Source organism: Budorcas taxicolor, chromosome 20 (genome assembly GCF_023091745.1).
Source record: "Budorcas taxicolor isolate Tak-1 chromosome 20, Takin1.1, whole genome shotgun sequence".
NCBI lineage: Eukaryota > Metazoa > Chordata > Mammalia > Artiodactyla > Bovidae > Budorcas > Budorcas taxicolor.
Genome location: NC_068929.1, coordinates 13,755,899 through 13,892,225, shown reverse-complemented (window position 1 = coordinate 13,892,225; position 136,327 = coordinate 13,755,899). Strand labels below are relative to the sequence as shown.

Genomic DNA, 136,327 nt, shown 5'->3' with positions numbered 1-136,327 from the left:
TCCGAGATCAGCATTTTCAAGCCTTATGACTGTGGGCAAGTTGCTTAACCTGCCTGTGTCCATTTCCTCGTCTGTACAATGGGGCAAATTATAGTACCTACCTCACAGGGTTGTTATGAGGATTAAATGGGTTACTGTTTGTGAGCACCTAGAGCACACTGTAAGCACTGCACCAGTATTTGTGAAATACAGACGTTTTTGTGAAGTGAATAATCTACCCAGGATAAGTCTCAAAGAAAGGACCTTAATGAACAAGTCCAGCCAGCTAACCCAAGGCCATGGCCTGTAAATAACTCTTACACACGTTGCCTTAAATAGATGCTTCCCTGTGGCCCTGTGCCCACTGGGGTCCAAAGCAACCTTCTTACCTTTCTTTAATCAACATCACTGTGTACACACCTTCATGTTCCCACAGCCCAGCCATTCCTCTAAACCTCAAATAGAAAGACTGAGCATATACTGTTTCTTTTTCTGTCCTGTTTAGACATCCATCCTAAGGCCCCGTGATGCTACATCTTACTTACAATCTCCCTTCGCTTTATTGGAAAGCTTCATCATCCCAAGAATTAGCTTGACTTTAAGGCTTTATTCATGAGAAATGTTTAATTTTTGTTAATGTGAACAAGAGACTGCCTTAAAAATGTTTTTTTTTTTTAAATCATTGTTTTTGGATCCTATTCAGCAGCATCTATCTTATAATTTCCCAGATGTAGAAGTACAAGTCACTAAGTCATGCCTGACTCTTTTGACCCCGTGGACTGTAGCCCACCAGGCTGTTCTGTCCATGGAATTCTCCAGGCAAGAATACTGGAATGGGTTGCCATTTTCTTCTCCTGGTGAGAAAGAAGTAAGGAAGTAATAGGAAGTAAGAAGTAGTAAGACGTAAAACCAATGCTTTGGAAAGGTAAAATTAAGGAGCAGCAAAAATGTTTAGAAAAAAGGAGACCAGGTGGGAGAATGCAGCAAGTCAGAAATACAATGTTTGCTTCATATAGCTGCCATTCAAATAATTAATACTTGAGGGATTTTCTAAGGGGATAAAACCAAAGAAAAGCATGTGAAAAAACAAGTTGGTTACCGAATAAGCTTTCTAGTTCTTCTTTGTCGGTGGCATCTCATTTAGTGTATATTATTAATATTTTCAGTCCTCAGTTCTCAGACAATGCTTAGGGTGCTACGAGTCTTAAGAGGTAATACTGAGGGAAGTGTGAGGCCCCCTCTGCAACCCTCCTCATGAACTAGAACAGCTTCACTTTCTGTGTTATGTACTGGGGTCCCATGTTAACATTTCACATAAGAAAAACACCTATGCTTAAAAAAAAAAAGATGAAATGATACCACTTTGATAAACTATAGAGTTAGATTAATACTGAAATGAAGTGTCAAGGAAGTTTAGCTTTGTGAAACTATATTTTACTATAATTATAAATGTTAATCTTTGAAAACCCACGTTGTAATGTTGATTTTTGCAGTTTTTATGTAAATACGTAGGTTTATTAAAATTTCAGTTACCTGTTGTTTTGTGTGTGCCCTTTATTGTTTACTTTGCTAGCATTCCTGAGTTGACTGGGCATGTTCTTGAAAATATTTTCCATTATCAGAAAATAAACTGGAAAGTCATTGAAAGCTTGTAGGTCGTAATGCTCAGGTGACCATTTACTCCTCCCCCACTACTTGCAGGAATTCAAAGCCAAGGCTGCTGTTGGTTTCTTTAGGCTGCCTGCCTTAACCAAGTACCACAAGCTTAAAACCACAGAAGTGTGTTGTCTCACAGTTCTGCAGGCTAGAAGTTGCAATCAGGGTGTCAGCATGACCAAGCTCCCTTGAAGCGCGTAGGGGAATCCTTCCAGCTTCGGATGCTTTTGGCTGGCTGTCTTTGACCCTCCTTGACTTGTGTACATATCCCCTCAATCCTGTCTTCACGTGTCCTTCTCCCTGTGCCTGTCTTCACACGGCCGTCATATTGGATCAGGGACCCACACTCTCTAGTCGCCTCATCTTAACTAATTATACCTGCAAAGACCCTGTGTCCAAATACTGTCACATTCTGAGGTCCCAGAGATTAGGACATCAACCTATCCTTTTTGGAGGGGACACAGTTCAACACATAACAGCCACCTTGAGCAAGCTGTGAGATTCAGAAAAAGAGTTCCCTATATATTTCTTACTTTAGCTGACTTTTGACATGTATTCTATTTTGAAACAGTATGAGAGCGTATCAGTACATCTAAAATTTGGAAGGAGAAAAGTATATATCCTTCACTCATTCTTTTGCCAGTTATATGCCAAGTGCCTTCACTGGCCAGATATTCTAGTACTGAAGATTTGGTAGTCAGTAAAACAGGAGGACCCTGTCTTAACAGGAGATACGAATGAGAAGACAAAGGGATGGTGATGAAGTATGCATTTTTCTTATGTGCGTTTCTCGAAATGGTGTGCATAGCCTGATACTGTGATGCCCCACTGTTTAAAAGATAGATAATATAGGGAAAAAATATAGTTTTTTCTGACTCATATTTTTTTAAATTAAAAAATTTTAAAGGAAAAAAAAACTAATAGATACAAAAGCTTAGAAAATGGAAGTCCTACCACAGTGTTTGGAATATATTCTTCTAGTCTTTTGATAATACATATAATCATTTTAAGTGGTCTCCTTTAATACCATAACTCTGTGTTTAAAGAAGTGAATCTGGGAGGCTGCACCAGCGTGTGGTAAAGCAGCTCTCCTAGCTAGAGAAGATATGCTGAGGCAGAAGGAAGGCAAGAAGAGCCCAGCAGAAGGGGAAGGTGCGCTTCGAGCTGGCAGCAACCAAGTCTCCGTTATTTCCTGTGTGATCACGATGAAGGAACCTGAACATGAGCCTCCTTACCTGTGATGGGATAGTATTACTACCTGATGATACTGCTATCAGAATTAATGAAATACTGTTTGTAAAATTTCAAGAAGATGCTTCTTCAATTAGTGATGACTAGATACTCAAACTATACTTTCCATGGAGTTAGATAATGAGCTGTCTGTTTTAAAGATAGAATATCAAAAATGACTATCTAATAATAGTGATAAAAGGTTTTTTCAGGAAGTCTAGGTAATGTGTTAACGGTAGAAAATTTAGAAAATGATAATAAGCTTATGCACTTCCTCCCAAGCTCACACAAATAAAACTGCCCATAACGTTGACCCCTAAAGATAGTCACTGTTTACATTTGAGGTCATATCCTTCCATTCTCATCTTACACAAGCGTATGTATAAGCATGTAAAGAAAGAAGTGTGGTATTTACAAAACAAGTTTATTATAAATAGTGTGCTGTGTTTTGCATTTTACTTAATAAAACGTAATTTTTCTGAATTTAGAGTTTTATGTTTTCTGTTTCATTTTAATGCAATGCAGTTATCATTGTTTCAAAGTGATTAATATTCGTATTGTGGGAAAATAAAGAATGGGAGTTAGTTCTAGATTCAAGCTGCGTGGCCTCAGGCAAGTCACTAAACTCTGAGCAATGGCATTAGATGAGACAAAAGTACCTGAAATAGTTTTGTAAACCATAGATCTCTGTGAAAATCCTTATTTTTCTATATTTTTGTTCTGATAATGTTATCAATAAGAACTTTGCATTAGTAGTCTGCAGTGCATGCGTGCTCAGTCGTGTCAGACTCCACAATCTCATGGACTGTATAGCCCACTAGATTCCTCTGTCCATGGTATTCTCCAGGCAAGAATACTGGAGTGGGTTGCCATTTCCTTCTTCAGGGGATCTTCCCAGCCGAGGAATCAAACCCACGTCTCCTGCACTTCCTGCATTGGCAGGAGCCACCTTGGGAAGCCCGATAAACATATTTATTATATAATCAGGACTTCTTTGGAGGTCTATATATTCTGGTACAGCCAGAATGTCCTTCACATATACAAAGAACATTTCCATTTCAACTGTTTGAAGCCACAGTGCATGCTGAGTAGGCAAAAAGCAGGGAATTGAGGAGGCATTTTCCAATTAAAAAGTGAGGAGGAACTAAAAAGCCTTTTGATGAAAGTGAAAAGGTTGGCTTAAAGCTCAACGTTCAGAAAACAGAGCATGGCATCTGGTCCCATCACTTCATGGGAAATAGGTGGGGAAACAGTGTCAGACTTTATTTTGGGGGCTCCAAAATCACTGCAGATGGTGACTGCAGCCATGAAATTAAAAGACTCTTACTCCTTGGAAGGAAAGTTATGTCCAACCTAGATAGCATATTAAAAAGCAGAGACATTACTTTGCCAACAAAGGTCCGTCTAGTCAAGGCTATGGTTTTTCCAGTGATCATGTATGGTTGTGAGAGTTGGACTGTGAAGAAAGCTGAGCACCGAAGAATTGATGGTTTTGAACTGTGGTGTTGGAGAAGACTCTTGAGAGTCCCTTGGACTGCAAGGAGATCCAACCAGTCCATTCTGAAGGAGATCAGTCCTGGGTGTTCATTGGAAGGACTGATGCTAAAGCTGAAACTCCAGTACTTTGGCCACCTCCTGCGAAGAGTTGACACATTGGAAAAGACCCTGATGCTGGGAGGGATTGGGGGCAGGAGGAGAAGGGCACGACAGGATTCGCCAACTCGATGGACATGAGTTTGGGTAAACTCCGGGAGTTGGTGATGGACAGGGAGGCCCGGCGTGCTGCAATTCACAGGGTCGCAAAGAGTCGGACATGAGCGACTGAACTGAGCTGACTTTCCAATTAATAGAGTACAGATTTGGCACCTTCCTTTTTTATTTATAAAGAGGGAAGAGGGGCCCTCAGACCTAAGAGGCTCATCACCCTACCTCTGGATATGTATTTAAAGACAATTCTGTTTGCCTTGTGGTTTGTTTAACGGGTAGCTCTACCATTTAATTGCTTTGGAGAAACTAAAGTTATTATAAGATGTTAGACCCATAAAAGGCATTTATCAAGACAGTTTGAATTGTAAGTAGTGTACAAGGTTTCACTTTTTACATAAAGCAGCACTTTGTTCTACTAGTTCAAACAGTGACTAGTCATACTCATTATTTATGGGGCAGTTTTGGGAGGAGGATTTAACTATCAATGTTCTTAGTTATAAGCAACAGAAAACAAAGTTGGCTGGTTGAAGTAGAAGAGGGATTTATTACCATCTACTGTCTAGCTTGGGCTTCCCAGGTGGCACTAGTGGTAAAGAACCCGCCTGCCAATGCAGGAGACATGAGACGCAGGTTCGATCCCTGGGTTAAGAAGATCCCCTGGAGGAGGGCATGGCAGCCCACTCCAGTATTCTTGCCTGGAGAATCCTACGGACGGAGGAGCCTGGCGGGCTGTGGGCCATGGGGTCGCTAAGAGTCTGACACAACTTAAGCAACTTGGCACGCATGCATGCACGGTCTAGCTTACAGAGCTGTTGGGAGACATGGAGAACTGAGTTGGAGGCTATACAGCAGGAAGAAATCACACCTAAAATTCAATCTCTTGCAAACAGCTCTCCTGCTCCTGCTGCCCTCTGTGTGGCAAATGCGCCGCCAACCCTGCCATCCTTGGATACATGACTCAGATTCAGATGACTCAGAGTGAGAAATGAACTGGTGGGAGCTAGGTCCTTTGCCATGCTCTAATTGCAAAGAAGACTGGGGTGGGAAGGGCCTTTTGAGCTTCAGCAGGAAGATCCGGCCTCCTCCTGAGATTTATCACTTAGAGGATTCCCCAAAGTACGAAGGGATTTGGATGTTGACAGCCAAAAAACAAAACAAATATTACCTACAGATTAATTGTTGTCCTCATTGTGAGTATAGTCAGGGATTTATCTTTCTCATATATGAACAGGCCAGATACACACACTACAGCCAATGCCAGAATACCCTTAATCTTAATGCTTCCAGAGCTGAGGGAAAAGACAGTAAGTGTCCCCACTATGGACACACAGGAGATGAATCCCTGGCCTCCAGGTTTTGTGCATTATTGGTAGAGCCATGAAATTTATTTTATTTGGCTGTGCCGAGTCTTAGTGTGGTACACAGGATCTTTAGTTGCAGTCTGTGAACACTTGGGCTTCCCTGGTGGCTCAGCTGGTCAAGAATCTGCCTGCAATGCAGGAGACCTGGGTTCAATTCCTGGGTTGGGAAGATCTCCCGGAGAAGGGAGCAGCTACCCACTCCAGTATTCTGGCCTGGAGAATCCCAGGGACTACACAGTCCACGGGGTTGCAAGAGTTGGACATGGAAAGAGTGAACTCTTGACTGCGGCGTGCCGGATCTAGTTCTCTAACCGGGGGTCGAATCTGGGCCCTCTGCTTTGGGGACTTTGAGTCTTCGCCGCAGGACCACCAGGGAAGTCCCTGGCCTCCAGGTTTGAGATTCAGAAAAACATTATCGCCCAGAGAGTACTGTAGTGAAGTTATTTCCTGGCCTTTCCAGAGTAAGTCAAATCCTCCTACTGAATACTATATTACGCCTGTACCTCTTGTTGAAATGAGCACAAGTGTTTACCAAACAAGCATGTTATAGCAACGTTGCTCACAGAAGCCCTGAACTGGCAACAACTCAAATGTCCATCAACAGGAGAGTAGTAGAAATGAGAAATGATGGTGTGGTCATAGAATTAGTTGTTGTTTAGTTGCTAAGTCATGTCCAACTCTTTGCAGCCAGGGACTGTAGCCCGCCAGACTCCCCTGTCCACAGGATTTCCCAGGCAAGGATACTGGAGTGGGTCGTCAGTTCCTCCTTCAGGGGATCTTCCCAACCCAGGGATCGAACCCAGGTCTTCTGCACTGCAGGCAGATTCTCTACCAGTTGAGTCACCAGGGAAACCCCTACAAGGCTATATACATATTTAAATATTTATTTCCCTTTGCCCTTGAGTTTATTCTATACATTTAACATATGTCTGTTCTATATCAATAAAAAAGCTACTGTGTTATAAAAATCTAATCTCTGGTGGTAGAAGTCAGAATAGAGGATACCTCTGAAAGATGGTTATTAGCTGGGAATGGTGGCATGAGGGAGCCTTCCAGGTGCTATTGCTTGATCTGGTTGGTTACTGAGGTATGTTGTTGTTGTTCAGGTGCTAAGTCATGTCCGATTCTTGGTGACCCCATGGACTGCAGCATGCCAGGCCTCCCTGTCGCTCACTATATCCTGAAGTTTGCCCAAGTTCATGTCCATTGAGTTGGTGATGCCGTCCAACCATCTCATTCTCTGCTGCCCTTTCTCCTTTTGCCTTCAGTCTCTCCCAGCATCAGGATATATACCTGGGTATATAAATTACATAAAAATTAATCAAGCTGAAGACTTCAAATTAGTGCCTTTTACTGCACATATGTAATACCTCAATTTTTAACAATAATATACATTTGAAGAAAAGCATATTCCCAGTTTAAAACAATCTAGATAAATTTGGGAACACAATCCATTCATAAATTGTGAACTGCCTCGTGTCCTAGTGGTCTTTGGAGAACTCTACAGAGTTATAGCTAAGGCAACACAACAGTCTTACAACTGTTGATATAATGAGTTATATTTGAAACCCAGGGTTGTGTGTGTTTGAGACTCTGAACCAAGTTCCTATCAGAGGTGGCAGACTATAACCATTTTCTTCCTTTTTTTCTCTATGAGCTGTCCAAAAACAGTCTACACATGAATGAACCTGAAGATTATTTATATCTGTTTTCAATGCTTTCATTCTAACGCTGAATTCATGATTGTTAATTCTCTTGTGCATAGGGCAGGAGGCTGATGGTTATATGACAGGTGAGGAAAATACTGCTTGTTAGTAATGTGTGAAAAAATGCAGCCTTTCCCTATTTAAATCTTGTTTGTGATCAGGAAACCTGCCAATGTTGTTAATATTCAAGGGTACTCTGGGGACTGTTTTTGCCAAAGGGCAAATGCAATTTAAACCGTGGGACAAAGTTATGCCCAACCACCATCTAAGTATTTGGAGGTGCCTGTCGTGTGATTCAGCCACCCAGATGCAACAGGGTGGTGGAAACAGGCTGCTGCTCTTCATATAATTAGTGGTAATATCCAGGATTTTCTTACAACCCCTTGAGATTAAGCGTTTGAAATCAGAGACTATAGAGAGATTACCTACTGCAAGAATGTTGTGGTAGGTGTCTGATGTCAGCATGCCGCGTGTCAGTGAGTAACTCTTCATCAGTCACTTTCATAGTTTCGCTGGTTCCCCACAGGCTGCTCCTTGGTTTTCTCCTATTCCCTTGATGAGAAATTGGTGCTGAAATTGGTGCCTCTAGGCTGGAAGAGCCACCTACATGGTCTTCCCATCTCTATATTGTGGTGTTAGTTGAACAGGAATGGAGCTTCTCCTGGTACAAAGCAGATGCTTTGCTTACAGTGCTCCTCATGAGACTTAACCATGGGCTTTCCTTTCAGAGCAGTCATTGCATATACCGTAGGCCCATGAACTATGTTAGAAGCTGTAGAGTGGTTAAGAGTACTGGCTCTGGGGGACTTCCCTGGTGAAGAATCTGCCTTCCCATGCAGGGCACAAGGGTTTACTCTCTGGTTGGAGAACTAGAAACATGCCACAGAGCAGCTAAACCTGTGCATCACAACCAGAGTCCACGCACCACAGTGAAAGGTCCCTCACGATGCAGATCAGACTCAACCGAATAAATAAATGAACAAATGAGACTCGCTGACCTTCCAGGATTAAAAATCACAATAATATGTCTGTGTGTTTGTTTGTTTTAAGTGTGCTGACTCTGGAAACAGAAGGCTGGGCTCAAAACCTGATGGTATCCCTTACTAGCTGTGTAACCTGAGGCAAGTTACTTCACCTCCCAGAGACTGGGACCATGACTCCAGCATCTGAGGGCCTCTGCTTGAAGTGGTTGGTCTGATTATCCAAACCACCCAGCATGCTGTTACTAGTGTGCGTTCCTACTTCCCTCTCTAGCATTTTCTGACCGGTCCAGAGTTGGGTCCAGGATTTGTATGTTACGTATTTGTGCTTAGTATGTATTATGAGAGATGCCCAGGGCAGCGACCCAGGGAGCAAAAACTCCAGCCTGATGTTTCTCCTCCTCCCATGTCCTGCTGGTTCCTCCCACTCACCCAACCAGAAGGCAGAGGCAAGGAGTCTGATGATGTGGTCTGCCCGGGTCAGCCTCTGGGGTCAGAGTGGAGAAGGGTGGAGAGTGAGTTTGAAGGAAGACAAATAGCGTCTGTGTTAACTCACTGTATCTTCTGTAGAGAAATATCTATTCAAGTTCTTTGACCATTTTTTAATTGGGTGTTTTTTGTTGTTGTTGAATTGTAGATCTGTATATACCCTGGATTTGGTTTATTTTGAACTGGATTAAATTGTCTGTGCACCAGGAGACTTATAGACTCCAAAAAATATTCTTAACTAGATTATCTTTAGAAACAAAAATATAAAAAATAATATAATCTGGTGGGAACTTAATGGTGTTGGAGGGAACTTAACACAAAAATTGGTCAAACATTACTTCTGGACTGTTGGCTGGGCTGGCCAGTAATCTTAAAGACAACATTCAAAGTCGCTTCAGTCATGTCCAACTCCTTAGGTCACCAAAAAGTGAATGTCAAACAACAAAAGCCAAGATTCCTTTCCTTCCTATGTTTGCTGTGTCACCTGGTACCCAAGCCTGCTGTGGCCTTCTCCAGTCTGAGTGTCCATGAACTGGTGGGAAGTGGAGGGGACACATTTCTGAAGTGTGTTTTGCTTGTAGTGAGGGAAGGAATACTCGAGTGAATCATTCAGGATCTTTTAAGCCAAAAGATTCAGAAGAAAGTGGAATATATACTTGGTGAGACAGAGAAATGAAATTAAAAGTACATTATGGGGGAGCAGTTTCAGAGACATTGAGAGAATGGGCATTAAACATCAATAGTGAGTGAGAGAATATGAAAGCAGTTAATTCAGAAGTAAGCAATGGGGCCAGGATTTTAAAATTAAAACTAACCACCCAATCATGCTTTTCATCCCCAGTGTGGTTTCAGAAACATTATTTTATGGGAATAAAGTTACTTTAACAGGAGGCTGAACCTTCCCTGATAGCTCAGTAGGTAGAGAGTCCTCCTGCAATGCAAGAGACCCTGGTTCGATTCCTGGGTTGGGAAGATCTGCTGGAGAAGGGATAGGCTACCCAACTCAAGTATTCCTGGGCTTCCCTTGTGGCTCAGCTGGTAAAGAATCTGCCTGCAATGCAGGAGACCTGGGTTTGATGCCTGGGTTGGGATCCCCCAGACAAGGGAAGGCTACCCACTCCAGTATTCTGGCCTGGAGAATTCCATGGACTACATGGCGGCACAAAGAGGTGGACACAACCAAGCAAGTTTCACTTTCACAACAGGCAGCTGGCAAGACTTATATTAAAAGACAATGTAAATGTTTATTTTCATGCTATAACCTTTACCTTCTGAATGTTGAGCTTTAAGCCAACTTTTTCACTCTCCTCTTTCGCTTTCATCAAGAGGCTTTTTAGTTCCTCTTCACTTTCTGCCATAAGGGTGGTGTCATCTGCATATCTGAGGTTATTGATATTTCTCCCGGCAGTCTTGATTCCAGCTTGTGCTTCTTCCAGCCCAGCGTTTCTCAGGATGTACTCTGCAAAGAAGTTAAATAAGCAGGGTGACAATATACAGCCTTAACATACTCCTTTTCCTATTTGGAACCAGTCTGTTGTTCCATGTCCAGTTCTAACTGTTGGTTCCTGACCTGCATATAGGTTTCTCAAGAGGCAGGTCAGATGGTCTGGTATTCCCATCTCTTGAAGAATTTTCCACAGTTTGTTGTGATCCACACAGTCAAAGTCTTTGGCATAGTCAATAAAGCAGAAATAGATGTTTTTCTGGAATTCTCTTGCTTTTTCCATGATCCAGCGGATGTTGGCAATTTGATCTCTGGTTCCTCTGCCTTTTCTAAAACCAGCTTGAACATCTGGAAGTTCACAGTTCACATATTGCTGAAGCCTGGCTTGGAGAATTTTGAGCATTACTTCACTAGCATGTGAGATGAGTGCAATTGTGCGGTAGTTTGAGCATTCTTTGGCATTGCCTTTCTTTGGAATTGGAATGAAAACTGACCTTTTCCAGTCCTGTGACCACTGCTGAGTCTTCCCGATTTGCTGGCATATTGAGTGCAGCACTTTCACAGCATCATCTTTCAGGATTTGAAATAGCTCAACTGGAATTCCATTACCTCCTCTAGCTTTGTTCATAGTGATGCATTCTAAGGCACATTTAACTTCACATTCCAGGATGTCCGGCTCTAGGTGAGTGATCACACCATCGTGATTATCTTGGTCGTGAAGATCTTTTTTGTACAGTTCTTCCGTGTATTCTTGCCACCTCTTCTTAATATCTTCTGCTTCTGTTAGGTCCATACCATTTCTATCCTTTATCGAGCCCATCTTTGCATGAAATGTTCCCTTGGTATCTGTAATTTTCTTGAAGAGATCTCTAGTCTTTCTCATTCTGTTGTTTTCCTCGATTTCTTTGCATTGATCGCTGAAGAAGGCTTTCTTATCTCTTCTTGCTATTCATGGCCTCTGGTCCCATCACTTCCTGGGAAATAGATGGGAAAACAGTGGAAACAGTGTCAGACTTTATTTTTTGCAGCTCCAAAATTACTGCAGATGGTGATTGCAGCCATGAAAGAAAAAGACGCTTACTCCTTGGAAGGAAAGTTATGACCAACCTAGATAGCATATTCAAAAGCAGAGATATTACTTTGCCAACAAAGGTTGGTCTAGTCAAGGCTATGGTTTTTCCAGTGGTCATGTATGGATGTGAGAGTTGGACTGTGAAGAAGGCTGAGCACCAAAGAATTGATGGTTTTGAACTGCGGTGTTGGAGAAGACTCTTGAGAGTCCCTTGGACTGCAAGGAGATCCAACCAGTCCATTCTGAAGGAGATCAGCCCTGGGATTTCTTTGGAAGGAATGATGCTGAAGCTGAAACTCCAGTACTTTGGCCACCTCACGCAAAGAGCTGACACATTGGAAAAGACTCTGATGCTGGGAGGGATTGGGGGCAGGAGGAGAAGGGGACGACAGAGGATGAGATGGCTGGATGGCATCACCGACTCGATAGACGTGAGTCTGAGTGAACTCTGGGAGTTGGTGATGGACAGGGAGGCCTGGCGTGCTGCGATTCATGGGGTCACAAAGAGTCGGACACGACTGAGCGACTGAACTACTGAACTGAACCTTTACCTTGTTTGTAGTTTAGTTTAAGCCTTTTGACTGAAGACAAAAGGATAAAAGAATTTAAGTTTTGAGATAATTCAGGTCAGTTTGAGATAATTATATGAACATTATAAATAATTGAAGCCCCATACTAACAAAAAAATTGACCTTTTCAAATTAGCAACACAAAATTGGTTGTATCTAATTTAAACTATTTTTAATCTTCAGTTCAGTTCAGTTCAGTCGCGTAGTCATGTCCGACTCTTTGCAACCCCATGAATTGCAGCACGCCAGGCCTCCCTGTCCATCACCCACTCCCGGAGTTCACTCAAACTCATGTCCATCGAGTCGGTGATGCCATCCAGCCATCTCATCCTCTGTCGTCCCCTTCTCCTCCTGCCCCCAATCCCTCCCAGAATCAGAGTCTCTTCCAATGTGTCAACTCTGCGTGAGGTCGCCAAAGTACTGGAGTTTCAGCTTTAGCATCATTCCTTCCAAAGAACACCCAGGGCTGATCTCCTTCAGAATGGACTGGTTGGATCTCCTTGCAGTCCAAGGGACTCTCAAGAGTCTTCTCCAACACCACAGTTCAGAAGCATCAATTCTTTGGCGCTCAGCCTTCTTCACAGTCCAACTCTCACATCCATACATGACCACTGCAAAAACCATAGCCTTGACTAGACCAACCTTTGTTGGCAAAGTAATGTCTCTGCTTTTGAATATGCTATCTAGGTTGGTCATAACTTGTCTTCCGAAGAGTAAGCGTCTTTTAATTTCATGGCTGCAGTCACCATCTGCAGTGATTTTGGAGCCCCAGAAAACTTAGTTCATTATTATTATTTGGTATATATTCAAAACTATTTAAAAATTCTACCAAATTCTACCAAAACCAGTTTAAAAGTTTTTAAAATAATATGAATGAATAAATAACTTTTAAACTTTTTCTAGGTTTTATTAATCTATTTAAAGAAGGTTTAAAGAAGGACCTAAATCATATCATATATTTAAAATCATGTATGTGTGTAGATATAAAAATATACATTAAATTAGTTAATTTTAAGATTTATTTTGATCTGGACCATTTTTAAAGTCTTTATTGAGTTTGTTACAATATTGCTTCTGTTTTATGTCTTTTGATTTTTTGGCCCCGAGGAATGTGGGAATTTAGCTCTCCAACCAGGCATTGAACCAGCACCCCCTGAATTGGAAGGCAAAGTCTTAACCATTGGATAGCCAGGGCAGTCGTATAATTTAATTGAGAAAAGTAGTATAGAGTTTTTTCTTGTTGAAAAATGGGGAACTTCCCTGGTGGTCCAGTGGCTAAGCTTCCAATACAGCGGCCCCAAGTTTAATCCCTGCTCAGGGAACAAGATCTCATGTGCTGCAACGAAGACCCTGTGCAGTCAAATTGAGGAACCTAAGCTACTCCATTTTGTTAACAGAAAAACTCCATTTTGTAAGGTTCCGGGAAAAGAGTCTTTGAAAATCCCCTGACCTCACCCCACCACCCACGAGCCAATCGGACCCCAGACCAGAATCTCCTGACTTAACGTTCAGGAACTTGTGGTCTACCTAGGTAATAGGGACCAATCAGAAACCAACACACAACCCTTCGAAAGAAAGTGACCAATCAGACGTCCCCCTACCTAGAAATTCTTTTTTTTCATGAACACTCACTATATAAGCAATGTAATCCAAAACCCGAGGCTCCTCCCTATAGCCCCTGCATCGGTAACGGTGGGAGCCCCAGCTCAGCTTGGTAATAAAAACTCTCTTGCTTTTGCATCGGATATCGGCTCCCTGGTGGTCATTGGGAGATTTCTTGACTTCGGCATAATAAAATAAATATTTTTTTAAAAAAAAGAAAAATGGGAGAGGGCAAAGGGTAATTTTTTTTTAATTAAATTTTTGCCTAGAGGAGGCTGAGAAGTGGGAAAAGGGCTATAAATGTTTGTTTTTGTTTCCATTTTAAAAACCAAACTTGTTACTTTGCCAGCTTTGAACGTTTACTTTTTCTTTTCTAAGGGTCTGAGTGGGAGGGGGGGGGAAAAAGGAGGGGATGGCCCACCAGTTCAAAAGAACCGGAGGGGTGTTACTTCCTTTTCTTCACACATATAAAAGCTGTGGATGCCTGTGGCCAAGTCCCCAAGGGTGGGGAGAGGATGTGGCTCTTGGTGACGCTGGAGGCAGGACCACATCAGTGGAAGTCCTAGATTGAATGCATTGATATTTTAAATCTGAGAGTGGGGAAGGCAAAGAATCTGTGGCTTTGTGACTCTCAGTTTCAAAGAAAATTATTGACCAATGCTCTATCTTCCCTCATGTAATCTTTATTTATTTCTGGCTGGCTTACAGCCACTGACTTCACCTTTTCTCTTCCCTGTTCACTCTGGGATGTCCCTTCCCAAGAAATGACTCGGTCTTAATTCCAAAGAAATACTGAAAGAGGAGAGTGCATTGGAAAAGTCAATTACTCCTTTAAATTAAAAAAACTGGGGGTGGGTGGGGTGGGTGGGGAGGGGCTTCCCTGATGATCCAGCGGTTAGGACTCTGTGTTCCCCATGTAGGAGGCATGGGTTCAATCCCTGATTAGGGAACTAAGATCTTGCACGTGGCCCATCACAGCCAAATTAAAAATGAAAAATTGGGGTAGGGTCAGATCTATTACTCTTATTCTAAGGAGCCTGCCTCTAGACTTTAGAATTGCCCTCCCAGAGAAAAGTTTTAAAGTATGAAGGCCAGGTCAAAGGAGCCCCACCTATATGAACAAAACATCTGTTTTCATCTCAGATATTCTTCCTCTCCCCAATATCCAGTTTTGTTTTTTTTTTAACCAGGTTTTACCTGTGAAATCTCTCTCAAAACCCATGTTTTCCATTCATTTATTCAACAAATTTATTGATCATCTACTGTGTGTCAGGATCTGCTAGTGACTGAGGGTACAGCACTAAGAAGAGTCTAGTGGAGAACCAGGAGAGCTTCTAGTCTGGTTGATTCCTCCCCGACTAAACCAAAAAACTAGGCCACCTCCCCATAGCTGGCCTGGGCTCCCCTGGTAGCTCAGCTGGTAAAGAGTGTGCAAAATCCACCCACAATGCAGGAGACCCGGGTTCAATCCCTAGGTGGCGAGGATCCCCTAGAGGAGGGCATGACAACTCACTCCAGTATTCTTGCCTGAAGAATCCCCATGGACAGAGGAGCCTGGCAGGCTGCAGTCCACGGGGTGACAAAGAGTCGGACATGACTGAGCAACTAAGCACAGCACAGCCCCATAGCAGTGGTCACTTTTTCCTCCTAACTCTTGTCATATATACTTCTCCCCATTTTACAGATGAAAACACTGAGGGCTGGGACAGTTATATGACATGCCTTAGGACACAGCTGGTAATCAGCTAGAATTCTGTAAGGATCTTATTCAATCATAGTACAAAAAGCTTTGATCCTTCACGTGTCCAGTATGTCCTCAGGATATAGCCGTGAAGAAAAAAGAATGGGTTCCTGCTGTCATGCAGTTTATATTCTAGTGAAGGATACAAAGTAAATGAGAAAACAGGAATTATGTCAGAGAGCTAGATGGCTACTTAACTCTGAGTGGTCAGAGAAGACAACTTTTTAAATCTCTGGGCTACCTGGTGGCTCAGACAGTAAAGAATCTGCCTGCCATGCAGGAGACCTGGGTTCAATCTCTGGATCGAAAAGATGCCCTGGAGAACGGGATGGCCACCCACTCCAGTGTTCTTGCCTGGAGAATTCCATGGACAGAGGAGCCTGGCAGCAGGCTACAGGAGAGGCGGACATGAAAGAGCAATTAACAACAAAAACCTCTACAAATGTACCTTTGTTTTATACCTCTGTCCATTTTCCCAGAGTGGAAAAAAGGTAAAATCTTTAGGAGGGTCAGGCTAGTTTTTAGGAGAACAGGAAAAGAAGTCAACAGAAATTTTAAAAAACAAAAACGAAACAACAGCAGTGTATGCCTCACGGTTCTGGAGGCTACAAGTCTGAAATTGAGCTGTCAGCAGGGCCATGTTCACTCCGAAACCTCAGGGGAGGCTTCTTGCCTCTCTCCTAGCTTCTGGCGGCTTGTGGCAATCCTTGGTGGCCCTTAGCTCACAGCAGCAATCTCTACGTCCATTGTCACATGACATTTGCTCTGCAGCTCTGTCTCCGTGTTTCCTGCTGCTAAAAGGACATCAGTCACGTTGGATTGGGGCCCATTCTTCTTCAGTATAACCTCATTAAAAAAATGTTTTTAATTTTATTGAAGTGTAGTGGATTTACAATGTCTTGTTAATTTCGGCTGCACAACAAAGTAACTCACTTATATATATTACTTTTTGTATTCTTCTTCACTACGATTTATCGCAGGATATTGAATCTAGTTCCCCACGCTGTACAGCAGGATCTTGTGTATCCACCCTGTACATACTAGTTTGCATCTGCTAATCCCAAACGCCCAATCCTTCTCTCCCCCATGCCTCCTCCCCTGGCACAAGTCAGTTCTCTGTGTCTGTGGGTCTCTGAGTCATAGATATGTTCACTTGTCTCATGTTTTAGATTCCACATGTAAGTGACGAAAAAAGTGAAAGTGTTAGTCACTCAGTCATGTCCTTCTCTTCTCGAGGCCATGGACAGTAGTCCACAAAGTTCCTCTGTCCGTGGAATTCTTCCGGCAAGAATACTGGAGTGGGTTGCCATTCCCTTCCCCAGGGGATCTTCCTGACCTGGGAATTGAACCCCGGTCTCCTGCACTGCAGGCAGATTCTTTACTGTCTGAGCTTCAGAGACTATCTTACCAGTAGGTGTATAAAATGGTGCATCCTCTACAGTGAGCAATTTGGCAATACCTATGAAAATTTAAACTGAACACATCCTTTGGCATACGCTCACTTCTAGGAGAAAGCTGCCTTCCTGGTACCAGAAAGGAGAGGGCATTTTTATTATTGGAGATGGAGACTTTTTATTTTATAATTTATTTTTGGCTGTGCTGGGTCTTTGTTGCTGCTCACAGGCTTTCTTTAGTTGCAGCCAGCGGGGGCTGCTTTTCCTTCCGGTGCAAGGGCATCTCATTGCAAAGCATAGCCTCCAGGGTGCACAGGTTTCAGTAGTTGCAGCACATGAGTAGTTGCGGTTGCCGGGCTCTAGAGCACAGGCCCAGTAGTTGTGGCCCATGGGCTTAGTTGCTCTGCGTCATGTGGAGTCTTCCCGGACCAGGGATCGAACCTGTGTCCTCTACACTGGCAGGCGGATTCTTTTTTGTTTATTTGTTTGTTGTTTTGTTATCTGATTATTTTTTAATATAAATGTATTTATTTTAATTGGAGGCTAATTACTTTACAACATTGTATTGGTTTTGCCGTACATCAACATGAATCTGCCACGGGTGTACACGTGCCCCCATCCTGAACCCCCCTCCCTCCTCCCTCCCCATACCATCCCTCTGGGTCATCCCAGTGCACCAGCCCCAAGCATCCTGTATCCTGCATTGAACCTGGACTGGTGATTTGTTTCATATATAATATTGTGCATGTTTCAATGACATTCTCCCAAATCACCCCACCCTCTCCCTCTCCCACAAAGTCCAAAAGACTGTTCTATACATCTGTGTCTCTTTTGCTATCTCGCATACAGGGTTATCGTTACCGTCTTTCTAAATTCCATATACTGTATTCCATATACTGTATACTAATTTTAGTATACTGCATTAGTATACTGTATTGGTGTTTTTCTTTCTGGCTTACTTCACTCTGTATAATAGGCTCCAGTTTCATCCACCTCATTAGAACTGATTCAAATGTATTCTTTTTAATGGCTGCGTAATACTCCATTGTGTATATGTACCACAGCTTTCTTAACCATTCATCTGCTGTTGGACATCTAGGTTGCTTCCATGTCCTGGCTATTATTAACAGAGCTGTGATGAACATTGGGGTACACGTGTCGCTTTCAATTCTGGTTTCCTCGGTGTGTATGCCCAGCAGTGGGATTGCTGGGTCCTAAGGCAGTTCTATTTCAGGTTTTTTAAGGAATCTCCACACTGTTCTCCATAGTGGCTGTACTAGTTTGCATTCCCACTGACAGTGTAAGAGGGTTCCCTTTTCTCCACACCCTCTCCAGCATTTATTGCTTGTAGACTTTTGGATCGCAGCCATTCTGACTGGCGTGAAATGGTACCTCATTGTAGTTTTGATTTGCATTTCTCTGATAATGAGTGATGTTGAGCATCTTTTCATGTGTTTGTTAGCCATCTGTATGTCTTCTTTGGAGAAATGTCTATTTAGTTCTTTGGCCCATTTTTTAATTGAGTCATGAGCTGCAGGAGTTGCTTGTATATTTTTGAGATTAGTTGTTTGTCAGTTGCTTCATTTGCTATTACTTTCTCCCATTCCGAAGGCTGTCTTTTCACCCCCGTGCCACCAGGGAAGTCCCTAGAGAGGGGGAACTGACGCCAAGATAAGTCTGCACAAACCAACCTTACTAAAGTAATGCTTCTCTTCCATTACTTCCCCCCATATATTTCCTAGGGCTTTCTTTGTGGCTCAAACACTAAAGAATCTGCCTGCAATGCAGGAGACAAGGGTTTGATACCAGAGTCAGAAAGATCCACTGGAGAAGGAAATGGCTACCCACTCTGGTATTCTTGCCAGGAGAATTCCATGGATGGAAAAACCTGGTGGGCTACAGTCCATGGGGTTGCAAAGAGTTGGACATAACTGACCGACTAACACTAGTCACTTTCCCAAAATTTATTACCCCTAAAAGCCCAACCCCATTTTTCCTTTTTTTTAATAGTCACTTCTCCACATTTTTGGTCCTTTGTTAAAATTATAAGCCTCCAATAAGATATAAATATAAAATAGAAGCCCCAAAGTTTGATCACTTATTCGGGGTTGTCATTTCTTTTCCATGAAGTACCAAAGGCCACATAAAAATATTAACATTAAAAAAAATGTGTATGTTCTTCTGTTAATCTGTCTTTTGCCAGTGTAATTCAAGGCTCCATTAACAGAGCTCAGAGGGTAGAAAAAATTGTTTCTTCTTCTATGCTGGATCATATGGTAATTCTATGTTTTAGTTTTCTACGGTGGCTGCATCAGCTTACGTTCTCACCAACAGAATACAGTGGTTCAATTTCTCCATGTCTTTGTCAATATTTCTTTTCTTTTTTTTATTATTGCAGTCATTCTAAATGGATGTGAGGTGGTATCTCATAGTAGATTTAATTTGCATTTCCCTAGTGATTAGTAATATTGAGCATCTTTTTATTTGCTTATTGACCATTTATGTATCTTCATTGGGGAAACATCCACTCAAGTCCTTTGCTCATTTTTAATTGAGTTTTTTGGTATTTTTGTTGTTGAGTTCTAGGAATTCTTTATGTATTCTGGGTATCAATCACTTATCAGATATATGATTTCCAAATATTTTCTCCCATTTCTTGGGTTGTGCTTTCACTCTATTGATAGTGTCCTTTGATGCACACAAATTTTCAGATTTGATGAAGTCCAACTTACCAATTTTTTTCTCTTGTTACCTGTGTCTTTGGTGTCATTTCTAAGAAATCGTTATCAAATCTGATGTGGCAAAAACTCCTTTTCTCTATATTTCTTCTAAGTGTTTAACTGTTTTAATTCTTATTCTGGGTCTTTGATCTGTTTGAGTTGGTTTTATTATGTGGTGTAAGGTAAGGGTCCTCCTTTGTTTCCTTACGGATAGCCAGTTTCCTTATGGATAGCCAGTTTTCCCAGCACCACTTTTTGAAAAGACTATTCTTTCTTCATTGAATAGTCTCGGCTCTTTTTGTCTACAATAGCAATATACTTTAAACAAAACAACAAATGTATTGTCAATATCACATCACAAAATGATACCACAATGTAGACTAAGGATGTCCTTAATATGTTTTTCCTTATAAACAAAGTGAGATGGATATACAGCTGGATACATAATATAAAATCACTTTGTATTTATTTGATAACAGAAGAATATGAACTTGCCCACAGGATTTTGTATTATAAAACAATGCTTTATACTTTTAAAAATAACCCATTGTTTCATTACACTTAACCTAGATTCCATGTTATAAGTTATATCAATAGCACAAATTCCTGAAAAACACATAACCAATGAAGTGCCAGTGCAAGGGTATTTCTAGGGAATTATAAAAATACCTGATTTAGTAATGAGAGTATAAAAGTCTCCTATTAGACTATCAACCCATTCACATCTTAAAGTCTAGTTCCTTGAAAATTATGGTCCCAAAATCCTACTGATGTAAGCTAGAATCACAAAAAACATACAATGAGCAAAGTAAAACACTAAATTGACAATAATGAAGCTAAACTAACAATAATTGACATTTAAAGGAAACACTAAGCCAGCTTTATACCTAAGAACCAACCTGAGTCAACATTGACCGTATTCCCTTAACAAAGCCTTCTATCTGGAAAACCGAAGAATTCCAGCAATCTGAGTGACTGCATCGTGGGGTCTTTGCAAAGTTGTTGACAACTCAACTTCTCAGTACAATGCTGAATCAATTCCTGTGTAAACATGAGTTAAGAGTCAATACTCTGGTTTATAAATAGCAAAGATGAGTTACCTTAATAACTTCTGTAGGTCATTAATAATGCTTAGTGTCACATAAAACTTTACTGCTTAAAAAGCAAAGAAAGAACTCATGAATTGTTTGAACGTAGGAGCACAGGAAAGGACTTTGAAGTTTTGGGTTAGTAGATAGCCCCTTAGGAGGTGCCTTCAGAGAATAAATCTAATGCCAAGAAGGGTGTGTTAAATGAGGGGAGGGGAGGGAGTGGAGGGCTAGAGAACAAAGTTGACTCCAGAGACCCTTGGAGAAAGATAAAAGTGGCCAAGATTTTCTCAGTGAAAAAGCAGAACTCTCTTGAGCTAAGCTGGAAAGAATGTGAAGGCTAGGCGAGGCTGAGAATTATTAAGAGCACTGTGCTAATAAGTATTGTGCTCTTTAGAATTCAGAGAAGTTGGAAAAGCATTTTTGGTCCTTTAGGAATTTTCCCAGAGCTCACGGTGAAAGGATTGGTTTATGTTTAAAGGCAATTCGACTGATAGTATAGTTTTATTCCTTAACCTTTATTCTTTCTTAAGCCCCTTTACATAACTGATCTCAGGACTGACAGCCCCTGACAGTGTTAGGAATTTTGGAGAGAGGGAGTTCTGGAGAGACCACAGTAGGCTGGAGTGGCCAGAAAGTGTTTGGATGAAGAAGTAAGGTTGAAATTGAGCCCTGAGCTGGGTTTACAAAATAGGTAGGGTATGTTAAGAGGCTCTGAGATGTAAAGAAATTTTTCTCCAATTACAAAATTAAAAAAAAAAAAAAGAATCTCTGAGAGGGTGAAATTGACTGAATTGGAGGTGAGCCCCAAAGAAGGTACAGATGCAGGTAGAAGAAGGTGTGGCAAGTTCAACTTTAGGCTCTTTAGAACTCAGAATCCTTGAGAGTTTGGGAGGACAGGAAAGTGCCAGGTTTTGAAAAGACCACACATTAGCAATCATCAGTCTCAGCTTCAGTCTCCTCTTATTCATTCTTTCCATAGTTCCAAGCAATCTTGGTCCCAACACGATTTTATTTGCGTAACTTCCTTCAAAAGCTCCCTCTGCATGCCTACATCATGAAATTGAAAAATTCCAGCATACACATCACACCCCATGTTCTGCTTTGTGCCTCATCCCAGTGGTGTAAGAGTGGGTTGGCATGAGAGGCTGTCCACTGTAGGGAGGCAGGCATTTGTATATGTTCTCCCTTATTTCTACAATACCCCTTAATACCCTAGCTAGGGTTCTTTCAATATTCAAATATGTTTGCCTTTTAGGTGCCAGGCCTTCTGCTCAACCATGGAAATACAAGGACATATACCACGTCAAAATTATATGACTTAACGGCCAAATGGTCTTAAACATAAAGGTAATTAAACGTTTCTTAAGTGGACTCTATCACTTAATATATGAATCATCTTGAAATTTTTTTTCAGAAAATGAATGTAAAAAGATGGATTTTTTATGATTGAAATGAATATTCCAACCCATAAGTACGTTTGTACCTCCTATTGTTTATTTTATATATATAAATTAAATATTATATACACTGATGAAATGTGATGAACTCCCAAAAGAGATGTTCATATGAAAAGGAAGTTAATTGTTAAAAGATTCAAGAAAGATGTTGCTTGAAAACATTTGTTGTCAAGTTAGACATGGTAGAGACAAATGTAAAAGCTTAGAAGGAAAAAATACAAAAACCCAGAAGGCTTCTATTCTCAGATTGCTTCCCAATTACCTTTAATTTCTCACTCAATTTTAAGGAAACTAAAAGTAGAAATCATAGATAGTTTATGAAACAGTACAAGCGGCAATAGCAAGTTTGGGTATAACACAAAGTTTGCCATCACCAGTTCCACTGTTGGAAGGAATTAGGACAGTTCACTAGAAACTTGCCTTCCAGCTGTGAGATTCCAAGGTGCTGAGGACATTTCAAGGTACTTAAACTCAACAGGTATGTTACAAAATTAGCAGGAAATACAAGAGACATGGGTTTGATCCCTGGGTTGGAAAGATCCCCTAGAGTAGGAAATGATGATCCACTCCAGTGTTCTTGCTTGGAAATCCCACGGACAGAGGAGCCTGGTGGGCAAAGAGTTGGATGTGACTGAGTGACTAAACACACACACGTCTTTTATTAAGTAAGTAGTTATATGATTTATGAGTTATCTGAGGACCAAGACTATCAGTCAGAACACGCTTGATTGCAAGTGACAGAAACTGAACTCAAGCTAACTCACGTATAAAAGGGAATCGACTGACTCACAGAACCGAAAAGTCCAGAAGCTGACTAGGCCTCGGGGCTCCATCTTGGCCCAGCGCTCCTATCTGCTCTCCTTCTCACAGCATATTAGTCTCACGTTTTCGTTCTTACTCTCCCTCTGTGTAACTGAGGAAGAAGGCGCCGTTCCAGCCTGCAGCACGGTTATATCTAGGGGCACAAGAAGAGGGTGTCTACCAGCAATCTTCTATTGCATGTCTGGGAAGCCTCTGATAGGGTGTGATTTAGGTTATGTGTCCACTGCTGAGCCAATCACCACATCTAGCCAGCTAACCTGGACTTCATCCCCAGCGCTGTGGGGATGGGAGGGCCTTGTGTCTGAGAACCCCATCGGACCTCATGAAGTCGGGGAAAGGACAAGTCTTCAAGCTGTGTGCTCTTAATAGAAACTAGACATGCAAAAGCAACAGATGCCCACAGTATAGACCATGCTGTAATTATTCTTGTGTTTTCCCTAAGACCAAGCATATAGATGGACATGAGTTTGAGTGAGCTCTGGGAGTTGGTGAAGAACAGGGAAGCCTGGTGTGCTGCAGTCTGTGGGGTTACAAAGAGTTGGACACAAATGAGCTACTGAACTGAACTGAAGCACACAGAAGAGGCTTGGCTTTAAATATTGAGTGAATAACTACTGATGGCAAAGCATTTCCACAGACATTATTTTATTGTCAGTGGTAACAACAGATTAAATAACTTGCTTAAAGTTACACAACTGGTCTGATAGAGTGGAGTTTATAACTGCATCTCCCTGCTTTCAGTCCAGTTCCCTTAGGAGGTCTTCCCTTTTTCTTCTTTCTTGATGTGGTGTTGGAGAAATCTCTTGAGAGTCCCTTGGACTACAAAGAGATCCAACCAGTCCATCCTAAAGGAAGTCAGTCCTGGGTGTTCATTGAAAGGACTGATGTTGACGCTGAAACTCCAATACTTTGGCCGCCTGATGGGAAGAGCTGACTCATTCGAAAAGACCCTGATGCTGGGAAAGACTGAGGGCAGGAGGAGAAGGGGACGACAGAGGATGAGATGGTTGGATGGCATCACCAACTCAATAGACATGGGTTTGGGTAGATTCTGGCAGTTGGTGATGGACAGGGAGGGCTGGTGTGCTACGGTTCATGGGGCCACAAAGAGTCGGACACGACTGAGCAACTGAAATGAACTGAACTGAACTGAACTGATGCCAGAACTGATGTCAAAGTGGAAGGAAGGAGGGAGTTTCATGGCGGCCCAATGGTTAAGATGTGGGCTTTCACTGCCATGGACCTAGGTTCTATCTCTGGTCGGGGAATGATTTAGTAAGATCCCACAAGCTGCACAGTTCACCACTGCTCTCCGCCCACCCCCCCAAAAAAAAATCAGAAGGAAAGAAGAAAGAGACATTTTGGTTATGATTTTACTACTTCTCAGAAGATTTGAGAGAGTTCTGTCCCTAGAAGGCTATGATGGTGGTGGGTGACTAGTAGGTTGCCTCTGTCTTTCTGACACATTACAGGTATATGTAATGCATGGCTGCCATCACTGCTGCTGCTGCTGCTGCTAAGTTGCTTCAGTCATGTCTGACTCTGTGTGACCCCATAGATGGCAGCCCACCAGGCTCCCCCGTCCCTGGGATTCTCCAGGCAAGAACACTGGAGTGGGTTGCCCTTTCCTTCTCCAATGCATGAAAGTAAAAAGTGAAAGTGAAGTCGCTCAGTCATGTCCAACTCTTAGCGACCCCATGGACTACAGCCTACCAGGCTCCCCCATCCATGGGATTTTCCAGGCAAGAGTACTGGAGTGGGGTGCTGTTGCCTTCTCCATCTATCTGGACTTAATTCATGGAGTTGTGGAATCTACCAGGGAAACCTCACAGGTTTTTGTTTTTAAAGCTAATATTTGCCCATGTGTTTGACAATACTTTAATGTGCTAATACTCAGGAGATGAATATGTTTCTTAAAGGTAGTGTAGTATACTACAGGTCATGTAGGATGTACAGGCAAACTGTTTGAATCGCGGGTCTGTTACTTGTAACCCTGGGCAACCTGGATAACCTGCTTAGTCCCCTACAAAATAGGGTGATATTAACATATGTCTGCTATACCTGCTCCATGGGGTTTTAGTGAAGATTAAATCCAGTCATATTTGTAAAAGTACCTTTTGTGGGGCTCCAAAGTCACTGCAGATGGTGACTGCATCCATGAAATTAAAAGACGCCTACTCCTTGGAAGGAAAGTTATGACCAACCTAGATAGCATATTCAAAAGCAGAGACATTACTTTGCCAACAAAGGTCTGACTAGTCAAGGCTATGGTTTTCCCAGTGGTCATGTATGGATCTGAGAGTTGGACTGTGAAGAAAGCTGAGTGCTGAAGAATTGATGCTTTTGAACTGTGGTGTTGGAGAAGACTCTTGAGAGTCCCTTGGACTGCAAGGTGATCCAACCAGTCCATTCTAAAGGAGATCAGCCCTGGGTGTTCTTTGGAAAGAATGATGCTAAAGCTGAAACTCCAGTACTTTGGCCACCTCATGCAAAGAGTCGACTCATTGGAAAAGACTGATGCTGGGACAGATTGGGGGCAGGAGGAGAAGGGGACGACAGAGGATGAGATGGCTGGATGGCATCACTGACTCGATGGAAGTGAGTTTGAGTGAACTCCGGGAGTGGGTGATGGACAGGGAAGCCTGGCGTGCTGCAATTCATGCGGTCGCGAAGAGTCAGACATGACTGAGGGACTGAGCTGAACTGAGCTGAACTGAAAGTTTCTTTAAGGGTTCCATGAAATTTATAAGCTATCAATTTTACATTATTATGTCTTATTTTAAGAACAAACATTAATGCAGGCATTCTCTCCTACCTGTATAACCAGCTTGTGGTCACAGAAAAAATACACAGTCTTCTTCCCCTTCTAGGGACGTGGAAGACTGGCTGGGTGAAACTATATGTCTAGTTTTGGCAATATGTTCTTAATGGAAGTGACCTGCATCACTTGCCAGTCAGAACATGTAATTGCCAGTGTGAGACCCTCTGGAACTTTATTTTCCCTTACTGTGGTGATATGAGAAATGGTGGCTTCTCTGACTCCTGGTTCCTAGAGTAAGAAAATTGTGAAGCAAAGTCCCTACCTACCTCTCTTTAGACACGCAGCACGAGCAAAAACAAACCTTTGTTATTATAAATACACTACAATTTTTTGAGGGTTTTGTTACGTCAGCGTAATCTAGCCTATCTCAGCTAAATCTCCATGATTGGCCTGGCCATTTTGGACATGGATGTTTTCATTTATGTCACTGAAGCTTTCTGGCAATATCTCTTTAGTGAAAGAGGGAGAAGCAATGAATCTTGCCAAGTAATGGTTTTAAAACTTTCCATTGATTGAGTTCTTCCTTAATGAAAATGAGGACCTTCATCCTTTCATTGATATGGAAGGCAACAGAGCCATGGTGTCAAAAGATCCTAGTTTGGGAACTTCCCTGGTGGCCCAGTGGTTAGGAATCCTCCTGCCACTGCAGAGGACACAGGTTGGACCGCTTATCCAGGAAGATCCCACAGAGTGCAGAGCAACTAAGCCCTGTGCCACAACTACAGCAGCCCACGAGCCTAGAGCTGGTGCTCTGCAACAACAGAAGCTACTGGATTGAGAGGCCTCAGCACCGCAACTAGAGAGTGGCCTCCCACTCGCTGCAACTAGAGAAAGCTCACGTGGAGCAACAGAGATACAGCACAGCCCAAAAGAAAAAACGAGAGAAAGAAAGAAATATTCCTTAAAAAAAAAAAGATTCATCTTTGATTCCCATATTCAGTATTGACCAGATCTGTGACTTTAAACAAGTCACTCAACCAAATGAAGCTTAATTTTCTTATTTATAAAATGGGGGTGATTATTTTACCCATCTTGAAAGGGTTGTTTATAAAGTGACTAGCCTTTATCCCATCACTAAAGAAATTTTATTCAGTGGACAATACTAAATAATTATTATTACAATACTAAATGATTATAATTTCCATGTCAGGATGATTCTAGCTTAATATAGAAAAAAAAATGAGTTTAAAGTAGCGTATGTAATAAGGCAATGTATATCTCACATAAGTGGAAGTCCAGAGTGGGCTCCAGTCCCCGGCTTTCCTTCGTTCTCTTGGCTCTGCCTCCTCTGTGTGTAAACTTGACCTGTGGGCTGGATCCACCTGTGATTGTAAGGTGGCCACCACCAACAATGGGGCGATGTGTTCAGCTACGTAAGTGCTGATGAGGTTTAGGTATGAGTCCCAGGCCAAGCACCGGCAAGGGGACTAGAGGAATCTCTCTCTTTTTTTAAAATTATTTTCACTTTTTACATAATTTTTTTTACCAGTTTTTATTAGAAATAATTCACCTATTCCAGTCCATTTTAGTTCACTGATTCCTAAAATGTTGATGTTCACTCTTGCCATCTCTTGTTTGATCACTTCCAATTTGCCTTGATTCATGGACATCACATTCCAGGTTTCTGTGCAATATTGCTCTTTACAACATCGGATTTTACTTCCATCACCCATCACATCCACAACTGGGTGTGGTTTTTGCTTTGGCTCCAACCTTTCATTCTTTCTGGAATTATTTCTCCACTGATCTCCAGTAGCATATTGGCCAACTACCGACCTAGGGAGTCCATCTTTCAGTGTCCTATCTTTTTGCCTTTTCATACTGTTCATGAGGCTCTCAAGGCAAGGATACTGAAGTGGTTTGGTATTCCCTTCTCCAGTGGACCACGTTTTGTCAGAACTCTCTGCCAGGCCCTGTTCGTCTCGGGTGGCCCTACACCACATGGCTCATAGTTTCATTGACCTAGACAAGGCTGTGCTCCATGTGATCAGTTTGGTTAGTTTTCTATGATTGTGATTTTCATTCTGTCTGCCCTCTCTTGGATAAGGATAAGAGGCTTATGGAAGCTTCCTGACTGGAGAGACTGATTGAGGGGGAAACTGGGTCTTGTTCTGATGGGTGAGGCCATGTTTCAGTTCAGTTCAGTGGCTCAGTTGTGTCCAACTCTTTGCGACCCCATGAATCCCAGCATGCCAGGCCTCCCTGTCCATCTCTAACTCCTGGAGTTCACTCAGGCTCAGGTCCATCGAGTCAGTGATGCCATCCAGCCATCTCATCCTCTGTCATCCCCTTTTCCTCCTGCCCCCAATCCTTCCCAGCATCAGAGTCTTTTCCAATGAGTCAACTCTTCACATGAGGTGGCCAAAGTACTGGAGTTTCAGCTTTAGCATCATTCCTTCCAAAGAAATCCCAGGGCTGATCTCCTTTAGAATGGACTGGTTGGATCTCCTTGCAGTCCAAGGGACTCTCAAAAGTCTTCTCCAACACCACAGTTCAAAAGCATCAATTCTTCGGTGCTCAGCCTTCTTCACAGTCCAACTCTCACATCCATACACAACTACTGGAAAAACCATAGCCTTGACTAGACGGACCTTTGTTGGCAAAGTAATGTCTCTGCTTTCGAATATGCTGTCTAGGTTGGTCATAACTTTTCTTCCAAAGAGTAAGTGTCTTTTAATTTCATGGATGCAGTCACCATCTGCAGTGATTTTGGAGCCCCAAAAAATAAAGTCTGCCACTGTTTCCACTGTTTCCCCATCTATTTCCGATGAAGTGATGGGACCCAATGCCATGATCTTCGTTTTCTGAATGTTGAGCTTTAAGCCAACTTTTTCACTCTTCTCTTTCACTTTCATCAAGAGGCTTTTTAGTTCCTCTTCACTTTCTGCCATAAGGGTGGTGTCATCCGCCTATCTGAGGTTATTGATATTTCTCCCGGCAATCATGTTTAGTAAATCTTTAATCCAGTTTTCTATTGATGGGTGCGGCTGTGTTCCCTCCCTGAATCTGGAAAACTCAGCAGTGGCCACGGGACTGGGAAAGGTCAGTTTTCTTTCCAATCCCAAAGAAAGGCAATGCCAAAGAGTGTTCAAATTACCGCACAATTGCACTCACCTCACACGCTAGCAAAGTAATGTTCAAAATTCTCCAAGCCAGGTTTCAATAGTACATGAACTGTGAACTTCCAGATGTTCAAGCTGGATTTAGAAAAGACAGAGGAACCAGAGATCAAATTGCCAACATCTATTTGATCATAGAAAAAGCAAGAGAGTTCCAGAAAAACATCTACTTTTGTTTTATTGATTATGCCAAAGCCTTTGACTGTGTGGATCACAATAAACTGTGAAAAATTCTTCAAGAGATGGGAATACCAGACCACCTTACCTGCCTCCTGAGAAATCTGTATGCAGGTCAAGAAGCAACAGTTAGAACTGGACATGGAACAACAGACTGGTTCCAAATTGGGAAAGGAGTACATCAAGGCTGTATATTGTCACTTTGCTTATTTAACTTCTACGCAGAGTACATCATGAGAAACACTGAGCTGGAAGAAGCACAAGCTGGAATCAAGATTGCCAGGAGAAATATCAACAACCTCAGATATGCAGATGACACCACCCATATGGCAGAAAGTGAAGAACTAAAGAGCCTCTTAATAAAAGTGAAAGAGGAGAGTGAAAAAGTTGCCTTAAAACTCAACATTCAGAAAACTTAAGATCATGGCATCCTGTCCCCATCACTTGGCAAATAGATGGGGAAACAATGGAAACAGTGAGAGACTTTATTTTTGGGAGCTCCAAAATCACTGCAGATGGTGACTGCAGCCATGAAATTGAAAGATACTTTTCCTTGGAAGAAAAGCTATGACCAACCTAGACTGCATATTAAAAAGCAGAGACGTTACTTTACCAACAAAGGTCCGTCTAGTCAAAGGTATGGTTTTTCCAGTAGTCATGTATGGATATGAGAGTTGGACTATAAAGAAAGCTGAATGCAGAATAACTGATGCTTTTGAACTGTGGTGTTGGAGAAGACTCTTGAGAGTCCCTTGGACTGCAAGGAGACCCAACCAGTCCATTCTAAAGGAAATCAGTCCTGAATATTCATTGGAAGGACTGATGCTGAAGCTGAAACTCCAATACTTTGGCCACCTGATGCGAAGAACTGATTCATTTGAAAAGACCCCGAAAAAAAAAAAAAAAATGAAAAGACCCCGATGCTGGAAAAGATTGAAGGCATGAGGAGAAGGGGATGACAGAGGATGAGATGGTTGAATGGCATCACCAACATGATGGACATGAGTTTGATTAGGCTCCAGGAGTTGGTGACAGACAGGGAAGCCTGGCATGCTGCAGTCCATGGGGTTGCAAAGAGTTGAACATGACTGAATGACTGAACTTGGAACTTATTAGAAATAATTGACATATATCACTGTGCAAGTCTAAAGCACACAGCATAATGGTTAGATTTATGTGTATTGTTAAATGGTTACCTACCACAGTAGGTTCATTTAATATCCATCTTTTCATACAGAGAAAATAAAAAGAAAGAGGAAAGGAAAAAAATGTTCTTCTTGTGGTGAGAACCCAGAATTTACTCCCAACATTCCTATCTATCATAGAGCAGTGTTAGCGATAGTCATCATGCTATACATTTCATCCCTAGTACTTATTACCTTGTATCTGGGAGATTGTACCTTTTTTGTTTTCCTCCAATTCCCCCTCATCTTCCTCTCCACCTCTGGAAACCATAAATCTGATTTTTTTTCTGCAAGGTGTTTTTTTTTGTTGTTCTTTTTCCTTAGATTCAACAAATAAGTGAGATCATACAGTATTTGTCGTTTTCTATCTGACTTATTTCACTTAGCATAATGTCTTCAAGCCTCATCCCTATTGTTGGAAATGATAAGATTTTATGGCTGAATGATATTCCATTGTGTATATATACCACATTCTCTTTATCCATTCATCAGTTGATGGACACTTAGGTTTTTTCTATGTCTTTGGCCATTGTGAGGAATGCTACTATGAACTTGGAGGTACAGCTATCTATTTAAATTAGTGGTTTTGTTTCTTTTGAATATATTCCCAGAAGTGGAATTGCTAGATCATATGGTAGTTCTTGGGGCTTCCTGGTGGCTCAGATGGTAAAGAATCTGCCAGCACAACTTAGCAACTAAACAACAACTGCTGTGTATTTGAAGCAAGGTTGTTGTTGTTGTTTTATCATCTATAAAACCCAGTTTCTCCTATAAAATGTACATACTCTTTAAAACATGTAATATTTTAGTGACAAAGAAGTTACTCAAAAAATATATGTTCTATTTCTTTTTTTTTTTTACAATGTACAAAGTGTACAAGAGCACAGAAAGGAAGCAAGTTATCTGCTTGCAGCATCAGACTAATTTCCTGAATTGCAAGTTTGATAACAAACACAGTTTTCGGATGATTATGGATATTTGGAATAAAATCTAATTATTTCTGTTAAGGGCTGTATTTTATTTACTTCCTTTAGATGAAAACAGCCAAATTGCTCTACTGGAAATTCTTAAAGCTCAAAGCAACTTTGATTCTTTCAAGAGCAACTACGATGACCTAATATCATGCATAAGTCCTCTTGTACAGAAAGGAACAAATATTTGATATTCATCTTCATTGTTTGCAGTGGGGTGATTTCCTGTTATTTTTTTCCCTCTGTCTAGAGGAAGGGAGTAAAGCAAACTTCCTTATTAACCCACTACTGTAAGGAACATGTTTGAAAAAATTAAGCACAGGCAGCAAGAGTAGTTTCTCATCAAGATTATGACCAGCATAATTCAATTCCAATATACTTAAGTATAGTTTATTGAGACATTGACTGTTGTTCATTTACTCAATTAAAAGTAACAGAAGTTCAAAGTACCAGCAGGAGGGGCTTCCAGGGAGCCCAGGCGAATCACAAGGAGAGCTCACCCTCAGAGAGCATTTAGTCTAGAAGGACCCACACACTTAAGTAACCCAAGTTAGACAATGATTTAACATTGGACAGTCAAAAGATTGAGGTAAACTGTTTTTGGAATATGTAAGGAGTTGGGAGAACTCACTTCTTAGAGAAGAAGTTAAAGAAGGTTCTAATAGAAGAGTTCACTCTTGAACTACTGGTAATATTTTAGTAATGAACCTGCAGACTCAAGGGTAGATGGGGAACATTCCAGGCATAGGAATTAGTGTGAGCAAAGGGCAAGCCACAGAGACAAGGGTGGGAGGGGCATATGGGCAGCTAGGTGAGCAGTTCTACCTGGCTGCCAAAGAAAGTATTCTTATCTCTACCACTTGTCCAGGACTTATCTATCCTCTTATTATTTTTTGTTTGCACAAGTATACACTTCATCTAGACTACGTGAGAGAAGACTGCCCTACAACAGTGGGCCTTGATTTCTTCCCACATCACCTACCTTCCTTAATAAAGAAACAAGCAATACTTACATTGTGCAGGTGAGGACATTGGTTGACTGTTTAAAGGCAAAACAGAAAGAAATCACACCACAAAATTCTTTTCTAATGTAAGGTCAATATTTTAATGAATTAGAATGTTTTCTACCTTCTTTTTGATCATACTTGAACATTCTTGGGTTTTTATTTTTTTTCTTCAGAGTACTAGATGTTGTTTGTGGGGTTTGATGTTGTTGTTACTTTGGCCACATTGCCTGCATGTGGGATCTGAATTCCGCAACCAGATTTCAAACCCATGCCCCATAGTAGAAGTGCAGAGCTCTAACCACTGGACCACCAGGAAATTCTCTAGATAGTACTGATACTAATATTTGATAGTAGAAAAAATATTACGCACCAACTGATGTACCTGAGTCAAGCAAGAATCAGCAATGGGCACTAAAAGCTTTCAGTAGATAAAAGGTTGTTGGAGAATAAGACAGGAAGAAACAAAGTATTCACCCCTCCCCCACATACCAAATACTTAGAAATTATCAAGGGAAAAGGGAGACATGGAAGGTACTACCTGATTTAAACTGAGCATCACTCATCTGGACATAATGTCAACCTCCGGACATAATGAACTATGGACTCCGCAACATTGCCGGCAGTGCTTCTTCCAAATCTAATAGTGATAGGGGTGGAGAGCCCACAAACCCAAACTGTAAGACATTCAACAGAACAGCTGGACCACATTTTTTTTAAAAAGACAAGGCCATGAAAGATAAACATGGCATTGGTACTGTTCAAGAATTTAGGAGACTAAAGAGACATGGCAGCGAAATGCAAGGAATGATCCTTGATGGGCTCCTGGATTAAAATAAAACAACAAACCATAAAAGACATTTTTGGTACAATTGGAGCAATATGAATATGTCCTGCACATTAGATAAGATTATGTATTAATGTTCATTTGTGGGTATATGTTAATTGTATGATAGTTGTTACGGAATGAATGTTTGTATCCCTCCCCCAAATTCATATGTTGAAATCTTAACCCCCAATGAGACAGTGTTAGGAGATGCAGCCTTTGGGGAGGTGATAAGGTCATGAAGGTGGAGCCCTCGTGAATGGGAAAAGCACTCTAACGAAAGAGAGTCCTCTTGCCCTCTCCTCCATATAAAAAAGGGGGTTCTCACCAGAACCTGCCCATGCTGGCTGGCATCCTGATCTCAGACTTCTAACCTCCAGAATTGTGAGAAATAAATTTCTGTTGTTTATAAACCACCTGGTTTATGGTACTCGGTTGAAGCAGCACAAACCAAGACAGCTGTTCAATCGCAAAATCGGTGCTGAAGTATGTAGGGGTGAAGTGTCGTTAAGTCTGCAAATCGGTTTATTTATTTATTCTGGGTTATGTTGGCTCTTCGTTGCTGAGCGAGTGCCTTTCTCTAGCTGTGGGGCTGCTGTTCACTGTGGTGCTCAGGTTTCTAGTGGTGGCTTCTCTTATTGCAGAGCCCAGGCTCTAGGCACATGGGCTTCAGCAGCTGCAGCTCGTGGGCTCCAGAGCACGGGCTCAGTAGTTGTGGCACACAGGTTTTAGTTGCTTCTCAGCACATGGAATTCCCCTGGACCAGGGATCAAACTTGTGTCCCTTGCATCGGCAGGTGGATTTTTACCCATTTCCCCCACCAGAGAAGTCCTGCAAATTAGCTTTAATTGGTCAAACCAAATATAAAAGTATAAATGTTGTATATGAATGGTTGAGCCAATATATATTATGTACTTATTTTGTGTCTGTGTTGTGTCTGTGGGGGAAGCAAGCAAACAAATATGAACAATATTAACAATCTGTGAATTTAAGGGAAGAACATAGTTCAGTGTGCCATTTTCTCAACTTTTCTACAGGTTGAAATTTTCCAACATACTAAGTTAGGGGAAAATGAAATATCTTTTCCCTAATTGTCAAAAATAATACAGGCTTTGTATAAACAAGATTCTACTGTATAGCACAGGGAACTATATTCAATACCCTGTGATAAATTATAATAGAAAAAATATGAAAAAGAATGTATGTATATATGTATAACTGGGGCTTCCCTGGTGGCTCAGACGGTAAAGCGTCTGCCTACAATGCTGAAGACCCGGGTTCGATTCCTGTGTCGGGAAGATCCCCTGGAGAAGGAAATGGCAATCCACTCCAGCACTCTTGCCTGGAAAATCCCAGGGACGGGGGAGCCTGATAGGCTACAGTCCATGGGTCGCAAAGAGTCGGACACGACTGAGCGACTTCACTCACCCTAAGTCACTTTGCTGTACAGCAGTAATTAACACAACATTGTAATTCAATTAGTGTTCTTGTTCAGTCACTAAATGGTGTCCAACACTTTGAGACCCCATGGACCGTAATCTGCCAGTCTCCTCCTCCTGTGGGATTTTCCAGGCAAGAATGTTCAAGTGGGTTACCATTTCTTTCTCCAGGGTCTCTTCTCAATCCAGAGATCGAACCTGAGTCTCCTACATTGGCAGGCAGATTCTTTACCGCTGAGTCACCAGGGAAGCCCAGTTCAACTATACATCAATAAAAAAGTAAAAAAAAATACAAGCTTGTGCATTAAGAAATTCTTTAAAAATAAATAGAAAAAGCAAGAAAAATAAGTAATTTCTCTAACCCTCTCCTTTTCAGTCCCTCTGCATCTGGAACTTCTTAGGTACAGAGGCCAACCTTTCTAATTAAGATTCATGTAGGAAGAGGAATAGGAGTGGTTTACTTTTCTCAAAGATCGTATCGTTTGAGTTTCAGATCACCCTGGCTCTCTCTCAGGTTTAATGCTTTCCACTTACAAACTACAAACTTGAAAGACAAACACTCGAGAGTTACCAAAAATTAATTAAAAAAACAGGAAAATGCTGAGCTTGACACAAAATCCTATGGAATTCAAAATATAAATTTGTCACCAGAGAATGCCTAAAACCCTCCATAGCCTTGTGGCTGCATTTAGAAGAAAATGAACACTTACGTGGCGCGGCATCCAGGATCTGACTTCTGTCTTCCTCAGGCTTCACCTCCCACTCTCTCCCCTTCTTCTGGCCTCTTGTGCTTTGAAACTCCAAAACAGCCCTAGATTTTGCCCGAGGATGTTCTTGGCCCAGATCTCCGCGTGGCTGGCTCCTTCTCATCATTCAAGTCTCAGCGCAAATGTCACTTCTTCAGAGCAGCGGCCCAGAACCACTCTGTCCTGGGCAGCCTCTCCCCGCTGCCTCTCCCAGCTCTCTCTATCTCCTTATCCTGTTTCATCTCCTCAAGCCACTCATCACCATCTGACCTTATCTTGCTCATTTCCAGTTTAGTCATCATCATTGCATGTCTTTTCCCAACTAGAGTATAAACCTCCACAAGGGACACTGTCTGTCCTGAGTCCACTGCATCTCCAAGGCTTAGAACAGGATCTGGTACATAGGAGATACTGAGTAAATATATTTAAATTTATTTATTTATTTATTTTTGGCGGCACTGGGTCTTCGTTGCTCCACGTGGGCATTATCTAGTTGTCCTGACTGGGGGTTGTTGTGATGCGTGGGCCCTAGAGTCCAGGCTCAGCTGTGGTGCACGGCTTAGTTGCCCCACGGCATGAGGAATCTTCCCTGGCCAACGTTCAAATGCGTGTCCCCAGCACTGGCAGGTGGATTCTTAACCACTGGGCCACCAGCAAAGTCCAAATAAATGTTTTTTGACTGAATAAATATTTCTTTAGGTATACAGTTGACAAATGTGCCCCATAGACCACACCCTATGTGTGTAGCATCAACATTTCAGGAGCTGTAGTGAGTCCCCTTTACAGGCTCCAGAAATTTCTCCTAAAGAAGTTTCAAATAAAGGGAGTTCCCTGGTGGTCCTGATGTTTAGGACTCAGTAAGTGCTGTGGCCTAGGTTCAGTCTCCAGCCCGGGAACTAATATCCTGCAAGCCCCTCGGTGAAGCCAAAAAAATAAAATAAATTCAAGAAAAATCAAGTAAGAAATTCCAAATAACATTAGAAAGGCTGTCATGTGGAAGACATGGTAGAGGATAAGAGAAGTGTGTCTTATAACCAACAGAATGTCATGGGAAGTTAGTTGTCCGCTTTGAGTATATCTGCTTCATACCGACCCAATTCAGGTGACTTTGCTAGGGTTAGAATTCCTTGTTGTAAATTACAAGCTCATTTCTAAAGTTTGGGAACACAAGAGGTAAAGAGCCCCAGGAAGTTAAAATTAGATGTGAGAACACAGCATTTGCACTATTTGGTTAATGTTTACTTTTCCCGCTTTCTTTTTTTGAGCTGAAAATATTCAGGAAGGCAAGTTCCTGAAAAAGCTTTGTGAGGCCAGTTTCCCACTGCAACGGATGATTGATGAAACCCTCCCCCAAATAAACAGCTCTCAAATCTTTTTCTCTGCATCATCCATAGAATTATGGAAACGTTGTTTCTGGATCAAGACCCTCTCTCTCCCTCTTTACAGGATAAGCTCTACTTACTCTGATCCCATAGAGTAATCTTCTATTAGTGTTTGAGGAATATTACACACAAAGCAAAAAGCCTAGAGATGGGTATCCAACCACCTTTTAAGAAAGTCCCTAAACTCTATTATACTTTAAAATAAAGTTTTTATTATAAAATAGAAAATTCCTACCAAAAAGTGTATAAACCATATGTGTACAGTTTAGTAACTTAATGACTTGTTGTAAGGCTCAGAGCCATGTAACCTGCAAACAGGTAAAGGAACAGACTATTGGCAGCTCACCCCAGGAGCATCTCCACTCCTGCTTTCCCATCCTTACCCGCCCTTTTCTCCCGCAGGTAACCACTCTCTTGGTTTTTACTGTAACAATTTATTTGTTTTCCTTTGTTGCTTTGCTACTTACCTTTGAATTCCCAAGTAATGCAGTTTAGTTTTGCCTGTTTTTGAACTTTATACACATGGAACCATACTGGGCGCGGGGTGGGTGGGTGGGGGTTTGTGCACTCTCAGTTGTGTCTGAGTCTTTTGTGACCTCACGGACTGTAGCCCACCAGGCTCCTCTGTCTATGGGATCTTCCAGGCAAGAATACTGGAGTGAGTTGCCATTTATTCCTCCAGAGGATCTTCCTAACCCAGAGAGTGAACCTCGTCTCCTGTGTCTCCTGCATTGCAGGCGGATTCTTTACCACTGAGCCACTTGGGAAGCCTGTATGGGAGGGATGGGGAAGTCTTTATTCAGGGATGTGTTCAGTTTTATCTTTGAAAGATTCACCCTGTTGTTGGGAGTAGCTCTAATTGGTTCCTTCACATCCATAACACTGAGTTGTACTCAATAATTTTTTATTTTAAAAATTTATTTATTCACCTGATTGCAGTGGTTTCCGTTATTGCGGAATATGGGCTCTGGAGCACAGGCTCAGTAGTTGAGGTGCACAGGCTTAGTTGCTCCGCAGCATGTGGGATCCTCCTGGACCAGGGATTGAACCCATGTCTGCTGCACTGGCAGGCAGAGTCCTATCCACAATGCCACCAGGGAAGTTCCTCAATTGTTTTATTATTATTATTATTTATTTATTTATTTTTATTCATTTTTGGCTGTGCTTGGTCTTCCCTGCTTCCCCGGGTTTTTTCTGTAGCTGCCATGAGGGAGGGGAGCTACTCTAGTTGCAGTGTTCAGGCTTCTCATTCCAGAGACTTTTCTTATTGCGGAGCACGGGCTTCAGGCTCACAGGCTTCGGGAGCTGGAGCACGGGGGTTCAGTGGTGCGACTCCCAGGCTCCAGAGCATAGGCTCGGTGGTTGTGGTGCACGAGCTTGGCTGCTCTGAGGCATGTGGAATCTTCCCAGACCAGGGATCAAACCCATGTCTGCTGCACTGGCAGGTGGGTTCTCATCCACTGTACCTGGAGGTCCTCGATCATTTTTTAGTTGTATTCAATTATTTTTTATATAGGTACACTGTGAACTATCTCTATGGGTAGTTTTTTTCAGTGTTTTTAAAGACAAAAAAAAAAAAAAAAAAAAGATGCTCAAGTATAGTAAAACTGTTAAGAACCTTAGTTCTGGAAGTAGATGACCTGTGTTTGAATCCTGACTATAATTTAGCAGAAATCTTGAGTAAATGATCAAAAGTTTCTGAGCTTTCAGAGTTTTGAAAGTGGAGGAAATAATAATACATAAAATTGTTATAAACAAAAAGCAGAGTCCGTAAAGCACGGAGCACAGTGCCTGGCATAGGGACGTCTTTTCTCCCCTAAGACTGCGTACTGGGAGGTTCCCTGGTGATCTAGTGGTTTCAGCGCTTTCACTGTCATGGCCTAGGTTCAGTCCCTTGTTGGGGAACTGAGATCCTACAGACTGAGTGGTGCAACTGTCACGCGAGTGTACGTCCCTCGATTCTTTGTCTCGTCACAACAAAGATTTCGAGTGACGGACATTAAAGGCCCCTCGGCGAGTCACAGCTCTCAGGTCTTGGATAGACCGTGTTATAGCTCTCAGGTCTCAAATGGACCGTGTTATAGCTCTTAGACAGATCAGTGTTGCAGCTCAGTGTTACAGCTCTATTTTATTTAGAAGATAGCAGGAAAATCCATCTTCAAGGCGTGAGGGCACGTTGATCCAAAGACACGAGGAGAAGAGCGCCCCAGCGTGGGGAGGGGGGCGGAGGGAGAGAGAGAGCGCGCGAGCTGGCTCTGGCTCCGCTATTTATATGTTTATCTCTCCCTGGGCCTGTCCTATGTAAATTAGGCCAGCCAGGAGTGTTGTTTGTTTTCCCTGAGGTCCTCACTCCGGTCCTCGGACCTTCTTTCGTTTCATTTTCGCGGGCTTTTCCCTTCCTTGTCTGTGGCCACCGCCATTTTGGACTCCTTTTCCCTGTTCTACCTACCTAACACAACCAAATCCAGAATAAATGATGGTGGTTATTATTTTTCCACTTGTTATTTAACTTTAGATTCTTCCAGCAGGATCTTGCTTAATACACAGGAACTGAGGACACAGAGCTTTATTCACCAAGTGTCATCATCCTCTCAGAAATGGCCTTCCCGGTGACTTCCCCGTAAATTCCTCCATAAATCCCTCAAGGAAAATGTAGTATGTGGAGCGGGAGCCTCCCACCTAGAGAATGGGTGGGGAATTTAGAGCCTTTGAACAAAGGTCAGTCATCGAATTCACCCGGGAAGCAGGTGAGGCAGAGTAGGAATATCCGAATCCCCCTTCCGTTCCCCTCTGACTGCGTGCTGGGGAGTTCCCTGGTGGTCTAGTGGTGACCATTCAGTGCTCTCACTGTCATGGCCTAGGTTCAATCCCTTGTCAGGAAACTGAGATCCTACAATCTGAGTGGTGCAACCAACCAACCAAACAAAAAGACCACAAGCTAGAGATGTTACCCTTGACATGCTATTAAGAATGTGCTGTTTTCAGTGGCAGCAGACTATCTGAGAGATACACGCTTCCACAGGCATGATGGATGTAGGAATCAGGGCTCAGTACATTCATTCATTCAACAAAGAGATATGGAATAGCTGTGTGACATGACAGGGACTATCTCGGGCAGATGGGATGCACCAATGACTGATTAAATGTATCAAGATATTTTCTTGCCCAGCGTATGATTCATCTTGGTGAATGGTCCACATGCCTGCCAACAATCTTATGATGAGTATTACTTATTGTCATCCCAAATTCACAGTGGAGAAAAATCAAAATTATACATTTAGATTCCCTTCCAGATAATAGGTGGCAACACTGAGATTTTTTTTTTTTTTGGTAAATTAATTGGAGGCTAATTACTTTACAATACTGTAGTGGTTTTTGACATGAATCAGCCATGGGTGTACATGTGTTCCCCATCCTGAACCCCCCTCCCACCTCCCTCCCCATCCCATCCCTCAGGTTCATCCCAGTGCATCAGCCCTGAGCACCCTGCCTCATGCACCGAACCTGGACTGGGGATCTGTTCACATATGATATTATACATGTTTCAATGCTATTCTCTGAAATCATCCCACTCTCGCCTTCTCCCACAGAGTCCAAAAGTCTGTTCTTTACATCTGTGTCTCTTTTGCTGTCTCGTTTATAGGGTCATCATTACCATCTTTCTAAATTCCATATATATGCATTAATATACTGTACTGGTGTTTTCCTTTCTGACTTACTTCACTCTGTGTAATAGGCTCCAGTTTCATCGACCTCATTAGAACTGCTTCAAATGCATTAATAGCTGAGCAATATTCCATTGTGTATATGTACCACAGCTTTCCTATCCATTCATCTGCTGATGGACATCTACGTTGCTTCCATGTCCTAGCCATTGTAATCAGTGCTGCAATGAACACTGGGGTACACGTGTCTCTTTCAGTTCTGGTTTCCTCGGTGTGTATGCCCAGCAGTGGGATTGCTGGATCATAAGGCAGTTCTATTTCCAGTTTTTTAAGGACTCTCCACACTGTTCTCCATAGTGGCTGTACTAGTCTGCATTCCCACTAACAGTAACACTGAGATTTGAACCTAAATTCTGACACCATAATCTGAGCTCTTAACTTCCTCTTTTACATATGAAAAGGAATATAAGGATTATTTTTTTAATCTTATTCATTTTACTGCAGGTAAAGTCAACAAATTTCTAATCATGGGTCCTTTAATAATAATATTTACTTTGTTTCTGAGTCATAAAGATTTTCATTAAATAATGCTCATTAGTGGATAATAGTGATTAATACTACAATGAGTTGCCAAGAAGGAATATTTGACTAATTAAAATTTTGTTATAATTTATGATTATGTAAAGTAATTACAGTCAGCATTACATCATTTACCATCTAACAAATTTAATTTGGCTACTGATGTGTTTAGGTTTTAAGGCTGTATTTTCTTTCTGAACATTTTCAACTACTACCTAAATAGGTACACTATTAGGTAACTGTTAAAAGAGCACAGTTTTTAGATTTTCTAATGTTATGAGCATTGTTTGGAAAATTTACCTAAATTGAACAAAAATTTTACACAATATTCCAATAGAAATTTAGTTTAGTATTAAGTTAAACCACCTTAAGTTGCTTTTATAGTTTAAAATGATCAACTATTACCAGTTTCATATAGCTGAAGTTAAAAAAAAATCGTGCTATTCCATACGCCTGAATGCAGAAGCAAGTAGAGTGTAATCTACCTGAAGACAGGGATCTGGGAGTTTTGTTTACTATTATTCACATGGAAGGCACTTAGAAAATGGCTATTGAATAAATTAATTAGGAAAACAAACAAAACATAGTAACTAATCTTCTATCCTAACGTCTTTGAGTTTAGGTTTAAAACGGGAATGAGAAAAATAAAGAAATAAAATGGGAGTAAGAAAAATAACACAGGTATTTTAAGTTAGTCTCTTGGAATGATAAAAAGTTTAAATAGTTAATTTACATGTGAAATGAAGACGTATTCACACAAAAACTTGAACATGAAGCTTTATAGCAGTATTATTTAAAATGACCAAAAAGTGGAAATAACTGAAATGTCTATCAACTGATGAAGGTTTAAATAAAATGTGGTACATCCATGCAATGGAGTATTTATTGAGTCATAAAAAGGAATGATGTGCCAGTAGGAACTACAACATGAATAAAACTTGAAAACATTATGCTGAGTGAAAGAATTCAGATAGAAAAGGTCACATATTATACTAACAGTTCATATAAAATGTCCAGAATGGGCAAATCAAAAGACAGAAAGTATCAATAGATCAGTGGATGCCAGGGTTTAGAGACAAGAGGAAATGAAGGGAGATAGATTCAGGTTTCTTTTTGGGTGATGAAAATGTTCTGGAACCAGTGGGGATAATTGTACAACATTACAAATATACTGAATCCACTGAATTGTACATATGCATTAAAATTAAGGGTGAATTTTACAGTATGTAAAATATATTTTAATTTTTTTTAAGTGGGGGAAAAAACTCTTAAGTTCTCTTTAGAACATGTCAAAAGTACACTATAAAATAATAGACATGTTTATAAATGTAAGAGTATTAGGAAATGTTCCCTTGTTTAATTATAAACCAAGTGGAATGTTTGGAGATTTCAGTAATCTGACAGGGAACCTTAAGAGGATTAACCTGACTTCCCCAGTGTTAACAATACTAATTTAAACTGCATCATTCAAAAACTACCTAGTCATACAGTAGTAATTGTAACAATGACTTCCACAAAAAACACCAATTAGATTAATTACTCATTAAGGCTGTCATTGTTTAATACCTTATATTTATATAACCCTTTTACTTCCTTAAGTGTTGAACTGTGCCTTAAGATTTAACTTATGGGAGAGTCACAGCTCTAACCATTTAATTAGAGGCAGGGAAGTGGGTGGAATTGGACTGAAATTTATTAGCAATGCTGACATTCCAGGTTAGAACACAAAGTGAAGCAGGATTTAAGAAACCTAAATTCTAGCCTTCTATATGAACTCAAAGGTTTTGGCATAGTCAGAAAAGCAGAAATAGATGGTTTTTTTTTTGGAACTCTCTTGCTTTTCTGATGATCCAGATGATGTTGGCAATTTGATCTCTGGTTCCTCTGCATTTTCTAAAACCAGCTTGAATATCTGAAAGTTCGCGGTTCATGTACTGCTGAAGCCTGGCTTGGAGAATTTTGAGCATTACTTTACTAGCATGTGAGATGAGTGCAATTGTGCGGTAGTTTGAGCATTCTTTGGCATTGCCTTTCTTTGGAATTGGAATGAAAACTGACCTTTTCCAGTCCTGTGACCACTGCTGAGTCTTCCCAATTTGCTGGCATATTGAGTGCAGCACTTTCATAGCATCATCTTTCAGGATTTGAAATAGCTCAACTGGAAATCCATCACCTCCACTAGCTTTGTTCATAGTGATGGTTCCTAAGGCCCACTTAACTTCGCATTCCAGGATGTCTGGCTCTAGGTGAGTGATCACACCATTGTGATTATCTTGGTCATGAAGATCTTTTTTGTACAGTTCTTCTGTGTATTCTTGCCACCTCTTCTTAATATCTTCTGCTTCTGTTAGGGCCATACCATTTCTGTCCTTTATTGAGCCCACCTTTGCATGAAATGTTCCCTTGGCATCTCTAATTTTCTTGAAGGGATCTCTAGTCTTCTTGAAGGGATCTCTAGTCTTTCCCATTCTGTTGTATTCCTCTATTTCTTTGCATTGATTGCTGAGGAAGGCTTTCTTATCTCTCCTCGCTATTCTTTGGAACCCTGCATTCAGATGCTTATATCTTTCCTTTCCTCCTTTGCTTTTCGCTTCTCTTCTTTTCACAGCTATTTGTAAGGCCTCCCCAGACAGCCATTATGCTTTTTTGCATTTCTTTTCCATGCGGATGGTCTTGATCCCTATCTCCTGTATAATGTCAGGAACTTCTGTCCATAGTTCATCAGGTACTCTGTCTATCAGATCTAGTCCCTTAAATCTGTTTCTCACTTCCACTGTATAATCATAAGGGATTTGATTTAGGTCATACCTGAATGGTCTATTTCTGCTTTATTGACTATGCCAAAGCCTTTGACTGTGTGGATCACAATAACCTGTGGAAAATTCTTCAAGAGATGGGAATACCAGACTACCTGACCTGCCTCTTGAGAAACCTATATGCAGGTCAGAAAGCAACAGTGAGAACTGGACATGGAACAACAGACTGGTTCCAAATAGGAAAAGGAGTACGTCAAGGCTGTATATTGTCACCCCGCTTATTTAACTTCTATGCAGAGTACATCATGAGAAACGCTGGGCTGGAAGAAGCACAAGCTGGAATCAAGATTGCCAGGAGAAATATCAATAATCTCAGATATGCAGATGACACCACCCTTATGGCAGAAAGTGAAGAGGAACTAAAAAGCCTAATAAAAGTGAAAGAGGAGAGTGAAAAGTTTGGCTTAAAGCTCAACATTCAGAAAATGAAGATCACGGCATCTGGTCTCATCACTTCATGGGAAATAGATGGGGAAACAGTGGAAACAGTGTCAGACTTTATTTTTTGGGGCTCCAAAATCACTGCAGACGGTGACTGCAGCCATGGAATTAAAAGACACTCCTTGGAAGGAAAGTTATGACCAGCCTAGATAGTATATTGAAAAGCAGAGATATTTGCCAACCTTTGCCAACAAAGGTCGGTCTAGTCAAGGCTATAGTTTTCCCAATAGTCACGTATGGATGTGAGAGTTGGACTGTGAAGAAGCTGAGCGCTGAAGAGTTGATGCTTTTGAACTGTGGTGTTGGAGAAGACTCTTAAGAGTCCCTTGGACTGCAAGGAGATCCAACCAGTCCATCCTAAAGGAGATCAGTCCTGGGTGTTCATTGGAAGGACTGATGCTGAAGTTGAAACTCCAATACTTTGGCCACCTCCTGCGAAGAGTTGACTCACTGGAAAAGACTCTGATGCTGGGAGGGATTGGGGGCAGGAGGAAAAGGGGACGACAGAGGATGAGATGGCTGGATGGCATCACCGACTCGATGGACATGAGTATGAGTGAACTCCGGGAGTTGGTGATGGACAGGGAGGCCTGGCGTGCTGTGATTCTTGGGGTCGAAGAGTCAGGACTGAGCCATTCAACTGAACTGAACTGATACGAACTCAGATAGCAAGAACTGAAACTGCCCTATTCAGCAGCACTTTAATGCAACGTATAGGTAAGTGAACACATCGTTAAGGGTAGACTCTGAGTTTTCCTAAACTTAACACTCCTTTGGGAACAGCCCCCAGAAGAAATGGAACAGAGACACAGAACTAGGGCTTTTTTTTTTTTAAACCCTTAAACCAAAGAAAATATTCAAATCGTTTAAAAGCCCTGAATAGCAGACTCTCGGTCCTGTCATAGTTAAACGTGGGGAGGAGGGGTAGAGGGCCCTGAAATGGTAATAATGTAAATCGTAGTATACCCTTAATTTTGATGGCAAACTTACCATCACCAGTATCTACAATACTTCCAACCTCACTGAACCACTCTTATGTGACAGTCTTTTTAGCGATCCAGAGATTTAGAAGCAGTTCCTAAATTTACGCATGACATGTGAAAATCTCCCACGTCTAGCTGCTTCTTTCCAACAAAAGTTTAATCAAATTTTCGAAGCAGGAAACTTTTGTGTCCGGTCGTGTCTTTCTTGCCGAAGTGCTGAGCACCCTAGAACACTTCAGGAGGAACAGTCTCTCCAGATTTCACTCGCCAAACATTCCGCAGTTGTGCCCGAAGAGCTCCGAGAGCTTTCTAGGGTGGTCCGGGACCACTCTCCCCCAGCCGGGAGCCCGAGCCCCTAGCCCACGCCACCCCTCTGCTCTCCTTCCCCGCCCACTCGGACCGAAACGCCGCGCTGTTCCTTTAAGGCCGGACGCCGCAGGGTGTGCGGAGAAGGGCCGGTTCTTCCCGCCTCCTTTTGCACCGCTCCCTTCCCCCTCCCATCGGAGTTTCAGGTGAATGGGTCACGGAGGGTGGAGGCCGCCATACCACTCCTCCTCCGTAGCGTCCACCTCCCCCTTTCTGCTTCTTCAGGCGGAGGCGGCGGGACTCCGGGGAGAGCTGGCCGGGACGCCGAGGAGCCCGCGCGGGGAGCCGCAGGTGGGGCTCGCGGGCGCCGGGCCGCGGACTTTCCGCCCCCGGGCCGGGGTTGGCGCGCATGCCCGGGGGCAGGCGGGCAGGGTGGGCGGGGGGAGGAGGGGAGAGAGGAGGCGGAGGGCTCAGTCCCCGGCGGAGTCCCGGCTGCGCGCAGCCTCTCTGCCAGGCGGCAGGTGCGCCCTCCAGGTGAGCGCACGCCCGGGCTCCCGCCGTGTTTGGTTCGCTGAGAGAAGGTGAGAGCTGGGCGCGGCGCCGGGGGCCCCAAGGCCTCTCCGTGCCCCGTCTAGAAGGGGAGGCGCGGGGAGAGGACGCCCCGCGGTGGTTTCGGTGGCGGTTTCGCTCCAGGCTTTGGACTCGCGGCAGCCGGAGAGGCGCGGGGCGGCGAAGAGAGCCGCGCCCGGCCAACTCGGAGCCTGCCTCCTGGGTCGAGGGGCTGCTTGGAGCCGCCCATCTGTTCCTTCCGCTGAAACTGTTCAAGCCACCACCAGTGTCTAGGCGGCGTGGGCAACTTTTCGCTTTCTTAGGGGCCGGCGGGAGATTGGTGACCAGCCAGAATCCTGCGACCGGCTCTCCAGGCTGCAGTTTTTCTTTTCTTTCTTTTTTTTTGGGGGGGGGGGGGGCGGTGTCCCTGAGGAGAGAGCCTGAGCTTGAGGGCTGAAACTAGGGGGGCCGCTTGCTGGCCCGGGCGGGGCGGCTCGGACTCTGGGAGGAATCCGTTGTTCTCTGCCCTCCTCTCACCCCTCTGGGTATTCCAGGTGGAGAAGGGGTGGCCGGGTTTAATCCGTGCAATATTCCTGGAGCCCTGGGGTGGGCCGAACGGCTTTCAACCCCCTTGGTGGGAGTTGTTATGAGCCCGCGTCGATTTAAGCTGCCGGGGCGGGGATTTAATTTCTAATGAAGCTGTATTTCCAGGGAAAGCCACTCTTGCTGGGGATTCTCACCCTTGACCTAAAAGGCCGCCGCCAGGTGGGCGGACCTGCCTCGGGCCGTCCCTGCTCACCCAGCTGGGACTCGTACTGCCCGGTGTGCTCCTGGACACCGGCACGTGCTCCTAGCCAGATCGCCGGCCCCGCGCACCGCCGCCAAGTTGCCTATGTTGGAGGAATTGTGCAGGGCAGGTGGGATGAGGGGTCAAGATGCCCCTTGCAGTTGGGAGAGCAGCCCCGAGCCCCTCGTCTCATGTCCCAAGTGAAGCGACAGAGTCGGGGGAGAGGAGCGGCATCCTGGAGCTGGCCGGGCAACGTGCCCGCCTGGCAAATGACCCGGGACGGGGAGGAGGCAGCCTTTCAGGTTAGTGTGCGGCCCTCACGCACAACAGGTGTATTATTGAGGTCCCGGGAAAAGAGAAACCCTTCCCCATTAAGGGACTGGTCCCTTTTTTGTGATTGAAAACTACTTCTTCCCAGATGGAGGTAGATTTCTCAAACTTTTTATGTATTCCCTAGTGTAGCCCTGTCTCTTTTGCACTGTACACATTTAATATTTTCTCTTCCTGGTATTTTAAAATAGGCATTTTTAAAGGTGGCGCCACAGTAATTGGTATCTCTGCAGACAAAGGAGCAGCACTGTTCTTTTTCGTCGTTTTGCATTTATTTGGTTACTGGGCGCCTCTTTTGTTAGAGTGTGGAGGCGAGGAGAGGGAGATTTCCACAACTTCTAGGAAATTTAGGAAAGTGATGAGCATTGCCTCCTGTGTGTAAGGTACTGTAATAAAAGCCTTTTGTACTTTATGTCGTTTAATCATCCCAGCATCTCTAAAAGCTAGGTCTTATTAGAACTCCGTTTTAAAAGTGAGTAAACACCAGGGAAAGTAAATATATATATATTTAAATATTTATTTATTTGGCTGCACTGGCTCTTAGTGGTGGCAAGCATCCAGTTCCCTGCCCAGTGATGGAGCCCAGGGAGGGTTAGCCCCTGGACCACCAGGGAGCTTCTGGGACGGTGTGTTGTTAAAGGGACAGTTCTTGATGTTCCGGTGGAGAACCAGATTTGGGGAGTTCTTCTGGAATTCTCTACTTTTGACTAGTCCCTATGGCCTCATATAAGTGTTCCCCATCTTGCTTGATGTAAAAGTAAAACATTCTGTTTTCTTCTAAAGATAATGCTGTAATTTCTTATGTTTCAAAATGATGGAGGATTGCTTTCAGCCATATGAAGTAACTGATCCTATGTCCTTCACCTTCCCAAGGAGAGACCTCCCAGAAGAAAGTTTTCTTTAGCTGCATTTCAAGGCTTACGTGATTAGAATATTTATTGGACTTTTTCATCCACATTACTATTTTTAGAACTAATGGTAAAAATACCTTGGTCACACCTTTTTAAAAAATTTGCCCCCAGGGTTGCAGCTGTTCTGTAATTTAGTGCTTTCCAATCTTGAATGTGGTGTGAATCACATTGAGGATCTTATGAAAATACAGATTCTGATTCATAGGTCAAAAGTGATGCCTGGAATTCTGCTTTTCTAGCACGTCGCTGGGTGATGCCTGTACAGTTTTTTCTCCCTTTCCCTCACACTGTAAGCACTTAACTACTTTTGTGGAACTTAACTTGAAGGATTATATTTCCTGGGTGTTAGTTATGTGAAAAACTTCAAGGCATTCACTGGTGGATTGAAATCCCAACTCTAATATGGGCTGTTGTTTTCCAAATCAAATATTGATTGCACATCTCTGTACCAGGGACTGGCTCCATGGATCAGGAATAAGAGTGAAGATCAAGACAGACATTTAAGTGCTTTGGAAGGTGGTATTCCTTTTGGACTGGAGAAGATTGTAGTTTTAAAAAAAGAAAAAAAATAATTAAAGGGGAAATTTGCTCTGAAAATAAATTGGTGGTTGGGGTGAGATACTGGGAGGACATCTCTGAGGAGGTGAAATTTGAGCTAAGAACTGATCGGGAAATGCCTGCTATGTAGAAATCTGGGTGTTCTAAACAAGAAACCCTCAAGATTAAGGCCCTCCTTGAGTTGACACTTTTATTCTAGGCAGTGATTTTCAAAATGTGTGGTGTGGTTAAAAAATCATCTAGAGAGCTTATTTAAAATGTAGTTTCTGACACAGAGCTAATCGATCTCAAAATCTAATTTCAAAATTTTAGGTCCTTTACTAATGATATGCCTATAACCTAAATAGAATCATTTAATATCAACTTTAAAAACACCTTAAAGGCAAATTCATGAAAGGAATGTGATCGAAAAGGAACAGACTGCCCTTAAATACAGCGTTTATTTATTTTTACTTATTGACAGTTTGCTTTAAATAATAATTTTGAAGCACAGCATTTTCAGGTCTTTTTATCTTAGCTCAGTAATCTACTGAGATTATTTTGGCCAGTAAACATTTTAAAAGAGAGAACTTTTTATTTTTTTACCATCAGCTGGCTTTAAGTTTAACATACTCAGTAAGGGTCAGCTCCAAATTGGCCCTGACTCCATCCAGTGCAGCTGTTTGCCAGAGCCTGTGGCTTTTCACTTCTCGTTTTACTTGTTCCTTCGCTCAGCATACACGTACTGTCCAGATACTGTTAGTGTTGCTGTGCTGGGCATTGGGCAGCATTCCTGGACCTCTTTTGCCTATTGTCATGGCCTTAGAACTTGGTCATAGGCTGCCTTGCAAGAGCCCTTAGAAGTCAGTCCTGCGGCCCAGTGTCCTGCCGCTCCACCTCGCCGAATACCAAACAAGCTTTGCAGACACAGCATGAGGTCAAATTGTTATTTGTTGTTTTGGGAGGGTGTGTGGAGAAACTTCCTAACATTGAAATGAAATCTGACCCTCTGGAGGTTTGTTTTTTTTTTTTTTTCCTGAAGGAACTCTTTCTAGGGCTACAAAGACAGCTCTTCAGCTCTTTGAAGGCTGCCATTAGTAGTCCTAATGTTGAGTGCTCCAGGCCAAACATTTCCTGTTTTTCCAGTCATTTGTCTTAAAACAAGGTTTTTCTAGATCTTTAACAATCCTAGTCTACCTCCTAAAGAGGTACCCAGTTGGAACATGATGTTCAAATTTCAGGGTTCTGCAGGGGTTTGTTTCTTTTTAATAACTCTATCATACCTAGATCTAAAGCACTAACTCTGTAAATAATGCCTGAGATTGGAATAACTTGTTAGCTTTGTTGAAATTCTGATCAAGGAAATGTACTTGTTTCCTGCACCGAGTCTTAGTTGCTGCATGTGGGATCTAGTTCCCTGACCAGAGAAATAACCCCAGCCAGCCCTCTGCTTTGGGCGTACAGAGTCCTAACCACTGGACTGCCAGGGGTGAAAGTGAAAGTGGCTCAGTTGTGTCCAACTCTTTGTGACCCCGTGGACATTGCAGGCGGATTCTTTACCGTCTGAGCCACCAGGGAAGCCCAGACTACCAGGGAAGACCCAAGGAAATGCACTTTTAAAAATGAATAGTTACTCAGCCAGATTTCCCTTATCTAGTACTCATACCATTTTTAAAAATTGAGTTTTATACTTTTAAAATGATTTATTCCTGCCACCAATATTTGAAAATGAACATAGTACACATAAGTGCCTAAACACTTAAATTTCTCACTTTCAGAATAATCATCTTGCTGAAAATGCTTTTTGCTCCTCTTGTTTAATACATTATCTTATCTGCTACTCCATCCCAAAGAGGATTATTTCCCTCTTTGACTCAGGAAGTTAGTGATGCTCACAGAAGAGAAGAAGGATTTGTCCCCTCAGATTGTGAGCTTTTTGAAACCACTTGGTTTGTTTTAGTCCATCATTCCAGCCTTACCGAGACCTTGATCAATGTTGATGTACTTGTAGCCAATGAGTTACTTATCCTTTCCAGTGTCTTGTCAACTGCAAATTTGGATACACTTGTCCATGTTGTCTGGCGTCATGACTAGAGACCTCCCTCCAGGTGGACATAAGTGGTGCATTCATTCATCCTAATTAGGCTCTGTTATTTAGCCCAGTAGGAATCTGCCCACCCACCCTCTGTACTAGAGGATGTGTCCTAGAGTCTCAGGATTCTCTTTGCATTCCCCTCATCTACCAGTCTGGTAACCTTCTCAGAAAAGAAAATGAAGTTAATGTGCCATGACTTGTTCTTAATGAACTTTCTGAAAGTATTCACTCCACAATTTGAAATCTCTGTTCTTAGGGGAGACATGACACCTAAGCTCTGAATCCAGGCAATGGTTTGGAAAGCAAAATTGTCTGGATTTTTGGTGAAGCTTAAAACTGTAGCCTGAGTCTGGATTTAGAATTTTCAAAAGCTACCATTGAGGTTGGAATTTTTGGCATAATCTTGAATGAGGGGTACCTACCTATAGAAGAGATAAGATTCCTCTAAGATCAGTGTGTTAGTGTTTGATGTTCAGCTTCAGAAATAGGGCGCCATATTTAATAGTATTTAAATTCAGTTTTCCTTAGTTCTTTTTCTAAGCATCAGTTAGGAGGACAGTAATTCTGGACTTTTTCTCTTTCATAGCACTGTGATATTTTGGGTTAAATTGCTTGTCTGTGTGTGTGTGTGTGTTTGGGTGCTAGTTACAGAGCCATATACACTTAAGATTTGTGTATTTTTCTCTATGTTCTACGTCAATAAAGCAGTTTTTAGAAATGAAAGAATGTGAAGAAGTTGTCTTCTCTCACTGTGTTTGGAAAATTATGCTGCTCATGTTGGTGTCACTAACTTTTAATATACTTCCATCTTTGAGGTTTTACCGAAATACATTTGGGCAATATTTTATTGAGAAATTTGTGATTGACTGTTCTTAAGGGTGTGGAGGATACTTGCTGTTGATTTTAAAGAGCAAAGTTTAAAGAGTTTGAATTGACTTACTATTCTTAACAATGTAACATATGATTACACAACCCTTTTGCTTGAGAAAGAAAAAATATTAAAGACTTTACTCAGGTAATAGATCTTGCTCATGTCCTTCCTCCCGTCCGCCCCCAAGCCTCTGATTCTTTCTTGCCAAGTCTTCCCTGTTCTCTCCAAACTGCACTTAGTCACGTCCCAAATAGTGCCTGTTGCAGTTGCTGTTTTCTTGGTGCGTTACCTTCGGGAGAACTTGGTCTCATACTTAACTTCCACAGGTGCCTGTGGTGCTATGTAGGTACTTAATAAACATGTGATTGTTGATTAGGTGAAATTGCCTCTTAGATGTTCAGGGATTTTTGCTTTGAGGGATTTTAAATTATTCTGCTTTTCTCTTAGTGAATAGGACTCTAATACAGTGTATGTTTGATGTTTTTTCTTTTTTGAAAATTATATTCCATTTTGAAGACTAGGAAAAGGAGATAAGCAGAAAATGTCCACAATCCTAGATTCTTAGATGCTTTTGTAACCCTTTTAAATGACAGAAGCAGCATACTTTTAAACCAGACTATGCTTTAGTTAACATTGAAGGGCTAGAATATGCTAGACACAACTGTATTTGCATTTTCATATGCATTCTCATTTTCTATGAACTTCGAAAAGTAATGAGATAGAATAAATATCTTTTAAGAAATTTATGTTAATACATCTTTGTGTTCTTCAATGACTTTTTAAAAAATACCATTTTTACCTATTACTATCAACAGCTTTGTGAAATTTTCAGTGCTGCAACTTATAATTTCAACTTTAAACTATATTCGTATGCCAGTGATGTGCAGAGCATAATGTTAGGTGCTCTGAGGACTACGAGGCCAAATGATTCCTTGAGGTTGTTGTTCAGTTGCTCAGTCCTGTCTGACTCTTTGTGACCCCATGGACTGTAGTCTACCAGGCTTCTCTGACCATGGGATTTCCCAGGAAGGAATGCTGGAGTGGGCTGCCATGTCCTCGTCTAGGGAATCTTCCCGACCCGGGGATCAAACCTGTGTCTCTTGGATTGGCAGGCGGATTCTTTACCGCTGAGCCACCAGGGAAGCCCAAATGATTCCTACCCTCGGTTTTTTCTTATAGCTCTAAGAATTCATGGTCTAATGTGCAAAAATGACAGTGGGAAGGACGAGAGAAATAACCATGGAGTGAGACCTCGTTTCAGATTGCTGTCATTCGTTTTCTTAGTGATGCAAAGAAGTCGAGCACAGGATAAAGCCTTTTCCGTGCTTCTGTTGCTTAGATTGGCTGATCTTAGGAGGCTCCCGGCAGTGCTCATCCTGAAGATCAAGTGAGCACCGACCCCAGCCATGTCATCCAGGCCTTTTGAAAGTCCACCTCCTTATAGACCTGATGAATTGTAAGTAAATATGTAATTCTTTCTTTTCTTTTTTATTTAAGGCCTTGCTTGTGAGATTTTATTAATAGTTTCCCAACCAGGAATTGAACTCGGGCCCTTGGTAGGAAGTGAGAGCACAGTCCTAACTGCTGAACAGCCAGGGAGTTCCTCCTTTTTCTTCTTTAAAAGTGTATTACATGTTAAAAAAAAAAGTGTGTAATTAAAACTTTCATCTGTTATGTGTTTGCTTTAAAAATAAAATGACGTGCATTTGTAAAATCAAATTGAACCAAAGGGTATTCAGTGAAGCATGAGCTCCCCTCTTACCTTCAGCTTCCGAGATGACAGTTTTTTTCTGCAGTGGGAGCTTTTGTCACTTGTTTTTTCTTTGTTGCTACAATATAGTCTGAGCTTATATTTGTGTGTATATTTGTCTTTAAAAAATGTTATGAAGCTTCCATAGCAATGCCTTACTTATCTATTTTTGTCTGTGCTGGGCCTTCACTGCTGAGGGCTTTTCTCTGGTGGCAGCAAGCAGGGGCTGCTCTCTGGTTGTGGCGAGCAGGCTTCTCACTGTGGTGGTCTCTCGTTGCGGAGTGCGGACTCTAGGGTGTGCGGGGTTCAGTAGTTGAGGCACGTGGGCTCAGTAGTTGGGGTCCCAGGCTCTAGAGTCACAGGCACAGTAGTTGCGGTGCACAGGCATAGTTGCCGCGTGCCGTGTGGGATCGTCCCAGATCAGGGATTTTTTGCCCATGCCTCCTGCATTGGGAGGTGGATTCTTTACCACTGAGCCACCAGGGAAGTCCTTCAGTGTCTTATTTAGATGACTGTTGGCGATAGTCAGTTTTTCAAATAGCATGTTTATTGAGATATAATTCACCCACTATACAGTCCATTGGTTTTAGGGTATCCCTTCACCACACTCAGTTTTAGCACATTTTCATCATCCCCTTCCCAAAGAAACCCCTCTCTCCAGTAGCACTGTCTGGTTGCCCCAGTACTAGGCAACCACCAAGCCCACTTTGTTTCTGGATATGTCCATTCTGGACATTTCATATAAATGGAATCTTACAGTGTTTGGTCTTTTGTGACTGAATTCTTTCACTTGGTATGTTTTCTACGTCCTCATAATCTTTATTTTTTTTTATTATTCTGCTCCTGGGTATATAGCCTAAAAAAAGTGCCTTTGTGTACCAGGATATAAGTAGGAGATTAGATTGTGTTAGAGCTATGCTGTTCATGACAGCCCTAAATGGAAACAAGCCGAATACCCAAGTAGAACGTGGTACAGAATTTTCTCCCTTCACACATTCAGTGTTCTCCAGTTTCTCCATTTCCATTTCATTCTCATATAGTCAAGTAATTCATCTAATTCTCATGGTTAGCAGCCTCCAGTAGGAAGATATCTCCTTTGGCATGAGGAAGGTGGTTTGTGGAAATAAGGGCAAAAACAAAAGGGGCTTTAGTCATTTTAGGAATTGAATTTTACCTCCCCAGGGCCCACAGTTTTTAGATTCAGTTGTTCACACGTTAGTGTGTCTATTACAAGCTGTGTGTTCATGGTTAAATTACTGGAGTTTGCAGGGTATTTTTATAAAAAAAAGATCCAAGATCTCATTAGCCATCCTCTTAATGAGCCCTCATTAACGTTTCATCTACTTTGTAGGTCTTGCCTTAACTGGCAGTAGCTCATGTAGTGATTTGTTTAATGTCTTACTGCCTTGCCAATGAGGAGCAGGGCAGTAAGACATTAAACTCGGTGAGGGGCACTCTGTGAGGGGCCTGGACTGAGGCTTTCCTGTCTGTTGTTGTGTTTCCAGTGCCTGGCACAGAGCCCAAGATGTGTCGGCCTGGTGGCTCCAGTAAATAGCTGCTAAGATGAATAAGTGAATAAATATGCTTTCTTAAGTAAGAGAGCTAGGCAGCCAGAAATCGCACCAGTGTAGGCCAGTGCAGGCGTCATGTCTAAAGGAATTGGTCTCCATTCGCAAAGGAAATGATGCCCTTGTTCTCAGCTGCCTAGGTCCCATCCCCAGCGATTTCGATTTAACTGGTCTGGAGTGCTCTGTCTGGGGATTTTACACATTCCCTGGGTGATTCTAATATTCCGTAGAACTTGAGAACCTCTGCTCCACAGAAACTAAGCAAGTCATTCTCAATGTAGCATCAGCAGCATCCGGAAACTTGTACTCCAGACCTGCAGACTGAGCAACTCTGGGGATGAGGGCCAGCAAACCCTCCAGGGGATGCTGATGTGTCTGCGCAGATACCTTTACTGTTCAGTGGGTGTCTGAGTCTGCTGGGGATATCTGTAGTAGAGTATCATAGACTGGGTGGCAACAGAAATTTATTCTCGCAGTTCAGAGGCTGGGAGTCCAAGATAAGTGCTGGTGGAGGCCCTCTTCCAGATTGCAGACTGCCAACTTCTTGAATCCTCATTGTAGAAGGGGTGAGCAGGCTCTCTAGGGCCCTTTTTATAAGGGCACTAATCCCATTCATGAGAGCTCCACCCTCATGACCTATTTACTTCCCAAAGACCCCACCTTCTAATACCATTACATTGAGGATTAATGTAATTATGGTAATGTAAGGATTTTGATACTTGATTTGGGAAAGGCAGGGAGACACAAATTGCCCCATTGCAGTGGGGCAGTACAAATAACAGTTTCCTTTGCCAGTGGTTTGTTTAAATTATTGCAGGTACTTTTATATGTTCTTTCTGCTTACCACTAAAAAGTGTAACTTAAAATTGTTTTCGTGTGCATTTCAGCAAACCTAATCACTACGCACCAAGCAATGACATATATAGTGGAGAGATGCACGTTCGACCAATGCTGTCCCAGCCAGCATATTCTTTCTACCCGGAAGATGAAATTCTCCACTTCTACAAATGGACCTCTCCTCCCGGAGTAATTCGGATCCTGTCTATGCTTGTTATCGTGATGTGCATTGCCATTTTTGCCTGTGTTGCCTCCACTCTTGCCTGGGACAGAGGCTATGGAACCTTAATGGGAGGCGGCGTTAACTACCCTTATGGAGGAAGTGCCTTTGGTAGCTACGGAAGTGGCTATGGCTATGGGTATGGCTACGGTTATGGCTATGGAACAGGCTATACGGATCCAAGAGCGGCAAAGGGATTCCTGCTGGCCATGGCTGCCTTTTGTTTCATTGCTGCATTGGTAATATTTGTTACCAGCGTTGTAAGGTCAGGCATATCTAGAACAAGAAGGTATTATTTGACTGTGATAATAGTGAACGCCGTCCTGGGCATTATGATGTTTATTGCCACAATTGTCTATATAATGGGAGTCAACCCAACAGCCCAGGCCTCTGGGTCTCTCTACAGTTCACAGATATATACCCTATGCAACCAGTTTTATACACCTGCAGCTACTGGACTCTACGTGGATCAATATTTATATCACTACTGTGTGGTGGATCCCCAGGAGGTAGGTGTAGTTTTGTTTTGTTTCTCCCCTCTTTCCTTGGGTCAGAGGTTCTTACCTTGGGATGCTTAATAGATTCACTTGGGAATGTTTAAAAAAACAGTGATGCCATGGCCCCACTGCTATTTAAATCAGAATCTGAGCGAAGGGCGGTGTGTCCTTATTAAGGCATAGTTAACATACCATCTAATTCTTCCACTTCAAGTACAGTTCATTTGTTTTGAGTGTATTCACAGAGCGGTGCAGCTGTCCCCGCAGCTCATCTTAGAACATTTTCCCTACCCTGTAAGGAGGCCCCATCCTCATTAGTACACACTCCTCGTTTCCCTAACTGTCCCCAGATCCAGAAACCGTTAATCCTCTTCTAGAGATTTGCCTGTTCTGGATATTTCATATACGCAGAAGCATGCAGGATGTGTTTTCTTTTTTTTTATGACTGGCTTCTTTCACTCAGCGATAATGTTTTAAGGTTCATCCATATTATAGTATATACCAGTGCTTCATTCCTTTTCATTGCTGAATGCTATTCCACTGTGTGCATATACCACATTTTCTTTATTGTTGGCTGATAGGCATTTGGCTGTATTTTGGCTATTATGAATAATGCTCTGAACTTTTGTGTGAAACCTGTTTTAATGTGGCTTGAGTTTAGTATATACTTAAGGGCGGAATTGATGGGTCTTATGGAGACTCTTCATTTAAACTTTTGAGAAACTGTCACATTCTTCTCCAAAGAGGTTGCATGATTACACATTTACCAGAAATGTATGAAGATTCCAGTTTCTCCACAGCCTCAGCAGCATTGTTTTTCTGTTTGATTCTAACCATGCTAATCCTCCCAGCATCAGGGTCTTTTCCAATGAGTTAGTTCTTTGGGCACCTGATGCGAAGAACTAACTCATTGGAAGAGACCCTGATGCTGAGAAAGATTGAAGGCAGGAGGAGAAGGGGCCAACAGAGGATGAGATGGTTGGATGGCATCACCGACCTGATGGACATGAGTTTGAGCTGGGAGTTGGTGATGGACAGGGAAGCCTGGCATGCTGCGGTCCATGGGGTCACAAAGAGACACAGCTGAGCAGCTGAACTGAACTGATGCTAATGAGTGTGAAGTGATCCTGGTTTTGATTTGCATTTCCTTGATAACTAATGATATTTTCTTGGGCTTATTGGCCATTAGTATATCTTCTTTGGAGAAATGGTAATTCAGAATCTTTGTCCGTTTTTTAGTGGGGGTATTTGGATTTTCATTATTGAGTTGTGAGAAATTGTATTTATTTGGTTACAAGTCCATTATAATTTTTTCTCTCCATTTTATATCTAGATGATGCTCTTTGCACAAAAGTTTTTCATTTAGATGAGATCTGATTTTTCTTTGTTGCTTGTGCTTTTGGTGTTGTCTCAAAACACTTTGCCTAATTCAAGGTCGCAAAGATTTACTATGATGTTTTCTTCCAAGAGTTTTATAATTTGAGTTAACGTGGGTCACATCGTAAGGAAAGGGTCCAGCATTTCTTGCATGTGGATATCCAGTTGTCTTAGTATTATTTATTGAAATAACTCTCCATTGAGTTATTTTCATGCCTTTGTCAAAAATGAATTGACCATAAATGTGATGATTTATTTCTAGACTCTCAACTTGTTTCCATTAACCTGTGTTTCTGTTCTTAAGTCAGTACCACACTCCTTGATTGCTACAGCTTTGTCATCAATTTTGAAACTGGGAAGTGGTGGTCCTCCAAATTTGTTCTTATTTTTCATGATTTTGTGGTTTAGATTCTAGGTCTCTTGTATTTTCATATATGTTTTAGGATCGCCCTGCCAATTTTTGCAAAAAAAAGCCAGCTAGGATTTTGAAAGATTGCTTTGAATTTGTAGATCAACGCAGTTCTTCAAAATCTTAGCTGGGAGAAGAATTGTCCTCTTTATAATGTCTTCTGCTTTGTGAACATAGGGTGTCTTTCCATTTACTTGGGTCTTCTTTAATTTCTTTTAAAACTGTTTGCTAATTTTCATTGTGTAAGTCAGTATTTCAAAAAGCTGTTAGGTGATTCAAATGTACAGGTGCGGTTGTGAAGCCTGCCTTCTGTAACCGTGCGTCATTCTAATTAAAGTGTTTCTAAGTTACTAACCTTTTTTGCTTTGTTTTCTCCTTACACTGACCCAGGAGTTTTTGTGCTTTACCTGAATGAGTCACTTCTGGGGGTTAGACCGTCTCCAATAGCTACCATTATTTTTAAGACAGAAATGTAGGTTTCAGAATATTTGTTGTTGACATTTGGTAAATAGGGCTGAGGGTTGGTACTCTGTCTTACCATACTGTCATCCTTCTTAGTCCTCTGACTACCTGAAGCCTCTGTTCTTTGAAAACGGTTATGACTGTTAGACAGACCAGCTACAAAGAGAGCTTCCTCTTAGCAGACATTCAGGCCAGAGTTCTAGTACCTGTTCAACTCTAAGTGCCTCCAGGCCAGTGTACCATGTAACATACCTGTCAGACACTAGAACGGTCAGGGGTAGGGTTTCCTTGTCACAGGTCCTTCTAGTAAGTACACAAAAGACACCTAAAAGAGAGGAAACTAACAGACTAAATGAATTATCAGCCCATTTTCTTTAATTTATAGCTTGGTTAGATTATGTCTGTATAATTTATGATAAGGCAGATTCTGTTTGGACTGAAGTTTATATTCAGTGTAAAAAGTTGAGCCAAGCATGTGTTACAAACAAGACTATATAAGCATGATTGGATATTTGAAACAACTTCTGTGAATAACATTTTTCAAAGCCCTTTAGAAGTATGCCAGGGATTGAGTTAATTTATTGGCCGTTATCCATTATTTATGAAAATATGGCCCCTAGTTCTCAGACTTTAGACCTAGTTTTCTATAATTCTAAAACAGGGATCATTATTCCAAGGATTGACTCATGGTTGAGGTGTGTGTATGTCTCTGTGTGTGTACCTGTGTCTTTGTGTGTTTTGGTAGCCTTAACCCCTGTGGCTTGGGCTAGGTTTTGCAGTCTTACGATGTAACCATTTATATCAGTTTTAGAGCAGTTAAGCTAGTTAGTAGGGCCTTAGGTATTTGTAGAGTTGGATTGGAATAAAGTAAACAATTAAAAGCTAAATATCTCAATATCTTTAATCTCTTTTTAGGCCATTGCCATTGTTCTGGGGTTCATGGTTATTGTGGCTTTTGCTCTAATGATTTTCTTTGCTGTGAAAACTCGAAGAAAGATGAACCGGTATGACAAGTCAAATATTCTATGGGACAAGGAACGTATTTATGATGAGCAGCCTCCCAATGTGGAAGAGTGGGTAAGTGTTTTATGAAAGTCAGTAAATATCCAGTTTTGCTTTTTTTTTCCCCTGTAAATACCCCAGATCTGCCTTTAAATTTGATCTAGTGTGCTTTGTGAAACTTTATTCTTAGAATTATTGTCTTTGTATATTGCAAAAGTTGAGGCCTCAGGTTTTACTTTGAACATTAATAAAGTGGGGTGAGTGGACATGGATTTACTCCGAGGTAAAAAGCCAGATTTTTGTCTCTAAGAAGTGGATCTAGGCCCTGAGCAGAAATGGCTTTTAAAGGAATCACAAGGGACAAAAAAACGTACGTGGCTTTGAAGAACAAAAGCAACTCCTCTCCCCTTCGCTTTTATTTTCCTGCTGATCGTTTTGGAGGGAAGCACTGTCTTGGATCAAGATCCGCAAGGGTGTTTTTAGGGTGGTGGCAGCTAGGAGATCTTTAAACCTTTTACATGGAGAACAGCCTGGTGACTCACAAGCACTAACATAGATATATGAAATACTTCAGTGAAGGCAGAGATTAGGGCAGGTTCTTTTTTTTTTTTTTGCGTATACTTTTAATGCTACCAGTAGGTGGCTTCCTAAATGATGTGAAAGTGTAGAAAGTCCCTCTTACCAAAAATACCTCCCAAATGCATGTGACTGATGAGATGAACTGGGACTTGGGGCCCTTTGCTGCAGTGCTACAGTGCTTGCACCTGGACGTACCTCTCCTGGAGCAACAAAATGGGAATTATCTGGGACTGAAAATAACTGCATGCATGCACAGTTGGGGCAGATTCTGGACAGTGGATACAAAGAGACCAAAAAACCCAACTGCTGTTTTTGAAGAGCCTGGAGCAAAAGCAGAGGGTCGGGAGCAAAAGCGGGGTATTGCACAGGCCCCTATTACACAGCATCACCTAAGTGGTGGGCAAACCACCTCGGCAACCCCTGTGACCCGACCCTGGGATACACCCTACCCTCACTCCCTTTGAAGACTAAGCCCACCACCTCTTCAAGAATCAGGCAAGCAGGGGAACCAGTTGTTTGTTCTTGCTCCCCCTCCTGTAGCAGGGGCCCCAGTAAAGCCTTGCCTGAATTTCTTGTCTGGTCTGTGATCTTTCTTTTTCCTCAGTTAAGGAGGCCAAGACCGCTGGTCAGTAACACTGATAGCTAACTAACCTGTTTTGGGGGATGTTCCAAGCTTTGTTTCTTGGAAGTGCTGTGTTATGGTGTTCTTGAGAGAGCAGCCTCAGAAACTGCCTTCCTCGGTTTCTTTCAGCAGGTTGGTTTCTTGCCATGAAGGTTAGTTGAGACTCCTGGATTCTGGTTCCAGGATAGGTTGGTTTTGGCCAGTGGGAGCAGAGTGGAGCGGGTTGAGGGTGCATCCTGCTGGTCAGGTCGGGGGTGGAGATATTGATCATCTGAAAGGCTCCTACCTCTTGCATGTTGTGCACCTGATATTTGAAGAAATTTAGGAATGTAGATGAAATTTTCCTAGTAGAGGTACTAAGACAAAGCAGTCATGAAAATCAGAAGGTATGGTCTGTGGATGCCTGTGTTCTTGGCCTCTCTTGGAAGCCTGCTGCTTGTTTTTCTCATTTTTACCCCCATGACATGTGAGGGTGTTGGCGATTGTTTTCTTTTGACCTTTAGCTCCAGGCAAAGCCACCTGTAGAGGGAACAGGACAGCCTGTTGTGAACTGTGAAGTCAAGGTTTCGCTGAGAGTTTCTGGGTGTGTCCGTTTTCACTGGCTGTTGGATTTGTTTACTTAAGGTTTCGAGAGCCTAAAAAGTGACTCAGGAGAGACCAGGGCCAGAGATATTACAGTCCCAGGGAACTTTGACTTCTCATCTGACTTTACTGTCGTGAAAGTTTAATCAGTTCTAGGTGCTTTTGATAATTTGACAGAAGATAGCCATAGTAACTTAGGGAGGCGGTGATGATGATGAAGTGAAGGGACTTTTAATTTTTAAAAAGGCAGTATTGCTTCCTCACTGAATCTCTAGAAATTAGATAGCTAGCCTATAGATTGTTTCAGGTGAACTTCACAGCTTGTCTATAGTAATAAATGTTTCATCATGTGAAAGTAGATAAGCATCTGTTGAATAGCAGATGTGAGACTTTGAACACATTGATGTTTCATGCAAAACTTAAATCACCTAAATTCCTCCTTTCCTTTCCCCATGTTTTCCCTACTGAAGTGTCTAAGAAAGGCTATTTGAAATAAGATCTTGGTTTGAGCTACAGGTATTGTGTTTTTCCTTCCATTTTTCTCTCTCCCCTCACCTGCTCAGGTGTGCTTCGCTGAACTCAACCCCTCATTTTCATTTTTGCCTGAGTTTACTTCCACAACCAGATGCAGACGGTTACTCTCTTTTCTCCACTCATGCAATAATTCTGCTCCAGTGGGTTTCACTCTGATAACATAGCTGCCCAAGTGGAAATGTTCGATGCTGCATCTAAAGTGCCGGACAGTGGAGTGGATTAGTATTTTTTCTTTTTGGTTATTAAAAATTAATATCATAAAAACACTTCCACTTGGAATAATGGAAGAGAATCTAAACTAATAACTTGTACTAAGTGAGAATTAAAATTTGAATTCTAATTATGCATAAGTAAGACATACATACATATATATATATATATATATATATATATATATGACAGACTTATAGTAAAGTAGTGCTCAAAATTCTCCAAGCCAGGCTTCAGCAGTACGGGAACCGTGAACTTCCTGATGTTCAAGCTGGTTGTAAAAAAGGCAGAGGAACCAGAGATCAAATTGCCAACATCTGCTGGATCATTGAAAAGCAAGAGAGTTCCAGAAAAACATCTATTTCTGCTTTATTGACTATGACAAAGCCTTTGACTGTGTGAATCACAACAAACTGGAAAATTCTGAAAGAGACGGGAATACCCATCTTGAGAGGAATACCTGCCTCTTGAGAAACCTGTATGCAGGTCAGGAGGCAACAATTAGAACTGGGCATGGAACAACAGACTGGTTCCAAATAGGGAAAGGAGTACGTCAAGGCTGTATATTGTCACCCTGCTTATTTAACATCTATGCAGAGTACATCATGAGAAACACTGGGCTGGAAGAAGCACAAGCTGGAATCAAGATTGCCGGGAGAAATATCAATAACCTCAGATATGCAGATGACACCAGCCTTATGGCAGAAAGTGAAGAGGAACTAAAAAGCCTCTTGATGAAAGCGAAAGAGGAGAGTGAAAAAGTTGGCTTAAAGCTCAACATTCAGAAAACGAAGATCATGGCATTGGGTCCCATCACTTCATGGGAAATAGATGGGGAAACAGTGGAAACAGTGTTAGACTTTATTTTTTGAGGCTCCAAAATCACTGCAGATGGTGATTGCAGCCATGAAATTAAAAGACGCTTACTCCTTAGAAGAAAAGTTATGACCAACCTAGATAGCATATTGAAAAGCAGAGACATTAATTTGTCAACAAAGGTCCGACTAGTCGAGGCTATGGTGGTCATGTATGGATGTGAGAGTTGGACTGTGAAGAAAGCTGAGCGCTGAAGAATTGATGCTTTTGAACTGTGGTGTTGGAGAAGATTCTTGAGAGTCCCTTGGACTGCAAGGAGATCCAACCAGTCCATCCTAGAGGAGATCAGTCCTGGGTGTTCATTGGAAGGACTGATGTTGATGCTGAAACTCCAATACTTTGGCCACCTCATGCGAAGAGTTGACTCATTGGAAAAGACTCTGATGCTGGGAGGGATTGGGGGCAGGAGGAGAAGGGGATAACCGAGGATGAGATGGCTGGATGGCATCACCGACTCGATGAACGTGAGTCTGAGTGAACTCTGGGAGTTGGTGATGGACAGGGAGGCCTGGCGTGCTGCGATTCATGGGGTTGCAAAGAGCCGGACACGACTGAGCGACTGAACTGAAGACGTACATGAGGGCTTCTCAGGTAGTACAGTGGTAAAGAATCCACCTACCAATGCAGGAGTTGTAAGAGATGTGAGTTCGATCCCTGGATCAGGAAAATCTGCTGGAGAAGGAAATGGCAATCCATTCCAGTATTCTTCCCTGGGAAATACCATGGATAGAAGAGCCTGGCAGGCTATAGTCCATCAGATTGCAAAGAGTCGGACACTGTTGAGCAGAACACAGCATATGGATGCTGCTGCTAAGTCGCTTCAGTCACGTGCAACTCTGTGCAACTCCACAGATGGAAGCCCACCAGGCTCCCCCATCCCTGGGATTCTCTAGGCAAGAATATTGGAGTGCGTTGCCATTTCCTTCTCCAATGCATGAAAGTGAAAAGTGAAAGTGAAGTCGCTCAGTTGTGTCCGACTCTTAGCGACCCCATGGACTGCAGCCCCCCAGGCTCCTCTGCCCATGGGATTTTCCAGGCAAGAGTACTGGCGTGGGGTGCCATTGCCTTCTCCCACTAATTCACTAGTTTGGTATGCAAGAAAATAACAGAGGCTTTGAATAAGTTAAACTGGCTAGTAGCAACCAATCAGTTTTCTTCAGTGATCACTGTTCTTCTGCATAAGCAGGATAATTAATTCACAGATAGTCTTTCTGGCCTATCTTCAACTATTCTTACACTACATAATCAATTAGGGACATCCTTTTACAGATATATGAAGAGAACACAGGTAGCTTTACGTAAGTTGAGTTTGTTAACTCAATTTGTTACGACAGGATTTCTGACACAAAAATTCACTGCATTTTGCAGCATGAATGGTAGTAAATGGTCTTTAAGTTCTTAACAACCAATGAATTTTTCTAAAGAGACCAAAATGGTGACTTATCAGTTTTTCTTATGCCCCCTAAAAAGTTGGCTCTGCTTCAGCAGATACTTGCCAGTTTTAATTTATCCATGACTTCTCACCCTACCCCACTCTCAGATACCTCCTAACTTCAGCTGTCCTGTTTCATCACTTCTCTGGGGTTCAGTGTGCAGTGTGCAGCATATATATATATATAAAATCCTAATAATGGGTTGTTTGGGGTAGGGGTGGGTATCTTACTAAACTTGTTGAAGGAACAGTTACCTGCTGAATATTTGTTTACTCCTCTACACATTGGGGTATGTCTAGAAATTCATTATTAAATCTTACTGCCTTTCTTAGATTTTTAAAATCTTTAGGGTAAGAGAGCAAAGCATCGGCTCAACAAGCTGAGCCTTCAGAGTTTTTTAAGCACGTTTCAACCCATTTGTATTATCTGTGAGAAAACCTGCAACTTTCTAATTTACTGTCTCTCAATCTCCACCACAATAGTTACCCTGCCTTCGGAATCTTAGGGCTGTTTCTTTTTTTTTTTTCTCCTCCCCTTTCTGGATATCTTGTACTTTGTAAAAATAAACAGGCCATGTTTGCACACTGGATGTTTTGTAGTCAGTTAAGTTTGTACCAACATTGTTGTATTTTAAATGCTTAAAGGCTCTGTTAGTTAAACTTCTAAATCTTAATTTTTTTCTATTATGTCCTCAAACCCCAGATTGTTACTTTTTCTGAATTAAAAAGTATATATATGATTATTTATCTGATTGGTAACTGTGAATAATTTTTCAGATACTGTGAAGTATGAAGAAAATTCTGCCATCTAGAGTTACCTTTTTGGTGTATTTTCTTTAATCCTTTTCCTCTCCTATTGCTTATTCTAATTCAGAAGTATGATTATAGTCCTTATCAGTGTCAAAGTCTACCTTTTTAAACTTGCTCTTAGAGGCTTTTTTATCACATCATTAAATATTCCTCAAAAAAATTTTTTTAAGATTTTTTTTAATGTAGACCATGTTTAAAAGTCTTTATTGACTTTGTTACAGTATTGCTTCTGTTTTATGTTTTCACTTTTTGGCCTCAAGGCATGTGGATCTTAGCTCCCTGACCAGGGATCGAATTCCCACCCCTTGCATTGGAAGGTGAAGTCTTAACCGCTGTACTGCCAGGGAAGTCCCCTCCTCAAAAACAGTTTTGATACTGTTAAAAACTTTTACTGAAGTGTAACATATATATCCATATACACACAGAATAAAGGACATTAAGTACACTAAATTTAATTGTATGGCTTGGTGAAGTTTTACACATATAAGCCCATTTGCTATCAGCACCTAAATCAAGATATAGTACATTCCAGGGTCCAGGGTTTCCTCATGCCTCTTAATCAGTATCCCCTAGGGGGTGATGACTCCTCTTATTTCGCTCATATCAGTTAGATTCGCCTATTCTTAACCTTCACATAAATGGAATTATGTGCTGTGTGCTTTTGTGTCCATTCAACATAATGCTATGAGATTCATTTATGTTGTTGGATTGGTCGGTGTGATACGTTTTTATTTTTGTATGTTTTGGCAAGATAAAAGCTTTCTAATTACTCCTTTAAAAAAAAAAATCCATGGCCAGAATTATAATTTTTCAAAAAAAAAAAAAAAAACAGAAAACCACAAAACAGGGCAGTCTGCCTCCCATCCTTGTGTTTCCATTTGTCTATTTCCAGGTATCTTTCCCACCCTCTCCCACATTCCTAAGTGCTCTTCTTAGTGTCTTATAATTCCTTTCAGTGCTTTATTTCCTGAAAATAAAATAAAAAAAAATACACTCCCTGCTTTTTTATGCAGAAGTAACGTACTGATCACACCATCCTGTCTGCACCTCACCCTTTTGCTTTACAGTGTGTCCTTTTTTAAAAAATAAAATATTTATTTACTCAGCTGTGTTGGGTCTTCGTTGTGCCACGTGGACTCTCCAGTTGTGGTGCGTGAGCTTATTTGCTCTGCAGCGTGTGGGACCTTAGTTCTCTGACCAGGGATCAAACCCGAGTCCCCTGCATTGCATGGCAGATTCTTAACCACTGGACCACTAGGGAATTCCCAACAGGGTCCTTTTTGTGGAATCATTTTATTTATTTACTCATTTACTTTCGGCTGAGCTGGGTCTTTGTTGCTGCTCTCGGGCTCTCTCTGCTTGCAGCAGGCAGGCTCAGTAGCCGTGGCAGGTGGGCTTAGTTGCCCCACAGCATGTGGCGTCTTCCTGGATCGGGGATCAGACCTGTGTCCCCCGCACTGGCAGGAGGATTCTTAATCCCTGGAACATTAGGACAGTCCTACAGTGTGTCTTGGTGATCTTTCCTCACCACTTGATAGCCTCTTCGTGGTATGGATGTTCCATGGTTTATGTAATCATTCTCATTGGTGGGTGCATTTGTTGTTTAATGTTACAGACAATGATAGGATTAAAAAAAAAAAAGCTTGGTATGCCTTGTAAACATGTTTGTCCATGTATATACTTCTGTAGGCTGACTTTCCTATAGTATTACTGAGTTAAGGGGTATATATACACACACATCTGTAATTTTGATAGATAGTGAGAAATTGCCCTTCAAAGGAGATGTACCAATTTATACAGCTATCAGCAATGTGTGAAATTCTGGTTGTACACACCTTTTGTAGTAAAATTCCACTGGAGAGATGTATTTCACCAGTCTGTATTGTTATGTATTAGGTTTTTTCCAATTTTTGACCAGAATAATTACGTAATAATAAAGTCATTTTCTTACAGTAAGTATGTGTAACGTTTTTTGAAAATGGAGAAAATCGATGTTGAGGGTAACTTTGCTATTATATAAACAGAAAGCATTATTATTATTTTTTAATTTATTTTCAACTGGAGGACAACTGTTCCACAGTATTGTGCTGGCTTCTGCCACACATCAACATGAATCAGCCATAGGCGCACACACACATCTCCCTCTGGAACCTCCCTCCCACTTCCCACCTGATCCCACCCGTCTAGGGAGTCGCAGAGCAGCATGTGTCTGTGGGCTCCCTGAGTCATGCAGCAAATTCCCACGGGTTCAGTGTCAGTCTCTCCATTCATCCCACCTTCTCCTTCCCCCACTATGTGCCTGGGCTCACATAATGTGACCAAACCAGGATTGGAGCCCCAGTTGAGCATTTCCACGCGAAAGTGCTTTTAGGGAAAGCTTTAATGCTTATGTATTCTCTCTCTTTAATTGGACTCGAGTGCACAGAAATGGGTTTTTCCCCATTCTTTGTTCATGACCTTGTCGTCTTTGGTCCATTCATAACCTTCTCGTTGTATTTGTCGATTTGTTTCATCACGAACACCCATCATCCTGCCATACAACTTACATTACTAGGTCTCAGTTACATTAGCCCGTGTTTTTCACCATCCCCCCCACCTGCTTCTGCCTGCTCCCAGAGGTGACCTGTCCTGGAGGGCCTCCCCTGCTTTCATTCGAAAAGACCACGATGTGTTCCTTTCCGTTTCTGTTGTCTTGATCGCATGGCTGAAGTGCTTCTCGGTGCTAGGAAAGGGACTCTGGTTCCACTGTGAGCAGAGTAGATATCCTCAGATGTTCTCCCACTGAGCAGACTTCCTTGCCGGTGCCCTAAGTGTACTCATCAGCTCTGCAGGGCAGCATTGCTTTAGAGAACACCTTGTTTAGTCTCAGGTGAACAGCCCTGAAGGACTGGTAGTCTTCCCCTTTCCTCCACTCTTGCTCTGTGTGCTGGCTTCTCTACTTAGAAGCAGTGTATCAGGGAGGTAAAATGCCAGGGTTTGAATTCCAGCTTCCCTGCTTTCGCTGTGACTCTTAAGATCAGTTCTGTTCTTTTTAACCTATGTGTATGTCAGGGAAGCCTCGTTTGGAGACGATTCCTGGTAGAGGGACAATGATGGACCCTAAAGCTCTGGGTTCGAGTCCTGGTTCCAGCACTCTTCAGTAAACAGATTAACCCTTCTGATCCTCAGTTTTCTTATCTATGAAATTGGCTGTATTATTTGGTCTGCCACTGAAGACGAATGTGAGACGCCTATGGGAAAATGAAGACGACCAGTAAAATATAGCTGTCTGCCTTACAGGGAGAGTGAAAGGAAAACAGCTGATTGTGCAGAAAAGAATTTTGCATGAGTTGCATGAGTACCCGTTATAGTTGACAAAAACAGAGCTAAAATTAGGAGAGGTAAAAAGGAATTTATCTGCAACATTTCAGATGGTGATTTATGAAACCTAGAAAGAGTTGAAACAACTTAGCCACGTGGCTATGTATCAGGAACAGCTAGAGTCAGGACTTCAAGGCCATTGGGATCTGCTTTCTCATCTTGATTCCCTCCTGCCTGGTAGGCTTTATTTTCTCACATAGAAGTCGAGCAGAAAGCAGCTACTTAGAACTCTTGAGTTTTTCATATCAGTGCTTCACCTAAGACTGACCGGGAGAGGAGGCGCTGGGTCAGGTGGCCATTCTCACACTGAGCACTGTGCCCGGACAGGGCCCTTCACACATCATCTGGCTTGTGGCGGTTGCCATAGTTACTGTGTGGAATGGGGAGATGGTTTCTATGGAAACTACTCTGTAGATGATACTACCTGAATATGTGCTACGTGGATTTTTCTTTTTAATATTTACTTATTTTATTTTTGTTTATTTATTTGATATGCTGGGTCTTAGCTGCAGTGTGTGGGATCTTTAGTGGGGCATGTGAACTCTTAGTTGTAGCGTGTGGGATCCAGTTCTCTGACCAGGGATGGAACCCAGGCCCCCTGCACTGGGAGCTTGGATTCTTAGCCACTAGCCCACCAGGGAAGTCCCTGCACTACACGGATTAATTGTGATTGCCCTTTTATTTTTTATGTCTGTGTCATCTGACCAGGTTTAAATGCAAAGTGCTACTTAAGTAGCTGTGGATGAGTTTCTGAGAAGCTTTGAATGGGCCTGCTTCACCCCAGTGCCCCTCAGTATTTGTTGGCTGCTCCTGGAGGGTGTCAGACTGCTCAGATCCCTTTCTGTCCCTTCCAGCTTGGTCTCACACAAGGACAGGGGACCGTGGTCTGAGGAGCTGTGTCCCACCAGCACAGTGAGAATGCTGGTACACGGACTGTTCAGCCATGGGTGAACAGTGGAGCTGAAGTTGGAGGGGCTGATACCCTTACACCCATGAATATGAGTGGTATATGTTAATCTTTGTGTTCAAATCTCTCTTCCCCCACCTGCATTTTCAGAAGGTCATAAATATAAATATCAGTACATACATCTTAATTTTCTGTAGAGTAAATTCTTAGAACTTGGGATCTGGCTTTGGAAAAGCACACACCTACAGTAAATATTAAAGAACTGATTGTAAGATGTGTGTACTTGAAATTAGTTTTAGCTGATAGTTGATACCTGCGATATTCTGGTGAAATAGTTGCTAGAAGTTAAGCACTTTGTTTTCAGGTGCTCCTGTGAATAACTTTTGGTTTTGCTTTGGTGAAGTAAAAGAAAACAGAGTCTAAGAGCGGCATGGGCCCTCAGGTCGTCCAGTCTGTCTCAGTGAACTTACACGAAGGAGGCTGAAGCCCTGCGAGGTGGACACAGCAGTAAGCGGAGACTTGGTGGTGACTCGGTGCACGGGGGCCAGGGGTTTAGACTCTGCTGTCTCAGTAGTCTTCAGTGCAGTAGTCAGGCTGATTTGGGAGGTGCGCGCCACGGTCTTAATTTTGGCAAGAAAGTTTTTAAAAGAGTCACAGTAGCTGCTGCCCTGGAGATCCAGTGGCTAGGACTCTGAGCTCCACTGCAGGGCCCATGGATTCAGTCGGGAAGCTGAGATCCCAAGCATGCTGCATGGTGCAGCCAAAGAAAATTTTTTTTTAAAGTTACAGTAAAAGCAAGGTAAGAGCCACCATTTCCTAAATAGCCATTATAGGTGTAGCCACTCTGTACATTATTCTTACAGTCCTAAGAGCAGTCTTTACAGTGGGGATACTCTCCTTACACGAGGGGACACTGAGGTTTGCAGAGGGCTTCACTAATCTGTCTTAAGCCTGACATACTTACCAGCGGGATAAGTCTTATATTTGCCTTTATAACTTGTGTTTTTTGGCGTGTTTGCCTCTCAGATCTCCGAGCCTCCGTTTTCTTTGCCAGTAGAATTGGGGGAAATAGTTCAGTTAATAGCACGAACATTAAAATGAGGTAATATGTGTGAAAAGTGCTTTTCCCTACCACACATCAGCGTGCCAGTTTTCAGGGAGTGTTTTATGCCTGTCTCCTGAGTTGCACATTTTCTTGCACAAATCTTGCCACATGATTTATGTCAGAAGCAAGAACAGACTATATTTGGAGAGAACATCCCATCAACTGTTTCTCCATTGTTACCGAGTAGTAAGTGAAGGTGGTTAAACACGAGCCTGTTTTTTAAGTAGGAAATGCTTAGATCTAAAAGTTAACAAATGTGATAGTTAGCCTTATTTCTAGAAGTCTCTAAGGCTTTCACATTGTGATGCAGGACTGTTACAGTGTTGTTCCCAGCACTTAGCTGTTAGGGTAGAAGCTAATAGGGAGGATCTGGCTGGGTGTAGAGAAGAGGCAGGGTCCTGAACACTGTCCTTTGTGGTCAGCCTTGGCTAGTTTTTGGTTTCTTTGGACTCTGATGAAGGTAATCACTTTGCCTGTTCATTTAGTAGGTTCTTCTGTGTACATCGGGAAAATAGAAGTTCCATCCACAGAATATGCTGATCCTATAACAGTGAAAGGGCTTAGGTCAGGGCCAACACATAATTTATTAATTCCCAGTCAATTTTAGCTAGAGGAATAATTGTGTTAGTATTTGCAGTGATGGCATGGAACAAAGGAGCTTGGGTTAGAATACCCAAAATATAAATACATTTCATGGTTGGTTGCAGTTCTTAAGCTGTTGTTCTTTCTCTTACTTGAAAGGTTGCTATGAGATAAGAACGGATGTTTTTCTGAAAGGTGTAGGCAGGCTCTGCATCTCATCTCCTTCCACCCAGGCGGAGCAGGTGACTAGGACGGGGCGGTGGCGGTAGTCAGAGTTAGACAGCTGAAGAAACTCGAGTAACTCTTTTATTTTCAGTCATAAGTCCAAGCGTTCTTTAACGTGAAAGCAGTCCTGTGGGCTGCCGACAACTGGTATACTGGGCTCTGCCCCTGGCAAAGGTTTTGCTGTTACCTGTGGCTTCGGGTGGGGTGAAATGGAACGAGAGTGCAAGTGTCCTATCTCGGGACTGACCTTCAGAGCCCAGCAGCGTGAGGACAGAGGCCCCATCTGTCTAGGGCATCCTGGGGAGCTGGCGTAGACTGTTGTGATGGAAGGTGAGCAGTACTGGAGCTGCTGAGTTCTCCGGGGCTCTGAAAGCAGGGATTCCTAGATTTCCAGCACTCAATATAGTTACACATAGTTTAGTCACTGAGTCGTGTCCGACTCTTTGCGACCCCATGGACTGTAGCCTACCAGGCTCCTCTGTCCACAGGATTTTCCAAGCAAGAGTACTGGAGTGGGTTACCATTTCCTTTTCCAGAGGATCTTCCCGACCCAGGGATCAAACCCGGGTCTCCCACATTGTAGGCAGACGCTTTACCGTCTGAGCCACCAGGGAAATCCAGCACTCAATAACTGAGTCAATTCTAAATATAGGTATAATGGTCTAAACAGGGCAATTGTCTGTGACATAGAGGAAACCCCCTCCCCGCTCCATCAGTGGTTCTCAGACCTCCCCCCAACCACGCCTGTTTCTCCTGCAGCAGATCTGAAATGGGGCCTGAAAACTTGCATCTCTGAGTTCCTAGGTGACGTTGATGCTGCTGGTCTGGGGACCGCACTGTGAGAATACTCTACACTGTTCCGTGGAGCCAGACTGCAGCCCTAGTCCTGCCAGCCCAGGGGGTTTTGATTTAGCGTATGCACGTGGGCTTTTCCAGGCAGGGCAAACTTAGAACATGCTGAGGTTGTAGGGAGTGCTGTAGGAAACCGAAGGGGATTTGGAAGGCCAGGTGGTGACTGGCATCGGCTCAGAGAGCTAAGGTGTGCTGTGCCTGTGACACAGCTGCTGGGGAGGCTGGCACAAGACGCATGAGTGTGCAAACGCAGTCTGCTCCACGGCCTCCCTTGCTAGAGCCAGGGGCCTCGAATGGGATCACTCACTGAGTGTAAGCTTCTCCGCCTCACCCCTTCCAAAGCTCTAGCAATTCACTGACTCTTTCAGAGCTTCAGAATTCCCCTTTGCTGGTGTATGTCGCCTATGGGCAGCCTGCGTCTGGATAGGGACCGTTGTGTTTGCTAACTCCCCAGGGCCACCTGATCAACGTAAATCAATCAGACTCTCAAGCCTAGTCCATGATCTCTTCTTTTGTGGGATAAGTGAATTTGGGAGCATTTGCCTTCAAGCCACCGAGGGTGGAGAAAAGTCTGAGGGAACTTTCCAGGGGCAGAGTCTTTCCAGAGGCTCTTGTTGGGGGAGCATCTGCGAATGTAAAATATCAGAAAACAGGAAAAACGAGTTGGACCACTTCATGTTTTGAAAACTTGTAGTGCCGGTGCACGGGGCGGGGGAGGTGGGCCTCACATTGTAAAACTGGAGTACAAAACCTCAGGTTGTAAAACTGGAGTTGAAGGCGCTCCTCCCCCGACATCAGGTTTATTTCTCCCTTTAATCACCAAGCAGAAAAAGCCCCCCTGTTTGAGAGTGGTGTTCCTACACTGACGTAAACAAAGGTAAGATGACTGGCGCACATATTCATAGTAATTTTGTGTCCAGAACCATAGTCTGGTAGGCAAATAAGACTCTTCAAAATGAATTCACATTGTATCTCATTCGGGTGTGGCGAGGAGGTAAGGCTGTGAGGATGGTTCCTTTTCTTACAGGGAATAGTCCGTGCCCAGATGAGATGGGTGCTTCGTGCCATATTTAGATTACTGAGGTATCATTTGTTACGGCAGAAATAGCTGAGCTCGGGAGGCAGGTGGGCCGGGTTTACATCCCCCTTCCACCTTGTCACCTTCTGTGTGACCTAGAGCAAGTTAACTGAACCTTAGAGGCTGAATTTCTCCATCTGAGTGTGAAGATAGTTGTTTCTCACTGGGCAGTGGTGAGGAACCAATGGGGTCAGGTTTTGCCTGGCATGCGCACTTTCCTCTCCTCCTTAGAGGTGGACGCCTTCTGTCAGATGCTGCACCAGTGGGATGCTGGTCCAGTCTGACTCTCTTCCTGTGTTGTGTGAGCGGCTTGCAATGTAGATGGAACCAAGAGCAAAATGGGGCATGGCTTTTGTTGGTCCTTTCTGCTTGTACTAATTCTAGATGATTTGTGTGGAGAGAAAGGATTTTCCCCAACTTTCTTTTAGTGGAGAGAATTGATCTAAAACACTCTTGACCTTTTTTTTTCCCTTAACCTTTTCCATCAATTCCATCCCTGACTTCAAGGTGGAGAGGCTTGCTCGTGCACGAGAAATGTTGATCTGCCTGGTTTAGCAGCTCCATCCTCGTCCCGGGGAGGAAGGCTCAGTGCCAACAGGTCCTGGGAGGAGAGCTGCGCTGAGCCGCCCTGTGTGTGCCCCTCCCTTGGCACCCCACAGGGATGTGCGATGTTTTCATTAATTCTCCAAGGGCTGTTAGATGTTAGGTGTTACAAAGTTTTTTTTTTTCACAAGTGGCATAGACCACTTCTAATGAGTATAATTAAATTCTGAACAAAATGTTGTCCTCGATATAACTGCCTCTTGTGAAGATCTTTTGAAATAATTTCACTGGAATTTATTTCATTTTGACATTTTAGAAATGTCTTTCTTGATTGGAGTACGACTCCTAGTAAAACTTGCTGCCATTTTAAGTTAATAACTCTTATTCCTAAACATGGTCGGTGAGAGTGCCTGTCCTTTTGGAATTTAGCCTCTGTAGTGTGCCTGTTTGGGACTCTGATTGGTTAGCGATCTTTTTCCGCCTCAGCCTCTCTGAGTGTCTTCTGCTGTCTTGTCTTTCCATTTTATGTGAAAAAAACTCTGTGTGTGGGGTAGGGGTGCCACTTGGACCAGGAACTCTCCCGGCAGATCCTAGTGAAGAGCTGCCAGCTGGGTGCTGCCCTGTGAATTTCTGGGCCGGCAACATCCTTTTCCCTCACCACCCCACCTTCCCAGAGAGTCTGGGGGTGGATCACCCTCAGGCCCAAGGCTCTTCTTAGCCTCACAGCTGCAAATTCCGGTGTTTGCTTGACTCTCAAACTTTTCTTTCCCCTCAGTACTTAGTAGAAGAAAAATCTTGCAGAATTTTGCTTTTCACCCTGCTTTCTTTTGCCCCTAATTTCTTAGACCTGCTCTGAAGTTCCTTGAGGAAGAATTCACCATTTACTGTTTAGAATTAAGCCAAATTTTTCTCAGGTTCTAAAACTTCCTAGAGTTATGAAAATGATAGGGTTGTTTGTTGTTACTTGTTTAAAGAACTTTCACTACCTTTCTTGGGCATTGTGGGCTGGCTTGGGATCCTATCAGTAATAACAGTGAGTCTCGGACATCCCTGTTCTCACCATAGCACACATAGGTTGAGGACTCATATAATGACTGATACTGGTGGCTTCCCCTCCTCCTCCCACCGTCCTTTGAAAGCAGAGGTTTATACTCACTTCGCGTTGGTACCGTGAGAAAAAGTCATATTTTAGCTTCTTCGGGGAAGACCTTACTCCTTGTTTTACAAACACATTTTGCCTCTGCCTCTAGACACTTAACTCCTTTCAAGGACAAGGTACTTCTTATTCATCTTTAAGTCTGGCTGGGCATTTTTGTCAGAAATACTTAACACATCACATGTTTGCATGTCATCCTTGCCCAGGCGCTATGCTAATAATCTTCTTTGTATTGTTCTAATTTTAATGTAAGTAAGCAACCTAGATAGCATATTCAAAAGCAGAGACATTATTTTGCCAACTAAGGTCCGTCTAGTCAAGGCTATGGTGTTTCCAGTAGTCATGTATGGATGTGAGAGTTGGACTGTGAAGAAGGCTGAGCGCCGAAGTGATGCTTTTGAACTGTGGTGTTGGAGAAGACTCTTGAGAGTCCCTTGAACTGCAAGGAGATCCAACCAGTCCATTCTGAAGGAGATCAACCCTGGGATTTCTTTGGACGGAATGATGCTAAAGCTGAAACTCCAGTACTTTGGCCACCTCACGCGAAGAGTTGACTCATTGGAAAAGACCTTGATGCTGGGAGGGATCCGGGGGCAGGAGGAGAAGGGGACGACCAAGGATGAGATGGCTGGATGGCATCACTGACTCGATGGACGCAAGTCTGAGTGAACTCCGGGAGTTGGTGATGGACAGGGAGGCCTGGCGTGCTGCGATTCATGGGGTTGCAAAGAGTCGGACACGGCTGAGCGACTGAACTGAACTGAAGTGTTAGTCACTCGATCTTGCCTGACTCTGCAACCCCATGTACTGTAGCCCACCAGACTCCTCTGTCCATGGAGTTCTCCGGGCAAGGACGCTGGAGTGGGTCACCATTCCCTTTTCCAAGGGACCTTCCTGACCCAGGGATTAAACCCTGGTCTCTTGCATTGCAGCTACCAGAGTATTGCTCCACCAAAGCGAGCACAGCCTTGAAATTTTTTGTGCATATGTGTGAAAAAGGTTGAAGTAACAAAAAACTTGTACTGGAGGGTAAAGTCAGTGGTCAGGCTCTGCAGTTCTGCTGACTCTAGTAAGAGATAAAGGAGTTCAGCCCAGAAGAGCTCATCTGATAAGGCAGTAGAGCAGAGGTTTATGCAGCAGACGCCAGGCTCCTGCTTTTCGCCAGGTCCTGGGCTGGGCAGGACTCGAAGAGGAAGGCAGGCAGACAGCTGTCCAGGGAGAGGCAGTGGACTGAAGCCGAGGCTTTCAAGTATTTAAATCCCACGTTTCCATTTACCAGGTGTAGGTCCTTGAGAAAGTTGTCCTGGCACCCTGAGCCCTTGCGTCCTCCTTCAGGGAGTACCTAGTATTGTTACTTGAAAATTGGGTTCACCTCTTGGTGGGTGCTGAGTTAAAAGACACAACCAAGCCATCGATCAGGAGAAGGAAGAATTTACTGTTACTTGGAGCGAGTAAGGAGAACACTGGGGATCTTTTCCGAAGCAGCATCTTTCTGAACAGCGAAATTGAGGAAGTTTTAAGAGTAAGTTTTAAGCAAAGGGTACCTGTGTATTTGTGAAGGGGCTTGAGCAGAGGAGAATTCGGTATGGAATATGGGGCAGAGGTTGACAAGAGTCCAAGCTTTAGTTGATTGAAGTCGGGAGTGTTGACATCATTCCATCCTCCACCTGGCTGGGAGCCTTAGTTCACGCGAACCTCAAAGATATGTTGCGTATCCTGTGAGGAGGAACTAGGACAAACTCAGAGATATGTTGTGTATCCCCTGAGGAGGAACTAGAACCCTGCTTTATCACTGCACTGTTGTTTGAGTGTCTTTTTTCTGTTCCTGCATGCCTTGGTTCCCTCAAGATGCTTAATTACTGAGATCTGCGCGAGGGTGAGCATTGTGGCCACACTTAGATCACAAATGGCCTCTCTTACGTCAGGAAAACCAGTCCTGGTTCTTTTTCTGTAGGGATGCCCTCACTTACCTGCTTACAGATAGAGTGTTAGATAAACATCACTTTACAGGTAGAGGGACCCCCTCACTTTACCTGTAAAGGTGTGCCTACTGAATGATCCCTCATTCAGTACGTGGCATGCTGTAAGCAAGCAGACGATGGTGGCTTAAAGAGCGGTCCGCTGCCTGTTGCAATTAGACACGTGGGAGCAGCGGCACCCTGTGCGTAAACAATTCTGTCTTCATTACACATGTGCTCTGGTGGGAGGTGTGTGTGCACAGGTGCTGGCGGGCCAGGAGGAGAGGGAGGTGCCTCTCCTAGCAGGGGGCATGTGGGGAAGGCCCCGGGAGGTGGTGGCATGACTGCTACTTGGTAGTGAGTCAGGACTGGAAGTCTAATTAAGGATTAGCTGGCAAAGAAAGGAGGAAGGGCGTTCCCTCCTGGGCAGTGAGAAGTCTCTGCAGAGACACTCAGACACCTCTTTGGGGAGGTTTTGGTTTCCGGTTTGCCACGATTGGTAGGAAATCCATGAGCTCTGCACCCTCTGCTAAATTTGTAGAGAGGAAAGAAACCTGGAGAAGAGTTAAGTGGGTTTTTGAGAAAAGGAGGTCTTTTTAAACCTAATATGCCTTTGGATTGACCGACCCTCTGCCTGTGAAGCTTGGTGATGCTGTCAAGTCCTCAAGAATTCAGTGGGCCCCAGGAATGGTTCCCACCCGACTCCCCATGGTGGGATCTGAGCACACTCCCTGGTAATCCACCCACTGGTTTCCCAGTTGCTGCCAAACTCCACTTTCAGAAGGATATGATTCCATTCCTCTCTGAGTCATGGGAATGCTAAACAATCAAGAATAAATACCTCTATGTACTTCAAGGGGTGGATAAATAAATAGCTTGTAACAGGTGATAGAGCAGAGATAGGAAAGAAGCAGGTCAAGTTTTAATGCTGTGCTTTATGGATAGCAAGATGTAAAGTGTGCGTGGGTGGCCGGGAACTGCACTGTGTTGATGCTGAATCTCATTGCAAAGACTTACATTGCAAAACAACCCATTAAAAGTCTCTTGTCCCCTTCAAATACTTGTAAAAATTCTTTGTTCAGTTCCAACAGCTTTGATTCCAGAAACCAGCATCTCCTGAGTTTTTATTGTGGTCACAAAGGCCCCATGCTGTGATACCTTGTCATCTCATTTTGTCAGAACAACTTTATGAAGCAGGTAGCTTCTCCATGTCTTGCAGATGAAGTGATTGAGGCTTTCTAGAACTTGTAGTCAGCAGATCTGGAGTGAACTGAGGTATTATAATTGGATGCTGCTGTTCTCGTCACCAAGCTAAAAGAGTCCCACCAGCGCTATTTTTGAAAAATTGACCTTTTTCATGGAAATAATTTTTTGAGTTATCCCCCCCTCCCACCTTAGTTTTATTCCCTTACTTTGAAACAACTCTGACTTGTCTGGGCTTAGCAGTTACTTTTTATAGCAGAGTAATTAATATGTGAAGATTTTTAGGTGAAATTTAAAGTCTTAGATCTACTGCATGAAACCTAATAGACAATGGTAAAACTCTAATTGGTTATGATTATTGTATATAGATTTTCTCCCAAAGGTTCTCTGGGAAACCTTTCATGTTAACAGGGCATGATCTCCACTGTGTATTAGTTCTTAGGACAGAGCCACTCACGAGTCAGCATGGAATAGGAGGGAAGGTAGAGAAGGCAGTGATGCTCTGGCTATACTGTATAGGCTGTTAGTGGTAGAGCCATTGAAAACGTAGGGGGCGAATAAGCAGATCTTTTATGACTAAGTCAGAAATCAGTTTGGGCTTTTTAAAAATTTTTATGTGTCTTTGTGCTGGGTCTTTGTTGCTTTACACACTTTTCTCTAGTTATAAAGGGCGGGGCCTACTGTCTCCTAGTTCTCAGTGTTGTGGGCTGCTCTCTAGCTCTCTCTCCTTGTGAACATGGGCTCAATAGTGTGGCACACCCGGGCTTAGTTGCTCTGGAGCATGTGAGATCTTCTCAGATCAGGGATCAAACCCGGTCTCCTGCATTGGCAGGCACTGAGCCACCAGGAAAGCTCCTGGGCTTCTTAATGTGGCTTTAAAATGCCATGGTTAGGGTGAATGGATTAAGAAGAACCAATATTCTTTGCCCTGGATTAGTGGTTTTCCAAGAGTGGTGCTCAGACAGCAGCATCAGCATTACTTAGAACTTGCTAGAAATGAAAATTCTCACTGTTACTCGAGGGCCAGATAAAATGAGATTAGTCTTCCTAAGATGGGGTGGATAATTATTTCATCTAATCACATCAGGATGAGAATCAGATAATTAGGATTTTTTTTTCTTCTTTGTAATTGATTCTGGATTTGTTAAACTAACAATAGCACCATTTCTGTGCTGATTTGACTATTAACACTATATAATAACGAGGTCATCAGATAGGTTAATAGTATTTAATGAGCCCAGTAAACATTAGATAATTTTATATATGATATTTTTCTTCCATTTCTTTCCCCCTTTAAGTTGCAGGCTGAGCAATAACTGAGTCTCTTGTCACTGTTTCCTTAGGTTAAAAACGTTTCTGCAGGTGCACAAGACATGCCTCCTCCCCTCTCAGACTATGTGGAGAGAGTGGACAGCCCGGTGGCCTACTCCTCCAACGGTAAAGTGAACGAGAAGCGACCGTATCCAGAGTCTTCCTATAAATCAACCCCGTAAGTAATGTCTTCCTTCTTTTGCTAGAATGAGTCTGAAAAAATGAGATTTGCATGTATTTATATATCAGTTGCTATTTTGTGCCATTCAGCTTGAAAAAAACAAAACATCCAACAGTTTTCACAAAGGCTTAACAGCCTTACAGGTGCAGAAAATTCATTCTTATTTCTGATTTTGAAGTTTAGATAAGGGTGGAAGGGTGTTGTGTATTGATGGCAGAGCTAAATGTGGTTCTCAGTTTCTCTTCTTGCCTGTAATCTCTTTAATAGAAGGAAGAGATTACTCATTGGTCTACACTATCCACATACATTTTTATTAAATTAGAACACTTCATTTGCATTCCAGAATTCTGAGACTCCTTTGCTCTGCTGTGGTGATGGTGGTTTAGTTGCTAATTTGTGTCCAACTCTTGCAACCCTATGGGCTGTATATTGGAGGCAAGAATATTGGAGTGGGTTGCCACTTCCTTCTCCAGGAGTTTCACCTGACTCGGGGATCACATCTGGGTTTCCTGCATTGCAGGCAGATTCTTTACTGACTGTGTCACCAGGGAAGCCCCTTTGCTGTGCTAGATCCTTCATCGTGCTGGAGGACGTGAAGCTGATAAAGCCTCTAGATTTTGTTTTACATGTTAAAACAAAGAAAGCCTCACAGTGAGTTTCTGGCCTAGAGGGGGTGCCATTCAGGTTATTGAAATAGTATCCCTGTTGTGGTTCTAGGTTACCCTGAAGCTGACTTCTAATTTACTTTAATGATAAGAGAGAGACATTGAGGATGTTGTTAAGGACTTGAGTGTAGTTTTTGCCTAAGGATGATAAACTAGTGTTCCTGTATATACTTCTAGAACCCCAAGTTCCTTCATAGACGAAAAAAATTAAACCTTCCCTTTAGCTAATTGGGTCCTTCTACATTAAAGGTTTATCCGCTAGTGTTCAAAGTTTTATTTCCAGCCGCCACTAGTGGGCCAAGTTTGTTGAGATCTGCTCTGAGTGTACAATAGTTTGGGTGCCTGGAACCCTATGGGATGACACTAGCAGCTGAGTTAAGTCTGGGATCAGTTTGAGAATGCTTTATTATTACCCTGGAGTGGAATTTGGAAGTAGACTGGCTTTCTGCCTTACCCTCCAGATACTTTGGTTCTTCAGATTCTACCTTGCTTTTGATTTCAGTTGTGAATGAGGAGTGAAGAAGAACATTTTCTCTATTCTCCTTCTTCTCTTTGGATTTTGACAAAAACCAAATCACATGAGGCTGTGAGAAGAGGTGCGCAGTAGAGATGCAGTCCTTGTAAAAGTTTCAAGCTAGGGCTTGCACGACTTCCATGCACCAGCTGTGCCTCCCAGTTGATTGTAAGGCTTGCAGGGCTCCACAGCATTCCCAGTGCTGTCCTTTTTCATGAGAATGAAGATATTGTCACAGATTCATTTGCAGCAATTTAAATATCTTACTTAGGGACTTCCCTGGTGGGCCACTGGTTGAGAATCTGCCTGCTAATGCAGGGGACACAGGTTCGATCCCACACACCTCGGAGCAACTAAGCCCGGGTCCCACCAGCCCAGGAACTACAACAAGAGAAGCCACTGCAAAGAGAAGCCCGTGTACCCCAGTGAAGAGTAGCTCCCACTCTCTGCAAGTAAAGAAAACCCTCACGCAGCCATGAAGACCCAGCACAACCTAAAATAAAATACATTTTAAATAAATAAGTATCTTACCTTTTCTTGAATAAATCAGCTCATTCATGATGTAAGATTTAAGACGAGCCAAAGGGGATCCCTTTGTCCCCAGCCATCTAGTTCCTCTCCCCAGGAACAGCTAGTGTTACCAGATTCTTTTGTGTCCTTCCAGAGGTTATTTTAAATGAATATGCTGGCCAAGCACATGTATTGGTTATTTTTTCCTTTTAGAAAGTAATAACATATTAGATACACTGTTAGCAGTGTATCTTAGTGATTGTGCATATCTGTATACAAACTTTGCTCATGTGTTTTATGTCTGCATAATACTGTATCAGATGGGTAGACTAAGATCTGTTTTATTAATCCCACATTGATACACACTTTTCCCTAATGTTTTGTTATAAACCTCAGCAGAGAATAAACTTGCACATTGCACTTTTACCAGTTTGCAAGTATGTGGATATATCTGGAGGAAAAATATTAAAAGCAGAATTGCCAGATTAAAGGAAATTGCTTATATGATTTTGATGGGTGTAGTCAAACTGTACTCCATAAGGGTTGTACCAGTTGGTACTTCCAGCAGACACCCAGGTACTTTTTTGAAGATCTGGAAAATGCAAATATGCTTAGGGTTCAGTTAGTCAGTTCAGTCGCTCAGTTGTGTCCGACTCTTTGCGACCCCATGAATCGCAGCACGCCAGGCCTCCCTGTCCACCACCAACTCCTGGAGTTTACCCAAACTCACGTCCCTCAAGTCGGTGATGCTATCCAGCCATCTCATCCTCTGTCGTCCCCTTCTCCTCCTGCCCACAATCCCTCCCAGCATCAGAGTCTTTTCCAGTGAGTCAACTCTTCACATGAGGTGGCCAAAGTACTGGAGTTTCAGCTTTAGCATCAGTCCTTCCAAAGAAATCCCAGGGCTGATCTCCTTTAGGATGGACTGGTTGGATCTCCTTGCAGTCCAAGGGACTCTCAAGAGTCTTCTCCAACACCCCAGTTCAAAAGCATCAATTCTTCGGCGCTCAGCTTTCTTCACAGTCCAACTCTCACATCCATACATGACCACTGGAAAAACCATAGACTTGATTAGACGGACCTTTGTTGGCAAAGTAATGTCTGTGCTTTTTAATATGCTGTCTAGGTTGGTCATAACTTTCCTTCCAAGGAGTAAGTGTCTTTTAATTTCATTGACCCTGCGGAAGGGCAGGATGGGGGTGGTGCTAAGGGAGATGAATGCAGCAGTGTGTTGCAGTGATGAACTTGCAGCCTCTGGGGGTTAATAGACATTATTGACAGTTGTCCACGGCAGAACACTGAGTGCTCTGGAGGATTCAGTGTACATCTATCTGATGACATAGGGGATGCACGTTCAAGTCATAACCTGCCCTTCCTGAGGTGTTTCTTGAAGGTGTTTAGTAACCCACAGGTGCCTCTCCTCACTATTATAGTGGATAGAGAAGGAATTAGAATTGGAAACATGGTCTGAGGTCCAGGTTAAGAATGAGGTACCTCAATACTAAGATATTTTCCCCCTAAAGCATAACATACATTCAGTCAAGAACACTAATCTTGATATAAGCTTGATGAGATTTCACGCATGTGAACACTGAAGTAACTACCACCACATCAAGAGAGGCATTTCAGATGTTCTGAGACATTCTTTTCTTCATGGATACTCTCCTTTCCCCATCACCACTATTTTGATACCTGTCACCACATCAGAATTCTTATAAAATGGAATCATAACAGTAATTACTTTAGTGTCTGGTTCTTCTTGCTCACCATAATGTCCTGACCTTAGAATATTAAGACAGTTAGAATTAATCCTGGAGAAGGCAATGGCACCCCACTCCAGTACTCTTGCCTGGAAAATCCCATGGACGGAAGAGCCTGGTAGGCTGCAGTCCATGGAGTCGCGAAGAGTTGGACACAACTGAGCGACTTCACTTTCACGCATTGGAGAAGGAAATGGCAACCCACTCCAGTGTTCTTGCCTGGAGAATCCCAGGGACAGGGGAGCCTGGTGGGCTGCCGTCTATGGGGTCACACAGAGTCAGACATGACTGAAGTGACTTAGCAGAATAATCCTGGATTAGGAAACAGCAGAATGTAGCTGGAGATAGTTGCTTCTCTACCCTTTGTAAGTGGATTTGGAAGATAGTAGGTACGCTCCCTCCTATCCTGTTCACACCCAAGACAAGTATGTGTGTGCTAAGTCGATTCAGTCCTTCCAACTCTGTGCAACCCCATGGACTGTAGTCCCCCAGATTCCTCTGTTCATGGAATTCCTCAGGCGATAGTACTGGAGTTGCTATGCCTTCCCCCGGGGGATCTTCCTGACCCGGGGATCGAACCCAGGATAAATTAACCTTTGTAAGTCAAAGAAGTAGAGTGTTTATGCAATGCAGAGCTTTCAAGGCAGGCTGACAGAGTGCCAGATGAGATCACTGGCTGCGGCTGCTGCTGCTGCTAAGTCGCTTCAGTCGTGTCCGACTCTGCGACCCCATAGACGGCAGCCCACCAGGCTCCCCCGTCCCTGGGAGTCTCCAGGCAAGAACACTGGAGTGGGTTGCCATTTCCTTCTCCAATGCGAGATCATTGTCTAATAGCTATATTTAGGCTGGTAGGATAGTCTGTTAGGGCATTTATGCAAGTTGTAGGAATTTGATGATTCACGTGAGGCCCAGAGATGGTACCAGCTTCCGGCACAGCCTGATCCAGGGACCCAAGAAATGTCAGGGCTCTTGTTGCTTTACTAGCTTTATTCTCAGTACAGCTTCTTTTGTCGCAGGCTGACCATGCACATTCCTCAGGCTGCCCTGATCTGATACCTCTGGATTCAGAGTGAAATTTCCTTTCCCAAAACTTGCATGTCAAATCCTAGTGAAAACATTCTGATTGGCCCTTTTGGGGTCTGGGAAGATGGAGTTGTCTGGTTGACAAGGCTTGCATAGTACCCTCAATGATATATGGCGGCTTTAAAATACCGTATATATTATGGACGTCATTCCTAAGTCATGGCAGTGATGCAATCAAGCATTTTGTTTCTCTCTCTCCCAGATCCTGGGTGTCCTCAGAAAAGAGGATTCTTGTGAATGTCTTTTCAGTTTAGTGATTAGCTTGAACCTCTGCCATACACTGGGCCAGGTACTCTTGGGAATGTGGAGCTCGTGTTCCCATGGAGGTTGCAGTCTAACATGAGTGGGAAAACGTGCACGATGACTGCACTGTCGGGGTGAGATAGAGCAGGAAAGGCACGTGTGTGTGAGAGAGAATAAAACAAGCAGAAAAAAGAAGAAAGTCAAAAACTATAGAAGAGCAGATTTCCACGCCTAGGGGACTGAGTCAGATACTAAGGAAAGTGTACAGCTGTTTGTTTCTGGGTTGTGCAGATTTTTGACTTAATTGGACTTGTGTCTAAAAGCAGATTTGTAGATGACTAAGAGTGCGCCCATTCCCTAACTCTTAAATTTATATATACTACTTTTCTTGCCAAGCATTTAGATTTTCGATTTTATGCTCTATCAAGTTACTGTTTAGTGTTTGAAAGGGTGTAGGAAGAGGGGAGATGGAAGACTTCTAAGATGAAGTTTTATAATATCAATATATAATATAAAATTATGGGAGGAGGCCTGCCTTACAGTTTTTGGGTTGGTTTTTTTTCCCAATTTCCTTTGCCCTGAGGCATCCCCCCACCCCCACTAGCCCCCAACCTCTCAGACAAACCCACTGCATTCTAAAGGTTTTGTTTGCCACCTCAAAGCTAGAAGCATAGTAGCTGGCAGAGTGTCTAGGAACTCGTTAATCATTCACTCACAGAGAAAGTCACATTTTCCTTCCTTTAGAGGTAGTGTTAGCAGAGCACTTAAAGCCATGTTAACCTGGATAGAATTTAGAAAGAAAAACTCAATACCACGATCACCTCCGACTACCCCCCTCCTTTCCGCATCACACACGAAAGCTTAAGGCATCTACAAGAAATTAGTAAGTGTGATTAGAAGTCTTAAGACTTTGGCAACAGAACCAAGCAGTTTTGGATCACCTAGAAAACAGTCCACCTTGTGGATAAAACTCAAGATGACAGTTTCTGTAAGTTGACAGCAATAAAAACAACAACAAAATTCTTCTTGTAACTAGTTGACCTGAGTAGCAAGGCTGATGTCGGAAAGTCTCAGGTGCCTGTTTCTCCTCTTGCCCTTCTCCAGCTCTGCGGCAGGGAAAGTGCGCTTTGCATGTCTGTTACTCAGAAGTAGTCGAGAGTTGCCACAGCTCTTGGTCTTTTATTCCATGTTCGTCTTTGTTTTTTGGTGCTTGTGGCAGAAACAGTTTATGCAATTAAAAATCTGATGCAGTATTAAATAATTGGTATTAGAAAAATAAGTGTAATGGTAACTCTTCCATTTCAATCATTCTTCAAGGCTTCAGGCTTAACAGGGCAATTTAAAGAGGTCTTGGCTGAGCCCCTTTACTGTCCACTGGAAATTATCACAGCATTGTTAATCAGCTATTTTCTAGTATAAAATAAAAAGTTTAAAAAAATAAATGTTAATAAGTCCTTTCATCTATTATAATGTAAAATGCTTTTTAGGTTCTTTGTTTGCTTTTAGTTATTTTAGTTTAAATTTTCAATTTGTTTCATTTTTCATCATTGTATCTTGAAAAGAGAAGTGATATAAAGGAGTCTAAAATTAGTATTATGGAGAGCTTATCTCTGGGAGTTGGCCCCCAAAGGGAGATATAGATGTGCTTGCCTCTCCCCACTCAGCATTCCATGGAACTGGAAGAACCTGTAGAAAAGAGAAGCGATTGTTATCTTCCTAACAGCCTTTTGTGGAGTATGTCCTGGGCACAGGTCAGGTCAACACCTCTTCCAGGTCTGTGGGAGTTTCCTAAAGTGAAGTCTTATATCCATTTTACATAGAAGGTTGACTAATGGGCTCCCCTTACGTGAGCGCCTTAAAGGGGCTCTTGTGTATTAGAGGAGCTACGCTGGTGCCGACCTGAGCACAGGAAGCTGGGGATGGGCTTGGCCCGGGGCAGGTGGCTGCTTGAGCACAGGCCCACGCGAGGGGGCCACCACCCTCTGTGGTCGCAGTGCTCTGACAAAGGGCGGTAGTGCTCACGGACAGATGATTCCTGTTTTGTCAGGGTCCCGGAAGTGGCTCAGGAGCTGCCGTTGACTTCACCTGTGGAGGACTTCCGGCAGCCTTACTACAGCAGCAGTGGTAACTTGGAGACGCTTTCAAAAAGGACTCCCGCGAAGGGCAGAGCAGGGAAGTCAAGGCGGGCAGAGCAAGACCACTATGAAACAGACTACACGACGGGAGGCGAGTCCTGCGATGAGCTGGAGGACGACTGGATCAGGTACTGGAGCATCTCTCGCTGGAACCCCTGCAAAATCCCATGGTTTTGGTGGTGGTGTCTCCTTGCCTAGGGTGGCTGGTGTAACCTCATTCTTTGCCAGCCAGGGCTGGAGACAGGTTTTTGTTACATTTCCCCCGCCTTAGTACCCTTTTGTAATAAAGATTGACGTGGAGGGAATGTGTTTATCTTTAAAACACTTTCCATGCACCCCCGCAAAATGACAAACTTGGCCAGTGCTGTATGCTTTTACCAGTAGCCACCCAAGAAAGTTCCAGACTAGTGTTACGGCTCTTTCTTTTGACAGTTACTTTTAAGTTAAGCTTTCATGTTGAGACCAGAGATTTTTTTAAAAGTTTAATCCAAAGGACTTTGGCAAACAGATTTGTAAACAATTGAGTTAACATTTTAGTGTTGTGGTTAAGTTACTTTTTGTGTCAGTGGTTTGGTAATAGTCCAGCATTGATCGCCAGCTGTACTTGGGTATGACCTATAGCCTTTTGGCCCAAGTATTCTGAGGACTGGGACACAAATCAGAAATATTTGCTGTGTGAATTGTGGTGAATCAAAACATTACTTCTCAAGCTGTTAGGAGGGATGGATAGGGCAAATAGAGCTAGAAATCCCTTACTCACCGGTGGCTCTCATATTTCATCCCACCTTGCCCCTCGAGAGTTTTGGTCGTTTGGTCTCATTTAGCCGCCTGTCTATAAAATGTTTGCCTATCTTGTATCGTGCAAAATTTAAATGCAAACTTTCAGAAATTCTGAATACTCATTTCCCTTCTGAGCAAATCATTTAATTTCTCCCCTCTTTAAAATGAAGATACTTAGACTGTCTTAGATAGAACATTTAAAATTCCGTATTGCTATGAAGCTCCTTAGTCTTGTGGAACAACTCAGAGTATTTCCTCAGTGGATTATGGGTGGTTAACAGCATCACCATCATATGTAAGGAATAGCCGGCATATTGAGAGATACAAGTGATATAAGAATTTCAGGGTTTTTTCGTAGTTTGACACACTGTCAGATTATCTTTACAGTGAGCATGCATTTTCATACATGGACCTTTTCATGTCTGCTTTTACAATCAAAACGATTTCTGTTAAGGAAAAACAAGACCCGCCCTCTCATCTTCCCACCAAAAAAATGCTCAAAACCATCTGAAAACTACGGATGGTAGCAGAAAACAGCCACCAGTCAATCAGCGGCTCTGCCACTGAAGGGATGAAAATGTCCTTTGTGTTCATAACTCCAGTTTTAAGACTTTAAATGTAAGTGTCCATTCTCCTGTGGTGTTGTGTATTCAGAACAAATGAGTTCCTAAGACCGTCCTGAAATTTCATAAAAAGCAGAGTTTTAAAAAAAGCAACAGATGAGCATCAGTGTAAGAAGCATAATCATTCTTAAAAGAACTTTGTATCCCACCTTCCTCTATCCATAAGCAATAGCAACAAAAAGAAAACCAAGAGAATGTCATTCTCTACATGCCACCAGCTTTATTATCTTTGTAGAACTTAAGTTTGCTAAGGATATATAAGAAATCATTTTCTCTCTGAATTTTTAGGGAATATCCACCTATCACTTCAGATCAACAAAGACAACTCTACAAGAGAAGTTTTGACACTGGCCTGCAGGAATACAAGAGCCTACAAGCAGAACTTGATGAGGTCAATAAAGAACTCTCTCGTCTGGATAAAGAACTGGATGACTATAGAGAAGAAAGTGAAGAATACATGGTAAATTCAAACCTGATAATTAGATATTACATAGAATTTTATTCTAGTCTATGGGGCTACGTTATCCTTTATACTAGTATTGATACAGGTTTTGCTAGTAATTACCAAACTGTAATTTCATTGAATAGTAATTGAAATCCAGTCTTAAAGTCTTTTTGAAATGGAAGCGTGTACTAATATAGTTAAGATTTATAAAAAAATAATCTGCACATATATCCCTTCCTGTTTAAAAGAAAATAGCTACATTACTTTTTCTATTTATAAACAGAAAAGAGTTTACTCTTTCTTTCTGTAAAAAAAATCCAAATAATACAGAATGTAATACAGAAAAATAGATTGCCTTAAATTTTTTCAACGAAAATATTAGTTGTTAAAATGTCCGCTCCCTCCAGAAGTGTACCTAGAAGTAATCTTTGATAAAGAATCATGTTTTACTTGTATCCTTCCTGCTTTTTTTTTTTTTCTTTTTAACTCAACAGTGGTTTGTGGCTTGTCTTTATTTTTTTCCCCTGATTACCTGTCTGGGGTCGTGTCTGTCCATGTAAAGTTACTCTTTACTTCTTAAGCCCCCTCTCTGTGTTGTGCTCTTTGGAAGGAAGTCACTCTGCGTAGATCACACTTAAGAAATCAGGGAATTATGCTCCAGCTCTTTAAAGGCAGTATACGTACACAAGTTATTTGGAATTTGTCTGCACAGGAAATTTGTCACTTCCATTTATTTAATCATTTGTATCAGTGTAGATGCGGGGATATCTGTTCTAAACTTTAGCTTACAATCCAGCACTGCTGTTTTGTTGCTTGAGTTGCTTTAGCGAGGACCACTAGGAGCTCAGTTGCCTCTTGTGTTTCTTTGACCTACTCCCATCGTTGTGAAAGTTTCTCTTTTTAAATATTTTCTGACATTGCTTATATTCTGCTGTTTTATTCAACAGCAGTTTATGAGTGTCAACAACAGTTTATGGAACACAGTGGAAATTTGAAAGCATTAATGTGCTTAATTTTTTTTTTAATGAATCTTTATCAATAATAAAGATCTACTTGCTGAGGAAAGATTTTTATATGTTAAAAAAAACTTCATTATTTTCAATTTTGTGATTGTACCATAATTTACTTAATAGTCATTCTCTATGAATAGACTTTTAAGTATGTCTCCCTCCCCATCCCCCCTACCTGCCCCTACTAGTGAACCTACACTGGTGAGGCTCTCCAGCCTTATGCACTTACTTGCTTATCTGCTGGGACGAATTCCAGTATGTGAAATTGCTGAGTGAGAGGTTATGTACATGTAAACTTTTGTTGCAAAACTACCCTCCAGAAAGATTATATCAACTGTATTCTCCCCTAGTAATGTTCTAGAGGGCTTCTGTGACCCAAATCTCACTAACGTTTTATGCCTGAAAAGTGACTGCCTTGTGTCTTAGATACCAGTATTTAACCTTTTTTTTTTTTTTAATCACATCATGTACTTATTGGAACTTGATAGTCCTTTTATGAAATACTTTTTGCCATTTTTAATTGTGGTGATCTGCTTGCTGGTTTTGAAGTAATTGCTTCTTATATAGTTTATTTATTGCTTTCTTTTATGTCTTCTCTATGGTACTGTAAACCTTTCTCAATCCATTTCTACCTTCAAAGAGCTCATGTTAAAAAGAGAAACTGACGCCTAACAAGTTAAACAGTGGCACTGATGTCATGCTTACAGTATGTATAGAAAGTACTGTAACTAAGTGCTCCAAGAAGGAATAAAGTCTGCTGAAAGCCTGGAGATTTGAGGGGAGGCTTCACTGAGTAACTGTGGTAACGATGGCAGATTCTCCAGACAGCAGGGGAGGTACATGAGAACCTCATGAGTATGGCTATAAGGGGAGCACAATGGGAATCTGAAAGCATTAATGTGCTTAATTTTTTTTAAGGAATTACAAGTGAAGGGCACTGGAATGATAGGAGATTAGATCGTAGAGAGTTTAACGGGGTGCTGACACCAATTTTATCATGGTAATGGGATCAGAGCTTAATTGGGTCCACGTAGTATGTGGACTGGCATGGGGAGAGACGAGAGTCACAGAACAGAGAGTTACCTGCTCGTGTGAATGCAACGTGAGACGCATCTCAGTGTCGTAAATTTCCCGTAACTGGATTCCTTCAGGCCCTCCCACTGACCTTAAAGGTTTTAAGAACTTTAAGACTTCTTTATTTTAGCTCCTTATATTTTTGTCATAAGCTGACAGTTTTTTCTCCAAAGTATAACATCAGGAGTGTTACTTTTGAAAGAGAAAATGCCCCACTAAACACATTCCTTTGTTTCTTATTAATAGGCTGCTGCCGACGAGTACAATAGACTGAAACAAGTTAAGGGAGTAAGTATCCTAGGTTGTAAGATTCTTTTAGGAAGACCTTTTCTAGTATGTGTCTTTCATTTGACCTTTAGAATGACTCTGGATACCTTTAGAGAACTTTAGATACTCTCATATCTTGTCACACATAAAATGATTGTAGACAAAATGCCCTGTAATTGCAAGATGAAAACTATAAGAAGTTGGAACTTAAAAAAATAAAACAAACAAGTAAAAAAGGAAGTTAAAAGTACACAGGTCATAAATATACAGCTTGGCAAACTTTCACAAAGCAGCCACACACCTTTGTACTGGCACCCCCTTGAGACACATTTCCTGGTACCCTCTGTATGCTCATCCAATTTTTACACTTACCTCAGAGGTAACCACCATCCTAATTTATAACATTATGGATTAGTATTGCCTATTTTGAACTTTGCATAAATGGAATCATAGAGTATGAAACTTGTGTGTGATTTTTTAGAGTATCTATGCACATGGGCACACATTTGCTAGGTATATTCATAAGCATGAAATTGGAGGGTCATTGAGCAATAGGGATCTAGCCTTGGGTAGGGATTGTCAGCAGTGTCCCTGGTTTGTACCAGTTTATAGATTCCTGTTGCTCCATATTCTTGTCAACACTTGGCATCATCAGTCTTTTTTTTTTTTTTAATCACAATACACGGCCTGTGGGATCTTATTTCCCCAATCAGGGATTGAACCTGGATTCAGCAGTGAAAGTGCAGAGTCCTAACCTCTAGACGACTAGGGAATTCCTAGAAATTTCATGAATTTAAATTCAAGACTACAGGGATTTCCCTGGTGGTCCAGTGGCCAAGTTTCTGAGCTTACAATGCAGGGGGCCCAGGTTCAATCCCTGGTCAGGGAACTAGATCCCACATGCCACAACTAAGACCTGAGGCAGCTAGATAATTTCTTTTTAATTCGAGAGTTTAAAGGTGTATATAGTAAAATTTCCTGTCTCATTCCGCACTTATCTAGTTTCCTTATTCTAAGTCAATCCGTATAACCAGTTTCTTGCTTTACTGATTTTTTTTCAAGATCATGTGTTAGCCAAAAAGGCCAATACATTTTCTTGATGACTTTCCAGATCATTAGAAACGAGTGTATCCTTTGTAAAACTCGTGTTAGAAGCTATGATTGAGCAGAGAGAATCGCTGCTCACGTGGTTAGAGATGCTGCCGGGTGCCTTGTGCGTGTTACTTTATTTAACACTCCTTGCAATTCTGTGTGACTAATATTCCCTTTTTGTTGTTGCTGTTCACCTCTGCCTTCCCAGCAACTAATACATAACTCGTTTTTATTTTATTAAACTTACTGGATTCTCCCCACCCCCCTTTTTTTTTAGTCAGCAGATTACAAAAGTAAGAGGAATTACTGTAAACAGTTGAAGAGCAAATTGTCACACATTAAGAAGATGGTTGGAGATTACGACCGACGGAAAACATAGACGGCAGACGCCATGTTGTTGGAGAGGTTAAGAAGTATCTGACTGACATCTCTGCAATGTTGTCAGGAGTCAAAATGACTTTGGGCTCTAACCCGGGAGGCCAAATCTCTGTGATCATTACAGAGTTTTGGTAGCTTTAATATCATCAGTATTGAAGCAGTTTATAAATAGCTTTTGATAATCAACTGGGCTGAACACTCCAACTAAGGATTTTATGCTTCAAACATTGGTTCTTGTGTTAAGAACTGTTATTTGAGGTTTTTAAACTTTTCAGGAAGGTCCTGGAGTGGACTGTGCTGTGAACTTTCACATCCTGGGCAATCAAGTCTTAATACCTAAGTGTGTGCTCATTGGGTCTTGTAGGGGGTAGTTTAATCCTCCCAGAATTCTCCCTTCAGATAACTGTTACTTATAAATAAATAATCATTCATTTTCAGATAAGGAAACTGGGCCCTTGCAATAAAGTCTGAAGTGAAACTGCTTGTTAGCTAGCTTGCAGTTTTGGTTAAGTCTATTTTGTGACTCCATTGATAAAGTCCCCAGCCTTTTCCTATTTTAGCTACTATGAATACTGAATTCTACCAGCTGCCCTATTGATTTTTTTTTTTTCTGTGTATAAATGCTTAAGAGCTTTTTATTTCATGTTATCCTGGTAATAAAGATCATGTACAAGTAACAAATGTATGAAATTTGAAGATTGTAAATACATGTTTACTTTTGAAAAATCAAAGTTTAAACCTACTGGTTAGAATTTTGTTGTGTATTTTTAAATGCTTTTTATCTTTTATGGTTTACATACTTTTTTAAAGCCAACTAGGTGTTTCCTTTTTATCAAAGTATCTAATTACATTTATAATTCAATTCTGACTTGAACTGTATCTTTTGGGAATGTTCAAGTTTTGTAAATATTTTATAATTATTAAACCTGGTGTTTTCTTTCCATAATATACCTTTTTGACATCATTAGTGCTGTTAATATTAAGCTGTGGAAAACTATACTCGGAAGTTGTATCTGTTGTTGTTTTAAATTATTTTGGGTGCTGTGCTGGTTGGTAGTATTCTAAATCCTTGGCTAACAGAAGGCTGACTTGTCTGGAAATGGAATCCAATATTGTAAAGCACCAAATTATTTCATATGGTGCCCTTTAATTCTCAGCATTTTTTTTAATTCAAAATTTTCCTGGTAAAGTAAAATTAGCTAATACTGGATATATAGCTAACCAAATTGACTGTGATTATCCCCTCAGTTTAGAATTCTCATTTAAATATATTGTTTTTAATATATTAGGCTGAATCATTTTCCAAAGATAAACTTTTAAATAAGCTTTCCATTGTAACATTGACTTAGTTCAAGTTGAAAAATTTCTTAATTTTCTATGTATTGCACATGCTTACTACAGAAGGTAATAGTTTGTTTTTCATGCCTTTTGGAGTCATGCCAAATAGTAAGGACTCTTCTTGAGCAACGTAATTGATTTTGTGTGTGTTAAAATTTAAACTCTTTATTCTAGGAAGTCAGCATATTTAGTTTATGAAGGCATGTTTGCCAGTGTTGTGATGAAACAGAGCTGTTCGGCAGAATGCAGAAAGTCAAGTAGCATGAGTTTGCGTTATAAAATTGTGCCATAAAATTGGACTTTGAAAGTTTAAAAGATCATTTTTCCAATGTGGTACTTACACTATTGACCACTCCAGGAGTCAGGATCAGGATGGAGGGGAGTGCTGGCTTTCCCAGCCAAGGGTAGAACCTGTGCCGCTGCAGTGGAAGTGCAGAGTCCTAACCATTGGTGGTGGTGGTGGTGGTGGTCTAGTTGTAAAGTCGTGTCCAACTCTTTTCGACTCTATGGACTGTAACCTGCCAGGCTCCTCAGTCCGTGGGATTTCCCAGGCAAGAATACTGGAGTGGGTTGCCATGCCCTTGTCCGGGGCATCTTCCCGATCCAGGGATTGACCCAGGTCTCCTGCATTGCAGGTGAATTCTTTACCAACTGAGCCACCAGGGAAGCCCCCCTAACCACGGGACTGCCGGGGAATTCCCCAGGGGGATTGGCATTAACCAGTGCGATACAATTTTGAAAAACGACTCAGGCAGTTTTCTAGTCTGAAAGTTGGAGGTTTAGATTAGATTTCAGACATCTCTTCCATCTTTGATCTTCTGTGGTTACGTTTGCATTCTGCTTTCCACTATAAACCACTGTTCCAAAGATTTTGTTGAAAAAGCACATGGTTTATCTGATGAGAATTCACAACATAAAGTGATTCCCTTACATGTGTGATTCTGGATTACAAGTAGATAAGATCAATATTTTAATTTCTTTTTATTTTGAAAAATTTAAAGAAACACAGAAAACTATGAACATTTAAACCCACCACCCAGAAGTAACAAGTGTTAATATTTTGTCATATGTGCTTTGTATTTTTTGAAATAAATTTAAAACTCTTAAGTATTTGTAGTAACAGTTACATAGTATACACATATATGGAATCTAATTTAATCTTTATGATAGCCTCCTGACATAACCATTTCTCATTCTCAATTTACAGATAAGGAAACTAATGATTTGATAGGTTAATTGATCCATTGTCTCATTCAGTTCAGTTCAGTTCAGTTCAGTCGCTCAGTCGTGTCTGACTCTTTGCGACCCCATGAATTGCAGCACGCCAGGCCTCCCTGTCCATCACCATTTCCCGGAGTTCACTCAGACTCACGTCCATCGAGTCGGTGATGCCATCCAGCCATCTCATCCTCTGTCGTCCCCTTCTCCTCCTGCCCCCAATCACTCCCAGCATCAGAGTCTTTAGCAAGTGACTAAACTAGGATTGGGATGATCTGTTGGAATATTACCTTCTAAATTCCCATTCTAGGTTGACTTTGTTGAAGGTTTTCAGTGGGTTGGATAAGGTTGGATTGTTCTGTTTGCTGTTATTAATCCTGTTATAAATTTGAGTGCATTTGACCCTTGACCCTTGAACAACTTGGGTTTGAACTGTGTGGGACTATTTATGTGTGGATTTTTTTTTATTGAACACATACTATATGATCCACCTGATGGACAGTAACTTCAGCCACAAAATTAATGCAGAGGGCCAATCGTAAGGTTATATGTGGATTTTTGACTGCTTGGAGGATCAGCACCCCCAGCTGCCTCATTGTTCAACAGTTATCTGTACTTTTAATTAGCATAAGGTGCTTCATGTAGAAGAGCTGCAGTATCTGTGAATGCCTGAATGGGTATGCCTGTGTAAATAAGAGTCAGGGCAGAAAGCTGCTTTAACCATGACTCCAGGGATCTTAAGTTGAGGTTGAAGCAGACAATCTCCCTGCTTCAGAGTTGGGATAGAAGTGTCTCCCATCTGTTGTTCAGTCACTCAATCGTGTCCGACTGTGACCCCTTGGACTGCAGCACACCAGGCTTTCCGGTCCTTCACTGTCTCCCAGAATTTGCTCAGACTCGTGCATTGAGTCAGTGATGCCATCCAACCATCTCATCCTCTATTGTCCCCTTCTTTTGCCTTCAATCTTTGCCAGCATCAGGGTCTTTTCCAATGAGCTGGCTCTTTGCATCAGGTAGCCAAAGTATTGGAGCTTCAGCGTCAGCATCAGTCCTTTCAATGAATGTTCGGGTTTGATTTCCTTGAGGGTTGACTGATTTGATCTCCTTGCTGTCCAAGGGAATTTCAAGAATCTTTTCCAGAACCACAATACAAAAGCATCAGTTCTTTGGCTCTCAGCCTTCTTTATGGTCTAAATCTTACATCCATACGTGACTACTGGAAAAATCATAGCTTTGACTATACAGACCTGTTGCAGCAAGGTAATGTCTCTGCTTTTTAATATGCCGTCTCTGTTGGTTTTAGCTTTTCTTCCAAGGGGTAAGCGTCTTAATTTTGTGCCTGAAGTTACTGTCCACAGTGATTTTGGAGCCCAAGGGAAAAAAAATCTGTCACTGTTACCACTTTTTCTCCATCTGTTTGCCATGAAGTGATGGAACTGGATTCCATGATTTTAGTTTTTTGAAGTGAGTTTTAAGCCAGCCTTTTCACACTCCTCTTTCACCTTCATCAGCAGCTCTTTAGTTTATCTTTGCTTTCTGCCATTAGAGTGGTATCATCTGCATACCTGAGGTGGTTGGTATTTCTCTGGGCAATCTTAATTCCAGTTTGTGTTTCACCCAGCCCGGCATTTCACTTGATGTACTCTGCATAGAAGTTAAATATAGAGCCTTGACGTACTCCTTTCCCAATTTTGAACTGATCCATTTTTCCATGTTCCAATAGTTCTAACTATTGCTTCTTGGCCTGCACACAGGTTTCCTTGGAGACAGTTTAAGGTGATCTGGTATTCCCATCTTTTAAAGAATTTTCCACAATTTCTTGTGATCCACACAGTCAAAGGCTTTAGGGTGGTCAATGAAGCAGATGTTTTTCTGAAATTCCCTTGCTTTTTCTGTGATCCAGCAGATGCTGGCAATTTGATCTCTGGTTCCTCTGCCTTTTCTAAATCCAACTTGTACGTCTGAAAGTTTTCAAAGACTCACTTGGAGAAATCTAAACTCAATCTGCTGGAAGCTCATGGTTTTAATAAAGTAGATAAAGGACATATACGACATCTTTTTCTAGTGTGAATAGTTTTCATAAAAATACCTAAGTAACTTGGGTAGTTTTGAGAAAATGTGTGAAAGTAACCCCACTTAGGAGTTAAAAAAAGAACATGGACACACAACTAGGATGATTTTTGTGACTGCAAAACATGGAAGGGTGTCTCCCCAAAATTCCAGCTGCTGCCACGGGACCGCTTGTTGTTCCTGCACATGTTGTCCAGTTCTTGTTGCTTTGTTGTTCAGTCACTAAATTGTGTCCGACTCTTTGTAACCCCATGCAGCACGCCAGGCTTCCCTGTCCTTCACTACCTCCCGGAGTTTGCTCATACTTAATGTCCATTGAGTTGCCAGGTGACTGTGGACAAATTACTTAGCCTTCCTATACTTAGTTTGCTTATATGTACAAAAGACGCTTGTACCTAAATCATGGTTGTTATGAAGGTAGTTAATGTGTGACTTAGAACAGCCCTTGTCAGAAAGTAAATAATAAATATGGCAAGTTACACCTATTTTTCAAAGCCAAATGGTGAAACTTTAAACAAGTTTTTAAAAGTAAACTGGGTTTTAAAAGTACATGTATCAACCCCATCCCACATACTTGGTGTGCACTGAATATAGCTCTACAGTGTAAATTCTTTTTAATTTTAGGCAGATAACTGCATTAGGTTTGGCATTGTGACCATTCACAGGTAATGAACAAATGCTTTAAAAGATGGTATAGAGTTCACCTCAAGATAAAGATTGTTAGAATCTCATAAGCAATTCTGGAGGTTTTTAATGAGTCTGAATGATTGAGGTTCCATCTAAAGGTATTGCAGTAGGCAGATTAACCTCTCCCAGTCTTTGTACACTTTGAATTTCAGCTTGATCCACTGGCTGAGCCATTTACAAATTTCTTAACTCTGTGGATTGTGTCCAGCCACCCATGGGCAGAGAACAGATTGTTCCATTATTTAAAGTTGCTCCTTACTTTTACAAATTGAAATGTTTGACTAGGTTATATTGTTTCTTTTTTCTACCACTTTGTACACAAAATATTGTTAGTCATAATAATGGCAAAAGATTGCCATGGATTTATGCATTTTTGTTTTGCCTTAATACCATTCCTACTTGAGCTAAGATCTGAGACTGAAACATATTTAGAGGAGAGTGAACTTCAGAGTTGGGAAAAGCTTGAATAATTCAGCCTCCTGTCCACAAATATGCTTTAATTTAAATCTATTGGCAAACCCTCTGTCCTTTTCCTGGTTTTCCACAGTCTTTCCAGTCAGCTGGATGGTAAACACAAATGAGAAGCTTGGGGCTTGGGTGGCAGCTGTCTGTCCTGTAGGTGTGTATCCCGTCTTGGAGCAGAATAGCCATTCAGAACAGAGAGGGAAACAGGAGTGTGGAGATTGTGGAAGGAAAGGAGGGAGGAGATGAAGGAAATGAAAAGGAAAGGGGTGGAGTCTATATAGAGTCTTGGAATCAAAGATGAGGAAGAAGGCAACGATGGACGCCAACTGGCACTGGGAATCAGTAATGCTAATTTCCTCTAAAGACAACAACAGAACTAAACAATAAGACCTTTTCTTCCGGGGATAAATAAAAGGAGCTGCTGATGGACGGCGGTTCCCTGAGCACCTATTTTAAACTGCAACCCTTTTCCGCTTCCCTGCTGGCTTTGATGGTAAAGAATCCGCCTGCAATGCGGGAGATCTGGGTTGGATCTCTGGATAGGGAAGAGCCCCCAGAGAAGGCAATGGCTACCCACTCCAGTATTCTTGCCTGGAGAATTCCATGGACAGGAGCCTGGCGGTCTACAATCCATGGGGTCGAAAGAGTCGGACACGGCCGAGCGATAACACTTTCACTTTTCACTTTCCTCTTCCTTGCTTCATTTTTCTCTATGGCACGATCACCATTTGATACAGTATATTTTTCTTCACAATGTCATGAGGGCACGGATTTTTGTCAGTTTTTCACTGCTATTTTCTCAGTACTTAGAACTGTATCAGTCCCAAAGTAAGTGCTCAATAAGTATTTGTGGCTTTTAGCACGGGCAGCAGAGGAGTTCCGGAAAACCGCTGCACTGCAAGTTGGCTCAGCTGAGACTGCCGCTGTGGTCATCCAGGCCTCAGATCCTGTGTGGACATCTACCAGGCCTCCGAATTTCCAAGAGCGAACGGCCACCACCCTCCCCGCCTCTTCGTGAATAGCGGGAAGGGTGCAGGAGGTGCTTCCCGCACCCGAAGTCAGTACCAGGTTGCCGCGCCAGTGAGCGCCCGGCTCCAGCAAGCGCCACTCCCAGCAGTCGGAACGTTTGCGCGTCACTACCGCGCGCGGCGGAAGGACTTCGGCGGAGCACTTAGAGCGGATTGAGCAGAACTTCCGGCAGAACAGAGCTCGGCAGGACAGGTAAGTCAGTGGTAGAGGATTTCCCGGAGCCGCGGCGGAGAACCGCCGCCTAGGAAGCAAGGCAGCGTGAAGGGCCTTCGCAGCTGGGAGCGGAGGTTGAATGACCCCGAACCGCCTCATAGGGAAGAAGGTTGTGTGGGAGCGTGTGGAGGAGGAGGAGAATTTCCGTCTATGAAGCTGCACAGAAGCATCTATCTAGGGCAGCAGTTTGGAGAGTGACTCTCTTTCCCTAGGGCAGGACGCAAGTTTGGTACTTGTGGCCCTGGGTTTAGCTTGTGACCAGCCTCCATCTGTGTGGCCTCAATAGAGTTACCAACCTCTGAGCCTTGAGTTCCACACCTGAAAAGCAGGACTGTTATCACCCTTGCCTCTCTCAAAGCGCTTGGCAGGGTTAGGTGTGAGGGAAAGCTTCATAAATTGCGATGTTTGGTGCAAATCTCATTGTTTACATGTAACATTCTGAGCTCATGTGAAGGAATCACACCACCAGGCTTCTCCTGAGGGGAGTGTTTTTTCTGGAGTGGATTCCCGCGATATTTGTAAGAAGGTGGACAATTCAATCATAGGCAGTTGAAGATGCTGCTTAAGTGGTTACCAAGTACATCTTTCTCCAGGCGGCATAAATGCCTTCTCTATTAACTGCCTGCATTGTAAACATCCAGCTTCCCTTTGAACATCTGCAGTTATGAGGATCTTATTACCTCTGTCCTATCCCTGTAATTTCCCATTGCAGTCAGTTCGAATTAAGAGATTCTTGTATGCAGTGAGCCAGAGGTGTTCCTGATTGCAGCTTCTGCTCATTGATTCTCACGTTGTTTCTGAACTTTCAGGGAATTAAAAGTCATAAACTAAAAATAGTTTAAATATTGATGTGATGAACGGCAGTAACCACATCTTTAAGAATTTACGCTTTTGATTTTTTATATCCTCGATAAATACAAACACACCTCCATGGAAGATCAAAATGTTCAGTTTCGTCGCTGCATGCTGTGTTACTACACTCATCATTAAGCATATAAGGCACCAACATAAGTGTGTTGAGAAAGCACAGATGTCAAAATTAAGTCATTTCTTGTTATTTCAGTATACTACAGTGGAACACCTGATCTGAAACAATTGAATCCTCAGAAGTTTAGTAAACAATATCTGACTGTAGCAAGTGCCAAGAAAGCGGTGATGCCATAAAGGCAGTTTTCAATTTATCAATAGATTTAAATTCCAGAAGTTCATTTATAAAAGTCTACATTTATTTGGATTTTTAAGTGTATTTTTCTATAGAACAATGAATGAGTAGTGTGAAAATGAAAATGTTAGTCGCTCAGTCACGTCCAGCTCTTGGTGACCTCATGGACTGTAATCCACCAGGCAAGAGTACTGTAGTAGCTAATCATTTGCTTCTCTGTGGGATCTTCCCAACCAAGAGATTGAGCGTGGGTCTCCTACATTGCAAGCAGATTTTTTACCATCTGAGCCACCAGGGAAGGCCAGTGGAGAATGGGTTATTGTCCTTATCACAAAAATCTTTTCCCCTGCCAGTGATGGGATTTGTTTTGTCCTTAATGTCTTGGCACTTAGGATTCCTTTGATCCTTCATTTATGAAAGAAGGAAGTTGAAAGTGAGAATCTAAGATGGAGAGGGAGATTCCATTGGGGAGGGTGGAAGTGTGAATGTGATGGGGTGTTTATTACTTGGTTATGGTTAATAGAGCGGCTTCCTAGGTGGCTCAATGATAAAGAACCTGCCTGCCAATGCAAGAGGTGTGGGTTCTATCCCTTTGTGGGGAAGATCCTCTGGAGAAGGAAATAGCAATCCAATCCAGTATTCTTGCCTGGGAAATCTCATGGACAGAGAAGCCTGGCGGGCTATAGTCCATGGGAATGCAGATTCCAATGTGACTTAGAGTATAAACAGCAACAAATGGTTAATGGATGCCTCCCAACACCAATTTTGTCCCTGATTATTAAAAAAAATACACATTCATATTGAAAATATGAAAATACAGAGAAGAATAAACAAAAACCCAATCATCCTTAATCCTAACATCCACTCAAAACCCTTTGTCCTATTTGTTGAATTACTAAATAGTTCTGTTTTCTTTTAATAGTTGGGATTATAGTATAGGTTTGCCATTGTATTGTTTTAAAAAATTATCCTGGCTGTCCAGTGGTTTCTGCCTTTCAATACAGGGGGTGCGGGTTTGATTCCTGGTAGTATAACTAAGGTCCCATGTGCCATGGGGAGTGACCAAAAAATTTAAAATAGATTTTTTAAAAATTACGAGCCATAAACATTTATCATTTATGAATAAAGTAAGTTTTATTAAAGAAGCTTGATTATGAAAAAATTCACAGAGACACAAAGATGGAGAGGCAGTAAATGAATCACCATGTATCTATCACTCAGTGATAAGCAGCAGCAGTTGTAGCTCGTGTTGTTTCGTCTATACCTGTAGCCACTTCTCATAATTCTGTGGTTCTGTCCTGTGACACATCTTAAATGCATTATTATTTTTTATTAATTGTAAAGAGAAGCTTATTTATACTGGTGCCAAATTTGAGCATAAATATTCACATTCTTTCTTGGGGATATGAAAAAGTTCCATGAGGATTTGCACTCAACTACAATTATTGAATAAATTGCAAAGAATAATATGACTTTGCAGGCCAAGTTTTCTTTTTTTTACTTTGTATGTTTATTTCCCTCTCTTTACTTTTCAAATTTAATTATATACATCTGGTGATTATCATCTTTAATAAATTCACAGTCTAATGACTTTTTTACAATATGTAAGGAACAAAATGGATGAAGAGCCTGAAAGAACTAAGCGATGGGAAGGAGGCTATGAAAGAACATGGTAAGTAGGGCATTATTACTCTCTCTTCCCTTTTAGACGTTGTTTTAGTTGTTTTTTTTTTCCCCAACAACACTTTTGAAGTATATTTTACACATGTTAAAATTCATCTGTTTCTTATGTATAATTCAGTGATTTTTAGAAATCTTCAGGGCTGTGCAAACATCAACATAAACCAGTTTTAGAACATTTTTACCATTCCAATAATATCCCTCATGTCCATATACAATTAATTCCATTTCCACCTCTAGTCCTAGGCAACCATTAATCTAGGTACTTTCTCTCTTTTTAGATTTGCCCTTTCTGGACATTTCCTGTAAATGTAATCATATACTATGTGGTCAGTTTTGTCCGACTTCTTTAACTGAACATGCTGTTTAAGTTCATCCATATTGTAGCATGTATAAGTAATTCATTCCTTTCTATTGCTGAATGGTATTCTGTTATATGTTTATGTCATATTTTCATTCATCCTTTCTCCATTTGATGGACATTTAGATTATTTATAATTTTTGCCAGTTAGGAATAATATAGCTGTGAATATTCAGGTACAGATCTTTGTGTGGACATATTTTCATTTCTCTTGGGTTAATAAAATTTTAGCTTATGTTTTCAAACAATTAAATATTTCCTATAGGGAAATTCTTAAAGAAGATGAATCAGGATCACTTAAAGCTACAATTGAAGACATTCTCTTCAAAGCGAAGAGAAAAAGGTATGTAACCTTTGTGTGTGTAACAGAGGTAAAATTCCTTTAAGGGTTTTTGTCCACCTCTGCCCACTCCTCAGTACTTCATTTGAGCTGTGTTTCAGAGAACCTGACTTAACAGCCTTTTAAATACAGGGGGTAGACCCAGCAACCTAGAGCCTTATCAGGGAAATTCATCTTCAGTGTTTATCTCAAATGCACATAATTATATGCATCCCATAAGTTAATAATTTACTTCCCTAGAAAAGTGCAGTTTAGTTGAAAAGTTGTAATGATCTTTCAGGTAGTATACGATATTTCCTTAAAACCTTTGCATAATTTTAACAGGGTATTTGAGCACCATGGACAAGTTCGACTTGGAATGGTATGATGTTATTCTTTTTCCCTTTACTGGTACAGAACTAGTTTGAGTTACACAAACATTCTGGCTCAAATAGAATAAACCTTTTAAAGGAATATATTAAAAATATACATGTAGAATATATAAATGCTAAGTGCCATTTTTACTTGTTGGTCAAAAATGCATTTGAAAATTGTTCTTATTTATGTGTTTTGTTTATTTGGGGGATTTTATTTTTGGTAGATGCGCCATCTATATGTGGTAGTAGATGGATCGAGAACAATGGAAGACCAAGATTTAAAGCCAAATAGACTGACATGTACATTAAAGGTATACTAAAATAATTCTGATTTGTATTACATGTGAGGAAGGCTGCTGAATTCCAAAAGAAATGTTTTTAAAGAATGCAGGCTTTTTTTTTTTTTTTTTTTTTGAGGTAATGCAAACTATAGCTAAGTAGAAGTGCTACTCTGGGTTACTTACCAAAATCGTATACCAAAAGCACTAACTATTTATGCTCTTAACTTCCACTCCATGTTAGGATCTTGCTTCGTCAGTTATTCCTTTTCTTCACTGAATCTTCATTCTCCTTTGACTTACTTGAAGTAATCTCCTCAGCTTATAAATGCATTCAGATTATTCCTAACTGGTTCAAACTCCTCTTCAGTTTTGCTCATTTTCCTGTTTGTCTTTTTTGGATCTTTTTCTTGTTTAGATTGTTTCTGTCTTACGTGTCCGAATGGTTCCATGTTTTAAGGCTGAGCTTACACCTGTCTCATCACTTACCATTTCAAATTCAATTTTATTTACTATTTTAATTTTTATATTTATTTAATATTTTTAAATGTATTATTTTATTTATTAATATCTTTACTACTTAACATTTTTTAAAAAATTTGTAAGCTTAAAAATCATAAGAAAAATTTCTTGATAAATAGATTTCACAAAACCTGTTCTCTGTGTTGCTATTTTGCTGTTACCTAGTTTTTTCTTTTTGTTTTCTTTAAACAGTTGCTGGAATACTTCGTAGAGGAATATTTTGATCAAAATCCTATTAGTCAGGTATGTAGATAAGTGATATAATTCAGAATTAGCATCCTGATATTATTGCCAAATATAATGTGTTTTTTAAAACATTGGGCATATATTCTATCACTTAAGTGATTCAGATTATGTACAAGTTACTGTGACACTTGCAATGAAAAGCAAGATAACTCTAGAAGTTAGTTTTTCACATGTTACTTATTCCATCTTTAACTAGTCATTTATTTTAGTTACGTACATTCTTATCAAGAAGAAGTAATTTAAATTAATAATCATTTTTGTTTTTATTTTGAGATTGGAATAATTGTAACAAAGAGTAAAAGAGCTGAAAAACTGACTGAACTCTCAGGTATGCATAAAATTACCTTTTTTGCACTCAAGGACTTTGCTTTATTTATCTAACCTTGTAACCCTGTTCATGAGGTTGCCTAATAAGCAAAATGAAACCTTCCTGCAGGCTGTCTAGGTAAAACTCTTTTATTTTTATTTATTTTTTTTTAAATTTATTTATTTATATATATATTTTTAATTTTAAAATCTTTAATTCTTACATGTGTTCCCAAACATGAACCCCCCTCCCACCTCCCTCCCCATAACATCTCTCTGGGTCATCCCCATGCACCAGCCCCAAGCATGCTGTATCCTGCGTCAGACATAGACTGGCGATTCAATTCTTACATGATAGTATACATGATAGAATGCCATTCTCCCAAATCATCCCACCCTCTCCCTCTCCCTCTGAGTCCAAAAGTCTGTTATACACAGCTGTGTCTTTTTTCCTGTCTTGCATACAGGGTCATCATTGCCATCTTTCTAAATTCCATATATATGTGTTAGTATACTGTATTGGTGTTTTTCTTTTTGGCTTACTTCACTCTGTATAATCGGCTCCACTTTCATCCATCTCATCAGAACTGAATCAAATGAATTCTTTTTAACGGCTGAGTAATACTCCATTGTGTATATGTACCACAGCTTTCTTATCCATTCATCTGCTGATGGACATCTAGGTTGTAAAAATATGGAACGCTTCACGAATTTGCGTGTCATCCTTGCGCAGGGGACATGCTAATCTTCTCTGTATCCTTCCAATTTTAGTATATGTGCTGCCGAAGCGAGCACTAGGTAAAACTCTTTAAAAAAACTTCTATTAAACTCTCTGTCTCTAAAATGGCCTGTTTTTTTTTTTTTTTTTTTCATTTTAGTTCCCCGACCAGGGATCAAACTTGTGCCCCCTGCAGTGGAAATGCAGTCTTAATTACTGGACCATCAGGGAGGTCCCTAAAATGAGCTGTATTAAATTGAGTTCTGCACAGTGATGAATAGTATTATAATGGATTAAATGTTTATTCAATCATGAAAGTATTAGGATAAAATTATTGTAACCATTCACAAGAGCCGCTTAATTTTTTTTTTTTTAATTATTTCTTTATTTATTTTTGGCTCTGCAGGGTCTCCATTGCTGTGCACAGGCTTTCTCTAGTTATGGTGAGCAGGGGCTACTTTCTAGTTGCAGTGTTGGGCTTCTCATTGCAGTGGCTTTTCTTGTTGTGGAACAAGGGCCCCAGGGCACGAGGGCTTCAGTAGTTGTGGCACACACGGCTTAGTTGCCTGGAGGCATGTGGGATCTTTCCAGGCCAGGATGGAACCCTTGTCCCCTGTATGGCAAGCCAGACTCAACCACTGGACCACCAGGGAAGTCCCTAAGTAAGATGTCTGTCAAGTCTACATGACCCTTCTAGTTTGTAGTCTCAGCACAAGCTCCAAAGAGGGTTCTTATTGACCCTGATTAAGATCTACCCATCCATGAGCAGTGAAGTGGCTAAGGGAATGAAGTATTTTGTTGGTAGGCCTGGATTACATGTCTCTGCTTGAAGTACGATAGAAGTGGGATAAGTTCCACCTGCACCATGTCGTCTAAACTGGATTATTATATAGTGAGGGAAGGATGGTTCCCCTAAGAAAAGGATGTAGGGCCAACCCTCCCGCATGTTCCCTCCCCCTAGTTAATAATAGTATTCTGTGGGTGCCTGGCAGGTAACATGTACAGAGAGGAAAAATCCTCTGGAGATTCTTATAGGCCTCTTGAGAATACCCTTTTCCCCTGAACAGAATTACTGATATAAACCACACTGAGAGTAATGTAAATATACTTTATTCCTATACTCATAACACAATAGGAGATTAAATTTTTTTTTGTATGGTGTGATAGAAAGAAAAGTGGATAGAGAGCCATATGATCAAGGTTTGACTACTGGTCCTGCCATTGGGTAGGCATATGTCTTTCAGCAAATCATTTAACTTGTTAGATTTCTTTCTCAGTTATGAAATGAAGGATCTGGACTTAGGTACTTTTCATTTCTAAAATTTATGATTCTAAAAATAAATACTTGCAATATGTAGCTGACCCTTGAACAAGTTGAGCATTAGGAGTGCTGACCCTCTGTATAGTTGAAAATCTGCTTATAACTTTATAGTTGGTCCTCTGTTTCCTTGATTCCACATCTGAGAATTCAACCATCTGCACATCATGTAGTACTGTAGTATGTACTAAGTGAAAAAAATCTGCATAGAAGTAGATTATATAGTTCAAACACTTACTGTTCAAGGGTCCACAGTATATTAACTGTGGCAAATAGTTAATATTTTAAAACTTACTCGAGTAAATAACACCAAGAAGTTCCAAATGAATGAATGGGCAAAAAATACATAATTCATACCAGAATAAAAAGGAATTAAACAACTGTTAAAAAAGAAAATTTAAACAAACTAGTATTCAAAACACTAGTTTTGAATCCAAGTCTCTGCCCTGACCAGTAATGCTGAAGAAGCTGAAGTTCAACGGTTTTATGAAGACCTATAAGACCTTCTAGAACTAACACCCAGAAAAGATGTATTTTCATTATGGGGGACTGGAATGCAAAAGTAGGAAGTCAAGAAACACCGGGAGTAACAGGCAAATTTGGCCTTGGAGTATAGAATGAAGCAGGGCAAAGGCTAATAGAATTTTGCCAAGAGAACACACTGGTCATAGCAAACACCCTCTTCCAACAACACAAGAGAAGCCTCTACACATGGACATCACCAGATGGTCAACACCGAAATCAGATTGATTCTGTTCTTTGCAGCCAAAGATGGAGAAGCTCTGTACAGTCAGCAAAAAACAAGACCAGGAGCTGACTGTGGCTCAGACCATGAACTCCTTATTGCCAAATTCAGACTTAAATAAAAAGAAGTAGGTAAAACCACTAGACCATTCAGGTAGAACCTAAATCAAATTCCTTATGATTATACAGTGGAAGTGACAAATAGATTTAAGGTACTAGATCTGATAGACAGAGTGCCTGATAATCTATGGATGGAGGTTCGTGACATTGTACAGGAGACAGGGATCAAGACGATCCCCAAGAAGAAGAAATGCCAAAAAGCAAAATGGCTGTCTGAGGAGGCTTTACAAATAGCTGTGTATAGAAGAGAAGCGAAAGGCAAAGGAGAAAAGGAAAGATATACCCATTTGAATGCAGAGTTCCAAAGAATAGCAGGAGAGATAAGAAAGCCTTTCCTCAGCAATCAATGCAAAGAAATAGAGGAAAACAATAGAATGGGAAAGATTATTTTCAAGAAATCTTCAAGAAAATTGGGAGAAGGCAGTGGCAACCTACTCCAGTACTTTTGCCTGGAAAATCCCATGGACGGAGGAGCCTGGTAGGCTACAGTCCATGGGGTCGCTAGGAGTCGGATGACTGAGCGACTTCACTTTCACTTTTCACTTTCATGTATTGGAGAAGGAAATGGCAACCTATTCCAGTATTCTTGCCTGAAGAATCCCAGGGATGGGGGACCCTGGTGGGCTGCTGTCTATGGGGTCACACAGAGTTGGACATAATACCATTTCTGTCCTTTACTGAGCCCATCTTTGCATGAAATTTTCCCTTGGTATCTCTAATTTTCTTGCTGCTGCTGCTGCTAAGTCACTTCAGTTCAGTTCACTTCAGTCGCTCAGTCATGTCCAAATCTTTGTGACCCCGTGAATCGCAGCACACCAGACCTCGCTGTCCATCACCAACTTCCGGAGTTCACTCAACTGGAATTCCATCACCCCCACTAGCTTTGTTCGTAGTGATGGTTCCTACAGCCCACTTGACTTCGCATTCCAGGATGCCTGGCTCTAAGTGAGTGATCACACCATCGTGATTATCTGGGTCCTGAAGATCTTTTTTGTACAGATCTTCTGTGTATTCTTGGCACCTCTTCTTAATATCTTCTGCTTCTGTTAGGTCCATACCATTTCTGTCCTTTACTGAGCCCATCTTTGCATGAAATTTTCCCTTGGTATCTCTGATTTTCTTGCTGCTGCTGCTGCTGCTAAGTCACTTCAGTTCAGTTCACTTCAGTCGCTCAGTCGTGTCTGACTCTTTGCGACCCCATGAATCGCAGCACGCCAGGCCTCCCTGTCCATCACCCACTCCCGGAGTTCACTCAGATTCACGTCCATCGAGTCAGTGATGCCATCCAGCCATCTCATACTCTGTCGTCCCCTTCTCCTCCTGCCCCCAATCCCTCCCAGCATCAGAGTCTTTCCCAATGAGTCAACTCTTCGCATGAGGTGGCCAAAGTATTGGAGTTTCAGCCTCAGCATCAGTCCTTCCAAAGAACACTCTAGTAAAGTAATGCTGAAAATTCTCCACGCCAGGCTTCAACAATATGTGAACCGTGAACTTCAGCATGTTCAAGCTGGTTTTAGAAAAGGCAGAGGAACCAGAGATCAAATATCTAACATTCACTGGATCATCGAAAAAGCAAGAGAGTTCTAGAAAAATATCTATTTCTGCTTTATTGACTATGCCAAAGCCTTTGACTGTGTGAATCACAATAAACTGTGGAAAATTCTGAAAAAGATAGGAATACCTGACCACCTGACCTACCTTTTGAGAAATCTGTATGCAGATCAAGAAGCAGCAGTTAGAACTGGACATGGAACAACAGACTGGTTCCAAATAGGAAAAGGAGTACTTCAAGGCTGTATATTGTCACCCTGCTTATTTAACTTCTGTGCAGAGTATATCATGAGAAATGCTGGGCTGGATGAAGCACAAGCTGGAATCAAGATTGCCAGGAAAAATATCAATAACCTCAGATATGCAGATGATACCACCCTATGGCAGAAAATGAAGAAGAACTAAAGAGCCTCTGGATGAAAGTGAAAGAGGAGAATGAAAAAGTTGGCTTAAAGCTCAGCATTGAGAAAACTAAGATCATGGCATCCGGTCCCATCACTTCATGGCAAATAGATGGGGAAACAGTGGAAACAATGACAGACTTTATTTTGGGCGGCCCCAAAATCACTGCAGATGATGACTACAGCCATGAAATTAAAAGATGCTTGTTCCTTAGAAGAAAAGTTATGACCAACCTAGACAGCATATTAAAAAGCAGAGACATTACTTTGCCAACGAAGATCCATCTAGTCAAGGGTATGATTTTTCTAGTAGTCATGTATGGATGGAGATTTGGACTATAAAGAAAGCTGAGCAGTGAAGAATTGATGCTTTTGAACTGTGGTTTTGGAAAAGACTTTTGAGAGTCCTTTGGACTGCCAGGAGATCCAGCCAGTCCATCCTAAAGGAAATCAGTCCTGAATATCCATTGGAAGGACTGATGCTGAAGCTGAAACTCCAATACTTTGGCCACCTGATCCAAAGAGCTGACTCACTGGAAAAGACCCTGATGCTGGGAAAGATTGAAGGTGGAGGCGAAGGGGACGACAGAGGATGAGATGGCTGGATGGCATCACCGACTCAATGAACATGAATTTGAGTAAACTCTGGGAGTTGGTGATGGACAGGGAGGCCTGGTGTGCTTCTGTCCATGGGGTTGCAGAGTTGGACATGACTGAACAACTGAACTGAGTATTCCAAAAAAAGGGCACACTCAACAACATTTTCCATGTTTTAAATGAGCACAATGAAGTTTCAAAAGCAATATATGGCATGTTGAACCATGGAGAAACTGATACTTTTAGTGCTGATAGTCTGGTTAATTTGTTCAAGATTTTCTGGAAAAGAGCCATAAAAATGTTCCATAAGAGAATTACCTGGCGATCCTGTTGTTCGGATCCTGCACTCTGGCTGCCAAGGGCCTAGGTTCAGTTCCTGGTCAGTCTCTGACCAGGTTTTTGTCCCTGACCAGGAACTGATGGCTCAAGCCTTGAGGCACAGCCAGAGGGAAAAAAAAAATGTTCCTTGGAGTAAGCTTAGTAAATGTTATGAAAGAAGGAAAAATGTCCCTCTACAAATATTCTATTTGCAACAGTATGTGTAATAGTGACAAGTTGAAACTAATTTAAATGTTCAGTGGTATGAAGATAATTTGCTGTATGATAAACTCAATGATTTTGTTATCATTAAGTAGTATGAAAGCAGTGATGAAATAGGAGGAAAGGTCTGAAGAATACCATATTTTATTGAATCTCAGACTTTATTGTTAGTAAGATACCTTTATTTTATGAGCCCTCAAGAAGGAAACACTGGCAATTAACCTTTGGCACAGTGTCAAATGACATGTGAATTGTTCATACAAGTTTCTTGGTGGTTTGACAGGTCTCAGTTTTTGGCGTTTTCTCTTCCCTTCATTTATATTACTTAGCATGAATTAGACAGTCTTTTCCGAGGTTATTTCAATAACAACACAACACAGTTTTGTCTCTTTGTGGAGATCCTCCATTCTTAGGTCTTAGAAAGTGGTGGTTTTCTCCCCCTGAAGAAGAACATGGAAGTGTAAGCATTCTTCCATCAATGAGTTTTTGCTTCCACTAATAACAAATTTGCGCCTTAGTGTTCTGTTCCATGCCTTTCTACATAAAAATATAACCTTTTGTATAAACTTAAAAAAAAAAAAACCACTTTAAATAGAAGTTAATGTGAACAGCACAAACAGTGCACGTGTTGCAGCTGGAGCAGCAACATAGCAACAGTGTTCACATGAGCAGGCAGTGGCAGCTGCGTCACTGACTGCCAGTGCTTGGAAGACACATCATGATTTCAGAGACGTTAAATGTGAACGTATGTTAGTATTAAAAATGATGGAATAGGAAATATGAGGAGTAAAAAGTTTTGCATTCTAGATTAATATTAAAATATGTTGCTAATAGACAAAAAGATTATTTGTATTTGGTTTTTTCAACATGAGTGAGACTTTATAACATTTCTCTTAAAAGTGCATCTTGCTAAAACTAAATCAAAGGGATTCTGTTTAACATCATAAATATGTAAATTTGGGAGAAAGGTAGATTTCCATAGTGTATATATACATTTGTATTAAAAGAGATTTTCCTCTTATATTTTAGGAAACCCACGGAAACATATAACATCTTTGAAGAAAGCTGTAGATATGACTTGCCATGGAGAACCATCTCTTTATAACTCCTTAAGCATGGCTATGCAGACTCTAAAGTTGGTATTTTACACTTATTGTTTACAATTTATTTCAACATGTTTTGAATGAGTTAAGTTGAAATTATAATGTTAATATGCATCTCCATAAACCTAACTATAATGAAATTGTGATTAAGAGAAATGTGTAACATTATAGTATATAGTATGATGTTGGTTAATAATTTTGATTTTATATTTTAGTTGCTGAGGTATATCCTTAAAGATTTTGGAAAAATAAAATTAAAGCTGTAGCAATATTACTAGTGCAAAAGAAATACCATAAAATTTTTTTTATTGGAAATTGATTATATATGGAAATTAATGTGGTGTAATAACTGAGTTTGTTGTATACTGGTTTTTATTAACTTACTTTGTAATACATCTGTAAATTAATAATAGCACTTTTCTAGCAGTTTTAACTATGTAGAATATAGCTAAAACCCCCAAAATTCAGTATAGTTAAAGCTTATATATTTTATCCTTAGATAGTCTGTCCTGACTCAGACTTTTATACCTTTAAATAATACACTTTTTTCAGTTTTGAAGTAGTTGAGGAGGTAACACACACAGTGAAGGTAGATACAATAGCAATATCCACAGTGAAAACTGAGCCTAACAATGAAAATTAAGCAGGAAAGCTATAAATAATTGATAACACTGCATCAAAAAGCATAGCTATCTCTATTTAGTGTGGAGGAGAGCAGTTCATCATACCTTAAAATCCTGTAAGCCATCATTTAATTAAATGGTGGTAGTGCTCAGTCATGTCCAACTCTTTGCAACTCCGTAGACTGTAGCCCACCAGGCTCCTCTATCCATGGAATAGTCCAGGCAAGAATATGGAGAGGGTTATTTCCTGCTCCAGGGATCTTCCCAACCCAGGGATTGAACCTGTGTCTCTTGAATCTCCTGCATGGTAGGTAAATTCTTTACCAATGTGCCACCTAAATGGTACACAGTCATTAATGTTTATGAGTATTATGACAGTCACCATGAGGTTAAATTGTAGTGCTTAAAAAAAAGTATGTTACTATTTTCAGGCCACACATACGCGCTTTAACATTGATTCATATGGTATTGTCATACTTTCCAACGTACACCTTAAACTTTGTATGAAACAAACCTATTAGAATGTAACCTGCATGATGTCAGGAACCTCATTGACCTTGTTTATCACTTTATCCTTAGAACTTGAAAGAGTGTTCATAAATATTTATTGAATGAATAAATGAATCTGAATTATTTTTGTGTGTAGCTAATTTTAGAAAAACTGGTGTTAAGGTTTTTAGAGTACTCTCCACTCATTCCTTTGTAATGCTGAAACAGATGGGGTTGTTCTGTAGTCAAAGTGTGTAAACCATGTGTACTTATTTTTTGTATGTGTACTAACTAGTCTTAAGTTTTTTTTAACTAATGTAATTTATTATACCTAATTGGAGTGGGTTTTTTTCTTCTTTTTTAGACACATGCCCGGACATACAAGTAGAGAAGTCCTAATCATCTTTAGCAGCCTCACAACCTGTGATCCCTCTAACATCTATGATTTAATTAAGGTAGAACCAATAATTTCTTCATAATTAAAACCAGTTACAGCTCTAAAGAGAATTCTTCAGAGTTCTCTAAATTTATTACTAGAATTCTCCAAGTTTATTACTAGTTTTCAGAACATTCTATTTATCAAGCATATTAATTATTCATTTTTTTCTTCCCTCAAAACTCTCCATTTACTTGGATTTTACGAAGACCCTAAAGGCGGCTAAAATCAGAGTGTCTATTATTGGATTGTCTGCAGAGGTTCGAGTATGCACTGCACTTGCTCGTGAAACTGGTGGTATATATCTAGAATCAATATTTACTCATAATCACTATGTAAAAAGTAACAATTTATTAGAATACTTTTATTGGTTATTTTAAGCTGCTAAATTTAAATTAGTTTGTGTACCAAAGTCCAAAATGTGGGTAGTCATATTAAATGTATCACCAGTTCTATAACCTATCATCTCAAAATGCAAGAAAGTTTTAGTAGCTATGTCAAATTTTTTGAAAAGTGATCATTTAACATAAACATTCATTTTGAAAATAACGTTTTTAGATGGTAAACGTTTACAGAATTATAGAGAAATTACAGATCATTCTTATGTCTGGAAAGCTCATGTTTCTTTTCTTTTTCTCTTGTCTTGCTAGGCACGTACCATGTTATTTTAGATGAAAGCCATTACAAAGAATTGTTAACACATCATGTTAGTCCTCCTCCTGCTAGCTCAAATTCTGAATGCTCACTTATTCGAATGGGTAAGTGTTTATTTTGTGTTATTTAATTACATTAATTAAAAATATATATGAAAAATAAACTACATAGGTTAGGGCATTCCAGATTTTAAACGTAGAAGTATGTTCTTATATAGAGTGAAAGTAGACTGTAATGGACTCCTCTGTTGTTCAGAAAGTATTTCAAAATTACATTTTCTTTTAAAAATGTAGTATGTGTTATGTATTCAGTGTTGTTAAGTTAGAAAATATGTATATGAAACTTTAGAATCTGAGACCATATGTATGGACCTATGGTCCTCCACTTACCCGTTTTCCTCCACTATTAATTTTTCTTCTAACCAGAAATTGCTGTCAGTTTGACCATGCTCTAATAAATGTACAAAAGACAGGAAAGAGAACTTTTGCACAACTTTGTGAGCTTTCTGGTAGGAACATTTTTAGGTTTCTGTTACTAGAATTTTTCTATTTCCTTGGGGGAGAAAAAGTAATATATATTTTCTTCCATAAAGGATTTCCTCAGCATACCATTGCTTCTCTGTCTGACCAAGATGCAAAACCCTCTTTCAGCATGGCGTAAGTAAAAACCTTAAAACTGTTTATGATAATGTTTTTACATTGTTAATTCCTTCCTGTGAGTTATGAATTAAAAAGACAGGCTTGAAATGTAATGACTTTTGTAGACAGTTACTTTCTGTGTAGCTGTAAAAAGGAGAGAGAACTATATATACTCCTGTAATATTACTAGCTAAAACAGCAAGGTAGAGAAAAGTCTGTAGTATGCTATCGATCATCTAGCAAACTGTGTAAAATTCTTAAAGAGATGGGAATACCAGATCACCTGACCTGCCTCCTGAGAAATCTGTATTCAGGTCAAGAAGCAACAGTTAGAACTGGACATGAAACAACAGATTGGTTCAAAATTGAAAACGAAGTATGTCAAGGCTGTATATTGTCATCCTGCTTATTTAATTTATATGCAGAGTACATCATGCGAAATGCTAGACTGGATGAATCGCAAGCTGGAATCAAGATTTCTGGGAGAAATATCAGCCACCTCGAATCATTAGCTGAGTGTCGATGTGTACATTCCTATCAGGACACTCCTGGAGGCCAGAGAAAGAAGCACTGGAGTGGAGCAGCAGAACAATCCCTAGAGCTCACGTGGGCAGGGAATGGCTCATTCCTACCAGTCAGTGTGGAAAGGCCTCTTAATGTCACAGGCACTGAATGGAGTCCACAGTAATGAAACCAAATTTACCCTAGACTAGCAGCTGTTCTGGACAGCCAGCAAACTTAAAAGCAAGTTTTGTCATCAAACTGTTTGCTTAAGTATATTTTGGAAAAAAAGCACAACATATTTAAATCAATACCCCCCCAAAAAAAATCCATCACCAAAAGCAGAGCAAAATTCACAGTATCTGGCTGCCAATCAAAAATGACCAGTCATGCCTCATAGACTTAGAGAATGAACTCATGGTTGTCAGGGGAACGGATGGGGAGAAGAGATAGAAAGTTTGGGATCAACGTGTACACACTGCTATATTTAAAATGGATAACCTACAAGGACCTACTATATAGCGCACAGGGGAGTCTGCTCAGTGTTATGTGGCAGCCTGGATGGGAAGGGAGTTTAGGGGAAAATGGATATATGTGTAGGTATGGCTGAGTCTCTTGGCTGTCCAGTTGAATCTATCACAACATTGTTAATCAACTATGATATAAAATAAAAAGTTAAAAAAAAAATTTACCAGTCATACAAAGAAGTAGGAAGGTGTGACCCATAACAAGAAGAAAAATCATAGAATGGAAACATATCCAGAAATAACACAGTTGATAGAACTAGTAGGTAAGGTGTTAAAATTATTATAAATGTATTTTATGTGCTCAGAAAAATTAAGGAGTACATGAATTTGATAAGAGATAGGGAGGATAGAATAAAGACCCCAATCACATTTCTAGAGATGAACAATACAGTGTCTTAGGTGAAAAATACACTGGATTAGGATTAACAGCAGTGAAGTGAAGGGAAGTGAAAGTTGCTCAGTCGTGCCCAACTCTTTGCTACCCCACGGACTGTACAGTCCATGAAATTCTCCAGGCCGGAATACTGGAGTGGATAGCCTTTCTCTTCTCCAGGGGATCTTCCCAACCCAGGGATTGAACTCAGGGCTCCCACATTTTCAGGCAGATTCTTTACCAGCTGAGCCACAAAGATTAATGGCAGATTAGTCGTGGCACCCCACTCCAGTACTCTTGCCTGGAAAATCCCATGGATGGAGGAGCCTGGTAGGCTGCAGTCCATGGGGTCGAGGAGAGTAGGACACGACTGAGTGACTTCACTTTCACTTTTCACTTTCATGCATTGGAGAAGGAAATGGCAACCCACTCTGGTGTTCTTGCCTGGAGAATCCCAGGGACAGGGGAGCCTGGTGGTCTGTGGTCTATGGGGTCGCACAGAGTCGGACACGACTGAAGTGACTTAGCAGCAGCAGCAGCAGCAGCAGTCGCTAAAGAAGAAGAGTGAATTCAAAGACATTAATAGAAGCTATTCAAAACAAAGCACAGGGAAAAAAAGACAAACGTGAACAGAGCATAAGTAAGCTATGAAATAACTTACAAGTTTTAAAGTTACAGTGGTGTCCCTTCTTTTGCTGCAACTGCTCACATCTTTGTGTATCACTTTTTAAAAGGTAATGCTCCTCTCCCCTGCCCCCCAACAGGCATCTGGATAGCAACACTGAGCCAGGACTTACATTAGGAGGTTATTTCTGCCCACAATGTCGGGCAAAGTACTGTGAGCTTCCTGTTGAATGTAAAATCTGTGGTAAGAAACCAACTGTTGATTATCTAGTAAATTAATCTTGGGTAACTATATTGCTGTTAAATATAAATATTAACCTCTGCTTATCTTTCTGGATTTGATCTGTTAAAGGAGATATAGGCTACTTTTTTCATTGTGTGCCTAGTACTTGGCATTCTGGATGGTTCCTGATTCTCTTTCCAGAAAAACTATGTTCTTTAAAGGCAGTGCCATAGATCTAGTCGATGTTTTTGCAGCTCTTCATGAAATAAATACATATGAGGAGAATGAAGAATTAAAATAATAGATTTGTAAAATTTTATTTCATTTACAAGTAAGCAAATGGGCCAAGAGAGATCACATACTTAGTGACAGAGCTAAGGAGATTCCATCTTGGAGTCTCCTTTTATGGCCACTGATAAACTAAGAAAGGAATAATTGCAATCCTAGAAAAAAACAAACTTGAAAATATTTAGCCTAAGTTATATCATTTGACATTTCAGCCATCATCTTTGTGAGGTTTCGGTTATTAAATATGTCTTTCTGCTTTGTATGTTAGGTCTTACTTTGGTGTCTGCTCCCCACTTAGCACGGTCTTACCATCATTTATTTCCTTTGGATGCTTTTCAAGAAATTCCCCTAGAAGAACATAATGGAGAAAGGTATATGAGTTTTGACTGATTTATACCTGTTTCAAGTGGTAAAGTTATGTTCAAATATGTTGTTATTAACACTATATAAAAAAGTGTCATTCACTTGGGCAAGATTATTGCTACTATAGAAAATGAGATGCAGAATGCCTTGTTTATGACTAAAATGATTCATTGAACAGATCTGGATCTCCCGAAATCTTTCCCTGACCCCAACTATATGTCGCAGGAGTGGTGGTGTTTTGGTAAATCAGCTCTCCAAAAAGAAACAAAAAGCCCTGACTTGTAGCATTTGTTGATTTCTATCGTATAAAACTGGAAGATTTATCCAGGAAGCCTAATATCAAAATAATGTAAGAAATAAAGAAAAGATATAAGATGGGAAAGAAATGTTCAAGGACATTTTCTACTGTTGAAGGAGAGAGTTTTCTGGCTTGAAAGGATCTGTCAAGTACTTGACATGTTGAAGGCAAACAGACTTGCGCTAACATGTATCACTGTGAAATTTCAGAGTACACTGCAGCAAAACATTAGCCCTAAATATTTCTATAGAAGGAGAATGGGGTCACATGACCTGGAATTAAAATTGTTTGCCTTCTGGGACTTCACTGATGGTCTTGCAGTTAAGACTCCACGCTTCCACTGAGTGGGGTGCAGGATTGATCTCTGGTCAGGGAACTAAGATCCCACATGCTGTGTGGTTCAGCCTAAAAAAAAAAAAATTGTTTGACATCTCGTGAGCAACACTGGATGCTGACACGGAGCAATTTCCTTCAAAATTTGGAGTGAAAATTATTGCCAACTAAATTGTATACCCAGCCAAGCTATTGTTTAAATATAGGTAGACTAGGGACTTCCTTGGCAGTCCAGTGGGTAACACTACAGGCTTCCAGTGCAGGGAGCATGGGTGCGATCTCTGGTCAGGGAACTAAGTTCCTACATGCTGCATGGTGCGGCCAAAATATATGTAAACAGGTAGAATAAAGGTATTTTCAGATTTGTAAGGTCTCAAAACGAGACTTTCTTGGGAAGCTGTGGAAGAGATGATTCAAAGGAACTGAGAATGAGAATGAATGAAAGAGAATAGGAATATTTATCTAATTCAAAAGTGGCTAAAGCAAACTTGTAAGATGAAGTCCCAGAATGACACTTATTTGTCAGATACAGAGAACAGTCAGTCCAGTTTGGAAAACGTCAGAATGCTCCAGGAGAGATGTCACCAGAAGGTGGAAACTATAGAATTCTCGATGTAGCTGAACATAACAGTAGGGTATTTAGGTTTCTCAGGGAACGGTTGGGGCTGAGTTAGTGGTAATTAGACAACTAAGCTTACGAGTAACATAGTTATTAACTCCAGGAAAAAATGTACTTTACAGAGAGGAAAAGTTGTATGGCATGGCTCAGCTGAATACGTCTATACAGTGATGATAAACTAAATATTTAAATATTGTTTCATCTGGAATGATTTAGCTACATAGAAAGAGTTGAGAATGGGATTTGTTATGTGTGTACTGTATTGTAATGGTTCAAGATGGTTGAAAGAGAAATAAAATCTCATCTTCCATAGTGGAAAGTTCATAGTCAATGCCTATGAAAAGACCAAGAGTTGTGAGCATAGGTAACTGTCAAACAGTTAAAATTTTTGAAAGGATTTACTCTGTAAATGAAGTTGGGGGTGGGTAGGGAGGGAACTGCTCTTCTGGACTTATTTCAGCTGTCTGCTGTCTTTGGGAAAGTTGAAAAATAGTCATGAAAATTGTTTTCTCTAGAATCACAGTTGAGAAAGCATACTCATTTAACCTTGATGTAAATAAAATTAGTTTAAGGAAAATTTTAAGCTATCAGATAACCTTGGGTTATAGTGTGGAATTTTCTTAAATTACTGGTATTCTTAATTATTTCTCCTAAAAATCATGCCTAAAGATAATTACAGTTGACCCTTGAGTAACATGGATTTGAAATGCAAGGGTCCACTTACATGCAGTTTTTTTCCATAAATACATACTACAGTATTACGTGTTCCATAGCTGGTTGAATCCTCTAATGTGAAACTGAAGATATGGAGGGTCAGAGGGCCAGAGAGCCAACTGTAAAGTTACACTCAGATTTTTAACCTTGGGGGTTGACAGCCCTAAACTGCCTGTTGTTCAAGGGCCAACTGTACTTACTAATTAGAGAATTCTTGTTATTGAGATTTTCCTGAGCTATTTTAATGAGTAAATTCTTAACAAAATGATTCTTAAACTTTCTTTTTCAGGTTTTGTTATGCCTGTCAGGGGGAATTGAAAGACCAACATGTAAGTTCATGTGCTTTGTGAATATTAAGTATTGTACAATAAATATTGAGGAAATGGTATTATAAGTTTTCAATAGATTGTTGAAGACCAAGCTCAAATCAGGTTATTCCTCAGAAGTATAACAGTAGGTGGAGATTAAATGGGAGCTATTACAAACAGTTGTTTTACTTTGTCTTCACTTTGCAAGCTAAACTGCATTTAGTTTGGGAGTACTGAAAGTTTTTTCCTTTTTTTTTTTTAACTTTAGGCTCTCATTTTTTACTTTATTTTACTTTAGGCTCTCATAACTCATTTTGAAGTTACCATTTATGGTGGCCTCAGATCTTAAGGATATTCTCCCCATTGAGGATCTGAGAAAATATTTTTTAAAATGTTAACGGGGCCAGTTTGAACATATCAACTTATATAAAGTTGCAAATAAGATAGGTCACTGTTTAGTTTTCATTTAGTTACATGTCCATATTTAAAACTATACTTTATAAACTATATAAAACACTAGTAGAAAGGATTGCTTGTTTTATTTTACTCTCAGCATTTCATAAAACAATTTTATTTGGAATTCTCTGGTGATCTGGTGGTTGGTAATCAGTGCTCTCATTGCCGTGGCCCATCTTCAGTCCCCGGTCAGGCGACTGAGATTCCCATAAGCTGTGAGGCATGGCCAAAAGAAAACCGGTTAAAAAAAACAATTTTATGAAGCTTTGCATGCCTCTTTGACATCATTAGCTACATCCTCACTAAAATCACTGTTTGACTCATTTGATAGTTTTTAAGAATACAGCATCATTACTTCTGTGCTGTTTGATGCTGTGAGATTTGATGGTTTTTTAATCTGTGTATGATGTTGCCCTGGAAATTTCACCCCAAGGCACTAGTATTTTATATATAATATTGATAGAATATTCTTCTTCTTTTTTCTTCTTATTATTTTATTTTAGTATTTATTATATAAATATGACAATAATAAAAAAAATTTATATATTTTATATATATGTCTTTTGCCTTATTCTTTAGTGGTTTAATTAAAAGATTAATATAATTTTAATTCCCTAGGTATAACAAATTTTTGTTAAAACTTTTGTGCTTCTCTTTCTAATTGAATCACTCCAGTAACCTATCGAAGAATTCAAAACTAGTAGTAATTTCAAGCTCATGTGTCTTCCCCAAATAATTATTTAAAATGAAGTAATCGAGAGTATTCTATAATTCAAGGGACTTTAAGGACTCAGAAACAAAATTATTCCCTCATTTCTAAGGAATAATTTTTTGGAAAGAATTAATTTCCATAGATTTGAGAATATATAGTACATTGGAAGTAATAAAGCAGGTAGGTGAGTGGGGAAAAAGTGATGGGTGTATGAAAGAGCAAAGCAGCTTGCAAGTCTTCTAGCTATGCTGTACTTAACTTTTGGAAACTTCTTTTTAAATTCAGCTTTTCTTCTTTTTATTGCAGGTCTATGTTTGCAGTGTGTGCCAGAATGTGTTCTGTGTGGACTGTGATGTTTTTGTTCATGACTCTCTTCATTGTTGTCCTGGCTGTATTCATAAGATTCCAGTTCCTTCGGGTATTTGATTCCAGCATGTAATATACATTGAATGAGTCAAAAAGAAATTTGCAACTGTAAATAAAATGATTCTTTAGTAGAAACTCCAGTTAAAATATCAAGAACAGTTTGAAAGGAAAATCTGGTTTCAGAAACCTGTTGCTTTAAAGCGTCCTCTATAATGATTGGTTAAGTTTTCACTTAATGGAGTCTATCTAATACCACCATTTTGGTGGTTTGTTATCTGATTTACCTTATAGTTCAGGTTAATGAATTATCCTTGTTAGCCTCACTAAGGTTCATACCCAAGGACTGTTTAACTTAATCCTCCTCAACTTTCCTACTCTAGGTCATCGGAAGAATATAGGTGAGAATGTATGATGAGGTCTGTGTTTCAGGTTCAATGAAGGTGTACTGCTGTAGGCAGAAAGGCAGAACTCTTTTTAGGGTGTACCCTTCTGAGAGTGAATCAAATTTCCATAGCAAAGTAAGTGTATTTTACATTTACAAACTTTGGTCATTCTAGGTTGAGTTTCATTATGATATTCATGATTTTATAAATAATAAGTCTTAGTGAAGAACATTATCAGTAAATACAGGGTAATCCCATCCTGAAGAGTCTATTCAGTAAGTCTTGGGGGGAGCCCAGGAATATGCTTTTTTTTTTTTTTCAGTTATGCATACATACATATATATATTATTTTTCAGATTCTTTTCCCTTATAGGCTATTAGGAGAAATATGCATTTTTAACAGCACATGTGTGCACACACTTACTAATAGACATAGTTAGACATAAGTACAGATCTTTCTCCCAAGAATCATACTCTCTGCCTAGACCCAAATGATTCTTTACTAGCAAACAGATTTCGCTATAGGTAACCAGGTAACTGCCAACTTCCTTCCTTCTGCTCTGTCCACAAGAGGTATCAGTGGCTTGAAAGAGATGCCTTTAACATAATCAGAGTATCCTATCTCCCTCTACTTGAATTAAAACAAAGGGTATGAGTAGGCACCTCTTGAAAAGTTACTTGGAAATACATTAGACACACACCCACACTACTCTATAATATCTATAAAGATATTGAGTGCCTTTTGAGCCAGTTTTATCTCTTATCTCTTTATCTCTTTGGGGTTTTATTAGTATGATTGACATGGTTAAGGTGAAGATTTTAGTTAGGCTTAAGGAGGAATTTCCAGTCTCAAAATCATAGAGAAAATCCTAGCTTGTTTAAGATTATAGAAATAAAAATGACAATCTGATAACAGTTAGTTCTGGCCTTAATTTCCCTCGTGGAACACCACAATATACTATAAAAATGAAGGAAACTATTCAACAATAGAGACCTTTGTGAGCAGTATGTCTTTCTGAGTTCTAATGTTCTATTAGAATACTCCTTGATACTTTAATTATTAAAATTAGACTTTTTAAAATACTTTAGAATGCATACTTTTTTTTTTTTTTTTTACTTTATTTTACTTTACAATACTGTATTGGTTTTGCCATACATTGACATGAATCCATCACGGGTGTACATGCATTCCCAAACTGCTTCATATTCTTTTTTATTATGCCTGACAGTCTTTTATCTTTTAACTGAAGCATTCAATCCATTTATATTTAATATACCTACTGATATATTTTGGTTTAAATCTACCATCCTACTTCGTGCTATTTGCTTCAGTTATTCTATTCTGTCTTCATTTTTCTCTTCTTTTTTTGCCTTTTTTTTTGGATTGCTTGTTTTCCACCGTTCTGTGTTTTCCTAAACTAGTTTGGAAATTGTATACTTTATTTTTATCTTTTTAGTGGTTATCCTAGAAATTATAGTACACATAAATCCTTAACTTGGGTCCTCTAGAAAGTGGAACCTCCAGCAAAGGTGAAAGTGTTGTTACTTTATTTGAGAGGTGTAGCTCAGGGATGTAAAGATAAGGAAAAAAAGGAAAAGTGAGACAAGGAAAAACAATATGTTATCGTGGTGGCCAGACTTGATGACGAGCTGTGAAAAATCATAGGAGTCTCCCAGCAAGTGTGTTCACTTAAGAGTTTGGGATGTCTCCAGATTTATAAGAGGCGCTGCCCCTCTGTGCGGTCCATCAAATGGAGGAAGGAAGAGTAATGCAGTTTCCTGACTTCTCGCGTTTCCCATTGGGCAAGGTCTGCCACACAGTGCAGTGTCATCTGGTCCTTCGTGCTTAGTCGTTCAGTCGTATCCGACTCTTTGCAACCCCAAGGCCTGCAGCCCCTCAGGCTTCTCTGTCCATGGGGATTCTCCAGGCAAGAATACTAGAGTGGGTTGCCATTTCCTACTCCAGGGGATTTTCCCAACCCAGGGATCGAACCCAAGTTTGCCACATTGCAGGCAGATTCTTTGTCGTTCAATAATTGCTAAGGAAGTCAGTTTGGAGAAGGAAATGGCAACCCACTCCAGCCAGTATTCTTGCCTAGAGAATCCCATGGACCGAAGAGCCTGGCAGGCTACAGTCCATGGGGTCACAAAGAGTTGGACATGACTTAGTTACTACACCACCACCACCAAGGAAGTCAGTCAGCCCCACCCATCAACAGAAGATTAAAGAGTTACTGAGCATGATTGAAGGCAGGAGGAGAAGGGGACGACAGGATGAGATGGTTGGATGGCACCACCAACTCAATGGACATGAGTTTGAGCAACCTCCAGGAGTTGATGATGGACAGGGCAGCCTGATGTGCTACAGTCCCTGCGGTCGCAAAGAGTTGGACATGACTGAACGACTGAACTAAACTGAATTGAACATAGCCCTGCCCATCAGAGCAAGACTCAGATTCCCCCACAGCCAGTCCCTCTCATCAGGAAGCTTCCACAAGCCTCTTATCCTTATCCTTCAGAGGGCAGACAGAATGAAAACCACAATTAGAAAACTAAGCAAACTTGATCACATGGATCACAGCCTTGTCTAACTCAATGAAACGATGAGCCATGCTTTGTAGGGCCACTCAAGATAGACAGGTCATAGTGGACAGTTCTGACAAAACATGGTCCACTAGAGGAGGGAATGACAAGCCACTTCAGTATTCTTGCCTTGAGAACCACATGAACAGTATGAAAAGGCAAAAAGATACGATACTGAAAGATGAACTCCCCAGGTCAGTAGGTGCCTAATATGCTACTGGAGAAGAGTGGAGAAATAGATCAGGAAAGAAAGAAGAGGCTGAGGCAAAGCAAAAACACCACCCAGTTGTGGATATGACTGGTGATACAAGTAAAGTCTGATGCTGTAACGAACAGTGTTGCATAGGAACCTGGAATGTTAGGCCCATGAATCAAGGTAAATTAGAAGTGGTCAAATAGGAGATGGCAAGAGTGAATGTCGACATTTTAGGAATCAGCGAACTAAAATGGACTGGAAGGGGCAAATTTAATTCAGATGACCATTACATCTACTACTGTGAGCAAGAATCCCTTAGAAGAAATGGAGTAGCCCTTATAGTCAACAAAGGAGTCTAAAATGCAGTACTTGGGTGCAATCTCAAAAACAACAGAATGATCTCTGTTTCCAAGGCAAACCATTGAACATCACAGTAATCCAAGACTATGCCTCAACCAGTAATGTCAAAGAAGCTAAAGTTGAATGGTTCTATGAAGACCTACAAGACTTTCTAGAACTAACACCAAAAAAAGATGTCCTTTTCATCATAGGGGACTGGAATGCAAAGGTAGGAAGTCAAGAGATACCCGGAATAACAGGCACCTTTGGCCTTGGAGTACAAAATGAAGCAGAACAAAGGCTAACAGAGTTTTGCCAAGAGAACTCACTGGTCATAGCAAACACCCGCATCTAACTACACATAGACATCACGTAGAGATGACTCTACACATAGACATCACCAGATAGTCAATACTGAAATCAGATTGATTCTATTCTTTGCAGCCAAAGATGGAGAAGCTCTATAGTCAGCAAAAAAAAAAAAAAAAAAGACCAAGAACTGACTGAGGCTCAGATCATAAACTCCTTACTGCCAAATTCAGACTTAAATTGAAGAAAGTAGGGAGAACCACTCGACCATTCAGGTATAACCTAAATCAAATCCCTTATGATTATACAGTGGAAGTAACAAATAGTTTAAAGGGATTAGATCTGATAGAGTGCCTGAAGAACTATGGAAGGAGGTTCATGACATTGTACAGGAGGCTGTGATCAAAATCCCCAAGAAAAAGAAATGGAAAAGGCAAAATGGTTGTCTGAGGAGGCATTACAAATAGCTGAGAAAAAAAGAGAAGTGAAAGGCAAAATATAAAAGGAAAGATACATCCATCAGAATGCAGAGTTCTAAAGAATATCAAGGAGAGAAAGCCTTTCTAAGTGATCAATGTGAAGAAATAGAGGAAAACAATAGAATGGGAAAGACTAGCCATCTCTTCAAGAAAGTTAGAGATACCAAAGGAACATTTCATGCAAAGATGGGCACAATATAGGACAGAAATCCTAACAGAAGATATTAAGAGGTGCCAAGAAATCACAGAAGAACTGTACAAAAAAGGTCTTCATGACCCAGATAATCACGATGATATGATTACTCACCTAGAGCCAGACATCCTGGAATTCGAAGTCAAGTGAGCCTTCAGAAGCATCACTGCAAACAAAGCTAGTGGAGGTGATGCAATTCCAGTTGAACTATTTTAAATCCTAAAAGATGATGCTGTGAAAGTGCTGCACTCAATATGGCAGCACATTTGGAAAACTCAGCAGTGGCCACAGGACTGGAAAAGGTCAGTTTTCATTCCAATCTCAAAGAAAGGCAATGCCAAAGAATCCTCAAACTACTGCACTATTGCACTCATCTCACACGCTAGCAAAGTAATGCTCAAAATTCTCCAAGCTAGTCTTCAACAGTATGTTAACTGAGAACTTGCAGATGTTCAAGCTGGATTTAGAAAAGGCAAAGGAACCACAGATCAAATTGCCAACATCTGTTTGATCATAGAAAAAGCAAGAGAATTCCAGAAAAACATTACTTCTGCTTCATTGACTACGCCAAAGCCTTTGACTGTGTGGATCACAATAAACTGGAAAATTCTTCAAGAGATGGGAATACCAGACCACCTGACCTGCCTCCTGAGAAATCTGTATACAGGTCAAGAAGCAACAGTTAGAACTGGACATGGAACAACAGACTGGTTCCAATTGGAAAAGGAGTACGTCAAGGCTGTATATTGTCACCCTGCTTATTTAACTTATAAGTAGAGTACATAATGAGAAACACAGGGCTGGAGGGAGCACAAACTGGAAGCAAGATTGCCGGGAGAAATATCAATAACCTCAGATATGCAGATGACACCACCCTTATGGCAGAAAGAGAAGATCTAAAGAGCCTCTTGATGAAAGTGAAAGAGGAGAGTGAAAAAGCTGGCTTAAAACTCAGCATTCAAAAAACAAAAGATCATGGCATCCGGTCCCATCACTCCACGGCAATAGATGGGGAAACAGTGGAAAGAGTGACAGACTTTATATTCGTGGGCTTCAAAATCACTGCAGATGGTGACTGCAGCCATGAAATTAAGAGGCTTGCTCTTTGGAAGAAAAGCTATGGCCAACCTAGACAGCGTATTAAAAAGCAGAGACATTACTTTGCTGACAAAGGCCCATATAGTTAAAGCTGTTGTTTTCCCAGTAGTCATGTATGGATGTGAGTTGGACCATAAAGAAAGTTGAACGTTGAAGATTGATTTGATGCTTTTGAACTGTGGTTTTGGAAAAGACTCTTGAGAGTCCCTTGGACTGCAAGGGGATCAAACCAGTCCATCCTAAAGGAAATCAGTCCTGAATGTTCATTGGAACGGCTGATGCTGAAGCTGAAGCTCCAATACTTTGGCCACCTGATGCAAAGAACTGATTCATTTGAAAAGACCCTGATGCTGGGAAAGATTGGAGGCAGGAGGAGAAGGGGACAACAGAGAATAAGATGGTTGGATGACATCACTGACTCAATGAACATGAGTTTGAGCAAGCTCCCGGAGTTGGTGATGGACAAGGAAGCCTGGCGTGATGCAGTCTATGGGGTTGCAAAGAGTTGGACATGCCTGAGCGACTGAACTGAACTGAACTGAAGTCAGTGTTATGGCATTGCAGCCAATTCTGTAAAGTCGGGTAGGCTTGGTGCACTTCAGTTTGGACTCCAGCCAGCTCAGGAAGCTGGGCCAAGACTGAAGCAGTGCAGAGGTGGAGGCAGGCAGCACCTTGGAAAGAAGGAAGTGGCCTGGAGAGTCTGAGGAAGCATTCCTTCCAACACTCCTACATAACATCAGACCTAAAGTTAACTTGTACCTTTGCCCTCCCCATAGATAATATATTTAACCTCATTTACCTCCTTCCTTCTTTATATGTTATTACCATTGTATATTTCTTTTGGTGTTTCACTAGACATTTATATTTGTTTTACCCAGTTAGTGTTTATTATGATTTTATCACATATTTACCACTTTCTTGGCTCTTGATTTATTCTTATATCTTAGATCTGTTGAGGATCATTTTACTTCTACCAAAAGTATACCCTTCAGAATATACTAGTGTTCAGGATATATAATATGCTACCTGGTATGTAAGGAAGAAAGAAAAAAAAGAATATATATTTGTATTTGAAAGAAGCAGCAGTGGAAAGCAATAGAGGAAGTCAGTGAAACCAAAAGTTAGTCCAGCCAGTTGACAAATATTTCAGTAAGATGACCAAGAGAAAAAGAGGACTCAAATTACCGAAATCAAGAGTGAAAGAGGAAACATCACTTTGGACCTCACAGAAATAAAGATCACAGGGGAATACTATAGACAGCTGGGGGCAAGAGTGAGTGTTAATAAGTATGGAGTTTGTTTTTGGACTGATGGAAATGTTCTAAGATTGATTATGGTGATGATTGTTCAACTCTGTGAATGTACTAAAAACCAGTGAATTAAACACTTTGAATAGGTTAAGTTGTATGATATGTGAAGTGTATGTCACGAAAGCTGTTTGTTTTTTTTAAATGAGGGAATTTGGGGGCCTCCCTGGTGGTGTAATGGTTAAGAATCAGTCTTGGAACATAAGGGACACCTGTTCAATCCCTGGTCCAGGAAGATCCCACATGCCTTGGAGCAGCTGAACCCATGCACCACAGCTACTGAGCCTGCACTCCGGAGCCCAGGAGCCGCAGCTACTGCAGCCCACAGGCCTGGAGCCTGTGCTCCTCAACGAGAGGAGTCACCACAGAGAGAAGCCTGCACCCACCAACTAGAGAAAGCCTGTGCACAGCAGCCAAGACCCACGACAGCCAAAAATAAATAAATCTTTTAAAAAAAAAATAAAGGAATTCCCTGGCTGCCCAGTGGTTAGGACTCTGTGCTTCCAGTGCAGCAGGCACAGGTTGGGGAACTAAGATCTCACAAGCTACACCATGCAGCCAAAAAAAAAAGTTTAAAAATGAAACACTGAAAGAATACATAGGAAACTGTAGAACAATGGATGAGAGTAAGAATTATTTTAAAATATTTTTATATAGTTTAGTATTCAAAAATAGTAAAATTTATGGAATCCTGGAAAGTTGTGGTGAGACAAATGAAAGTAGAGTAACTAATGTTAGTTATTAGTTAAGGACCTGAAAGCAATCATGTTCATCAAATAAAGCTGTGGGTATGGAGCTGGAGGTTGAAGATGGACTGTAGTAAAATTGCTTTTCCATTTATTTGGGTCATAGTGTAAACAATACATTCCAACTATATGTAGCAGTATGTGCACTGTTTCTATTTTGTTGTGACCGTGTTTGCCCTAGAGTAACTACAACGTGAAGATGGCAGTACTGTGTGGAGGCTGAAGAAGATAAGTAACTAGATTAAAAGCATGCTAAGTCTTGTATTTGAGGAGCACAAGTTGACCCACTGTATATCTGAGTACATGTCACAATTGAAACACTAACTTATGTTGACACAGTGAGAGAAAAACAGGGATTTGAATCCACCTACAATGCAGGAGACCCTAGTTCAATTCCTGGATCAGGAAGATCCACTGGAGAAGGGATAGGCTACCTACTCCAGCGTTCTTGGGCTTCCCTTGTGGCTCAGCTGGTAAAGAATCCGCCTGCAATGCAGGAGACCTGGGTTCGATCCCTAGGTTGGGAAGATCCCCTGGAGGAGGGCATGGCAACCCACTCCAGTATTCTGGCCTGGAGAATTCCATGGACTGTATAGTCCGTGGGGTCATAAAGAGTCAGACAGGACTGAGCGACTTTCACTTTCACTGTTGCTCAGAATGGCAGTAGGAAAGAGGAACTGTAAACATTTTGTAAGATTTCTCAATTACTTTGTGAAATTCCTCGTTTGTGGTCCTCTCTGTGTTCAGCTGTCTGTATCTCTAACGATCAGCACGCTTATAACATGAAATGCCTTCATGAATGGTAAAGAGAAAGGGTGGTACCACCAGCCCTTGGGAAGTGGGGCAGTAGAATTCCCCTGTCTGTACTGGGTGAGAGTTTAGGAGAAAGGGCAAGAACTGAGTCCCTAGGTCCTATAGTAAGGAAGAAAAGAGCATAGGAGATTGTCATGCTTCTGAGAAATAGCCTCAGAGTGTCCTGATACCCCTTTGGGTCCAGTTCTGTAAGAATAGGAGAGTCATTGTTTTCCTTCCATGTGTTCCAATTCGGTTCTACGGAGACCTGTTCCACGGTGGGCTGGGGACATAGACGTTGTCCTTATGGGATATAAATTCTTGATTTCACCTGACTAAATTGTTACTTGAGTCACACCTCAGGCCAGGGCACAGGAAGTAATGCACAATTTGTTCATTTATCCATTCGTCCACTCAGCAAACCTTGTACATCTGCTGTTTGTCTGATCTGATGAGACCCTAGGTGTCTGGATATAGATACCAGGCAGAGGAAACAAACCTGACCTTGCGGCCCTGTGACCCTCCCAGCCTAAGAGGCAGACCTGTACAGAGGTCCATGTGACAGTGCTGATGCTTTGCCAAGTGCGTGGGAATGCAGAAGAGAGGCTGTGAAATGGGCTCTGGTGCAAATTCAAATGCCCTAGGGGACCAGGCAGGTTATGCAAGTACTTGAAAAGGAGCCAGGTTAATGCAAAGTGGTAAGCCCCTGAAAAGTACTGGTTCCATCCGCAGGAGACAGCCTCTGGATGGAGCAGGAGGAGAGAGATGTAGTCTTCTCAGTACACCCTTTTCTACCTTTTGAATTTTATACATGGGCATCTGTTACCTAGTCTAGAAGAAAACAGTTTTTTCAAAGGTGGTAACTATTACTCAGCTCCAACCCATTTTTTATTTCTGAAAATGTAGTTTCCCTCAGACTGTATATTTTAATATTTCTGAAAATCTAGACTTTTAAGTGAATTCCCCAAGTTTAAAATGTTGACATCTAATTTTTTAAACCACATAAATGTTAATTTTTAGAACATCATCACAACCTTAAGAGTAGGTGATGATTTCTTAGGACACAAAAAGCATCTATCTTAAAAGGAGAAATTAAAGTCAGACTTCATCAAAATTTAAAACATCTGCTTTGGAATACGCCATTAAGAAAGCAAAAAGAGTTCATAGATGGGGAGAACATGTTTGCAGTGCAGACATATAACAGAAGACTCGTGTCTAAAATATATATAAACAATTCTTGCAGTTCAATAATAAAAGGTAAATGACCAATTTATCTTGTTTTTACTGTTTTTTCTGACTGCACACATCCCAGGTTTTTTTAAATTGAAAGACAGTACAGAATCATGAAATGATGTCTAAGGGTCCTCAGTATATGCTGCAATGACCAAGGTCCCCATGCAATGACATGAAATCTGGCATTAGCCCCTGCAGGCTTTGTTAGACCTCCTTTCTTGATTGTCGCATACAGTTTCTGGTGTTCAACCAGCTTCAGGCATATTTGATATTTCTTGTCATGATATCTTCTATCCTCTCATCTGAAAAGCACAGCTTTCCCAACTTGGCTCATTCTTTGCCATGGCCTCCTGTACAGAAGTGAAACACCCTGAGGCACAAGCTCTCACACTAGCAGCACCCACAAGGACAGATTCCACCTCTTGTGACAGGACCACAGGCCTGCCAGTAATGTCTGTATACATTTGCACAGACAAGGGATTCTTGCTCAGGCCCCCACACAAGTAGAGAGTGCTAACAGGGTACCCAGCTGCCTGCCTGGCTTCTGTACTGATGCACACCTTGAAAGCAGGTAGAGAATGGCAAGATCGTCAAGGTCCAGAGGCCTTAAAAAAAGAAATATATGAATAGCCAATTAAGTCATTAAATTAAAGCCACAATGAGATACATGCCTGTGCCCTAAAATGGCGAAATGATACTGCTCTCTAGGTGTGTATGCATGTTTTGGTTAAAAAAAGGCATTGAAAATAGTATTACTTTAAAACTTAAAACATTTCAATCCAGAGGCCATGTCCTTTAGTGTCAGATCTGCTGAAGGAGACTGGTTGCTGTGGAAATCTCACCAAACATGTAAATCATCAGTGAGGAACCCCACAAGCTAAGCCTTCTTACTCAGACCCAGGTGACTGCTTAATAGCATATATACTTGGCATCTGCAAAGTTGGCATGACCCTGTCCCATGTGGTCTATCAGTTTTCCACCAATACTGACCACTTTTATTCAGCCAAGACCCGGGGACCATGGCTAAAAGCAAGTGCCCAGATGCTTTAGTAGAAAAATTCAGTTTTGTGCCTATCCCCACGTGACAAGATGTTCCACAGATTACAGCCAGCCTTGACGTTACTGGCTTTCCCTCGCAGGTGTGGCTGTGCACAACTCACATCTCTAGTCACTCCCTGGGGACAGAGATGCTGGTGGCAGCTACTTTGGTGAGCTCATTCTACCATGAGTACAGCAGTACTGTCAAGCACCACCCCAGAATCCTTCTACTAAACAACCCAACTTAAAAATGGAGAACAACTTCCCTGGTGGTACAGTGGATGAGAATCCGTCTGCCAATGGAGGAGACTCAGGTTCAATCCCTGGTCCAGGAAGATCCCACATGCCACTGAGCAACTAAGCTCTGTGCCACAACTCCTGAAGCCTGTGCACCTAGAGCCCATGCTCCGCAATGAGAGAAACCAGTTCTTAAGCCACAATTAAGAAGCCCGCATTCTCTACAATTAGAAAAAGCCCACAAGCAGCAAGGAAGACCCGATGCAACCAAAAAGTAATTCAGAAATGGGCAAGAGATTTGATCACCTTTCCAAAGGAAATATATGAATAGGCAATTAAGTCATTAAGTTAAAGCCACAAGGAGATACATACCTATGCCCTAAAATGGCTAAATGATACTGCTCTCTAGATGTGTTTGCATGTTTTGGTTTAAAAAAGGCATTGAAAATACTATTATTTTAAAACTCAAAATGTCAGATTCTCTTTTCAGATTGTGTAGTGAACATTTGTGTCTGTTTTTTGGCTACCCACATTTTCTTTCTTCGGAGATTTTTTTCCCCTTTCTGCTATATAGAGGTGGTATGTATATCTTTTTCCAGTTAAGACTGTGCAGACGTTTTTCCTGTCAACAGGGGTAAAAGAAAAGCTCTTTCAACTGAGAAAGGGTATCTACTGCTGCTGCTGCTGCTAAGTCACTTCAGTTGTGTCCGATTCTGTGCGACCCCATAGACGGCAGCCCACCAGGCTCCCCCGTCCCTGGGATTCTCCAGGCAAGAACACGAGTGGGTTGCCAGTTTCTTCTCCAATGCATGAAAATGAAATGTGAAAGTGAAATCGCTCAGTTGTGTCCGACTCCTAGCGACCGCATGGACTGCAGCCTACCAGGCTCCTCTGTCCATGGGATTTTCCAGGCAAGAGTACTGGAGTGGGGTGCCATTGCCTTCTCCCGGGTATCTACTAGATATTGTCAAACTTTAGAATTCCTGCCGAAGTCAAGAATAAGATATCTATTATTGCTGTTATTAAGCAACATTGTATTAAAGGATATACTTGATTCAAAAAGAAAACAAAATGATGCTAAAGACAAAACTATCATAATATTCAGATATTATAAATATCTACTTAGAAAATTCAAAAATATTTACAATCAGATGTTAAAAGTAGACCAGGAATCCTATATATCATCAATAAACATTTAGAAAATAGAATAGTAAAAATTCAATTCATAAGGGTAACAAAATCTACAAGGTGCTAAAATAAATGTAGTGTGCATTGGTGTATATAATATTATAGGTGAGAAGTAGGTTGATGGGGCAAAATTTTATCAGCAGAAGGGTCAGCAATGTAGAGTTCCCCCTGACCTTTGAACTTCCTGTAGAAAGAATTGTTGGTCCCTAAGCAGCTGGATGTACCAGGGAAAGTGTCCCAAAAACACAGTGTCATTGTAATGTTATATGTGTTAATACAAAAGTTAGGAGGAGTCAACTATTTAACAACGATTGCTTCTAGGCTGAGTAGATGGCCTGTGGAAGCAGGGCTTGGCCAGAAGAGTTCACGTGCCAATGAGGCTGGTAACAGTTTGCCTCTAACTCAGCAGCTGGCTGAACTACCAAAATGAAGAGGGACACCTGTTTTTGCCTTTTCTTAATACGTAGGCTTTATGGCACAGTGGTTAAAAGTGTAAACTTCATTGCCAGACTGATTAATCAGAACCCCTATATGCCTGAGTTTCCTCATCTGTAAAATGGAGATAATAAAAATAGCTACTTCATTTGGACTGTTAAAGGGATTAAATGGACATATCTATGGTGCTTAGAACTGTGCCTGGCAAGTAGTAGGCGCTAAACCAATTTTAGTTATTATGCATAATATTATTAAAATGATTTTTGAAACTATAAAGCCAGAAAAATCAAGAAAGCAGGAGGGGACCATCAGCACACAGAATATTTTAACAAATCTTTGGAAGATGGAAACTCAAATAGAATAGTAGTAACCAGTGAAGCAGACTAACAGAGCCCACAGCCTGAATATACGTGTAACACCTGGGAGGCTGTGTACCTTGTACAGAACCCTGGAGCAGCAGGTGGCCCAAATGCCAGCTAAGAAGGTGGGCAGGAACGCCAAGGGACTAACTGAACAATCTCTGAGATTGTTTCAGCTGCGTCTACCCCACCATCAGACTGTTTACTATGCAGATGTTGTCACTAAGGAAAAACATTAATGGATTCTTCTCTTCTAAAAAAAAAAAAAAAAGGAATAAACTGACTTAGAGGAGTTAGTGTGGGTCCTGCTGCTGCTGCTGCTGCTAAGTCGCTTAAGTTGTGTCCGATTTTGTGCGACCCCATAGACAGCAGCCCACCAGGCTCCGCCATCCCTGGGATTCTCCAGGCAAGAACAAGTGGAGTGGGTTGCCATTTCCTTGGGCATCCCCAAAGAATCCTTCAAGAATTGGTCTTTTTATGTTCCTCAGATGAGTTTTCAGCTGCTGTCTCTGACTTTACAACTGACTTGAAATCATTTTCTGAGGGGTTTCTCTGAAGTTGAGGGCTTCTCCTAGGCAAGTCTTAGCTCCCTAATCTTCCTCCGTAAAGTTCAGATCGCACTCACGCGGCTTTTAATCAGACTCTTTAACCAGAATTTTGATCAGTCAGCTTTGCAATCGCCTAACTTTCAAACATGAATTGAAAACCATTGCTCTGTACACATTGGAGGAAAGCTGGTAATGTGAAAAATCTCAAAGGTAAATAGTGATTAGCCTTGGAGGAAACAAATCATTCAGGAGACAGATGAACACTATTTGGATTAGTACTGATAAAGATAATTTGTACATCAGACCCACAAAATGGGGACGACCTCAGTGACCTGGCCCAAGTCACAAATCTAAATCCAGGTCAGCCAGCACTTACAGGAAACGCCTGGCAACGAAACCTAGTATATATACGCCAATCACAATCACCCCAACTCAGCTTTACCTAGTTTGCGTGAGTCTAGAAAACAGGACATGCTACCCTTCAATGAATCCCTGACCTCCTGGCCACTCCTGCCTCTTCCCTATAAAACCTGCCTTTACTCTCCCCGACCCGACCCCAACCCCCGCTCTCCCCTTTGGAGCAGCGCTCCATTGCCGTGAGACACTGTGCTCCTCCAGTCCACGGACTGTTTTCCCTTCACTACAGAGCAACAAACTCGTGGTTTTAGCTTTGTCATTTGACAGTATTGCAGCAGAGATTTTAAAAAATTACGTTGGCTAAGAAAATTAGATCTCGTGAAAGAGGCAACAAAAAAGAGCTGTGGGAAATTGAAAGTATAATTGCTGAATTTAGAATTACTATTGGAAAGTTGGAAGATACTGAAGAGGAAGTCTCCCAGAAAGTACAGCCATAGGACGGAAAAAATATATGAGCCAAAAAAAAAGAACTCTGGTGATAAATTCCCATCTGAATAATGGGAATACCAGAAAGAGTGAAAATAGAATAGTAGGCAGTAGGAAATTACCAAAGAAATTATAGAAGATAATTTCCCAGGACTGATGGGAGGTCCACACGTTCAGCTTGAAACAAGTCCACTGGGTTCAGTAAATGTACAAAGATCCACACCAAGACACAATAACTTTGAGATTTTATAACCCACGGATAAAAGAGAAAACCCTAAAAAGATACAGGAAAGATGGAAACTAACACCAAAGAAATAAAGACATGTATGTACTAGCAGCAGAAACATTAATCAGTCTTAAATTATTTAGAATAAAATACTTCTGTTGTGGGACTTGGTTTTGTGAGGACTTTGGAGTCCTGGCTAACCCTGATGACTCAGTACTCTAGAGAAGTTACTGGTGATTTCTCAGGAAATTGCAACTTGTTCTGGGTGTTAGTTCCTCAAATTGTTCTCGCTGCTTCCCATTAAAAGGACGAAGAGAATAGCTGTATTTACTCTCTACATTCTCCTTCCATTCAGCTGGGACTCTGGATTAACTTCGAGGTAAGTAAATCACCACCTCTGGCAAAAGTACTTTTCCACTTATGACCTCTTATTTCTCTTACTCTTGTTTCTCTCTTTGGAGGCAAAAGGACAGGCACCGGAGTCACACAGATGTGGACTTAAATCCTTTCCAGGACACAGC

General features: G+C 41.3%; 2 protein-coding genes, 2 non-coding genes and 1 pseudogene across 6 annotated transcripts; 2 read left to right on the top strand and 3 right to left on the bottom strand.

Moving 5' to 3' along the window:
• The first annotated feature begins 45,736 nt into the window (after window positions 1-45,736).
• OCLN (occludin) lies at window positions 45,737-92,552 on the top strand. 2 transcript variants are annotated; one of them, XM_052659223.1, is made up of 9 exons: window positions 45,737-45,830; window positions 52,899-53,015; window positions 55,765-56,443; window positions 59,595-59,756; window positions 79,639-79,784; window positions 86,610-86,825; window positions 88,389-88,560; window positions 90,876-90,917; window positions 92,266-92,552. In XM_052659223.1, exons 2-9 carry the CDS (start codon window positions 52,966-52,968, stop codon window positions 92,365-92,367), a joined length of 1,569 nt encoding a protein of 522 aa, XP_052515183.1. In that variant the 5' UTR covers window positions 45,737-45,830; window positions 52,899-52,965; the 3' UTR covers window positions 92,368-92,552. The 2 variants fall into 2 exon arrangements, with proteins under 2 accessions (XP_052515183.1, XP_052515182.1); XM_052659222.1 differs by lacking the exon at window positions 45,737-45,830 and adding an exon at window positions 45,963-46,060.
• On the bottom strand, window positions 75,296-75,399 carry LOC128066301 (U6 spliceosomal RNA). Its single transcript, XR_008201205.1, has one exon. It is a non-coding gene; the product is annotated as a U6 spliceosomal RNA (small nuclear RNA).
• A 6,794-nt stretch (window positions 92,553-99,346) lies between the features above and the next one.
• Window positions 99,347-121,334, top strand: LOC128065997 (general transcription factor IIH subunit 2). 2 transcript variants are annotated; one of them, XM_052659070.1, is made up of 16 exons: window positions 99,347-99,365; window positions 102,158-102,220; window positions 102,855-102,932; window positions 103,254-103,290; window positions 103,510-103,596; window positions 104,278-104,328; window positions 104,605-104,659; window positions 111,656-111,761; window positions 113,206-113,296; window positions 113,487-113,574; window positions 113,928-114,035; window positions 114,524-114,587; window positions 116,735-116,838; window positions 117,374-117,476; window positions 119,722-119,761; window positions 121,215-121,334. In XM_052659070.1, the coding sequence occupies exons 2-16, from the start codon at window positions 102,165-102,167 to the stop codon at window positions 121,332-121,334; spliced, it is 1,188 nt and encodes a 395-aa protein (XP_052515030.1). In that variant the 5' UTR covers window positions 99,347-99,365; window positions 102,158-102,164. The 2 variants fall into 2 exon arrangements, with proteins under 2 accessions (XP_052515030.1, XP_052515031.1); XM_052659071.1 differs by lacking the exons at window positions 99,347-99,365; window positions 103,254-103,290 and having other exon boundaries at window positions 102,181-102,220.
• On the bottom strand, window positions 105,326-105,432 carry LOC128066282 (U6 spliceosomal RNA). Its single transcript, XR_008201188.1, has one exon. It is a non-coding gene; the product is annotated as a U6 spliceosomal RNA (small nuclear RNA).
• A 9,683-nt stretch (window positions 121,335-131,017) lies between the features above and the next one.
• Window positions 131,018-135,329, bottom strand: LOC128066274 (FGGY carbohydrate kinase domain-containing protein-like; annotated as a pseudogene).
• Window positions 135,330-136,327: the final 998 nt, after the last annotated feature.

What these genes read in the sequence shown, in the direction of transcription:
- OCLN (XM_052659223.1), top strand. Translation starts at nt 52,966, where the DNA reads ATGTCATCCAGGCCTTTTGAAAGTCCACCTCCTTATAGACCTGATGAA. An exon ending in CTGGAGGACGACTGGATCAG is followed by an intron (nt 86,826 to 88,388) that starts GTACTGGAGCAT and finishes CTGAATTTTTAG; the next exon opens with GGAATATCCACCTATCACTT. An exon ending in GACTGAAACAAGTTAAGGGA is followed by an intron (nt 90,918 to 92,265) that starts GTAAGTATCCTA and finishes CTTTTTTTTTAG; the next exon opens with TCAGCAGATTACAAAAGTAA.
- LOC128065997 (XM_052659070.1), top strand. Translation starts at nt 102,165, where the DNA reads ATGGATGAAGAGCCTGAAAGAACTAAGCGATGGGAAGGAGGCTATGAA. An exon ending in GGAGGCTATGAAAGAACATG is followed by an intron (nt 102,221 to 102,854) that starts GTAAGTAGGGCA and finishes TATTTCCTATAG; the next exon opens with GGAAATTCTTAAAGAAGATG. An exon ending in ACATCTATGATTTAATTAAG is followed by an intron (nt 113,297 to 113,486) that starts GTAGAACCAATA and finishes GATTTTACGAAG; the next exon opens with ACCCTAAAGGCGGCTAAAAT.